General features: G+C 41.0%; 2 protein-coding genes across 2 annotated transcripts in view; one reads left to right on the forward strand and one right to left on the reverse strand.

The window, feature by feature from the left end:
* Window positions 1-20,904: 20,904 nt before the first annotated feature.
* On the reverse strand, window positions 20,905-69,877 carry MMRN1 (multimerin 1; the record flags this gene model as incomplete). Its single annotated transcript, XM_082482234.1, has 8 exons — window positions 20,905-22,514; window positions 23,652-23,798; window positions 30,820-32,799; window positions 37,757-37,930; window positions 41,953-42,051; window positions 47,939-48,045; window positions 50,334-50,453; window positions 69,351-69,877. The coding sequence occupies 8 exons, from the start codon at window positions 69,875-69,877 to the stop codon at window positions 22,093-22,095; spliced, it is 3,576 nt and encodes a 1,191-aa protein (XP_082338360.1). The 3' UTR covers window positions 20,905-22,092.
* Window positions 69,878-99,300: 29,423 nt separating this feature from the next.
* SNCA (synuclein alpha) overlaps window positions 99,301-144,179 on the forward strand; it is a 75,694-nt gene continuing 30,815 nt past the window's right edge. Inside the window, exons 1-3 of the mRNA XM_082482661.1 lie at window positions 99,301-99,429; window positions 106,089-106,130; window positions 113,775-113,920. Of these exons, the coding sequence (XP_082338787.1) occupies window positions 99,309-99,429; window positions 106,089-106,130; window positions 113,775-113,920 (309 nt within the window). The 5' untranslated portion in view covers window positions 99,301-99,308. The remainder of the gene's footprint in view (window positions 99,430-106,088; window positions 106,131-113,774; window positions 113,921-144,179) is intronic.

The raw sequence follows: 144,179 nt of genomic DNA on the forward strand, positions 1-144,179 counted from the left end.
TGCCAATGTAAAAAGTATGAACACCCCAAAGTGATTTTTATGTCTCAAACTCAATTTGCAGCATGGGCTGCAAAAGTCACAAACCCCAATGTTTTCTTCTCTGTGGCAAATTGAGCTCCCACTGGATTTCTGGCATTTTCTTTCCTCCGCTTCAGAGAAGTAGTGGGCTGTATCCCCCACAGAGGTTATTTGTGCAGAGGTTCTCATCTCTGTCAGAGTCCCAGCTCTCCCCTTCACTTGGTTAAAGTCCCCTTGAACCCCAGCTGGGGGACAGTGGAGGAAGCCCCGTTCCAAGCTGACTTATCTTCCTTGTGGGATCTTCAAAAGGACAAGGGAAAGGGTTCATATTAAGAGCCTGCATTTGAAAACTCCTATGTACACTGTCCAAAGTGATTGCCCTGGGTGGTTTTAAAAGACAAGGGTGATGATGAAGGGAGATGGTTTGTGAAGGGAGATTGCTGCTTTCACCATTGGTGGCCATCATGGTCCACAGAGAAAGGGTTTAATTCAAACTATAAATATGATCTACTGCAGCCTGAGCTGAAGTGCCTGTGGGGATTTCGTAAGATTCCTCTCTCCCCTAACTATCAGTCAGTAAAATCTATAAAACACACTCAGCAGAAGACTAAGAATATAGTGGGCCTTACTCTGAAAGTTACTGAAAGAAATGTATGAATGTATGTGGTACTTCTGTTATATTCTTTCTAGCTATTTCAGATGCTTTTTTTTTTTTTGCTAAGAAAATGTTTTACTGCTAATAAACATACTGATGATTCTAAAAAGAAAACACCTCCGTTCTCAGATTCTTAAAAAAACCCCTCATATTGATCAAAGTGTGGCAAATATTGTAAGAGGGATTCATTTCAAATTATGCAGCGTAGAATCAACTTGGAAATTTCAAAGCGCGTCATAAGATGCTTTGAAAACATTTCAATCAATCTTCACATGGCTCAAAAATCCCTTGGTTCAGATTCCACATAAACAAGCTTGCCCTGTCCTTACTTATGCTGCAAGGACTACCAACAAGGTGCTAATGAAGATTTTTTTGTGTGTGCATGAGTAGGGATGTAGCTCTTAACAAAGAATTTGACTAATCTGACAAGGTCACTTCTATATAAGCAGCCAAACATCTGTCAGCCTGTAATGACTTCTTCTGATCAATAATGACACGGCCAGATTTGAAACTGGCAACCCGGAGGCAAAAGGCTTTGTACCCTGTTACTAATCTCCTGAGCTTTCCAGTCCCCTCTGAGGTACTGCTTTCTAATGAATACATTCTACATTCAAAATGACAAATGGCTTCAATTAAAAAAAAGATCTTTGGGAAAACATTCCCGTTGTTGAGCGAATGACCCTACAGTATTACTCATTTATTCTTTTAGGCCACTGGAGTTAATATGTCAGTTCTGTAAATTAAATGTTTCTGTGTGAATCATGAAGAAAGATGCCTGGGAGCCTCATTGCCCTGGGACATGAGCCATTCCTCCTGCACTCAGGATGAGGTGGGAAGAAGCACGGGCTGGTGAGGGCTGGGATCTTGATGCACCTCTGAGAGAATCATTAGTATTTATAGAATTGAAGCCCTACCTCTCTTAAGGCTTTATAATTGTTACAGGTGCCACTTATAAAAGACAGCAAGGATTGCAGACACTGTGATAGTAAGGGAAGTGGGTGAGCTGTTACCATGAAAGGGAAAACTCACTGTTTTTCTCATTACCGTGAAGCCGTAGGAATAAGGTAGAAAGGCCAGCTTCCGCAAAACTGAGCTTTTAACAAGGAATTTTCCTTCTTTACTCCTCATCCTAGATTATTTTTCACGCCATTACCTCCATACAAGCACTTTCTTTCAGCCTTGGTGGCTGACAACAGGTGGAAAGCTAATGCAGGGGTCTAAGCACACAATAGCCTGCTTTGTGCGCCCCACAGACCTTCTGACCACTTCGATGGTGCGCTTTTCAAAGTTAAGCCTTTAATTCAGATATTCAGGGTCTGATCCTGACATTCCCCCTGAAGGCTGAGGTCAAGTGAAAGCTGTGCAGATTATAATATTCCTCACAAATGTACACACCAAGCAGTCCTGAGTCCACCTGAGTTGCAGAGCAGCAAATTCTGGAGATGAAGTGGAGAGACTATGCTAAAAGAATTATAAGTCCTTGCCATGATTTTGAGCAAAATATTTTAGAAGCATATCATTGTGGTAGGGCAACACGAAACACAGCAAAGTTTACTGGCTCACATAACTCAATTAAGCTTAAGCTTTGTTTAAGCATTCTTGAGGGACCTGAGCAGGGACAGAGGCAGGAAGTCTACAGCAGCACTGAAGCTTTCTGGCCTGAGCTCTTCACCACTGAGGCTTACGGAGGATTTGCACATACCCTGCAGTCCCCAAATCCTCAGAGCTAGTCAGGCTATCCCAGCATGACTTCAAGCAGCCCCACCAATTTACATCCCACTCTTGTCTCACAGCTGGATGCCACAGGAGCAGCTGACAGATCACCCAGCTTCACTCAGCCTGTGCTGCCCTGACCTCTGTTGTGCAAAGAAGTCCTCATCTTACTCTCTGTCTTTGTTACAGCTGCCCCAGGATTGCTCTATCAGGTCACTGTTTGAATCTCTGGTGGTTTGCACCCTATTGCTGGTGCATTAAATTCCACCGGTGTCTTAAACTTGGTCACCAGAGGCAAACTAGGTGTGAAGTGTTACCATCTGAGCTCTTTTAAAATGGTTCACATCTTCTTCTACTGGCATAAATGGAACAAAGCAGAAGGCTTCGGGAAATTAGACCATAAGTTTTAAAGAGGCTAGAAGCTGATCCAGAGGGTTAGATTGTAAAAGAGGACTCACAGACAAGAAATCACATTTGGAACCTCTTTGGAACCTCTTCTATTCATGACATTGATGTGAAATAGGAGTTTTCCCTTCCTTTCTCAAAACTATCGGGAGAGTTTTCTGCGATGGTTGGGTCCAGCAATTTCCATCTGTCTCTTTTTTTAAGTTCAGGAGTTACCAACTCTATGCTCTTTGAAAAACCTTCAGAGATTATTATCTTCAATTCATATCAGTGAGGTTTTTACCTAATGAGCTCTAACAGAAGCAAATTGGTTGCTTCATAAGGAAATACTAAAAGGAAATAAAGATTCTTGTTGTCAATCGAATATCTGAAGAAAAACCTACACACCTGAACTGCTGCAGTGCTGGGTCCTGTCTATGCTTATTTCTGCAAGAGCCTGGAGTGCAAGACTGCATTGGCAGTTCAAATGAGATGCTGATCAACTGCAATCCTCTAGATCTGATTACACTCCCAGCCCAGGAAAATTAATACCTACAGGCCTTGTTCATTAGCAGCGATGCCACTATGAAAGAGACTGTATAAGGGGGACTGCATTTATGCAAGCTGAATGTCTATGATGACGCAAAGTTAGATGTTATCACAGCATGTCCTAAATGCTTAGGTGGTACTACACAGTTTTTATAAATGTGAAATTACCTACTTCAACTTTCTCAAGAGAAGTTGCAGCTAAATAGTTAATACCAAAACCAGTGAGCTAATAGTAAAAGACCACGTACCTCATTCCTATCTTAAGTGTATCATGCTCTGTGGCTTGAAACTTTAACAAAGTCAACTGCACAATAAAGTTTTCCATTAATGCAATACGGCTGGGGAATAGCTGGTTTGGCTTTTGGCTAAACTCTACAAATTTCTGGGTACACTGTTAGTCTGCTGTACCTTGTACATACACAGAAGTTCTGTTGTGTATGTACACAGTGATTTTACACTCCACCATTAACTGAATCCAGGACGCCCAACTTACAAAGCATCACTGCATTTACAGCAATCCATTTAAATAAGAATTTCAAAGGTCTATCCAGTGTAACATTCCATTCAAAGTCTACTACCCCAAGCATAGCGGTAGGCAGGTATAAAACCTTGGCCTGAGGAGGTTTTTTTTTAGCACTGAAATTGAAGATCTGGAACTTAAAATCCACTTTAGCAAGATAACTGTGCTATAATTTATTTTAGCTTTGTTACAAATTTGAATTTTCAGATGCTTCTCTTCTACCGTGTGAAATGTTAAGGAGTCTGTTCAGATTTACAGTTCATTGATCTGTGCTGAAATTATCTGTTATGATAAGGAAAGGAATGAATGGAAAGGAAAATTGTCTATCAGCGCTTTCAGAGAGGTGAAGTTCTCAAGAACAGCAATCATGAAAGTTATAAAACAGCTATGTTTTGCAAGTGTAGGTCTGAGAACATTTCCCCATCAGCTCTAGTAAATTGCATCATACTTGGGTGTATCTGTCAGTATATTAACGCCACTATTAAACATCTGATTCAAACAGGGCACCTGCAGAATATGAGTGTGAGAAATGAACACCAGCAGTAGGACAGCAATTCAGTGGTAAATGCATTCATTCTCATTTGGAAGCAACTACACAGAGCAATCTGAACTGTAATTCAGAGCTGTTAGGAGCATTCAGAGAGCTTTAACCTGAAAAAGCACCAAATGTCACTACAGTTACTTACACAGCAGTCCAAACTGCTATGTAAGAAGTCACTTAAAGGTTTAAGGTAGTTTAAGGATTTTGTTGATGCTTACACTGATATTGCCATGGCACCTGCTTTATAGTTCACTACTATTTTTTACATCATTTTTGTAAAGAGGATTTAAAGCTCTAAACTGTAACCTAAATATAAACTTTGCTCCCCTATATATCTTCAAAAAATCAAGACAAACTTTTGTGCCAGCTTTAGTCCTGTAGTTTTCTAGTTTGTGTAACCTGTATAATTTGCAGTATTAAGAGAAAAAAAAATCACTTTGTTAGCTAGCTTGTCTATCTCCCTGAATACATTCTCAGAGACAGGATCCAAAGGGTTGACACTTTATGAAACTGCATTTTATTCTCATAACTGCTGCAGAATTTTCTTAGCAAGAGAAATGTAAGGAACCTTCCTGACTCCCACATCACATCAATGCTAACCAAGCACTATCTGCAGGATCCTCATCAGCCCAAGTTTGTACCTCAGCTGCACCTCAGCACCTGGGATCAAGATTATTGGCAACAACTGCTGATCTATTTGATTGTTATCATGCTTGGGGTGGCACTGTCTCCTTTCATGTCTGTCAGCACTTAACAGACAATAACAGTTGATTGTAATTAGTAACCATCACTAAACCTGTGCCAAAACTCAACTTCACTTCAGATTCCTGGCTGAAATACTAGCAGTATGTATAAAATGCACACTTCTCTCTGCTTGTTCCTCCTGAAACCAGGGAGGTTTTCTGCTTTTCTGGGCAGGACCAGCTGGAAGATCCTTAGTACTTGTGAGATGTAATGTGATGTTAGAAGAACAGAGGAGGACAATAAAAGGACCTAGATCTTACCTGCTCTTTCTCTCTTGCTCTGCATGCTATGTGACTGCACCTCAGCACCTTACCAGCCGTGGCAGCTCGCTGAGGTGGAGCAGGCATCTTTGGAAGGGCTCTCCTGCATCACTGGCTCAGGCTGTCTTGGCTCTTCCAAGCTACAACTGAAGTAAGGAAATGGAGACTTCAACCTGGTTCCCAAAGGAGAAATGTAAGTGTCATCAGTTATCACAACTAGCACTGAGTATTTTCTACACCCTACAGTGCCAAAACAAACTCGGGGATTCCACAGTGCAGGATTTAAAGTGCACCTGCCCTGTGCAATGACTTATGTGTTGCAATGTCTCAGGGTGTTAGCTCAGACAAGCAAGACAGTGTAACCACCCTGCTGAAAAGCAGGGCAAACCACCATGGGAGGAATAGGGTTATACTCCAACTCTCATCCATCTCCAAGCAACCTGTCAGAGGTAGGGACAATGGTTAGTATCAGTAACTTACACTCGAAACACCCAGGCATTAGAGTAGTAGCTGCCATTGCATAATTAAAGCTTCCCTTCTCTCTTACGTTTGCTTAGGAAGTATCTTGAGAAAGACAAAGTGGGAAATACAGCTGTTGAGGTAAGTGGGGACACCATTGGTCTCAAAGAGCTGGAACAAATGGAAATGAAAAGTGTAGAGAGCAAAAATGTAGTGAATGGTTAGGACTTAAAAGTGCACGCCAAACTACCTCTGGGGAACCAGTAAACGCTGCCTATCCAGTATCTGCATTGTAGTTCAAATATCAGTATGTCCAGAGATTCACAGTTCATTCAGAGATGACTGGTCTTACCCTGGATTTCCAAATCACAGTGGGAAAGCAGTAGGTGTACAGGTGGTTGTGAATGGATTCCTATCCAAAATATCAACCAAGAAATAATACAACTCAAAGTCCACGCAGGTGGAGTCTGGATCACTGGCGATACACTTGAATGGCCTGGAAGCTAGCTGACTGGGCAAGGAGTGCTATAGTCAATGTAAGATGGCAATTGGCTCATTTTTCTAAAATTTCAGTCAGAGGAGAGGAACCTACAGCAATTTGAGAACATGGACATGTCTCTCATTTTATTTAATCATGGTGGTGGAGAGCAGCCTCCCATTTCTGTTGCTGCTTCTGGCCAGATGCATGTAGCACTTCTCCACTTGGAGTGGTGGTAGCTCCTGGAGGGACCTCTCACCCCCTCCAATGCTAAGCACTTTGCAACCATTGCCATATGCCTGCTCAAATGTCTAGTTCTGATTGCCCAATGTGGTGCCACTCCCCCTCTCTTTAGCCTTATTGTCAGCATAAAAGAGAGAACTCTTATCCACAGCCTCCTCATTACGACCCACAGTGTGGTGCCCTTAAATAACACCTTTTTTGTGTAGGTCTAATTGGCCAATATATGGTAGCTGCTATTGGCTCCTCTGAATACTCACACAGCACACTAGGCATGCACACATGTAATTTATCATGTCAAACTCATTTTCTCTTACACAGTATTGTTCCTGCCTTTCTTCTTCCAGAGAGTTATTATTCTGTATGAATTTCCTTTGTAATTAAGTGTCTTGGTTGCCATTCCCAGCTCTGGAAAAATGACAAAGGGAAAAACCAAAAGAGCCGCCGCCTCAAATTGGTTTGCATTCAGCAGAGTTGCCTGCCATTTGCGGAGACCAGCAGATGTCAGCCTAAATTGAAAAATGGAAAAGAAATACTGTATCATAATGTTAGCATCTCCCATGCCAGATGGGAGCCTTACACAACATGGCAGGAGCAGTTAGCCAGCAATGGTTAAAATTCAGCGTTGGAACAAGTACGGTTACGCTGCACGCACTGATAGCGTATTTTGATTATAGAACTTAATTGTATCATAGATCAATGATAGTTTAATTTATGAGGATTGATTTTGTTAATTCAAGCAGTTCAAAAGGCACTGTTAAAGCTTCAGTTCATTTAACTGTATCTGACTTAAGCTTTGCTCATGCTATCAGAAGATAAATGACTGTATATAAACTAATACCTTCACCCTCCTTTTTGTATATTTATTTCAGCATCTGTCACTAACTGTGAGTTACATTTAAATGCAAAGTGTTAGTTGGGCAGGATGCAGCACCAGGCTTTGAATACTTAAGATCCAGTAACAAAAGCATCACATGATTATTTGCACATGCACATTTACTGATTCTTCTGACGTTTTATTATTGCCATATCCCTGATTTTCATAATAGATAATTGTTGCACTCATATTAAACAGCAACAGGACAGTTGTGAATGCTGTGTCAGAAGAAAAAAAAGGATGGGCAAGCCTATTCAAGGCACGGTTTATGTAGACCATAACTTATCATCTATGGTACACAAACCTGACATCCAGTACAAGCAAACATAATGTTAAGTTTCCAAGAGTCTCACAGGGCTCTTTCTTGAAAGTCCAGATCACAAAGCCAGGGTTTACATGAAAACCTTAACACTTACTCAAAATTGACACTTCTCACCAGTCCACCGCTCACACATTTCTATCCCTCATTTTTCAGGCAAAAGATCTGAGAGAAAATCAGAAAAGATCCCAACCAAAAAAACCCCAACAAGTTAATGTTTTCTATGCAAGTAGAGTGTGTTTTTTGAGCCCTAAGAGTTCTCACCATAAATGTGAAAGGGATTTCCTGAAACAAGTCAAATCACTGGGAGGGACTGGATTGTCAGCTTTAAATAGACTGTTTTCAAGGAAAAGCATTTCTATGCTCACCTTAGTTTCACACTGATTTTTGCTTCATCCTCTGTCTCTTGCTTAATCTGATAAAATCAGGCAATACTCATTCCCCTCTTTTGCTACCTGTGACGAGCCAAATCTACACAGGATGCACCTTCCTGCAACCTCTGTGCATTACATTGAGTCTGAGTAGACTTCTGTCACCACAACCAGGCAATCAATAAACGTGGGTTTTCACTTCTTTGTTTTACACTTTAATCCCAAGCTTATCCTGTATCACTTGCAATGGAGTTGAGGGAAGGAATGGTATCATAGAATCATAGAATATCTCAGGTTGGAAGGGACCCATTTATTGATGTTATGAAAAAAACAAGGAGAAGAGATGCATTTTCCTACAGAGACCCAGTGAATCACGAAGGCTTCACCATATGACAAGCATGAACTGTGCAGAGATGCTGGAAAAGCAAATAAATCATCTTTCTGTCAACAAAGTGTCATATCACAGGAGACTAGAAAATGGAAAGCTTTCTAATATCTATTCTGATTCAATAGCATTGGTCGAAAAATGAGAACAGAATCTTATCTACCACTATTAATTTTGTGTTGCAATGTTAGGGGAAAGTTCCTTTTCCCTCCACCCCCCTGCCATACCAGCTCCTCAAGCCAGCTTTGCTTCACCTGTTTTGAAATCAGTTGAACAGTGCAGACTCAGAGCACCTGATGCTTTCTTAAGCTTTGGAAAGAACAGCAGAAAAAAATTTATTATACAGTTGACAATCATAGCATTGCCAAAACCACAAGTTACAAAATGAAATCAGAGCACAAAAAGAGAATGGCACACAGGGAAAGATTAGCCCACAAATTGCAAGTTGCATTACAACAGCAGTAGCCAATAAAAGGGATTAAAAAAAAAAAAAAAAAAAAAGCCAACTGAAAAAAAATGGTCCAAACCACAATTTTTGCATTCATTTCTGTCCCTTCTGTATTCCTTCCAAATCTTTAACAAGTAAAGTCAACACACCCATAGCCAAGTGATTGTGGTTCCAGGGGTCTCTCAAATGACACAAACAAAGTCCATCCAAGCTTCCCCCAGGTACGTCAGCCATCAGCAATTTCCCAGGCCACACACTCCCAAACCTATCATGCAAGGACTCTCCTGTCCCCTTGGGTCGGGAGGAAGACAAGCCCTCACTGGGCCTTCATCTTTCCTTTGCTGGATTCAGGGTTTCTCAGACAGACTTGCTTTTTACAGGACAGATGAGAAGACGTGATCGGACAATGCTGAGCTTCCAGAATGATGCCCTCTCTCCCCTTCAAACCACCACGAAGAAGTGCTCTTGCTTCCTGATGGAGAGCAGGTCCCCCCACATCTCACCAGCAGGGGGAGGTTCTTTCCCTGAAAGTGGCAAATTGGTGGGGACAAAGCAGAGCAGGTGGGCTGATCCTCTCACTGAGTTTTCCCATTTGAGTTGAGACACTTTTTCAGAACAACCTTCATGTTCCCCTCAATGTTTCATCTTTTTTCAAGCTTTACTCGTAAGGAAGATCATCTTGTTCCAGTCTGCCTCCCCCAAGACATACCTTGTCTCTCCCTCTCCTGCTTCATGTAACACAAGCTATAGTAGCCTCTATCTGTGGGAAAGGAATCAAGCAGTAGTGAGTTGCAATAGGTTTCTACAGAATAGCACAAGGTCAAATTGATCTGGCTTAAAAAAAATCATGAATATGGGAAAACACGCTCTGCCTTTCATAAAAAACTTTCAGTTCTTCCATTCATGGCATTAAACCAGAATACATGATAGAAATGCTTCATTTGGGTCAAAGGGGTCTGCTGACTGGGTAAAATGGGACTGCCTAGCTAAAGAACAGCTTGACTCACACCAAAAAAAATCAGCGGTGGATCCCCTCATCCCTCTCTGAAGAGCCAACTCAGCTAACAGGTAAAACACATTAGCAACACTAGACAAACTCTAGTATAAAACAGAAGAAAGTTTAGACTTGCTGGTGTGACAGAATGAAACAAAAGAAAACGAAAGCCATATAGCCATCCTCTGCCCCATTCCTCATGCCCAAGTGGGGACAGTGGAATCATTTCCCCTCATCTTGCACCACCAGACTGACTGAACCCAAAGGCAAAATATGTCCAGGTGCTGTGGCAATAGAATGCCGGTGCAGATTACCTGCGGCCATCGTCACTGTGAGTACGGCAGTAGGACAAGAATATTTTCTCAGTGTCTCTCCTGCTCTTTGTTTTATCCTTCTCACCAGCTGGCCTTGTTCCTCCTTTCTTGAGAAGACCTCAGCTGAGTTTTAGCTTTCTGGAAATTACACAAATGAATCACTGCCCACAATAATTTCCCCCCTTGTATTTAATTTTTTTTCTTAATCCTGCTTTTTTTTTTTTCCTATATTTTCCTTCTCTGTTTCAGTATCTTTTGTCAAATACTGCTTTTCCTTTGTCACTTGCTGCTTCCCAGTTTTGCATGCTATCTTCCAGCAGCACAGCAGCCTTTAGCTCACTGTACATCTTCTTTCCTTTCTCTGTGAGGCATTTCCCTTACTGCTGACTCCTCTCTCTCCAGTAACATACTTCCTTCTGTCATTATCAGGATGCATCTCACACCTAGGCTTTTAAGGGTTTTTTTTTGTTGTTGTACATTCTCAACATAGTTTCTCCTTTTCTCCTTCTCCCACTTCCATTTTCTGTTGACATTCCTACGCTGGGATCCCGCCACGCAGCCACCTGTTAGGAAGCAGAGAGCAGGAGCCTTGGGGGAACGGACTGTCATATTTATCCACTCACCGCAAAGTTACGGTGGTGGACAGGTGGCATGCAACTCATGACGGCACGAGCATGAACGTATTAGACTGGCAGCAACGTTTCAACTGTTTAAGGGGTACAGATCCTGTAGGAGAGAGAAACTGGAAATCTGAAACAGAGCCACATGGTTATCAGAGGAACATAAGTGCACTCTTGACAGTGTAATTATACTCACCAGAGCACTCAAAAATAATTGCTATGCTTAAGAATCAAGATGCTTGTTTTAATCTTAATGGGGAAAACTGTTTTAGATAGTAGGAGTGGCCAGACAAAGCAAGATGCTTTCCTTTTGTTTTCATTGGGTTTGTCTTTGTCTTGAATTGTTACCCTTCTGTACAGCTGCACAATATAATAATTATCAAATTAGCTGCTGTAAAACCCAAATTCATTCCATATGGTCGGATAAAAGGATCGCAAGGACACATGCCTGATAAAGATATTTAATTTGGAGGATTTTAAATTGTCAGGAATATCTGGCAATTTGTGTAAAACTGGCAACATACAAGTAAATCAAAGTGAGTTTCCAAAGCAGGATGTCACCATTCTCTGAAAGATTATAGCAGTTCAACAATCTGGATAGTTTTGCAGAGGAATGGGGTTCACAGCTCCTAGGAGAATAGCAGGAAGCTTTGTGATTTCAAAATGTGCAATTTAGATCTGCAAGCTGCAAGGAGAATTAGTCTTGTAATGCAAGAGGGTGTGAAAATGAGGGGATTTTTTAAAAGGGTTGCAAGTGTTTCTGTGAAAGCATTTTTGTATCTATTTATTTGAGCAAAGCTCCTTTGAATTTTAAAGCGTTTAGCTTCAAATGTTTTGGGGACTCCAGAGGAATACATAGTTTCAAGCTAACTGTTTGAAATTCTGTGACAAATAGTCCCACTCCAACAAGAAAGTATCGGACATCAAAGCAATCCCAGGAGGAGAGAAAAACAGAATTGCTCAACGTACTTTAAATTACTTTTCACAATCAAAATGTATAAAGCCGTGTATGACACCAGATTAGGAGCTAGGGTCTCTGTGGTTAGCAGTAGGTGTAGCTCTACTGAAGTTAGTTTTTATGCTGAGAGACTTGGAAGTCTCTCATTTGTCTTTTACTCTGGGTGTTTGTGGCACTTTCTGGTTCCATGTGAAAGCCACCATCTAGAAATTGTTCCTCTTTCACGCTGCTCTCAAGCTGGGTGTCCCCGAGCCAGGCAGGAAAGCCTAGGCTGGTGAGATGGAAATTGTAATTGCAACCCCTGTGTCACAGAGAGAGACACATCTGCCAGAGAAGTGGGGAAGGAAAGGTGCAGCCTTGAGAGGAAGCTACCCTGAAAGGAGAGTTTAATTTTTTAAGGCCCATGTGAATCAGCTTTCTGGGGGTGACTGAAGCAGTATGTTCACATGAAGAGGTGCATGGGAACCCAGTCATGTTTGTAAAGTTTGTAAGACAAAATGGATCAGAGATCACACAACACACACCCTTAAAAACCAACACAAGGGTGTACCGAGGTGGTACAGAAAGATGCTGTTCCCAAGCCAATTCCTGTTATGCTCCTAGATTATGGAAGTAATAGGATTTGAAAAAAAAGTCCCACGCATTTCATAAATAAACCCATGAGACATTGGCATAACAATGATGGTGGAAATTATGTTGCATGCTGCCTGCTCCAAAGAAACATAGAAGCACAGAGCAACATGGATGTAAAAACTGAGCCCTCATGAGATTTCACACTGTGTCTGGAGTGAACTGGGAGAAAATAAAGGCAAATTAAAAGCTTGGAAGTGTATGGGGTTCACTACAGAAAGATTGAAATCCTGTGGAAGTATTGACCACTTCAGAGGTGAACTGCTGTGATCAATTCTGTCAGGTTTGAGAGACAGCTCCAACAACATCAGCAGTTGCAGCATGCTGTTCTCAGCACACATGAGCACATGGCTCGTGCTGTAACTCCGCAGAAGATAGCCGTCATGCTGGGGTAAGATCAAAACCCAAACAAAAATTTCTCATTAAAGGTGTTAGCTGGGAAGCGGCTTCATAACCAAGCTGTTGTTGCCAGCACTTTTGAAAATAAATGTGCAAAGAAAAGTAGCGAATTGGATGGTGATGAAAGATTGTTCCAAGACAGTCCTTTTACCACCAGACATCATTATTTTAGTCAATAGTCAAGAAGCAAGAGCTATCCAATTTACAAAGACAGCAGCCTAACTAGTTATAGGCAACACTTCATCCTCAAGTCAGTGATCCACCCTAACACTGAGAGGCTTAGGACCAAGTTACCAGCGTTCACTAGTTTTGGTCGCACTCCTCACAGATAGCAAATAGACATCACTGTTCATAATGATCGCACTGGTTGCAGGCTGTGAGCCTCATAATCATATCTTATAGAGGCCTGGAGGTGAACAGGTACAAACACAAGAGGAGATTAGCAGGAAAATGACTTGAGCAGGAAGCTGGCTCTTAATCTGTCAATGCTGTCAGGCACTTCTACTATTCTGAGACTTCAACTTTTTATATGCCTGCCGTGAATGTTGATTTTCTTCTGTCAAACACATTGCTCTCTTCAACATTATTGCAATAAAGTATCTGCCATGCACATGTTGCTCCTTATAGGTCTATTCCATCAAACAGGAAGAGTGACACACATATAGTGCGGTATTTATTCATACACAGCCTTACCCATTGTTATAAACATCTAAGCCTGAGATTTTAAAAACTTTGCCACGTTAATACTGCCACTAGCCCTGCTCTCTTTGTGCAGGAAGAATAGCTTTCCTCCCTCCTACAAGTTCAATACTGTTACCAGAACTAAAGGGCTACAAAACCAACTCCCTGCTTTTAGCTTCTCTCAACATATACCGAAAAATTGTTGGAAACTTTTTTGCTACAATTTTTAATTCCTATTTTGGGATTTTTAATTGCAAAATGTAATCTCATTATTTTCTTGAACAAATATTTTTAAATAGATAATATTTGGCCTAAATTCAACTTGGCAGTTCTCATTTAGGTAAGGATTCAATTTTTTCCACGGTTAAGTTAGCGTATTCAGTATTCCAGGCAGCTGCCATCAGGTAATTTGACATGAGACAGACACTTCACTCAATGAGTTTGTTTTTATCAGTGCATATTAAGCCAAGGGAAGCTCTGTACACACACATCAATGCACAAGCTGGAGTTAAGCTTGTTACATGCCTGTTTGCAAGTTCCACTCCAGTTTCGATCTAACACTTGGAGATGGCACAATAAGAGCTGAGATTGCTGAAGATGCCTCAGATGCCCCCTGCTTAATCCTGTTCTTCCCAGTAATAAAGCGAGCATGCTATTCAGATCCACTCAGATTTGCTGTTGCTGTTACTGTAGATAAAGTTCCTGGCAAGTTTCAGAAGTTACATTAATCTTCATTCTGTACCTCCCTTCTGCTTTCAGGTGGACATCAAGATTTTACTTGTGTTCTAATGCTTTAATTAAATCTAATTTTATGGATCTATATGTCTTGCCATTCATTCTCTGTCTTCAGCAAATAGGAAGTTTTTCTGAGCAGCACAGAAGAGAAATTTTCACCTGACCCTCAGCAGTGGTAAAAAGCTCTACAAGTCTATGCAATATACCAGGCAACAAATTCACATATCAGCTCTTGACTAACTCTTCCTGCATTGTTTTAATTATTCTCTGGTTTTAACTGTCCTCTTCCACCTTCATATCTTTGAACCTGCTTATAATACTGTTTCAAAAAATAGATCAAGGTCTACTTGCTGGCTGCAGCCTTTGGCTGGGCAGCATTGCTGGGTGATCAACAGTGTATCTTAGCTTGGAGGGATCTCCAAGTGGTTTTATAACAGGTCAATTATTTTTCTTTGCCAGTACAGAGCCTTTGATGTACACACATTGTCTGATTAACAGTCATTGGAAAAATAACCTCAGAGAGTATAATTTGCAGACAGAGATATGAAACAAGTTACCAGATCAGCAGTCAAATTGTATATACATCTGCAAAAATTAAAAGAATGGCATCAAGTTTAAAACAGGGGACCACTAGACAGCTTCGGAGCCATGTGAACTTTCTCCTCTAACAAGGATAAATATCACCTAGTTGAAAAGTAATTTCTTGCCAGCAGCTTTTTCTATTATAGCCTGAAAAAGAAAAAAAAAAAAGAAAAAATCACCACACAAACAACAACAATGAAATACTGTGTTTGTGTACAAATAGATTGAAAGAATATCCCTTATTCTACAACAACTTTTGGGATTTTTGTAGTGTTCTACAGCAGAACTGAAATGACTAGTTGGGTTGCCAGTAGGAATTAGTAAAGAAAAAATAAATAGGAAAAAAAAAGATTTTGACTTATTTTATGGCTCAAAAGAAGTCTAATGGAAGAATATTGTATCATAAACAATTTCCAAAGTCGCTGCAGACCGATTGTTCCCAAAACCAGCAGAGAAGTAGAAAGGCAAGGCAGAAGACAGGAAAGTCTGAGAAAAGGCAGGGCTGTGGTTCAGGTCAGAGTCACAGCGAACGCCAATGGCTGCTGCGAGAGCCTGAAGAACGTGTACTGAGTGTACCTGGCACGGGGCTTCACAGGAGCAGTAGGTCAAGCTCTCAGTCACCACTGCAATTTGTAGTGAGACTTTGTACTTGTGTGGTAACATCACACGCCCACCAAATAAGCTTCATATCGCACCACAAAGGTGAAGTCCTGCACGAAAACCTACTTCACACAGTGAAACATGAAAATTGGTTTCCTAGACAACAACTCCATGAGGAAAGTTAGTTTCCATTCTGAAATAATTTAAAATTAAGCCTTTCTATGCCTTAGGGGACACCACTATAAAAGCTTACCTTTCATACAGCCTCTCTCAGCTGGTCATCCTATTTGTTGATGAACACTCTCCATTCTTGGATGAGTATATTAAAATATCTTAATTTTAATTTATTTTTCTCTTTATCCTTATTTAGGAAGGCACATGTATTGTTATTTATGCATTTTCCTTAAAGCTTTCAATTGTTTAATTTTGCAGATGTTTGCTGGATAAAAAAAACAACTTGGAGACTGTTTAACAGGTGGTTGTAAAGGTACATCAAACAAGCAAAAGGGCAAAAATTCATTTTATGCATTACTAGGTACAAACAGGGCCTGTGTTATTTCCCTGGCTTATGCATCTGTGCCTTTCCTTCACAATTATTTAACCACCTGAACTTCCTTTGGGGAAAATGGCCACATGTACTAATTAAGTCAAAGTCCAAACCTACGCATATAAGACAAGCCCGCAGACAAACTGAGGGGTGAACCTAAATCTGTATCTTCTGCTCTAAAAGCTAGGAGTTCCTCATGGCTCTCATCATATATCTGATTTCCTCACACAAATAATTCAATATGTAAAGGAATGACCTTTAGCACTTTTTGGCCAAGATAGGCTGTATTTAATGCATTACTGTTGGCATTTCACAGTTTTCTTTGCTGCTTTTTAAATTTCAGTGAGATCTCTCTCCTTTTCCCATAAGCATAGTTCCTGGTTTTCCAGAATTAAATGTATTGTGGTAGTGTGTACCTATTAACAAGCTGTAGTGATGCCCAGGTGTTGGTGCCAAGGTAACAGAGTGACCAACTTAGACTCTAGAAATTCTTGACAAAAACCATACTTGAGGTCTACACTATGTTCTTCTAGAATGTGCCTAAACCCTGAACCTGAAAATTGTCTCTTGCTTGTGTAAGCAGGTAATGGCACTTTCTTTGTCAGGAAGTAATTGTAAACAATTTTTACATGGGTATTTTTTCCCTTCAGTAAGTAGCAATAAGTAGCCCAGCAATGGATGGCTGAACTTTTTTTTTGTTCCCTTCCAAGACAATTTTCAGAGGAGTCAGAGTAGTCAGATAGAGTTGAGGATAATTGTCTGTTTAAACATGTCCATCAATTTAGGATTTTTTTTTTTAATTGCCGCCATTTTGAATTTGCCATTCAATAAGAAGGAAGGATGCTCAAGCAGATGTTTAATGTCAAATATGTGATTTCATTTGAGACATATAAGCCTTCACCACACTAAATCTGTATGGATGAGAGATATACAGGTTTCCGATAATGGGTTCAAAGAGCTTTCAAAAGGCCTTTGGTCTTTATAAAGAACTTCTGGGCATTTCAGATAATTTGTATGGTATTTCCCAACTCCTGCAGATCCGAATAGCAAGCTTTATGGAGGTACATGTGCACTGTTTGTAAACAGCCATGGTCTGTTTTGTTTGCAACTTGCATTTTCTGAGATAAGAATCTTCAATAGCAACCACCGCAATAAATATTTTCAGAAACACTTCAGTTTGTTTACATGGAATATGTGAATGCAGAAGACTGTGTTCAGCTAGCAGCCACCACAGATTTCTGAGGGTGGGGAAGCAGGGCAAGGAAGTTCATTATGAGCCAGTGTGTTGTAACATATCTATAGCAACTTCAGCTAAGAAGCAGCTTGCTGATAAAGTTTTCTTACCAACCACTCTTGACTGAAGTCACATTTAAAGACAGTGTTCCATTATATCTCACTCTTGACAACTCTCCTGGCAATACCGCTGTCATACAAAAAGGGAGAATGGCAGCTTTGTAAAGAGAAAATGCATTGAGACTTCTACTGTATATTTTAAATACAAAGTGGTGATAAATACTTGTACTACTTTAGCCTGGAGAAGAGGAGGCTGAGGGGAGACCTTATCACCCTCTACAACTACCTGAAAGGAGGTTTTAGAGAGATGGGAGCTGACCTCTTCTCCCTGGCGACAAGTGATAGGACAAGAGGAAATGGGTTCAAGTTATGTCAGGGCAGGTTTAGATTAGATGTTAGGAAGCATTTTTTCACTGAAAGGGTTATTAAACATTGGAATAAGCTGCCCAGAGAGGTGGTGGATTCACCATCCCTGGAGGTGTTTAAGAAAAGGGTAGATGAGGTGCTTAGGGACATGGTTTAGGAGTGGTGGTGTTTTTATCAGGGTAGGTTAATGGTTGGACTTGATGATCTTAAAGGTCCCTTCCAACCTCACTGATTCTATGATTCTATGATTCTACTTATAGAACTCTGCTGAAAATGGGATTACACCAGGATGATTTGTAAGTGCAAAAACTTCCTCCACAATAACTCAGTAAGATTTTTGTCTTCTGTTTTTGATAACAGTCTAGCATGGGAACAGGAGTACAGGGCTTGTGCTTTCTAGCAGTCAGCTGAGCACAGAAAGAAATATGAACTAAGCAAATTAAAAGTGGATGAAAATGTGTAGACCTGGCTAACTCTGTGATACATGTGGTGGCCTGAAGGGGTTAAGGAAATCCAGGGAACTGCTAGGCAATAGTTCCTACACCCACATAGCAGCCATCAGTGAAAGATGCGTAAAGCCATGGTACACACTTTTGTTCTCTGGAAATGTCAAAAGTGGGTTTTTTTTCTTATTTTGTTTTGCATTGTTTTGCACTCTTCTGCTCACCTGCCCAGATTCAGCTTTGCAATTGTCTCAAAGCACTTGTTATCCCACTGTCAAAGGTACTTAATCATCAGATAAATGCTGATTTTGGTGGGATTTAGCTGCAGTGCTGCTTCTAAAAGATGCATTCAGGTCAACGCCAGAATTCAGAAATAATGTCTGTCTTCCCACTTGCTGCAAATGCAGATGTCACTATCTCAGAGAAAAAAAATAATTGAACAAAAATATCCCAGATGTATGGACAGACGGCAATATCCATAAGTCAGCATCAGGCAGGCACGTGCTGGCAGGGAGGTTTGGCATGAGCTGGAGCGAAGCAGGGATGTGCTGGCTATTCAGCTAGAAAAGGTATGTGAGGAAAATAGGCTGCTGATCTCAGCGTGAATGCTAAGTATATGAGGGGCTGGGGAATGCGTTCAGTGATAACTTGGTTGGTATAGGTGAGGAAATGATAATGCAAGCTCTGGAGTAAATTGGACAGGCTTGTCAAAGCCAAACCAGACAAAATGTTGCCATGGTTATTGAGTCACTCAAATAAAGAGAACACTGCTCACTCTGAAGTACAAAGGCTCAGGATGGCTTTGTGGTCCCTCACGAGGACTGTGGGTAGAGATGGCTGTTCAGATTTGCTGCCTGCTGTCATTAGGGAATGCAAATTAGAGCATGAAAATGAAAGCGGAGGGGTGACAAGGTGCCTCAGGAACCACCTTTCCTGGTTGATGCCTAAAAAGTTCTCCTGGGAGTTCAGACTGATTGCTGTCTATTCTGCATAATGGGTAGGCTGACTGATTTTATTGATCCTCAGTTATTTTTCAATATTGTTTGCTTCATTAGTCCAGGCAGCCAAGGTACATAGTCACAAGCCCATAAATAAGCGTCAGTGGCCAATGCAAACATATCTTCATGGTGAAGAATCTGTATTTTAGTTTTTAACAATAGACAAAGCCTACTTAGTTTTAATACGTCTGAGGAAAGATTTTAATGGATTATTGCACAGTATGAAAAGGGTAGTGTGCGTTTATTATATTTTTAAAATTTTTCTTCCATGTTTTAAATAGCACAATGAGAATAAGCTTCAGCACTATTTTCTATTAGGGAAATAATTTTTCTATGTGTTATTCCTACATATGTGGTTTTAATCAGAATCCTTGCTCTACCACAATGAATTTGGAGTTTTGAGAGAAAAAAGGAGAAAAGAAAAGAGAAAAGAAAACCAGTACAATGACATAGAAAGTATCTGGGTGCTGGGGGAAAATAGCGTCAGTGAAGATAAGGACCCAGCTTGAAGAGTTTAGTGGCAAGGGCAGCAAGGGCGAAGAAAGTCACATTAAAACAGAGATGCAGTCTCTGGTGGGTCATTTGAATTTCATCTGCAGAGTAATTTTCACGCCATTTAGCCATAGCCACAGCAGGCATAAAGAGGACTAAACACATTAAAATGACAAAATCATACAAGGAGGGACTGGGGCTCGTGGTCATTATATTTGATAAAATTCAATGATACGGTAGGCTGAGTTAGCGCCATATCAAAGATTGTGAGTGTTTACAGAAAAATATGGTATGCAACAGGAGAAAGTTCTGTAGCATACTCATTCAGGGTTCATGGTACATTAAGAATCCATAAGGTGCAAAGAAGAAAGGATTTCTGGCCTCAAAAAAAAAAAAAAAGAAGAAAACAAACAAACAAACAAACAAAAAATAAAACAAAAATGCAAACACAAGCAAAACATCCTACCCTGTTAACAAGACTTGCAGTAGACCCAGAATAGTGGCCCTGGGTTTTTTTTCAGATCCTTCCATGAAACATAGGATATTTTAATAACTGGTTATGTGCTGCAAGATCTCTTAACAATTAATTAGTGGATTTAGGACCTCAGAAAATGGGCTTGGATTGAAAGCTTTCATCAATTCTGAATTGCTGTCCTTAGCCACAAGCCATGGAGGGATGCCCCCCTGAAGCTGGGAGAGTGCCGTTCAGTTCTGCACGCTTCTGTAGTTCAGGTAGCCAGTGCACACAGGCACACATCCACAGACAAGCTTCAGTACAATGCTCCTGGTGGAGAACATGCATTTCAGTTTTGAAAACCTAGGTGTAGTTTTTTACACCTGAGGAAAGATGTTGTGGATTCCCTTATCCATATACAGCATGGGAGAATTCAGTCATGTCATCGATATTCATCTTAAGATCTGGTAAGGTACATTAAGTAATACTAAGACGAGAGCTGAAGATTCTCATATATTTTCAAGGAAATTTCCTGACAGCGGAAAATAAAATAATTCAAGGAGCTTCAAAACATTCTGGGCTTCAAGAAATTGGCATAGATCACTGGAACACACCTATTAATGATAACTGGATAGAAGTGCCATGAGCATCTTCTCCTTTTAGGGTAGCTGGTCACAGGAGGCATAAACAAGAACAGGCAGAGACAAACCCGCCTGACAATGGTAAGGGAGGTAGTGATGAGAATAAACCTGGTCGGTGGCACTAACTGGTAAGGACATGTGGAGTGTGAGAAAGTTTATTTTTTCAGCTGGGAGGATAAGGAAAGGGAGGGAGACAAACACACAGAGATGTCAAACCTGATCAATTAGCATTAACAAAGGCAATAACCAGAAACAAGCCTGGTCAATCACACCAGTCAATGGGATATCAAGAAACTGCAGCAAGCTGGGACTTTGCAACTGATAAGGATGCAAACCTGAGGGGTTCTTTTTTCAGGCAGTCATAGCATGAACTAAATATAGTAATTTTTATTTGATTGGTGCTTTGAAATCACATTCTAGTTTATGCAGACAGAAGTTCAATTCATCTTGCCTCAGTAGTTAGTGAATGTGATGCAGAAACAAACAAAATCATAGATTTAAAGAACTCAAACTTAGAAAGAACTAATGTCATTATCTCATTTAACCTTGTGTACATTGTAGGCCAAAGTTTACATGCTAACAGCTGTGTGAAGCCAATATAACCGTGTTTGCTAAAAAAACGTATCACCTAAGGAAAAGCCAGGTGTGGTTTAAATGCTTTAAGCAAGAGAGACTCCAGAAAATCCATTATGATGTTTTTCCCATGATTAATTATATTCACTGCTAAAAATGAGCACGTTACTTCTAATCTGAATGTAACAACATACAGCTTTTAAATATTCCCTCTTGTTTTTTTCTGCTAGATAAAAAACTAGCTTGTTATCATGTTGGTTACATACAAAATCATGAATCAATTAGACGCTAAGATATCAAGGTAAAGGTGAATAATGTCAGGCAAAATGAGAAAGAAATATATTTTTCCCAAACAGAATATATACACATGGTTATCACTTGATACAATGAGCTAAGCAGTAACCCAGCATCTGAGTAATCAAAATCTATCCATCACGTTTGGTATGCACTCAGGATATAAAGGAATAATCAAAATCAGCTTTGATTTGTCTTGAGAACTGATTCTCAGCTACCTTGTGTAAGTATATTTATGCAATGTAAATGTCTAATATAATTAGATTTGTGCTCCCCAGTCATGCTTATACAAGGAAGACGCTTATTTTTCCCCTATCCCCACCCTGTGGACTCTCTTTGTAGATGTGCGCATGGCTACAACCAAGCAACTTCTTGGAGAATCAGCACTTCAAACACCATCACATTGGTTACTTTGAGAAACCTAATGCTGCTAAAAAAAACAAAGTATTTAAAGGCAAAGCTAAATTCACATGCAGGTTGCTTCATTTGGTGGTGACTGTTTACATTTATGACTGACTTAGGTACGATACAACAAGTAACCACTAAATGTAGTTACTGGTGGATATTTGGCTGGTATAGAGCCAGTTGCCAGTCTAAGCCAAACTTCTTGACCATAATTTAACTCTAATAAAGCATTTCCAGTAATTACTCTGTCAGTGTACTTGTTACTATTAATATTTTCAGCCTGAAAAGTGAGTTTGTCTATTCCATCAATGACCAGATAGCCAGAGGCACGTGGACTAAATGATTCAATGGTATATTCAAAAACATAGACCCCCAGATATGGAACATGGAACTTCCCGGTTGCTGGGGCAAATGAAGCTCCGTAGTTGACATCCAGATTGTTAAATCTAATGGGTCCTGGAGTCGTCATTCCATATGTATGAGAGGCAAAAAAAGCCACCATAGGTGCATATCTGTATGATCCTTTTGAAAAATCTGGAAAGGAACAAAGAACAATTTCAATTAATATTACATTGTATAAAGGCAACCTGGACCAGCCAGAAGATCAGAAGCAATTTTTCTGAAGTCATATCATCCAGTAGCTTAAGCAACTGGAACATAGTATTTCTGCATAAACACAGAGGTTTTCTGTATTGTATAAAAAGTAATTTTCTACGCAATTAGTGCTAGGTGTATCCACAAAAGAATAATTTTAGAAACAGTAAGGGAACTTATGTTTGCCTATACTATGTTATCATTAAGGGAGCTGCTATTTTTCTTTTCTTTCTTTCTCACCCATTCTCCCCCTCCCCAAGTTTTTCCCACCCCAGGATCTCTCATTGTTCATCTGTGTGTGCTGAAGCCAAGAATTTTCTCCATGAAGTTTAGACAAACACTGGAAAGGTTTAGCACTCCTGATGTTAAATGAGGGAATAAAAATATATCTTTTTCTCTTCCAGCTGAGCATGCACACTATGATTCCCTGTCACTGTACAAATGATTTTATTCACTATTCATATGCTGTCATGAGTGAGAATCAGCCAAATGGCTGCTGAAAGCTGCATAAAATTCACATTCCATGTGGCTTGGATGTAAATTATGTATTTGTTTTCTGGACTGAATAAGCACAGTTTCCACTTTTCTTTTTCTGAAATATCTTTCAAGGCCTGCACCCTTTGCTGATGAAAATCAGAGGCTTGCCTAAAATGACGCCTTGAGGCCATAGTCCCACACATCATGGTAGCTACTGGTATTTACAGAGCATTTATGGCTGTGCTGAAGCTAGTATTCCCCGGTGATGTGATTTTACCTCCCCCCTCGAAAGCCACGATATCATGTTCAAATACATCTATTGTACACTGTCCCACTCTGCACAATTCAGCAGGGAGCTTTCCAGCTATTATGGCTGGTCCCAGCCCAATTTAATGCCATCATCAGGTCATATTAAAGAAAGAGATCATGAGTCACCCGCAGGGATTGATGTCTTCAGCACCAAGGCGCAGGACACTACTGCTTGAGTTGGCACTCATTAAAGTGAAATGTGAGACCTTTGACCAGCAAATGCTCTCTAATTAGGCCCTGGGGCAGAGGCCCATACTGTTAGCATATTGCACTACTAAATTCTTTACTTGCCTACACTCAGAGAATTGTCGTTCAACAGCTTCGTACTGCAGTTGACTCCTCCAAAGGGGTGGCGACAAGCACAAATAAAACTCTCTCTGTCGTTGATACAGGTTCCTCCATTCTGGCATGGGGAACTGACACAAGCTGAATACTGCCCTGTGGTAGAGAGGGAGGAAAACCAACAATCTCAGTTGCAATGTCATTACAGTGGCACTTCCCAAGTTTTCAGTATTTTGGAAAGCCTCTTCGTCAATTAGTAAAGCCGGTGGAATTTCTGCTGAGGTTCTGTGTGAAGGCCAACTTCAGATCTTGTCTAGGCTGTTCAGACCTTTTGCTAGTCTGAACAAAGACTCCAAAGCCTCTGTCTTTGCCTGAACACAGCATACCCTCAACTAGCCTCCAAGATATTCAGAATTACCTATAAATGCTGAGTTCTGCTTGTGTAAGAGGGTCAACTACATGCAATAAAATGAAAGATATTACAAATCTAACTTCTTTGGAGCATCTCACTCAACAAACATTATGAGAACCATCAAAAGATTGGGATATCTGAACAGCTGTGATTGTACAGTCCCAGAGATCCCTGTCAACAAACACCAACCTTTCCTTGCTCATTTCTCCCCTCCCGTCCTTCTTAATTTAGTGACTTCCCACTCTGCAATGTAAGTTTAAAGCCTGTAGAGCCTGACTACAGCCAAGCATTAGGAAATCCTCCTGCTGTTCCCTACGCAAGTCTTTCCATAATAATCTAAGGCAGGTGGTCCTCGGGACAGATTTAGTCTGGAGAATACTCATTCCCATAGGGAGATGAGGGGCGCTGAGAATCCACCTTTCCTTGTCACAGCCTGACAGAGACCTGCAGTCCACCCAGCTGCTCACTTCCCTCTTCCAGCTGGTCACAGTGGCAGTGGACGTTTTGTGCTGAGCCCCATACAGCTGGCTCAGCCTCCTTCTTCCCTTCTTGTATGGTGGTCCTCAGACACTACACCAAACCAAGACACAAATGAAAATCAGGCAGTCTGCAATATGTTGGATCAGCTAATTAATCTTTACTAAGAATGGGAATGTGCCGAGAGGCTTGGAGCTGACCATGTTGCAGGAGCCCTTCAGAAACAAAGAACAAAACTTGGTAGAGACAATACTGACATATCCAATTTTATTTCCTTCTTTTGGTGAGACAAAAGCAATAGATCTTTTCCTGCAGGTTCAGGCAAATCTGTGGTTTGGTTTGGTTTGGTTTGGTTTGGTTTCACTAGTGCAGGCACAGAAGGCTGCTCTTTTAGGACAGAGTCAGTTTATCCTTGGGCATACCAAAACACAGATTTTGTACTGCTGGTGTACAAGTTGGAGTGTCCTGCCTATGACATTACTCACCCAGTTGTGTCACAACCATTGCAGCGGAGTCTGACTACTGGTGATGAAAGATCTTCAATGCTATCCAAACCACTTCCAGTACTTTTCCTTGCCCACAAATAACCCAATTCCAGAATATGTACCAAGACTGTTGTAAAAGTTTTGTATTGCAAGCAACACAAATTATACCAAACAGGTGGATTTGCAGAGCACCCTCACTGAGGACGTCCTTGCTTCTCTTTCTATGTATGAGCCGGCCAGATCATGCCCAGCCTATACAGATAAATCAGTCAGTCCAGTGCTGCTGAATTCTGAGACAGTAACTTCTGCGTGTAATTGTATAATGTGTTGTCATAGCAGTTTAGGCATAAGAACATTCAGGCCACTTTAAAAATTAAATATTGCTATGAAAAATTCTGAACACACAACATTCCAAGCCACACATTTTTTTCCTTTCTCTTGGTTTGGTCAAATAGAAGTCAGATGTTTTAGAAAATGAACCTTTTCTTTGCCAGGAACTACCAGCAGAGGTCTGGAAAAAGAACTCCACACAGTCCTGTGATGGTAAATCTAGATGGATAGGTGGGAACTGAAAAAGCCTTTCTTAAAGGGGTCTATTTATTGCTCGGGAAATGTTGAACTGCATCTTCACGTAGATATTTCAGTAATGCCCATAGTTATCTTCAGATTCCCATCCAGCTATTTCACAGGCTGCTGCATTAAGGCAAACTATTTCCATGAGAAATTTTAGTTCAGTGAGCAGAATGCTACAGCACATTGTACCGTGCCACTTGAATTTACACTGATGGAGCATATGAACTTAAAAACACAGCAGTAATTCTTTTCACAGAAAATAACGTTCATCCTGTAATGCCTGAAATAAAGCAATTTAGGACTGTCATGATTGGGGTCACAGCACAGGCAACTGGACATGAGGAAATAATGTTTTTCTTCTCAGATAATAGTTTTGCTGCACACTTAATTGAAGTTATTTTTCACTTATATTTACCAAGCATCCGCAACATTTCAGTCATATTACCAGGCATCCACGTATTTATCAAGTGTGAAAGGAAAGCAGAAAAGGAAGGAAAACAGCTGATTGTGCTGACTGTATCGTATTCCCAAAATACAAAAGCTTTGTGTAAGAACACGGCAGCCTCTCTGCTAATTGGCCTCTGCTTATCATAAACAAGAAGTAAATCCAAGAAACAGGAAAAAGGTCACTAAAAGGAAATGATAATGAGATTGAAACTAGTGTTTTAACAGTCTGTTGAGGGATGATTTTGCCTGAACTTAACCTTGGAGTTAAATAAAATTCAGACATAGCTTTACCTACAAGAACTTAACCCTCCAGGTGCAACAGTGCTTAACAGCAGCTGGGGAGTCTGTTCATTTGCTACTACTGGGAGAAGCTGTGAAGTGGTTTGAATCAAGTTAAGATTTTCAGAGTAAGAGGCAAATGCCCTGGATCTCCACTGAACAGGTAATCTCTATGTAACTTCCATGTGGTCTTACTATAGCATGTTTTCGCTGACATTTCTAGCTGAGGCTACCCAACCACCCAGTATTTTCTTTTTCTTTTTTCTTGCTGAAGGGCATCCTGAGACACTATGTCCATATTGTCTGCTTGGGGTAAAGATGCCAAGAGGTTCAGATGAGGAAAGGATTTCCTACTATAGTAGATATCTTATTTTTAATTAATTTTTCACAACTAGTAGTGTAGATAAGTAAAAGAGAGAGACTTTATAAATTAAATTAAAGGCTTAAATTGCAGGTATTAATAGCAGAGAATAAACTGAATGCAGTTGCTATTTACACTCAGCATGGTAGGAGTGAGGAGAACTAGTTAATGCTGAGTTTTGCTACTCTTCAGGAGGGCAAGCAGTCAGAAACTCTTTTGGGAAACAGACTGCTAATGTTGTACAAACAAATCTTCAAACAAGTAAGGAAGCTCTGTCAATATCTACTGGGGTGTTGTTTAGAAGCAAATAAAATATTTAGCAATTTAATGGTCTCCTTACAGAAAGAAGTGACTTCAGTTGTTTAATTTGGAAATGGCTGAACAGGAAGTGACTTACCAACATTTTCTCAATATTTAGTTATCAGTTATTGTCTCTCGGGAAGCCCTGAGAGATTGGAAGAGCCTGGGAATCTAAACCACCCTGCTGACACAGGGTCAGACTGGTTGTCAGTCTGCAATTATTCATTACCTCTGGCTTAGCACTCTCAGCCTGACAGTGATAAAAGCAACGAGCATCCCCAGTAGCCCAGATGCAAGGAGTGCCAAGGAGCAGCAGGAGAGGGGCAGCCCTACCGGGGCAGGCAGCCAGGAACTAAAGGTGACAGCAGGGCTGGTGCCTCACCTGGAGAGATGACAGGCAGAGCATGGCAGGTTAATCATGGCAACCAGGGTTAGTCACAGCCTAGCATGACTAAGAAGGCCTGGGATTTTGGCTTGAGTTGAAACAGGGCTCCCAGGCCCACGGCCAGGGTGTGCAGTTTGGGGGCTAGGTCAGAATGCCCAGGACAATTAAGGCTATCGTTGCACTGGGGGCTCTGACAGGGAATGCAGGTATGAGTGCTGCATAGGACGTTCATGGTGCAAAAAAGCACAAAGATTCGTCCACAGTGTTCTTGGGCAAAAAAGCAAGGAGGAGAGGTGCCTTAGCTGTGTTCTCCAGTTTTGGGTGGGGGCAGATTGTCCAGACTGATCTGAGCTACTTGGACTCTGACAACTCTGCCTGTCTGTTAAACAGAAGTATCTAATATTTCCAGTGTAATGATTTCAGGATCACTAAATTAAAAACAAAAAAAAAAGTTTCATCTACCTGTTAGTCTAAAGAAAACATGCAAAATTGAAGTATGTCATCAAACTGAACTAGAATAACCATCAAAGTTGTGCAATTAAAACACAAGATGCAAAACTTTTAAATAGGTTAATTTTGCAGCAGGCTTGAATGATAATGTGACAATGGAAGCTTGCATTTCTGTTAGGAGTAAGAAATCACGTGAAAACAGAAATAAGACTTAGAGAAAATGAGAATGAGAAGATATTACCTCTCTCACAGATGCACTGTTTTGAATACATAAATATAACACAGCTGCACTCTCAGCTATTCATGTTGATGGGAGGGTGGCATAATCTGAATAAAGCAAAACCACAACTAACACAAGACATGCAACAAGAGAGTGCATTCACCTTTGGAAAGCACAGCAGCCTCTAGGGTATCTAGAGAACAGACACAGCACTAAATGGCGATGGGAAAATGGGAACTGAGCTAAGCTGCCCTCATGCTGGATCAGGTATTTCTGCATTAGAACAGTGCATTGGAAGGTAGGACTAGACACAATCCATAACCAAGACTAATGAAGAGTTTAATGAATATTTATTCTTTAAAGGCTGGCATCTCCCCTCTGTTAGCTACTTGAAGGTGTCTTAAGATCATTGCTTTTTTATTCACCCAAGGTTGCCATTAGTTAGTATCAGGTAAATTGTTAGATTTTTCATCCCTCATACACATACTGCAGCCTCTAGCTGACATAAACTTTTGTTCATTCTACAACATTGGAAGTCTCCAAACCTGTATGTCCCTGCATACGTAATGCAAACTTACATTATTTCCTCTTGATTTCAAATGACTACTGAGGAATGTATTACCTCAGGGACAAATCCTGAACGCATTGAAGTCAATGAAAATCCCAATCGGTTAGATTAGGATCAAATATCAAACATGTTGGAATCAATGAGATTTGTCATTCACCTCTTTCTAGAATTTTATTCTAACCTTTTTTAATGAAAAAAAAAACAATCTAAGATCAAATACATTTTATTATCAGCCGATTATGCCTTAGGGTTCCTTCTAGAAACTTTAGTAGAGTCAGCACATCTCTCTGGATGGTCTACTGGAACTCAAAGAGAAAAAGCTTTCCTGGAGAAGTAAATTCTACCCAGGCAGAAGATGGATACTTGTTAATTAGGATAATGGTCTTACTTCTTCACCTTACAGAAATGTAATGTATGACTTTGCTAGGCATGAAATATCATTGAGTACAAAAGCTCATTACTGATGGAAAAGTCTGCATAAACATTGCTATGTAGAAAACTTGCTTAAAAACGGGGATTTTCAACATCTGCAAAGATCTGCAGTTTCTGTAAGAGCAAGCACACATACGATGTTATCAAGCAAGCTATTTGTTAAAATTCAGCATGAGATAAATAATAAATAGCAAAGACATTAATTCATTAATGTGGAGTGAAAAACAGAGCAGGTGGCAGCTTCCTGTGCTCCAGGCAGGTTGCACCAGTGACATTTTCCAACAAAGTAGAAGGCTTAGGAAGGATCAAAGGCATCATATCTCCTTTCCCCTTAGTTTTAATTGAGAACAAGGGGTTTGAATTTCTATCCTGTGCAAGTGGCAGAAACAGGCAGAAACCAGAAATGACTGAGAAAGAATTGCCATTTTTAATATAAAAACAAATTACTTTGTAGTAAGAATTTGGCAAATCTTGGTGCATTTTGAAGTGTGACTGCCTGTTGGAATAGCCGTGTCTCCTCTCTAACTGAAAAGATAACCAAGGACTGAAATCCTTTGTGGGATTCCTTCAGCCCAGCTACTCATGAGATTGAGGCTTTATAAAGGATCCTTTTCATTGATCACTGAAAAGTGCTATACCTAGGACAGGAGAAGACAAAGGAGGGAGGGTAGGAAAGGGAGGGAAGAGGAGTGGAGAGGGAGAGGGAAAGACAGATTGCCCATGGTCTTAGCACATGAACAAGAGTGGTAGCTTTCACTACTTGTACATCTGCTTACAATAGGGACCAAAGACAGTTTCAGAAATGTTCAAAAGTTTAAGAATGCTTTACAGAAAAGATTTAGGTCTGGGTCTTCGAAAATATCTGAGCATCTATCTGTCATTTAGGAATCTGTCTCACTCATTGTAATGTGAATTAGAATCCCCTGAAGATTTCTAGTCACTTAACCACTCTTCATCTTCTGTATTTTCCCAGAAATTATATTTCCATAAAACATTAGCTTGTGCTATTGATTTTCCCTCAAGTCTGGTTCCAAAAGTCATAACTCAGAGTTTGCATTTCTGTGAATTCATCCATGTGAATTCATTTCATATGCTGACATTTGAATTTAAGTTCAGAAGGGAATCACACTCAAAATATCTTTTTTAAGAATGGCAGCTCCTACTCAGTTGAGCTGTTCTCCAGATGGACTTGAGTCAAACCTACTTTATTGGCTGGGCTCCCAATTCTGCAAGAACATACTGTTGTAATTGTAATTGCACTAATAATCTCAATGAAATACTGAAGGAGCTGGCAAAAGCCTTATCACAGTCATTTGGTGTATTCACTTGCTTCAGGTTTTTGATACTTTTCATTCCCACCAACACTGCAGAGTACTGATGCATCCTCAGATTTCTCTCCGAGCTTGCATGTTTTTTTACTGAAATTGCTCATTGTGATGTAGGCACAAAATTAGTGTAGTTTAGATTTTGTCTAAATCGTCAGTTACGTTTGAATGGTCAGGTTCTCAGCTGAGCATGTGTGCATGCACATATATCTTAAACTGATCAGATGTGAATTTATTAAAGAAAATCAAATGGAGTTCTAGGTGCCTTAATGAAGAATCTCCTTGTAAGAAAAATAAATTCTCTTGTAAACAAGAGATTAGAGTAACCTCAAGCTCACTTTTTATGGCAGTCTTTGGAACTTTTATTCATCTGCAGTCAAGTTCGGCCACCTCAGTTCATCAAAATGGTTACATAAGTCTTTATTACAAAGACCCTAACTTTTAGTAGAGTAAAATGCATTACCTGGATCTATAGTATTATCTGTGTTTCTCTGACTTCGGCTTGCCAGGTTCATGGTGACGTTTGCTGCCCCCTTTTTCACTGGAGCTGGTTTCTTCATAACTGGTTTCACCTGTTTCTGAAGTTTGGTGATGTTGTTCATTGCACTTGCCATTGCCATGTCAACATGCTGCGTTAAATTTGTCAAGATAGTTCCTGCTTTTATTTCAAGCACAGATTCAATGAGCTCTTTGAGGCCTTTCTGCAGCAGAGGGATATCTGGCTGAGCAAGTTTAATTAGCACAGGTATACTCGCATTCACTTTTTGGATTCTGCTGTTGGTATCCTGACACATCCCCCAGGCCTCATAAGCAGTCTTGTTCAGAAGTGGAATGCTGTTTGAGAAGCGAATTGATTTGGCTTCCAGGGCCTTGATCCTGGAACTCAGTGACTGGAGCTGAAGTGAGACCACTTGTTCTTTCTCTGTTGAGGCAGCTTTGTTTTTTTTCAGTGAGACACAGTTGTTTGTCAAAAGCTTGGAAATTTTTGACTCCACGCTCAGAAGGCGAACCTCATGGTCCTTTGATTCCTCCACAATGTCAAATAGTTTTTCTTCCAGGCGGTTGATATCTTGTTGTTGATTGTCCACTTTTGATGATGTTTCATTTAAAATATAGAAAAATCTTCTGAAATTGTGTAGGATACTTCTGTCAGACTTCTCATACGGAAGATCAGAAAGTGATGGGGATACTTGTGAAGTGAATTCATACTTCTTGCCAATGAGCAGTGTCTGGAGGGATTCATTCAACTGTCGGAACTGGGGAATGAAAGCCAGGACACTGTCCAGTTTCTCAGCTCTGCCACAGCAGACTTCAGTCTCATTTCTCAGAGCATGTAGCATATCTTTCAGTACATAGTTATCCTGAATAGAATCAATAGCACTGTTTATTACTAGCATGGTCTTGTTTAATCCATCTTCTATTTCCATGGAGCATTCATTAACACGTTTCTCAAACAGTTCCTGATAAGCCTGAGATTCGTTTTTAAGTCCTTCCTGAGTTTTGGAAAGCTCATTAATTGCAGAACTCATTCTATTAATGACATTTGTGAGGTTTTCAAGTTTCTGATTGATTGCTTCAGCTTGGACCTGTTGTTCATAGTCTAAAGTCAGACTAAAAGGTACCCCTTGTTCAATCAAGGGTTGCAGGATCTCCATATCATAGCACAAATCATTAATTTGCTCATTCATTTTGTCCATCTTATTGTCCAGTGGAAGGACCAGGTCAGAGAGACTTTTGTTTAGGACAAGCACGTTCTCTCGGGTTGCTGCCAGCTGCGTTTCGAAATCCCTTCTGCTCTCTGACAACATGTCATCACAGACTCCCAGAACAGAGTCTCTCTGAATTTCCAGTGCCACACTGAGATTGCTGATCTTGCTGTCCTGGACTCTTAAGTCATCATAGATCTGCAGCACCATCATGCCTTGTTTCCTTACTTTCTCATGCAGTGTGAACATATACTCTGTAACATTGTACTCTGTGACTTTATCTGCTGAAGGGATGTTTTGGCTTGAAGACTGTTCAGCTGATAACAGTTGTTCATGAGCGTCTTTCATTTCAGAGAGAGTCCTATTTAAAGATTCATAATAAATGACACTTCTTGACTGTTGATGTTCCAAGTTATCTTCCAAGGATTTCTGCTTTTCCTGTAAAGCTTTCATAGGCTTGTCACAACTGGAGGTCAATTCTTCTTTCATCTGCACCATGTGGCTCTTTAGCTCCAGAATGTCAAGCTTTGTTGGCACACTGTCTTTTTCCTTAACAAATTTTTGTTGGGTTTCATTCAGATGCTTGACTGATTCTTTTGTATTTTCAAGATCATCTGACAAACTAGATACAGTCTTGAAAATTTGAGCCATGTTCTCTTGGATTTCACCTTGAAATACTTTAAACTGTTCTCTGACGATGTCTTTAACTAATTCATTAATACTTCTGGATTTGAGACCTTTGGGGAAAAGGAGAAATATGGAAACAATCAAACCAACCGTGTTAGGAACATCTAAATTTTTTCCACAATGTGAGCAAACACGGTGCTGAACAGAAGTGAAATGCACACCTCTGCCCCGCCCAAAGAGCAAAATTTAAAGGTGAGGAATGTAGAGGAGGGCTAATAGTGTTTGAAAACTCATCCCTGTTTCTACTGAAATCTGTGGGAGTTTTGATATTATTTTGAAAGGGCAAATTTAGACTCTGCATATGTGATATCACCTTTGATCTCCTAGCTAAGCTGTTCCTGAGCACTGAAATGAGGAGATCAGTGTGCTTTTGTGGCTGGCTCCTAAGAAAATGACGTGTCCTTTCTCCACGGTGAAAGTGAGGAAAAAACACCAGCTTTATCAACATTATGGTCAAGGAGTAAAAGCACAGTTTATTACTTTCCTATTGGATTGTATGTTGTAGTGATCATACAACACCCTACAGTGAGAAAGAAGTAAAATAAAATTAGCCTTATTGAATATCTGAAGTTAGTAACATGACAACTGCTGCAAAATGCAGACATTTTAAGGGTACAAAACTTTAGTTAATCTTGTATACTACAACTCTTTAAACAGCTCCTAAGAATACTGATCCTGAAAAGCACTAGGCAGAGGTGAATGTGTGGGAATTCTGCTCCTGTGAATTGTCAAAATATGTCTCCCATAGAGCCTTAGATGGGTTAAGTCAGTCATAAAATAGTGTTCAACAAGAATGTTACATAGCATATTTGAATTAATTACAGCAGTAGTTCTGCTCTGGTGTGAGATTAGAAGTATTTTTTTAATTTGTTCTCCAAAGGTAGCCCCTATGTCCCGTTAAAACACTGAAGCATTCTTTGCACGTTTTTTGTAAACCCTATGAACACTTACAGCCAGCTTGTGATATAATGGTTAAACCCTTCAACCTCTACAATGCCTTGATGACCATCAGTTCTCTGATTAAAGCTGTACTGATAAAGGCAGAAATTCTCTGTTGCCTTCCTCTGTTTTCCTCTCAATTACTTCTGTAGCCTTGATTTTATTGCTTCATCTCAAAACCAGCAAGGCATGTTCTGAAACCTTATTTGAAAGTACATTCTCAGCAAGAGCAGTGAAATGGCAGGAAATCAGACCCGTGAAACCCAACAAAACTTTGGGCTCCAGGGGTGCAAAAGTATTCCATGTAAAAATTATTTTGTTCAGTAAGCTAGAGAGAAGCACAGTACTTTTTCTATTCAGGAGATCCATTTGAATTGTGCATGCATTTCCAGCTGGAAACACATGAGATGATAGTTGATAATATTTGCTTTTTTTAATGTACTATAAATGAGTTTCAGTCTTCGTCATGTCTGGTAAAATGGACAGTAAACACCTCTGGGGCTTAGGGGAGAAATCTGTCACTTGTTCAGATGGTGGTTTTTTTTCAAGGCAACCTATAATAGGCAGGAGCAATAAGTTTGCTAGCCTAAAAAAAAGAGCCACTTCAGAAATATAGCATGAAATATCCTAAACAATAAACTCAATTACTGTCAGCTGTGGTCACAGCTGTCAAGCAATTTTTACACAAAGTATAAAAACCAACAAAGTGATACTACTGAGATTGCCTTTATTATTTTACTTTTTACTACCTGAACAGCAAGTAAATGACTAGACAGATGTATACACATGCATGTGCACATGAACATGTGCACTTACACACAGAGCTTTGTCAGTGAACTTCATTGAAGGAAAAACAGTAAGGTAAGTTACCTGAGAGTAAGGATGTCTTGGCAGCTGAGAGGAATAATCAAGATATGAATGCAGAGTAAAATAACTGACATGTAGAGAAACCATTGTAACTGATGGTTTGGTCAGGTTACTTTATGATGCTGAAAAATGTTCTGTGCTTTAAGAGACACAATGAGCTGTGAAGGAAAGTCTAATGGCTGTGCAAAGAAACAAGGTTACTCTACACCTTCTGTAAGGAATTAATTAAATTTCTTCATCTCAGCAACAAATCTTGATAACAGACCATGCTGCTGTGAGAGGTCTTCCACAGGATCTGTATTGGGCTTTTCTTTCTGTCTCAGTCAAGAAACTGCCAGCCTCTCTCCCTCTCATTTCTACCCTATTTCATTGGATTGCAGGTGTTGTATGAAGCTCAGCTCTGGTTTTCAGGTGTCCTTGTTATCAAGAGGTGGAACCTGATAAATCAGATAGCTTTGAGTTTCTCTCTCTTACTTGTTGGCTAGGTCAACTAGGTACCTAGTAAGAAAGTGCTACTCCAAAGTCCACTAGGGGCTGTGGGACCATGGTTCTCCACAGAAAGACCTGACTCAAACTTGTGTTGTAGGTGACAATGGGGTATATTCTTAAGCTTGAGCTGAGAATACACAAGAGTACATTCATGGATGTAACTCAATTTCTCTGTTGCTCATTTTGAAACAGAAAGGTCCAAACTACCTGTGAACATTAAAGACCTATTTCACTTTTTATGAGATTATAAATTTTAATTTCAACTTTCTGGCTGAAATCCAAAGTATGTAATTACTTTCTGTCAACATATACTCCCTTTGCAGTTTCATTTATTTGAAGAATAATGTGCAAAAGAAATGTATGTACACAGGAGACTGAGTTAAGGTTATATATCCAGCTGTAAATGACGTTTCTGACTTGGAGGTGATTAACACTCCATTGTTTACTTCATTTTTAAAGGAGTGTGCATTTTAATAATGAAGAGGAAAGGAGTCTATAAAAAGGCTTGATGTGGAGTGAAAGGAGGAAAAAAGAGTAGCAAGAAGAAAGCAGACTTTATTAAATTAAAGGGAGAACACCAAATTATTTTCTCTAAGTAAAAAGCAGGAACAGTCTCCTAAGTACAGAAAACAGCTAAAAAAATGCACAACAGGTTTCACTAACCAAATTAGAGGAACATATCAGTTACTCCAGTGAGTGTTGCCCTGTATCAACAGGTGACAGATTTATGGGACCAAAGTCTATTTACAGATGAAACCAAGAAATAAAGACTTTATAAACTGTATTGAATTGTTTGTTCACAGAAACAGACCTCACTCCTAACAAACTGTGATACCTAGCTGGGCAGCCATTAGAATTTCTGTGATGAGAAAAAAGGTGATTAATGGATATGAGCAAAGGACCTGGGCACCACAGAAAGAAAATGGAAAAGTAGGGGAAGAAGGAAGAAGTCTGAATAGCATGAAGAACTACAGACTTAATGGTGCTTCAAAAGCACATTGCTTCAGGATAGCAGTGATAGTGGGGAAAGTTCTGCTTCAGGTGAGCTTCTAAGAGTAACTTTTAGCAAGTCTGATGTGCCAATACTGCACACCTGTTCCAAGTTAGAGGACAGCATGGAAACTCCTTCCAGCTCCTGCTACTTTAGGATGCTCTTTGCCCACTTGGAGTATGACTGACTGATATTCCTTGGACAGAAACTGAAGTTGCCCTTTGACATTACACATACAAGCCAACAGAAACACTAACCTTGTTCTCTGTCCCTTCCTCCCCTCATTCCTGCTATTTACCTATGTACAAGCCAAGAATAACCTGTATTGGAGTGCCCAAAATTAAGGTCAAGGAAAGTAGCTGATAGAAGCATTTTAATTAAAGCTACTTGATTAGGAGATAGATTGAGAACATAAATCAAAAAAGGGCCAGCAACTGGAGATTTCATCTAAGCAGGTAAAATATAAGCATTGCAGATAAAAACAATAAAGGGTTGAAACACATTTGCAGGCAAATGTGCAATAATGTGTTTTTTTGGTACTGCACATTTTAATTAGGACTTGGATCCTTAAATATAGATAGAGAATGGAGAAACAGGAGCACAGGATGCAGCAAAAGACCTCTTGGAATAGCATGAAAATGACAGCTAGAATGAGTGGAATATAAAAAAGAATGAAGAGAAAGCAGAAGGGAAATGGGAAATATTCAAAGACAAATTAAATGTATGCCCAAGGGTCAAGAATGCCATCTAGCAATATGTAGAGAGGTGAAAGCAGGTCAGTGAGAGAGATGGGATAAACGTGATCCAGGGTACAAGAGAGCCATCTAGCATGTGGTGCGAGCAACTCAAGAGACAGAGGACTGAAAATATAAGAAATGGGACTGCTCTTGGTAAATTCAAGTGACATACAAAAGCACGTATTGTTTCATTTAGTTTTATCTCAATTTAAGGAGCTCCAGTTCCCTTGTTCCATTTTTAAACTACAGAAAAGTCCTCTGGGTTCTAAAATGTATAATACAAACAGTTTGGGGAAAATTCCTGAAAAATCAGAAAAATATTGCACATCAAGGACATGAAAGCTTCAGTCCCAATCTGCTTGTTAAGCACCATTTGTAGGTGGTTAACAAACAGATCTTGCTGCAGGATTCAGAAAGAATGGATGCATAATGCTGCTGGCAAGGGTCGACCCAATCTCCTGGTCCCTGGCCATGTCTTTCTCCTCTACCGAACATGAGTACAGATGTTTATCAAAGCTAGCCCAACATGATCAGAGGCAAATTATTCAGCAGGATGTTTGCCATGTTATAAATACAACCATCACACAATTCCTTTTGTTTCCCCTGCATATGTGAACTATGCATTAAAGAATATTACTTAGACTTGGTAGCAAAGCAAATACTATGACCTTTAACAGCTGTCAGATAAACAAAAAACAGATAAGAATACTTGCAATAGCTCTAAGTAAATGAGAATACCTTGATAGTGGCTTAAATTACCATGCATATTATGTAGTACCCAAGAACATACATTTTTTGTCACTATAAAAGACACCATAACAAATGTCAAAATAAACAAATCCCTCTATTAGGAAATGAAACTAAAAAAGATTTCTCCCTGTAAATGTTGAGAAATAGAATAGGACAGTCTAGGAATGTTTTTAGCATTTTTTTTTTCTGGCACCTTTAACTGGGTGACTGATTACATGAATTTATTTTTCTTACCTTTTAGAAAAGACTGGAAGTCTCTGTCCTTATTTTCATTGATTTTGCCTTCTAGAGAAGAAAGCATCATGCTCGCATCATTCATCGCGGCAGCAATGCTATCAACCTTCTTCTGTAGAAAAGTCAGTTTCATCTCCTGGCTGCTAATCTTCTCATTCATTTTTTGTGTAAATGCTTGGTCAGAGAACAAAATGAGAAGAAGAAAAAAACCCATAGTGTTAAAACACTGAGTGGGGAGAAAGTGTAATTGACTTGAGAGACATTAGCTGGAAGCAGGGTGAAAAGTTTCTGAATTTTTAGTCTTGAGTGAATCACCTTGATTTCTGTCATGTCATGTATTAGAGACATTCAGCAGCACAGCAGTATCTAATTACTGAAGCATCTGTATCCATTATAAAGTATTTATAATTCTACAAGACTATTTTGAATGGTTAGCATATTTTAATCAGCATAATGCCATTCTTCCTCCACCTAGCACCCTATAGGGTATTCTGTTAGCTCAAATTTAGTCTATTGACTTTAATACAGTCACAAAAGCATTGATTTTTACCCCCTTTTACAACATAGCTTCATGAATTTGCAAGGCTTGTGTCTGAAGGAATACATCATCTTTTCAGTGTTGGGGTCAAAATTGTTCAACACAGTATCAAGTCAGAAAAACAGCTAATAGATAAATGACTTTGGAATAATCATTAGTCTGTCATTAAGAAAAGATGCCCAATCTGTGAAGTCAAGTTTATTTTAAAACCTGCACAAATTGTTCCTTACTACTTGTAGTCTCTTCAGGTATAAAAAGGCCTAGCTGGATGCTTTTAAGATAGGCAGTGGTGAGGAAGCCCTTGGTCTTGCAAGTTAAGTCTCCACATGACTTCAGATAGCCATCTGAGCTTCACAGCTGACAGGAATGAGACTTAGTCTGGGATTTTCAGAAGATGCTGATAAAATTAAATGCTCTAATTCCTGTAAGCAGAGCTACAAAATCTCTTCAGTTCCTTCAAAAATTGAGCCTAAATGGCTTAACTTAGATACATGATATACTACCCTACATGATCCAGGCCATACTATGACTTAATAAACTGCTATGCAAAAGATTATTTAGCAGTACATGCAAATATTTAATAGTGTAAATTTACAGTACTGCTATTGATCTTATTTCAGATTTCATTATGGCATCAGTGTCTATTCCCATGCCAGTAAATAGTTATAATCAGAAATCACGTAGAGGCACAGGGGCTTAAAGACTACAGAAAAAAAAAAAACAACAAAACAAATTGTATATAAAAGGGCATATTCTTCTAACTAGACTTTTATTCTTCAAAACTCTAGTATATAAAAAATAAATGTATCTTATCTAACTTGATAGCATTTGGGAAAATTCAGAAAATTCAGTGCAGATGAAGTGTGTCAACACCGGTGAAAATGTTCTCCTGTAGAGGCAGGCTGGTTATAGAATTCATAACTGGTAGAGCCTAGTGATTTAGGGAGGATGTTAGCATCTCCAGCTGTTTACTTTGCCCATGGTGTCTACTTACAGCGACACAAAATTGTGTTTATAACTCAACCACCTAGTTTAGAGTCTGGCAATTCTCCCCAATGATACTGTGGAGACAAGCCATTGATGGATCTTCTTTGTCTGAATACCTTTCATCATAATACTACTTTGTGACAGACAGACAGGTCTGGATATTTCTGCTCCTGGTTGAATTGTTACTATGAGAAAGTGATTTGAATTCATTACTGGCTCACGCATAGTCACCCAAACTGATAACTAACATGCTGGGTGCAACACTTTCTTCAGGTTCGTTTCTGTCAGTTCCGACTGAAGGGAGAAGACAAGCTGCATAAACGAACCTGAAAGTGAGGTTTATAAGTGGCATGGCTGCATAGTGGGAGCTGGAAACAGAATCTGGCTTGTAGAGTCCTGCCAGCTGCTGATGGAACAAAAGACCAGGCAGTCAGTCCTGGCCCCAGGTCATGTTGGCAGGCTTGGCAGCCAGAACAGGTATCTCTCTCCTTCTAAACTGACCCCATGTGATTTAAAAATAACAGAAAAGCATCTAACATGGAGCTCTGATATTCCAATTTCAGAGTTATTTTTCAGAGCAGAATTCCTCCTAAGAGAAGTGGCATGTTTTAATGCTCTATTGATCAAGCTCACTTTTTCATATGGGTCCCGTCTGCTTTACTGGCCAACATCCTCCTCCTTCCAGTACTGGGAAACTTGGTTGTTCATCAATGTCACCAAGGGGCAACAACCTTCTCCTTTCTAACTACCATTTGAAAATACCTTTCTATATCTTCATGCCAGATTCACTTTCCCTCTCCTGCCTCTGCTTTTTAGTTTCTCTATTTGTCTATTATGACTTAAAGTAAAACACATACGGACATAAGCACATACGTGTGTACTGTCTCCATAAAACCCTGTGGCAGTGGCAGTCTGGATGCTGACATCCTGTTCTCCCAGTATGCACGTATATCCCAGCACCAGAAGAGTATATTGACAACTGCAACATACAGACCTGAGAACATAACTTGCCTTATTATCTGGTTCCACAATTTTTTTTTGGATACAGGCCAACTGTGTGAATGACAATAACACCATAATGTGCAACAGCTTATGATTATACAAAAAGCCAGCGTAGACATCCGTAATTGAAATATCAACAGATTCACAAGAAAAGGCAGGTAGTAAGAAAGTTCAAGCAACATGCCTCCTTTACACTGCCTTTCACATCTTGTCCATCTTCTGGCTCCTCACCATGTAAACTACAAGCTCATTTGACAGCATGCAGAGTGCTGCCAAATAACTTGCATATAATTTGCCACCAAAAATTTACCTGACAAATGCAGTCTCACTCACTGCTGGGGAGTATATCACAAGCAGAGAATAATTTTGTCAAACAACTTCCTTATCCAAGCATGTTACATATATTTCTTTTGTTGTTACTTGAACACGATATGCTGATTGTTGGCAGTTCTCTGAGTACACAGACTTTCTAAATAATTCTGCATTACCAACATCTCCATACCCTCAAAGGCATGTACACCTTCAGGTGGTACAGACTGGACTATAGTATAGTCTGTCAACTGCCTGAATACCTCTAAATCATGGATACCTTTTCATGTTTCTTTGTAGTGAAGACTTAGTATTTGAATTCATTATTAAATGGTATGATCTGATAAATCATGAGTTTTTCTGGTCCCAGTTTAGTGAGTGTGAAAACACGCCTGGCATGAATAAAATTCTGTTCCCATGAATACTTATGCAGACAACTATGAAATTAATTTTCTGGAACATTTGTGCTGGTAAACTTTAAATCATACAGATGGTAATGGAAAATAAATATAAAGGAAAGTAATCACACCCAACAATTCTAGATATGAAGAGATGGAGAAGCTTTTCATGCACTGACTTTTCATGCAACTTCTCAATGTAGGTCACTATTTGAATAAAAGCATTGTTGTTACTAACTAGGTCTTACAATGCCGAGGTCTACACATATCCTTGCAAGAAAACAGTGACGTTTTGTTCTAAAACCTGATGGTCTAGTTAGGTTGAAGTAACCACCATAGTGAGCAAATGAATAGTGTAATAAGAAACAGTCTCAAACATCTGTGATATAACACTGTAAGCTGTTCCTGTCTTGCTTAGCTATTTGATCATCCTAGGTGTAGTAGCTTAAACATACCTATCTGCCCATGCTAAAGTTTGAAGCGTCATTGTACCGATTTTGAACAGTTCACCAATTTTTATAAGAAAATATATGACAATAATCATGTATTCAGATAATACAATTAACATCACTACATTTTCCTTTATGACCAATGCTAGTCTATACTACTTCTAGATTTGGGTTTCGGGTATTTTGACTGTGTTGTTTGGATTTTTTTTCTTTTTTCTGTTATTACTTAGTAATATAATAATTTAAATATTTCTATGCAGAATGACTTTCCTGGTTTTAGTTTAGTCACAAGACACTCTATAAATACTAAGCTACTTGTACCTTTAAATTCAGTTTCTTCTGCCTATCTTTATCAGAGAAGCATACCACTGAATCATAACTGCTAGAAACTCTAACAGTTCACTCAGGTCCCTTCAGGAGACAGGGATTTTTCTCAAATTGTTTTTGCAGTGATCTTAGTGAGTCACATGGTCAGTGACTGGGCTAGAGGTGATAGTAATTATAGCAGCTGACCTGGCCCACTAGAGTCCTGAGGAGCTCCTGGTGTCCTCTCACTGACAGTTCTGCTGCTTTCAGCCTGGTTGCTGTGTATAAGTGACTGTTGTTCTTGAGCTAAAAGAGGGAGAAAAAGGAAAGGATGTGAGTGAAACACGGAACATGAAAATAAGGATTCTACAACAGTTGCTTTCTCTCTTTATTCTATACCAACTTTACCAAAGCCTAATCATCTGTAGTGATTCTTGTTACTTGCTTAGTCTCTGTAGCACTGCATGGGACCACATTGATGAAGACCATGAATGGCTTTATAAATGGCTTCCTGTGATTGTCAGGGGTTGGTGTTAATACTAAAATGTCAAAACTTGACCTATAATCAACAGAATTTTGAAATCTCCAGGTCTAAAAATTCTAGAGAAATATTTTAGACCCATATAAAACAGCAGTACAAAGACAATACAGAGATTGTCAGGTGCAAAATTATTTAGTTTTTTTTACAGGTACAAAATTAGTCAGGTTTGTTGAAACTGATTTTTTTTTTTTTTTTTTGACAGACTACACAAATCTTCAACCATGGAAATCTTCCCACTAAAGGCAATGGTGATATTACATTGCTGTAGCACCTAAAGAATAAAAAACATTTCAAAACATAATCAAATCCCAAATTCCAACAAATATTATCTGAGATTTGCAACTGGTACATACATTAAAAAACTTCACAAACGTGGTAGGTTTGTAAATATTTTCTCTGGTCATGGCAGATAAGTTTTCCTATGCTTATTTTACATCTCAGCCCAAAGATCCCAAGCAATTTGCAAAAAGCTAGAATAACATTATTATTATTTCAATATTACAGTTGGGGAAACTGAGGTCTGGAGAAGTAAAGTGCCTTCACTCACAAAAAGTAGGGAGCAACCGGTAGGATAGCCAGGAACTGAACTGAGATTTCCACCTTCGTTATTTCTCTAGCCATTAGGCTTAATGGTGTTGTTTTCATTTCGTTATTGTTAAAAAAAAAAAAGAAATATGTAAAAAGTAGGTTGTGAATTTGCTAGTGTAACTTCATACCAATTTTTACATGCTTGCTCATTTCATGAAGCATTTTGAAGTGGATGTTGTTGCAGCTGGAGCACATCTAAGGAATGCCACTCATATGGCATTGATGTGTTTTCCAGTCTTTAGTGCAGTACAAGCAGAACAACTTGGGTATCATGACATTATTTTCCAGTTCAAATATTAAAACCTAGTCTGGCCATAATGTGAGTTTCCAAGGAAACAGAATAAAATGCTGAATCAAGAAATTCCCTATGCTTCATCAGCCTCTTGGCAGTATATATGAGGATCAATAAATTACATTTAAGGATGATAGAAGGTGTTTGAAGTTGTAAATCATGGGGTGGGAAGTAACAATTAGGACAGGAACTCAAAGGAAATTATCATATGGACCAAAACTTTCATAGATTTTATTGAGATTGGCTGATAAGAAATACAAAATTCTCAAATAGTTATAATTTCAATAGCTTCTGTTATCTTTCTGTGCCATGGTTATTGACAGGAGTTAAATACTTGCATTCAGCCCAATTCACTGCACAGGATTTATCAGGTGGTGATGTGATGATATGATCTATGACAAGGGAGTCAGTTACTTGCTCGTGATAAAGACCAGCGATCGATGTCCTTTTATTCTTTCATTTACCGATCTGTGTTGCTTTAAATGTATTCACTGTCACTGTTAGTGGTACAAACACCAGATTGTTTTTTATTCTATCTGTCTTATCTTTCATCCTTCCCTATTAAATTAACTGCCCCACTCACAGCTTCACATTGTGGAATACCCAAATCCTTACAGTTTTAGAGTTTCAAGGTTATATATTTATTGCTGTGTGCTTGTTTTCCTAATGCTTTAAACTGTTCAGATAACTTAATGCCTGTAGGACCCAGGACATAGACCTCACCCTGTTGGAGCAAACCAGTAATGGAGCAAGCCAATAGTGCTTATATAGTGCTTATTATACTGCTTCTAAAAGCAGCGAGAACTGTAGCCAGGGATACACACACACAAGCAACTCACCCAGAGACAATACCTCATATTGTACAGTTATTAAATTTCATCACTGTATAGGAAAGGTACTTCTCAGGCAGCATTAGAAATTCAGGGTTTTCATTTGTGAAACAAATTCAGAAGAGTCACTGGCAATATATCTTCTCCTACATTATTCTTCCAGTGTGGCTCAGTCCTCTTCCAAAGGAACCACTCTGACACATCATATGGTGATTGAGTCCTATGTGCTCCTTGGTCCCACAGCTGCGATTCCCATCCTAGATGCTGAACAGCAGCAGATGTGATGGGAGCCCCAGACTGAAACTCTAATACATACACTCCTTAGGTTAGAAATAGCCATCAAATGACTTGCATTTGAGACCTTTTAAAAATTGGACTAAATAAACTAAAAAGATAAAATACAAAATAAAAATTAGACTTCTAGACCCACTTTATAGGTGCTATTTACAATAAGAAAGCAACAACAACAAAAAAAAGCAGCATTTCAAAATGCTGAGCAATGAAGAGCACTTCCAGTTCCTCAAGGAGCTTCAGGGTCCTCAGCACTTCCAAGTATCACGTAATGCACATAGGAATCCAACATTAAATATATTGGCCTAGATGTATAATTTATTGTCCCATGTATTTTTAAACACAGCGTGCAAAATGATTTCAGGGAATATTAAAAATATGGAAATTGAATCTTTTTCTCTCAATATATTTTTGATGAAGAAGAAGTAGCTGAAGGGGAATCCCTGTGGGGAGTTTGGTAGTTTCCTCCCGTTCCCTGTGTTTCAAGGTGAATTGCTACTTTTTGTGTCTGCAGCTTACCCCACGAAGACGATAGTGCTCGCTCCTGTGCAGAACATTTTACAGCCATCTGCTGGAGAAATGACGTCGCTACCACGCAAGAGAATTCAGTGCTAACAATGGCTATGGCATTGTCAGCAACTCTGAGAACCAGCTGTTTTCTCTAAACCACAGACAGGGCAGACGGAAATGAATTTATATACATTAAGTCACCTCAACCTTACTTCACAGCACAGCTGAATTCGAACACAGCATGATCTACATTTGAAGACGCATCTTCCAGTTCTTGAAATCATTTGTGACACATAATATAGTATTCAGGGACCATACGTGCATGAGCAAACAGGGATTTCTTTCCCTCAGACATTACTACGTGCACATTGTTTTCTCCAAATTAAGGAAGAAAAGTTAAAATTAATCTGTGTTTAGTAAAAATTACGTCATGAACTTTGCAACTCAGAATTTACAAGCCCTTTCATTTTAGCAGTTTTGCTCCAAAGCTAAGCATTTGATATTCCCAAATCAAAATAATGATGTTTGATTTGTTGAATTGTCCTTATCGCACTGTTTCATGAGACATGTAAGAAATTACCTGTACATTTTTTCCTTCTTAAGTTTCTTGTGAAATTGCATTGTCCGTGATGGAGTAGGATCTATGTCTTATCCAAATTGGCCATGTGTTGCCACATAGGAGGTAAAGGTAGAAACAGTGATCTGAACACATCTCTTCCCAGAGGCTCTTCTGTCTCTCTCACTACTACATTACCTTGAGAAGCATCTGTAACCAAGCCATTACAATGAGGCTACCAAAGATGGTTTACAGATGTCTAGTAATAATTATGAGATGGTGACAAGTGTTTCCTCCTGCCTAGGCTATCAGACTGAAATAATCATGTATGATTTCACTTGGTTTGAGAGAGAAGCTAAACCAGAAGGTGTTTTGCATTAGCATTTGCTACAAGCAACCCACACCGCTCTAACAGTGCCTTCCCAGGATCCAAAACATATTGTCAGAATACCCCGACTCCCTTGGCAGAGAAACCCTTCAATAACAGTTCTGTTGTTGAGCAGATCAAGTGCAGAGAGGCCAAGCAGAGGGCTCAGCGACTCTGGAGAGCCCCAGTCAGAGCTTACATTGTCTCTCCCCCCGCTGCTGTAGAAACAGAGTGCCTGAAGACGAGGCTATTGGGATCCCAACTGTTCAAGTTCATTAGCTGACATCCCTTCATGGGAATTGAATAATACAGGCAGGGCTTGTGCTGGTGGTCTGTTCCTCATGGGAGGCAGGATTCCAGAAGCGGGGAAGAAGAGCCTTTCTGACATAACACCTTTCATCCCAATCTCTTTAAGCACTTCTACAAGCATTAATTAATTAAATATCCCAGTGCCCCTGTGAGATAAGTGTCATCTCAATTTTCTAGATGGGTAAACTTGGGTATGCAGATTATAAGTGGCTTCCCCAAGTAATTCAGCAAGCCAGAAGAGGTTTGAAAATAGAACCCAGGAGATGTAATTTCAAACTGGGTCCTGTAACACTTGACAACATTTTCCTTTATTCTTATTTTTACACAGATGCCACTACAAATTGAGTTATACAGCTTGTTTTCCTGGTTAATGCTTCCCTCTTGTTTTGATGCCTGCCATTTAAATTTTATCAACTCTAGCCTCCCCCTTCAATAAGCAGTTTTAAATTTATTTTTGCTAATGTTTGCATTTTTTCAAAGCAAACCTTTAAATCATCTGATCCGTGCTCACTGGGCAGCCTTGCTGACCGACTGTCTCCTGCATTAATATCTGACTCCACGCTCAGCTGCACAGAAGAGAATTCTGTGCTTGCTCAGGTTCTGGCTCTTCAGCATTGAAATTTCCCTCCTGGATGTGAATAACAGTGATTTCTCTTCATTCCCCTACATTAATTTTTAATCACAGCCTCTACTTTACCACTGCTGATTGAATTCCCTACCACATCTAATGGCCTTTCTTGTAATATTCATTCATTTAAAATATGTATGCTGATGCCATATCTTATTTTTCAAGAGCTGCTTGTTTAAGGCCAGCAGCAAAGAAATAGCTATTATACAGATGTTAAACTACAGTACGTTGTCATATGTTTGATCACCAGGGCAGAGGTAAAACACTCTATCCTGTCAAAAAAGGGCACAATTATACAGGGATCATGTGTAATACCTAGTAAAATTCAGTCACTGTTGAAATGAACAACAAAAGTCCTTCTAAATTCAGAGGGAAACAAAGTTGGTACATTATTTTATCATGTCTAAAATATATACATAGAGCCTGAAACTGGAAGCCAAAAGAGTCACTGTGCTGTAAATTAATTTTACAGCAAGTATTCAACAGAGGATCTGGATTTAATATCCCCAGCACTGCAATACTCAATAACTACAAGGTCAAAAGTAGAGACACACAGAATGCAAACTCCATATTTTAGCAAAATGGAATAAGGTCGAAGTTTTTATGAGTTTTATTTAGAGTTGAAGAGAGGAAAGGACATTCTGCTTAGCTACTTTGGAAATTCATGTGCAGGGAAGAGTCAACACGGAATCATGGAATCACGGAGTTTTCAGAGTTGGAAGGGACCTCTAGAGATCATCTAGTCCAACTCCCCTGCTAAAGCAGGATTGCCCAGAGCACACTACTCAGGACTGCATCCAGGCGGGTCTTGAAAATCTCCAGAGAAGGGGACTCCACAACCTCCCTGGGCAGCCTGTCCCAGTGCTCTGTCACCCTCACCGTAAAGAAGTTTTTCCGTGTATTTGAACGGAACTTCCTATGTACTAACTTGTGCCCATTGCCCCTCGTCCTGTCACTTGGAACCATTGAGAAGAGCCTAGCTCCATCCTCCTTCAACCCACCCTTTAGATACTTGTATACCATAATAAGGTCTCCCCTCAGCCTTCTCTTCTCCAGGCTAAAGAGTCCCAGCTCTCTCAGCCTTTCCTCATAAGGGAGATGCTCCAGTCCCTTAATCATCTTAGTTGCCCTAAGCATTTTAGTTTACTGTGCATTTTTCCTAGTTTTAAATTAACAGGAAAGACTGTATTGATTTTCAGCAGAGCCATTTGCTTGCAAATTGGATTGCATTGTTTTCTATTGTTGAAGTGAATAGTTTCAAATCTTTACAACCCTACGCACCTTTGGGTTGGCAGTTTTGCCCAGCGTACCCAGGACAGCACTTCCACTCCAGCGATGTTACTATTTTATGTTTGATTCTGTAGGCTTGGTGTGTTGTTGTCTGGGACCTGCAAAACAAAAGCATTTTAAACCTATTTCATGTGACCAAATGGGAATTGTAGGATACCTGTATAACTGAATTATGTTATCTTACATGTCAAATGTATGCATTCATTAACTGCTTGAAACTGAAAGTGAAGCCTAACTAGGGTTTTGTGTTTCAAGAGCAGTCACAGTTTTAATATTTCAACCTTCAAATCATCTGCATGGATTTTAAAGGAGCCTGACTGATGTCTGTTTAGTGCTGTTGGACTTTTTCCCTGAATATCTTATTCAGGAATCAAATGCTGCTAACTTTTATGGAACATATTACAGTTAATATCTACTCCACTGGACAGAGTGAGCCAAAAATACAATTGTGAAATACTGTTTTGTTTTGTTTTTTTTTTTTTTAAATCAGTGAAAAAAAAGCATTCACAATGAATTTATGTCACATCAGTTCATATTTAGTGCACACTGGAAGCCTTCCATTCTGATTATTTTAGACAAGATTATACAAACTTTAATCTGACAAAGCGTGAAAATTTCTACTCTGGAAGTCAGCGTAAGGAGGCTATGTAATTGTGATGCCTCAGTTATTCCTGTTACAGTATGTAACTGCAGAAGCAGCAGCAATTTTGTTTCTGTGTTACAACACATTCTGCATGTCCTGGCTACCCCATCACTTCTTTTAGCTTTCTTAACTTCACAGAGAAATCAGTTTAGTATGAACACGATGCAGTAGGGCATACAGAAGAAATTAACTACAGCGAGTCTACTTGTCTCTTTTAATATATTAAAAATAAAGTTTGAATAAAAAGAATATGACACAGTTCTGCTAATTGCTAAACACGACCATGAAGAACACCTCAAATCTCAGAAAATACAATGATAAAATGGTTGCAGAACTGTTTTGGACACACAATCCCTGTCTAAATCATTTCAGGGAGCAGGACAAATTTGAAGACTGTCAGACCAAAAAAAATATCGTCCCAAAGAATTAAAAAATGCCACCTTGTTTTACACTGTAGTTAATCTTGTCACCCCTTCACAGGGGTTGTAATATTATCTATATTAAAATGCATAGCAGCTGGCAGGAGCTTTGCATGTGTCCCCAACCAGCTTTGCCTCTGAGAAATGGCCTTTTCAGCAGCAAGAACTCAATAAAGATTAAGGTGAACCGAAATCAAGAGAGTTCTCAGTTCTTTTGCGGATGATCTTATTTTATGACAAAACTACCTTATTCTGCATTAGCATAATCCATTCCTGAAAGCACTCATAAAAATGAAGTGTCCATGAAAGGAGTTAATAAGGAATAGCTATTTCAAAAATAAATCTCCGTGTAGGCAAGCCCCAGAACTGTATATAGTAAACACTTATTTACAGGAGTAGCACAGGACCTAATTTTCCTACAAAAATGAAATCAGTTATTGTGAATCTTCTAGATGGAATTAGAAATAAAACTGGCAACATTTCAACCACAGGGTCCGTTCCAAAGGTCTGCAATACAACTGAATGTATTTCAGAGTCACCAAATCCTAAGGATACTCTGTTCCCAGTTTCACCTCAAAGCTTTAAGTGTGTTCTGCCATACCACCTAGAGGACAATTCTCAGAACAGTGAAACTGACTTGTAAGAGGCTTTTGAAACTTTTCAAGGGGAAAATATGTAACAACTTCTGTTTTGTTGGTGCCATTTCAGTTTGCCGTTTTCCAGGCCCGTGCATTAAAACCCAATTTCATTTACTGTTGAAATCTAATGTCTGGAGAACACAGTGAGGCACACAAAGCACAAACGACAATCTGAATGTTTAGCAGAGTCATTAGTTACAAATTGTATCCAGGCCAACTACTTTCCTAGGTTTGCTACCTGACCAAAGTTGTGCCAGAAATAAGCACCCGGCAGAGAGATAACCGCAAAAATATTTATGCCTCTCAGAAGAAGCCTTTTGCTCCAACAAAGCACAAGCTTGGAAAAGTGCACAGAAAGGATATTCTTTCCCACGTGTGCTTTAAAGCTTTGTACATGTGCAACTTTCCTTGCAGTAATCTGGAAGAGGGGAGCAGGCAGTGGACTTACTTCAAGACTTTGAACTGATCAAAGAGTGCCAGAGTGAAAGCATGCCAAGCCTGCATTGTCAAGCTCTAGGACACTTCCCATTCGAGAGCTTTTATACTTGATCTAGGGACATGTGAAGATGAGACCTGAAAACATGCTAATCTGTTCCCTCCTGTATTCATTTTCATTTCTAAAGTCATAGTTGTACTAATTATGCAGCAAGCACTTGTAAGTACTCTTTATCCCAAGTTCTACAAACCTCTGAGCACAGGATCCAATATACCAAGTGCAAGGCTTTGCTCTGCCTGATGAGAAGGTTTCTAGGTTGTCCACCACCACTGTAGGTAAGAGTCTGGTATGGACATAAGCACACCAGTTCCTGTAAGAGACAGAAGGTAAATATAATTAAAAGTACAAATAATGTTTTCCACAATATGAGTAGAATAGAATATGCTGTTTCAGTTGGAAGGGACCTACTACGATCACCCAGCCCAACTGCCTGACCAATTCAGGGCTGACCAAAAGTTAAAGCCTGTTATTAAGGGCATTCTCCAAATGCCTCTTAAACACCCACAGGCTTGGGACATCGACCAGCTATCTAAGAAGCCTGTTCCAGTGTCTGACCACCCTCTCGGTAAAGAAATGCTTCCTAATGTCCAGTCTAAACCTCCCCTGGAGCAGCTTTGAGCTATTCCCACATGTCCTGTCACCAGATCCCAGGCAAAAGAGATCAGCACCTCCTGCTCCAATTCCCCTCCTTGGGAAGCTGTAGAGAGCAAAGAGGTCACGCCTCAGCCTCCTTTTCTCCAAACTAGACAAGCCTGAAGTCCTTACATAATCCTCATAGGACATCCCTTCCAGACTTTTCACCAGCTTTGCTGCCTTCCTCTGGATGCATTCAAGGACCTTAACACCCTTCTTAAATTGTGGGTCCCAGAACTGCACACAATGTTCAAGGTGAGGCCACACCAACGCTGAATACAGTGGGATAATCACCTCTTTTGACCAGCTAGTGATGATGTGTTTGATGCACCCCAGGATGCGGTTTGCCCTCTTGGCTGCCTGGGCACACTGCTGACTCATATTGAGCCTGCTGTTAACCAGCAACCCCAGACCCCTTTCTGCAGGGCTGCTCTCCAGTCCCTCCTCTCCCCGTTTACACTTGTGCCCAACGTTATTCCATCCTGGGTGCAGAGCCTGGCATTTTGGCTTGTTAAATTTCATCCCGTTAAACATAGCCCAATTCTCCAATCTATCTAGACCCCTCTGCAAGGCTTCTTGTTCAAGAGAGTCAACAGCACCTGACAGTTTGGTATCATCAGCAAACTTGCTAATGGTGCATTCAACTCCTGCATTCAGATCATCAATAAATATATTGAACAGCAGTAGCCCTAAAATTTAACCCTGAGGAACACTGCTGGTGACTGGTCACCAACAAGATGTAGCCCCATTCACTACAACCCTTTCAGCTCTGCCCTTCAGCCAGTTCTTCACCCAGCGCACCGTGAACCTGCTCATCCCACAGCTGGACAACTTGTCCAGAAGGATGTTGTGAGGGACAGTATCAAAAGCCTTACTAAAATCCAGAAAAACTACATCCACCACCTTCCCTTCATCCACTAGGTGAGTGACCTTATCATAGAAGGATATCAAATTAAACAGGACTTTCTTTTTGTGAACCCATGTTGACTTCGCCTGATGATTGCATAATTCTTTAAATGCTTTTCAACAGTACTCAGTATAATCTTCTCCATCATTTTTCCAGGAACTACGGTTAGATTAACAGGTCTGTAGTTCCCTGGGTCTTCCCTCATGCCCTTTTTGTAGATTGGAATAACACTGATGATCTATGGATGTATATCGGAATATGATTATATATGATACTTAAAGCGGAAAGTTAAACACAAAGGACTAAGTTATGAAAATTAAGTTTGATTTCTCTCAGACTGACAGTGCAGTCTTGAGCAATTACCTAGTCTTTGTGCTTCAGCTACCCATTAACAACAAAGAAAACAGACAATCATTTCTCCATCTCTACGTATATTTATATTGCAAATCTAAGTTTTTCTTTGTAAATGTTTGTGGAGCACCAAGTACAAAGAAGCTCTTCCAGACTGCAGTAATGACAGGTCTTAAAATACACCTACATTTCAGATTATAGAAACTGTTTATCTAGAATTCAAAGGATTGTTTAATAAGGTTTTTAACCACCCATAACTTTGCCTTTATGGATAGACATTTCTACTCTTCCTCCCTTTCCCCAGCATTATTGTGAGCACATGTAGACTGTGTTTTGCAGTGCACTTTGAGGTCAAAGCCACGCACAGCAATACACCGTAGCTCCACACTTGCCTGTGCCACCGGCTACACACGTAGAGAAGGAAGTCGCATACAAAATGATCAAACTCTTGATCACTGTGGCACATAGGAGCTGGTGGGTGCAAGGCCAGGTTTATTTTTTTAAAAAAGGATTCTAAGAAGACTGCAAGAAACCACAAAGTGTTAAATTGGATTTTGAAACCAGGCAACTTGGTAGAAGCTACAGTAGAGGACAGAATTAAGTAGAAATTATAAACTGTTTAATGGCTCAGGACAGATTTGTACAGGGAAATCATGCCTCAGAAATCTATTGGCATTCTCTGAATCAGAAGCAGGTAGATAAAGGGCTGACTTTCAGAGGCTTTTGGCAAGGTCACTCACCAAAAGCTATTAAAGGGAAGGGGGGGAGGGGGAAAGCAATCAAAAAAATCTGTCATGTAGTGAGGGAATAGATCCTGTTATAGATTAATAAGGCATTAAATCAGAGAGGTGAAAGACTAGTTAGCTTTCTCAAGAAACAGTTTATCAGCAGAATCCCACTTGAATCTAACACGTTATATTCATTAGTGAGGGGGAAAGCAGGTGAATAGGGAGATGACAGGGTTATACAAAGCTAAACAAATCATTTTGTGTAGTAAACCTAAAGCTGATCTTGAAGAATTTCAGAAATCTAATGATAGTGAATTTCCAACTAATTGTCGGAAAAGGGTCTTGTAATGCTGAGTCAGACACGAATAAAGACAGCCTTATACAGACAGTTTGACTACCCAAATTAACTATCATCAGGAAAATTATCTTGGAGTCATTGTGATTAGCTCTTTGAATGTGCTGATTTAGTATTTTGCATTTACTAAACTAGTGAATCAAATACATGAATTTTTTAGGTAAGGATTAGAGAACAAACAGAAATCACCACTGTTTCAGTACATCAACTCCTAATTGCCGTATATGACTCTACAGTTAACCCACAGTTTGAATACAGAATTCAGTTTTGTTCCTACAGCCTAAAGAGAGGTGAAAAGAAAGATAGAAACAGAAGATGAAGAACAGGAGGGATGGGAAGTCATGAGGTTCACTATTCAGTTGGTCTTGATATAACAAAGAAGCATCAAAACAAAACAGGTTTAAACTTAAAGAAAAAAACAAAGCAGGGGTGGTGGTGGGTGTTTCTGAAAACACAGGCAGTGCCAGATTTGGAGTTTTGGAAGCCAAATAGGATTCTAAAAAGCATTTAAATAATTTCATGAAAGAACATGCTATTAGGGGTGGTGGTGTTAGTTTGGTGGGTTTTTTTAAAACATAAAATTGCAGGTGTAATCTTTATATCGGCAAGTCCCCCAGCTGCAGATTGCCAGCCATCCTTAAGAAAGTATTATTTCATTTCTGCTGATGGAAAAAATGTCTGTTTGGTCTAGTAGGGATTTTTTCCTTTTTCCCTAAGTTAGTACAGCCTTCCTTAGGACCATACATTATTCCTTTGTCCATGCTGAAAATATTCCATTTTTGTCTTGGCAAGTTAGTGACAAGACATCGTTTCAGTTGTAGGGTTGGTGAACTTGCAAGTACTTCCATACCAATATTTGCACATAAGAACTTAAAAGTCCGTCTTCCTGGGTCATGTTTTGCTGCTTACCTTTGCTTCCAGTTGCAGTAATTCTGTTAGTGTTTCATAATCCAGTAAGGAAATATATATTTACGTTACCCAGCTGGCCCTGAAATCAGTATCTTGCTATGGCCTCCTTACAGTGGAAATCAAAATACAATTAAGACCAGATTAGTTCCATTTACTTAACTGGCATTAGTACAGATTTACACTGCTTCAAACAAGAAAAGCAGTACAAAATACAAAACAGTATCAGAGCCTATCCTTAAATGATTACTTTTGTCTTACAAGATCCTACCAATGCAATCGCATCAAATTCAGTAGTGCTTTACTGGGAAAATTATTCCTGGCAAAACAGCAGGATAACCTAGGAAGTAAGACGCTAAGGCCAACAGATTGAACCCCTCAGTATTTCTGCCGCCAGTATCATATTGTGGTCCTCCCTCACACAACACATATTATTTAATTGATGAATAATGTGTTTCATATAAAATGGGGTTTTATTGAGTCTCTTTGATCTGATTTCGCTCGCTCACTCTCCACTTCCTCGAGAGTTTTCATTAGGATAATATTTCTTTTTAATTGGGTATGAAAAGGCTGTGCTTTTGTTTGATGCTTCCTTTATGTTCTGTCTCCTCCAGCTATAGCCTTTTGTCTGTGTGTATAAATTAGAGACTCCATGAATAAATATTTGCCAAAAATTAAATGCAGCTCTCAAACATAAGCTTAAAGATTAGGTACTCTTCTCACTACCTCTGTGGAAGCCAGGAGCAACTATAAGCAAGTTCGAGACACATAAAATCGGCAGAATCAAAAGGAGACCTAAGTCTTTTCAGTTTTACGGAGGGATCATGACGTTACTTACGCCACCCCTCTCGCTGGGGCATATGGGTTCTTTACAGGACGGTGCTGAGAACATAGAGACTAGCAGTAGTAACTAAATAACAACGCTATCTCTGGTTAAACATTGCCAGCAGTTAGCCAGAGAGAGCTTGTAGCTCCATCCCTTCCAGCACATCTCTGCAGCAGCAAGGGAACTCAGGCACCCCATCTTGCCAAGCGTTCAGTAGGAGCAGGACATGGCAGGGCACTTAGCTCCCTTACAGTCATGACCAGGAAGACAGCTCTTCCATGGGCCTTCCTTGCTGAGCATCAGGGAGCAGCAAGAGCAGGGCTTCTCCCTAGCAGGAGGTGAGCCGGGAGGGGAGGGGAGGGGAATGACTACGCAAGCTGTGTGCTGACCTCCCCAGCAGCATGCCAGTACCACAGCACCAGAGACAGGCAAGCAGTAGTAGGGTGACAGGAACAGGGCAATTAGCAGCCTGGCAAGTATCAGGCAGAGGCTAGGTAATAAGCAGGGTCCAAGAGTACTGCTAGAAACAAGCACCTTTATGAGAACAGGCTCAAGCCTGGGCTTAAAAGGAACCCCGACCCATGACTGTGGGTGGAGGTTTCAAGTAAGATTGTTCAGGACCCTGCTACTGAGCTCTTTTCTCATTACAGGCGTGAGGTCTTTTCCGTCTCACAGCTGTAGTGAGGGTTCTGTATATTCATACCCAAGATCAAAAAACATGTATTTTTCTCTGAAGTGCAGCACAAAGATTAAAAAAATAATCTTTCTCAGCATATGAATGGGACACTAAACATTTCTTAGCAGATGCAGAAAGTGATACTGGACCAGACTGACTGGGATTTTCAGGAAGAGTTCTGATTAAGCTTGATGTTTGCTTATGATTTGCTTATGATTTAAACTTGGTATAGAGAATGTAAACATCTAAATTCCTGAATAAGTCTCAGCAATTAACTGATGGCATATAAAACCTGATCAGAAGATATCTGAAGTGATAACATCACCTCAAACAGTTATGCAGTACCACACCTCTTTTACTGTTGCGCATTAGCTGTCTGAAAAGTGAGGAACGAAGAGCTAACACCTTGGGCAGCTGGGTATTAAGCTTACCACCTCTGCAAATCAAGAAGCCAAATACAGGAGTCAGTCTAGGCTACAATGAGCCAGCGGTGAGGTTAGGCCTTCGGTTCGCGGCTCCCTAGCCTGCGCTCTACCCCTGCATGCAGACACGACAGCTTACCAGAAAGGGATTAAGCAGAAGACATACAGCAGTGTTATCTGTGCCGACCTTTTCTGCAGTTCACACAGTGGGGTGTAATTTTTGGTAACTGATTCCATTTTACATCTGAGCAAATGTGATCAATGAATAGATAAAACAACGAAAACAGGCATAAAAAGCACTTGTAAAATGCATGAAAGCCCTGGAATACAGAGAGTTTAGTTAAAAAAAAATAATCTACTTTTTAAAATTCATAATGTAAATACACTAATTATCACTGTTATGGAAGGTAGCTAGATTCAAGGTAACAGCTATTGGAACTCGCCCATTTGGAGATGCCCTCCAAAGGAAAACATGGTACAATACTTTCCAAATGTATCAGTTAATGACTACCCCCGTTTTTTACAGATAGTCTGAACTCAGTCTCTGGTCTCTACCATAAATTTAACTCAACTTGAGCAGATTGTTTTTATTTAAAATATTTAACTCATTCTTAAGCTACATGAGTGCAACGTCTGAAGCTGTGGTTCTCACATGGCCCAGCAATCTTTGATCAGGGTAAATTGGAGGAAATATTCTCAGCAAAAGAGCCCCTGGTGTGACTCATAATTAGGTTTATGCTACCAATGAAATAAGCTCATTAAGAGATGTTAAGAATGTAAATATAATTTTGAAATCAAATTGTCTGAAAAAATGTAGATTTGGAAATAGAAGATGAAGCGTGGCGGAAGAACTATGACAGGCTGTGTTAATGCAAAGGCAAAACAGAAAACAACTGATTTGCATAACAGGACTTTAAACCTGAAAATCCTCTTTACCCGCCATTGAATAATATATTCCAGATCAGCAACACAGGCTTCTAACATGCAGATTTTGTTGAGAGCTGCAGGAGCCTAGTCTTTCTTTTGCATTGAGCCTGATTTCAATCAGGAAATCTGTATTTAAAAACAAAACAAAATCCTTGCAACGTAAAACAGAAATCCAGCCTGGAGACAGTGGTGCAAGTCCCCGACTGGCATAAAGCCTATGTGACAGATTTCACTCTCTTCTTGCATGTAGTGGCCAGGAAAACTCACTGGTAGCAAGATTGGCAGAGTACTTGTGAGTCCTGTGATATTTGGAGCAGTATTTTCAGCTCCAATCCAAATATTGCTACCCCAATTCTACATCAAGTGCAGTTCGACCCTATCTGAGAATTAGGGCACAGTGTGAAGAGCAGCATTTGTTTCTTTTTGCAACCAATAAGCATGTCTACACTGCAGCCTTGGCAGGCCTGAGTTCTCTGGGTTTTATGGCCATCGTGATTTAAAAGTCCTGAGTAGCTAATGGGCCATGGAGCCTGACCACATGGCTGGAGCAAAGCACCTACAACCAGCAGAGCATTAGTGGGACACAGATGGTTCCTTTAAGCCTCTCTTTATTTTTTGGGATCCTACACATCCCATACAGCTTAGTCAGATCTTGCCATAATACCCTCTTGGAAAAGTTTACTTCTCTTCTGCTTATACCAGTCCTGTTTCTTTTTCCACAGAGAAAACGTTGCCATGAAGTGCTTCTTCATTTCCACAGTTGGCAAGAAAACAGAAAGGATGCAGCCTGGAGATGCCTGTGAAACAGAAGCAGTTTGGGGGCAATTGTAAGCAAGGACTGCCCACACTGGGTCCATGGCAAGATGCCCAATGCCCAGTCTACATGAGGATGTACAAATAATACAGGTGTTCCCTCAGCTGCGAAAAAAGCTTATTGCTGAAAGTGTAAAACAGATTACTGTAGTGTTCCCGTATTCAGGTGACTCATCCTCAGCGATCACATCAGCCTCATGATATGAAGGTATATATGGTGTGAATTACCAGGCAATATCTTGCAACTCCAAGGGGATGCTATTCCCAGCAAAAAGCAACTTCCTCATCTACACAATGAAACCACATAGCCTACGGAAACCTGCCCTGAGATGCACAGCTAGCAGATGAATAGTAGGTAATGTCTCAGCACTAGTTATTTACTTACTCTTGTTTAAGCTTTCACAAGCAGCAAATATAGTTTTTTAATTTACTGTGCAGATTTCTGAAGCTGGACTTAACTTTATGTGACGAAAAATACACCACTTGGTTTGAAGTACCTGTATAAGCACATGCTCTTACCTATATCCCTGGGTCCTGATTCAGGGGCCATGTGCCTGACAACACCCAGGAGCCCTTAAACTCATCATTGCTTCACTGGCATGTTGCCAGCACTCTTATAATCATAGAATCATAGAAAGGTTTAGGTTGGAAGGGACCTTAAAGATCATCAAGTTCCAACCCCCCTGCCATGGGCAGGGACACCTCCCACTAGACCAGGTTGCTCAAAGCCCCATCCAACCTGGCCTTGAACACTTCCAGGGATGGGGCATCTACCTCCTCTTTGGGCAACCTGTTCCAGTGTCTCACCACCCTCAGACTGAAAAATTTCTTCCTGATACCTAATCTAAATCTCCCCTCTTCCAGTTTGAAGCCATTACCCCTCGTCCCATCACTACATGCCCTTGTAAAAAGTCCATCTCCATCTTTCCTGTAGGTCCCCTTTAAGTACTGGAAGGCTGCAATAAGGTCTCCCCGGAGCCTTCTCTTCTCCAGGCTGAACAACCCCAACTCTCTCAGCCTATCCTTATAGGAGAAGTGCTCCAGCCCTCTGATCATCCTCGTGGCCCTCCTCTGGACCCGCTCCAAAACCTCATCTAATTCACAATTAGCAAAGTTTATGCTCTGCTTTACCACCTCTTCGGTGGCAGCTTGCGTGCTCCGTCCGAGCTGCCCGCCCCGACCCGAGGAGGCGGCGGGAGTCTCACCCCATCGCCTCCCACGGGCTGCCATCACCGTGCGGGACCCCCCGCCATCTCCCTGCCAACCCCCGCCCCGGAGCTCAACCTGCTCCCGGCTCTGCCGTGAGGGCAGCCCCAGGCGTCGTGAGGCGACGGCGAGGGGAGCGAGGGGAGCGAGGGGCGGTGGGCGTGAGGGGCGGTGTGAGGCGGGAAGGGGTGTGAGGCGCTGTGAGGGGAGGCGAGGCGGGGCGGCGTGAGGCGATGTGAGGCGCTGCCGGGCAGGGCCGGCAGGTGGCGGCCGTTGCCCGTAGAGGCGGGAAGCCGCCGGTGACCGTTAGCGCGCCTGTCGCTCCGCGGCGCTGGCGACGTGCGGGGCGGTGTGGGCCCGTCTGTCCGCCGCCGCCAGCCGGTTCACGCCTGCTGAGGGGACCGGGCTGTGTGGGTTAGTGTGGCCGTGTTAAATTCGGGTACAGCCCGGAGCGCAGCTTCATCGCTTTGCGCGGCTCACCGGCACCAACGGTCAGGGAGAGACCCCCTCCTTTCCCCCCCCCCTCCCCCCCCCGCGCTGAGCTCCTAGGGGCTGATTAGTGAGAGCAGAGGGCCTGCAAGGAAGGAGGGCAGCAAAAGAAGAAAATAAATTTGTTTAACTCCAAAGAAGGGGTGCTGTGACTGCTTGCCCGGTCTGTGACAGGATTGTTCTGAATACATTTACAGTCACTGGCAACGTTTCTGTTTAACTTCAGCAGGCCTTGAAACCAGTCCTCTTGAGGCTGTAGTACCGGACGTTGGTCAAAAGCAAAGTACAATTTACACTAACATTGGAAAATTAGAATTTCTTTCTGGTGAGAAGGTGAGCGGAAGTTTATGAGACTGCAACGACCCCTTCCACACCACGTTTCCATTGTAAACTGTTCTTTGATACGCTGCCAAGAAAAAAACCAAGCAAACCCTCACAAAAACTGCCAGCTACAGTGTCAGGTATATCTGTACACGATCACTTCCTCTTGCTTTTAAGCACAGATCTTTGTGAGTGGTCCTAAAGCCACTCAACAGGAACACCGGTGGCAGGCGGGCCAAAAAGGGTATAGATTTTGTTCTGCTCTTTTCATATTATATCTGAAAATGAGTTATTTATATCCATAAGTAAATTGGATTACCTGGCTTTTAATAGAAATGCTATCGAATCAGCGCAGCTGAACATCACTGAATCATGAAAATGAGATAATTGTGTTGCTGAAGCAATACAAAAGAACCCAGAGCTGGAGCCGTTGTTAAAGCCCGTGCATGGCTTGGTGGTTGTGCCTCATTCACATTGCATGCAGTTTATTTGTATTGCACAGAATAGTTTGGGAAATACTAATCTTGATTCTACACCTTTTTTCATTTTGTATTGTCCTTTACACCTTGGCAAAGGGGATGTAGAAAGATGCTACCGGCATCTGGAGTCGGTAGATGCCTTGTGAGGAGAGGCTGAGAGACCGGGGCTTGATCAAGCTGGGTAAGGGAAGGCTTTGAGGACACCTAACAGCAGCCCCCACAGGCCTTTACAGGGAAGCTGGTTGGAAGCTGGATCTAGGCTCTTCCCAGCAGCACATGGCAAGAGGGCAAGAGAAAACAGGCCCAAATTGAAACAAGAGAGGTTCAGACTGAGTATGAGAAACTTGTTACCCGCAAGGACACCCCGGCACTGGAGGAGGGCCCAGAGAAGTTGTACAATCACCAGCCCAGAGCGTGGAGCTCAGTACCTGATGGGATCAAGCCCCAAGCAACCTGGTCTGATCTCACACCTGGCCCTGCTGTGAGCAGGGAGGTCACACTAAAGACTTCCCCAGGTCCCTTCCAACTTATGGTTCTGTGAACCTTTGATCTTTGCTTATATATCTGTCTCCTTTGGGTGATATGATTGTCCTTCTGAAAACAGTAGGTTAAGTGTGTTCATACATAAAAACATACGCTGACATGGTGTGGAAGAAATTATTTTTTTTTAGAGCTAGGATGTTTTTCCTAGTCTGAAAGACTGTTACACGAAGATCAGAATATAGGCTCTGAATTTAGGTTGTATAAAAGTACATTGCTACGATATATTTTCACTTTGCTTTAAACAACCTGCCAAGTTCAGATGAGGAGAGAGAATGTTGATTGACATAACATAAGCACTCAGACTACAAGGATAGAAAGCACCCTCACAAGGTTTTTTTGCTATTGCTATTGCACGAGAGACCAGGTTCTGGTTTCAGCAACTTTCTTTGAACTCCACCAGGTGACTACAGAGACCTCTCACCTTTTTGATACTAGTGATACGGTAAATTCTGTATCTTTAAATGAACATCAGTCATCTTTCAAAAATGAAAGTTCTAGTTCAAAGAGCAATTATAAACCTGAACCAAAATCAGTTAATTTTTTAGGTTCGCTACCTGGCTTCCTTTGCTCTGAAATGTATGAATCTCAGATGAAATAAAAATTCAGTACTCACTAGGGACTGATCATGATCAAATCAAATTGGGAAATCTGTTTTACATGTTGATTGGAATGGAAAACCTGGACAGCCTCTGAAAAGTGCATTTGATATGCAATATAGTATAGTATGTGATGGTAAAATATGTCATAGGAAATGTTTTTATCCCTGAGAAACAGCTGACTTGTTGACACTGAAGTATCAGGTGGGGTGAGTCATACCATTTTTTAATGTTTTTTTTTCAGGACTCAGGGTCCTGACATTTTGTCCTGTCTATCACAAAACACAAATTCTACTCCCATAATTCATTTCCTTTTTTTGTATGTACAGTGCTGAAGCCTTGGACTGTGAACAGCCTCTTGGTCTCATCCAAGTTTTTATTTACTGTTGTAACCAATTGTGTGTCCTACCTTGCGCTGCAAAAATTAATTCACAATTTCCACTTACCTAGCACTTCACTGATCTATTTTAAAAGTTGTCATGTTCTGAACCAGATCAGCTCTTTTAGACCTTATCTCCCTGTCTATGATCAGAGTCCTTCAAAATAATCAAACTTTCCCAAAGATAGAATTTTGACTTTTGAGACGATATCCATTAATCTGCTTTGAGAATCATCCAGTAAAACACATTTGAAAACCCAGACAAACTACTCTTTAAAAGGGTCTTAATTCTGTATTTTACCCTCTGGAATATAAATTTATTTTCCATCATCTAATTGACCCAGAGCACAAAATTCATTAAGCTAGTTCTGGTCTAGTTTACTGTCACTGCTCCTCAGATGACCTTCAGTGGTTCTGGTTTTCACCGTTTTTTTAGTGCTTTTCTAATCTGCAGAAAAGGATATTGCAGTATGTCAGTGATGGCTTCTCCACTGTGAGAAATAATGACCAAAAAAAAAAGCCTTTATAGGTGACAAAATGAAAATGTTAAAAAAGAGGATCCATCCCAATTCCAGGGGTGAATGTTGTTCTTTAATCTGTTTCTAGTGTTGTTTTGGGCAGGTTGTCTTTTCTTAGTTAGCTTCATTACATGGTTTAAATGCCTTGCCAGTTGCTTTGTACCTGCTTTGCCACTTACTCATGCAGAGCTATACCTTCACGCTGTCACTGATTGATTTCTTAGGAGGGTCTTGAACAAAAAGGATCTGAGCCAAAGTCCATGAAATTCAAGGTGATCAAGGTGGTTTTTCTTCCCAGGTGTTTCCTCATGACCTATGGTGTTACTTCCCAGGAGTGTAATACAGAATAGACGCTTTGAGATTCGGCAGAAAAATTGGCTTTTGAAACACTTGCATTCTTTAACTGGCAACACAGATAATGCCTTGCTGCATTATCTCTCCTTTCCCTTACCACATCTATTCTAGGAATTAGTGTCAGTTTTCTAAAATGTTAATTATATTCAGATTTGTAAGAATGCATGTTTTCTGTGCAGACTTGGGCAGATGTTTCTGGTGTACCTTAAATGAAATGTCGCAGAGAGTTGGATATTTGCAGTGGCTGGGAGGTAAATCCTAACATGGTGTCCAGTTTGTTACAGTAATCCTAATCTATGCAACGGGGTGAAGAGACAGTAGTAGGGACGGAAAAGAGCCTGTTCCTAATCCTCCCTGTTCCCATGGAAGATGAAACAAAGAGCAAGAGCAACAAGAAGCATGAGCAGTAATGCAGTAGTTAGTGTAATGAGATGAACAGAGACCTTTATTATATACATTAAAAAATTTCAGAGGTCATCTGTGTAGTGGTGCCATATCTGAATCTGATCACGGAAAAACTAAATAACGAGACTCTGAGGAGGCTAAGACAAAAAGATGCTGGGGTTTTTTTTTGTCATTTATGAGTACTTTGTGAGTGTCTCAAAAACAACCTGGGTGGAGAGGTGATTTTTTTTGTTCCCAGTGCTGTTTCCTGTGCTACTGAAAACAGTCTGTCATGACTCTGCCTAGCCATCATTGCTGAAAGGCTGTCTCAGAAAACCAGAACTTTGGATTTTGTTATTTCCTGAATTTTTATCTAGTTTTCAGAAATTATTATTTTATCTTCTACAGTTCAGAATTTATGGACATTGTTTACCATTTCTACTTTCCCTGAAAGACAAAACATCCTATGGGTTCTCTCTGGAAGGTAGTACAAGCTGGGTAAACCATCTCCCACAGTTGCTCCTTCCCACCCAGCTACTGGAACCGCTTGAAAAGTGACCACCACACTGAAGGAAACAGATCCTTTTATTCATTCTGTGCATGAGACATGAGCAGTGGAAAAGATTTCCCCAATGCATGTGGTAATAGCACTGATATAAACAAAAAGTCTATGAAGGGCATGGACCTTGTGCAGCTCTTGGCCCATACCAGTACTGCTGTACAGTGTGCAGTAGTACCTAAGCTGCACAATGCGGTGCAAGTGTTTTGCTACTTCACGACAGCAGTCTCAGTCACCTGTTAACTGTTTTAGTTTTGTGCCCAGCAGAAGACAGCAGTAATCTCTAAATACTTGCATTAAAATTCTCTTTGGACAGTTACATTTTCTTGGTACCATGCCACACGTATCATTATGGAACTGTATAATTACGTCCTTTGCCCCATTTATTCTGGGAATGAAATCGCAATACAGTAGTGAATTCCAGGTGAATGATTTGCTTTGCTCTTTAGGACTGCAATGGGAATAACATTGCGTTCAGCATGTGTAGGAAAATTAGATTGTGGGCTTACAGCCAAATGTCAGAAGTACATTCAAGACGCTGCTGGAGAAGAGGGGTTTGTTGCAAAGGTCTTTTGCATGGCTGAAATACAACATCGCGAGGCCAAAGCAAGCACAGCTTGTCAAACATCCTCTGACGCTTAGTGAGGAAGGCAACCTAAGTACCAGTGCAAGAGGTTCTTCCTTCCAGGTCATAGTGAATATACCTAGTGAGGCAGAAACCTAAGCCGTGCATGACTTTATTTATTGTAAATGCACAGTGATGCAAAGCCTTCAGAAAACAATTCAATAATTGCTCTTCCTGCTCCACTAAAAAGTGACATGATCAAAAGAGACTGAACCTTGCATTAACTAGGCAGTTAAATCAGGTTTGTATGTTTCTTGTGCATTTGAACCATCTGCTGAGCTTAACCATTCATTTTAATTTGTCAGTACACTAGAAATTCTACCAAGCAGATACAGGCAAAAGCAATTTCCGGGGAGAAATGCAGACGTCTGGTCATGAGAATGAAATATTTCAGCATTCCTACCACACGTGACAGATAAGCAAATCTGTCCCTGGTGCTGACTTTATTAAACCCCTCTGTGCTTAGCAATAAAATGCTCTCACCTCACCACTACCCAAGGTAATGGCAGGGGAAGTCTATGAAGACCCTCAGTGGATTCATGATAATTGGAAAATGTGGAATATGCACATACCAAGAGAAAAAAGTGATGTAGGGCCATCCAAAGATGTGGAGTTAGTGTGGTTAATTTACAGCCTGAATGAATGTCTCGTGTTCAGGAGCTGCCTCAAATTAATAAAACTGGGTTCAGAATGGAAGGATGAGTGTGCTAGTCTCAGACTTGCTCCATCGCACCAGTTATTTAAGCTGCTTTACACTGTGAAATACTGCAATTCTCTCTCTCCACAGACTAAAAAAAATGTATCTCACATGAACTCAATTGAAAAGAATGTATCATCAATTTTCTTCTTTGATACCAAATTGGTGCTCACATTTAATGTCACTGAACTTTGGAAAAACTCTTGCTGCTGCTGCAACACAGCTCTAGTTTTCAACATTTCTTTATGCATTAATACGGCTAGCACGAAAATTTGGAGATAGAAATAAACAAAAGATGCATTTTTGTTTGTAGAGACATAAGCCTTATGTTTTAAAGCTTAAGTCAAATTCATTGCTAGGAGTGAAGAAAGGAATTTTCCTTCAGCTCAGGCCATTCCAGATGTGCTTCCTATGAAGTTTCCTTATCCTTCTGAAAGCTTGGGTGCAGCCCTCCCAGAATGGGGGACACCTCACCAGAGGAACCACTCTTCTGAAATGGTTTGATAGCAGGTAGCTACAGAATCTATAAATTATGTCATAGAATCATAGAATCATAGAATCAGTGAGGTTGGAAGGGACCTTTAAGATCATCAAGTCCAACCATTAACCTACCCTGATAAAAACACCACCACTCCTAAACCATGTCCCTAAGCACCTCATCTACCCTTTTCTTAAACACCTCCAGGGATGGTGAATCCACCACCTCTCTGGGCAGCTTATTCCAATGTTTAATAACCCTTTCAGTGAAAAAATGCTTCCTAATATCCAATCTAAACCTGCCCTGACATAACTTGAACCCGTTTCCTCTTGTCCTATCACTTGTCGCCAGGGAGAAGAGGTCAGCTCCCAGCTCCTCCTGTACCTATTCTAAGGTTATCTACAAAATTGTTCCACTTCACTGCAAAAGAACAGCATTGTACTGCATTGTCATTCCAATGAAGAATAAGGAAGATTTTAGGGTTTTTAGAGATGCCCAATATTTAGCACTTAAAACACCACATTGGGATGAGATATAGACAGGCTCAAAACCAAGCTTTGTCTTATTAACAGCAGAATCTTGAATTTGGAGCCTTTAGCCCTACTGACTGTTCTCCTCCTCATCAGGTGACTGCCTGTTGCAGTACTTCTCTGCCCCCAGAAATTCTGCTGGATCCTGAAAAGTTAACCAGAGATGAGTTTCTAAAACAAAGTCATGGTCTTTGGCAAATATGGCTCTGTTTCAGTAGGAAAAAAATATTAATTTATTCTGACAGGTCTGATAGTGCATTTATTTCAATAAAATGGTATGAAAACTTGTCAGGACCCTGATGACACTTGTGGGTCTTATTCTCCCTAACCAGCCTGACCTGGGGTCTCCACCCATACACCCTGCCCATGGGCTCAAGGAGCCCCACTGAAGTTCACCCCAGGGCTACATTGCACCTGTGCCAATCCTGACCTGCAAGGTGACATCCTGGCCTGACCTTGTCGCATAGCTATGGACTTGCCCAATGATCACTGGTCTGTGTCTTACCCTGGTCACCATCACCAGGCCTGATCTTGACTCACTGATTTGCCTTCCCAGCTTGATCGTGGCACTGCAGCATCACCACAGCTGTGTTTGGCGATTTGAGCTCTGGGGTGATGCTAGCTGCCATATCCGGTTGTGTCCAGGCTGCCACACTTGGTGGTTGTCAGAAATATTCTTCAGGTGCAGACTTTGAAAATCCATGAAATATTTCCAAATCATGCTCTTCCGACATTTTAATGGGACTTTTACAAAAACAGAATGAACCAGAAGAACTTTTTTCTATTCTAGTTCTAGTATGCACGTGATATGTGTACATAGTATTGTCCTCAGAGAGTCCAGGGTAGAGATAGTGAGAGAATTATCTTTGTAATTAAGCCATTAAGGCACACGACTTCCTTCAGAAAGGGGTATTTGGGTAATTAAGCTTCTACAATATATAATACACATATAGTGCCCATTGTGGGTAATCTGACAGACCTGGAGACTCTCCAACAAAGTATATGTATTGCTTTCTTTTTGTTTTTTGTTATAAACATATTAAAAAACAAAGGCTCATTCTGGTTGTGTTTTCCTTCCTCTTGTCTCTCCCTGACCTCTCTCTCTATTGTTCCTTCTCTATGGAGCCTCTTAACATCAGCGTTTCTGCACAAATGTTAGCACAATGGATTGCCATAAAGGATTAGAGACTTCTGCAGTTCCAACAAGGTCACTCAAAAATTCAGGTTGGAATACAGACTATAACCAAAGAGTTTCTTTAATTCAAAGTAAATTTGAAAAGCAAATTGTTCTTTCAAATTTCCTCAGAGGTAGTAGACTTTACAATTATGAAATCTGCTATTGAGTCATTCATGCTGTGCTCAGGCATTAAATGAGTAAACCTTGAAAGAAGCTGTGTGTCTTTATTGGAAGTTTTACTGCATCTCATTCACTGATCTCCAGTAAAGATGCAAAAGTTGTTTTTTTTTTAAAGAAAATATATGCCAGAAATGGACTTAGGGTGTAGTTGATAACACCTGCACGTAATAAATAAAAATGCTTGTGTTCTTATGCAGAGTTTCTCAGCCGTGGCTTTCCAGGTGTTTCACAGCAGTGATCAGTAACATTGAGCACACTAGACTTGGCATTTTTTCATGACTTTACTGAAAAAAAAATGAGTCACAAGCAACTTTGTTATCCATCCAGGTCTAATTCATAGGGAAAGAGAGACAGAATAATGAAGTGATTTACTTAAGTCACACTCCTGGTCAGTAACAAAACTGGAAGAAAAGCTCAAGTCACCTTAGCTGATTGTAAAAATGCTGGTATGTGGTAGGAAGACCAGGCTTGTGACACAAGAATCTTCATGTGAAAAAGATGGAGCCACACCTAGAACTGTACACTTTTGCTAGAGAGAGGCTATGTAGCCCAGCAGTTTGAGAAAGAGCGTGGGGATTCAGCATTCTGGTTTATGCTGGGGTTTCATGCCGCTACACGTTCCTGTAACTTTGCTATGCAATCCTAGCTTTATCAGTAATTTGCTCAATGGACAACAACAAAAAAAAAGACCTTTGTGCATGTTGCACAGTAGTACTAGCCAGTACAAGATTTGCTTATTTTGCCTCTCTGCAGTTGCAACCACACCTCATTGTGATAAATAAAATATGAGACCTAGTTCACCAGAGACTAATTTTTTTGCTTTCTAAGTTTATATCTTATGTAGAAGGTAGAAACAATACCTGCCAATTCACCGAGTCTTTCTGAAGATTAATTTCACCAGAATAATATTCTTGACAAAAGCTGAGAAAGCTGAAGACTCTAAGGTTAGCATATGTTATGACCTATTTTAATGGAGATGCAGTTATTGGCTTTCACATATAAAGAGAACCCATTTAACTCAGACACTCCACCAAACACCGTAGAGAGGTGCTGTAACAGATGACATACACAATTGAAGGAGTATGCTAGGAAAGCTATCTGGGTAACAGAGCTTCTTGCTGCAGTATTGCTTGCAGGCTGAAGCAAAGGACTCATTTCCTTTGGGTCTTTGTGCATCACTTCATTTATGCATGATCCAAAAGATGCTTAGGTCAAGAGGAATCTTCTCTTTGAGCTGAAGCTCACAGCCACACCTAGCAAGATAATTGTAGGAGTATTTCTAAGGGTTGATTAATTCTCTTTTGTGCAAATTCAAAAGAAAAAGCTTTTCCTCCTTTTGCATGCTAACATTTGGGCAAGTACTATCAAAAGAGTAAATCTATATTCTGAAAGCCCACTCTCTATAAATACTACAGAGAACAACCAATCCATTGTGTCTTCCATTTTCTACCAGTATCTGAATATATATCAGCAAGTAAGCAAACCTTGCAACATCTCCAAAGTCAGTATTAACATCCCCATTGAGAACTGAAGACATTGGGGAACAAAGAAAATAATTGAGTGTTCTAGAGCTATAAAACTAAACAGTACAATCTGATATACTCTGTTATGCATAGCTATTATGTATTAAATTATACAGTTCTGAATGCACATTCACCTACAATGCCACTTTCCGTAAGTTTTTATCACAGAATAAGGTGTTGAAAATTGTCAGACATGGATGCATTTTGTGCACTTAATTGCTTGTATTTTCTATTTAGTAGAGAAGTTTACAAACACAATCATTTTTAATAGATTCCAAATGAAAAAGTGCATTTGCAATTTCTTTTACCCACAAGAAAAGAAAGAAAAAGCCCATCTACTGTAGTCCTTTCCTACCCATACGTGATAATGACTTTCCTGTTGGTTTTGAGATAACTATCCTGAGGAATAAAATATTGCAGCATTTACTCTTACAAATGTATGGTTTTGACTGAGTAAATACTGCAGGTTTGGCCCCTTGCTTGTTTTAGACAGTCTTCTTTAAGCTCAGAAAACAAGTTTACTGAAATTACTAGAACTTTCGCCAATCCTTTCGCTGGGAAGAGAAAAATAACCATTCCTAAACAGTACATAGAAAACAAGAAAAAAATATGTAACTTTCCTTACTTTCCCCTGGTAGATTCAAAGCTGGATGCTTTGGGGTTGGCACCCTGCTGGGTGCTGGTGATACCAGTGCTGTGGGATGATGGTTTGAGAGATCTGTTCCCTGTAGCTGTATCCTGGCTTTTAGTGACCTCTTGCTGGAAAGGGACCTCTCTAGCATCGTTCTGCAGAGATGTCCCTTTGCTGCTTGATGAGCTTCCCTTCTTATCTTTGTCAGGGTCACCATCACTGTGTCCATTTGACTGGCTTGCAGGGGTAGAAGTTGTAGGATTGGAGGTTTTCTTCACTGCTTTCATTCCCAGAGTCTTGCCTGAAGATGCAAAAGGAGGTCCCTGTGTGGCACTCACTTCGGCAGCTTGGATCTCAGAATGGGGTGACCCCACAATTGTGGTCAGAGATGGAGTCAAGTCTGAGTGACTTGTCTGGGTTTCACCACCCTGGTCTGTGGTCCAGAACTTTCCTGGAGTATTAAATCCAATACTGCCACTCTGTAAGTGCAATAGGACCAGCAAGAAGATTATCTCCTTCATTCTGCTGGTTTGTAAATGCTGCAAGTTATCTCACATTTATTTTCCAAGCAAGAAATCCTGTAGCTTCTCCCTCCTCCTGAGCTGCTGCTCATACAGTGAGCCTACCCAGAGGATGCCCTGACAGGCTTTATTTTTGTAGAAAGGAAACAGGTTTTGGTGTTTCAAAACTGACTGAGGAAGCCTGGTTTCCTGTTTCTGTGGATTCCTCTGCAACCTTTGACCCCTTGGAGGGCAGGACCCTGGCAGCCTTTGTGGGAGGAAAAAAGAAGTTTCTGCAGAAGGCACAGGATAAAGATTAATGGCACAATAGAAATGTGGAAAAAAATGTACTGTGAAGTCATCCTGAGGGATAAAAACTGAAATTATTAGGTAATTTTCCTTTCACATGTACGTGTACAGAGAAGAAAACTGACTTGTCACATGTGCCCTTTGGATGGTTTGTACTTGTGACCTTGTTATTGAAAAAAAGAGTTGGTAAAACTAGTGTGTTGCATAAAGCTGAAAGTTTGCTTCATCTTCTGGTTTTGTTTGAATGTTTAAGCACACTGCTGCCAAAAGTGGGGAAATGATAAAAAGGGGTTCACGCTATATTCATCATTGTACCACAATGTATGAATGTTTGAATGTAATCATTTACCTGTAGGTCATTGGCCATTTATGCCACATCCTATTTCTGTAGTTCAATCAACGATGTGTATGAACTATTTCTATAGTTTCATTGTCTCTAGGTGTCTGGTGTAATTTCAGATTCTCTGGGGTACAACAAACACCTACGTGGGCCTGGCAGAGGTGGCATATAATCTATGGGAGACATGCCCTTCTGGGCCAGGATACTTGAGGACATTTCAAATGGTCTTAAAAACTTACATAGGGGCAACTGAATCTCATCCTAGATCCCCATTGATTGTAATTGGAGTTTAGACACCCATTTCACCTGCAGATCCATATTTATGAACCTCTAAATCCATATCTCTAAAATCTAAATCCTACCCATAGACAGAACTGAAAAGAATAACCTGGATCACTGAGTACATTCCTTCCCTTTTATTGCATACTTTTACAATTAATTACTTACAATTGATATTATCCTAAACCAATATTAATTGCAGCCTAAACATAATATTGGGAACTTTACAGGCAGGAAAGATCTGGGGACATGGATATTCAGTATAAAGAGTAAAGATAATTTTTTACACCACAAGGGTAGACAAATACCATACTTGTGCATTACCCAGCGAGATTGTGGGATCTCCATGCCTGGAGATATTCAAAACTCAACTAGACAAGACACTGAGCAATGTGGTCTAAGCCCTGCTTTGAATTGGGTTTTGGACCAGATGTCCTTTGGATGTCCTTTCCAATCTATATTACTCTATGAAATTATGCTTGTTAGCTGCCAGGTTGAATACTGCAATCAGGGAAGAGGAGAAGGAATTTTTCCTCCTCTAATGCCATTCCTCAGCTCTCTGAGATTAAGGAGAGTTAGTTTCTTGTTGAAGGAAAAGAAAGGGAAAAGGTAATTGCTGAAGAAATTGCATAGAGAAACATAACATGAAATTTTAAAGCAGGGACAAAGCAGTAACAGAATAGACCTGTCAGGAACCAAAGAGATCTGAGAGGGCATTGTCAACCTGTTCAAAAAGCCTCTAGCCACTGACACAAGTGCTGCACTAAGGACTATGGACAATGTGTCTATGGAAGCCACCTTACACACCTGGGAACAGAGCAGCATCTCCTGGGCATGCTTCATATTATTTGAGGATCATCTTTTCCCAAAAACAGAAGCAAAATCCCCATTCTATGGAAGTTTGAAGATTAACAGTGACACCATGGAAAAGCTGGTAAATGACTTGCAGTTCTTTTCAGAAGATATTAAAAAAAAAAAAAAAGAAAAACAAAGAAAAAAGTAAACAACCCAAACGTGGTTTTCCATTTGCTGTTTTATTGTCTCAGTAAAGTGCAGGCTTTTACTGTGCAAGTAAAACAGATGCCATTTTGTGATACAACATGTCAGAAAAGAAATGCAGTTGTGCTCCCTTTTGGAGACTTTATTTCCCCTCTTTTTTTCTTACTCATAGTGAAAATCTGTAAATGCCATTTGAATGTAGGACACAGGAGACAGTTTGATGAGCAATCTCATTTAAAGGCTAACATAAACTATTTCATGTGAGCATTTCTCTTTTTGAGCTCTATATTTGAGATTTTACTGTTACCTGAATTAGCATTTGTTATCCCGTATTTTTAGAAATCCCAAGATAACATGAGAGGTAAATTAGTCTTGACCGCATTTGCAAATTAAATGCAAGCGGGCTTTAAAAAAGAAAAATCACAGCAGCTGCATACTGTGTTTGTTTATACAGTTGGAGTGCCTAATAACAAAGCTTGGATTCTGCTTTGAGTTACTCCACTGCAAGTGTTAATTCTGCCTCTAAACTCGGGGAAGCAACTGCAGATTTCCACCACTGCAGAGAAGAGCAGTGTAGAAGAGTCTGGCTTTTGGTGGTTGGTAGATTTCATTACAACGGTGTTTATTTCCCCATCTGAATACTCCAAAATGAAAATTTACTGTTCATATGATTTTATTAGTACATGTCTAGGCTGTTGATTAAAAGAAAAAAGTGTTTGAAGCTCTTTTATTTTAGCAAAACAATCTTGGGACTGTAAGAAACTCGGGATATCCATTTTCAGATTGCTGCATGCTGGATCTGAATCCCAGCTCATTATAGACAGTATTTCAGCATTAGTTCACATCCAAGTGCCTCATGTCTCAGTGCAAATTGAACCTAGGAAAGGATAAGCACTTGGATGCATTTGGTGAAACTTAGGTAGAAATAGGTTCAAAATTATCCTGAAAACTCCCATTCAACTTGCTGCTTACTCCTTTATGCATAAATCCATAGGTCCCACATTTTTTTATTAGTTGTGTAGTGGTATTACTGAAATCCCTGCATGTTGGGCTGGCCTCGTGGGCTCTGATTGTAAAATTTAAAAGTTGACCTTGGAGCAGAAGCTGACTTCAAGTTCCCAGTCTATGTGAAATACCCATCCTGGAGGCTACACTCCTGCTTACTGTTGTACACATATTCTTTCACTCAGTGAGTCTGAACTTGTATCCATATGGGCACATTCAGCAGGAGGGATGGGTGCTCTCCCATGAGAGCACAGGACGGTGAAAGAAGCAGTTTCTTGAGAGGTGGAAACAGAGTCTGAAGATGCAACTGCGCTCCTGGGGGTCATTTAAATCACCAGGCTATATTACATAAAAGACCAATACCCTTCTGCTCACACAAGAGTTATCCCTGTTTGGTACTGTGGAAGAAAGAACAGTATTTATTTTCAGGGTCACAGCTGTGGCTCTCCAGATAAGGCAAGTACTTTACTAAAGCCCAAGTAAGCTGACCAAAGGCTGGGATTTTAGAAACACGCTTATATTTAACATCTGCTGATGGCATACACTCAACACTGTGACTTCAGACAAATCCCTGCTCATCTCATTGAATAACTTGAACCATCTTCAGGGACTTTCAGTTTTCCCCAAGCGCTGCAAAGGGAGCATCGGGTTCGCTCTCTTCTGCAGTTATCAGCCTGCACAGCCACTTCGGCAAAGCTACTGTTGATTCTCCAGATTATTTAATAACTTCTATAAGCTCATCTCTGCTACGCAGCCATGGTCTGTCTCACAGCTCTCTATCTTTCTCCCGTCTTAGTAAGAGTTGTCCAAATCCATAGGGACTTGGCGCCCCAGAACTATCCAGACCGAGGACTATACAGCCAGATCATCTTCTCTACCTACGCTGGCAGCTATGACAACAGCTGTAAAATACTGCTCAGACCATGGGCTGTATGCCTGCTTAGCACCTAGTGTCACAAGTGATATGGGTAAAAAACAGGAGTTTCTATGTGAGAAAGGTGCTATTGAATAGCACTTTATTCCACTGATGGGCCTACTGCTGGAAGAATTTGGCTTTCCCTTGTTCCAGATGAAACGCAGTTGTATTTGAGATAATTTTTCACATTGCTTCCAGTACCTCTTGGTAGCAGCTCATCTGGTTCAGTGAAGAAGTCTTTTTCACTGCTTTCTTCTCTCATATAAAGATGGGATAGGGCAGCACTAAAGACATGAAAATAGGCACATCAGGATCGGGAAGAAGAAGAAATCAATTCTGTAGTCACTCTGCCATGATGCAGAAAATTCTCATCCTGTTGTATGAAGAGCTCTAATATCCCTGTATGTCAGAAAAGAAAATCTCTTGTTCTTGTCATAATGTTTCCCCTGTTAGCTCCAAAAGCATATTCAAGGTTTCTGAGCAATTCTGAGTCACCATAGTTTTTTTTTTTTAAGGTAACAGCTCACATCCAATGTATATGGCTGATTAGCATGAATTAAAAGGACACAATATAAGAGATGCCATCATGCTCAAAGTGGTTACATTTTACTAGTTATAACCACAGTGTACTTAGACAAGAATATTTCTCCATAAGAGTCAATCCAGGTAGTTCAAATTTTACATCTAAAATAAAATTCAATCAATCAATGAGATTTCTTTAGGTTTGTTTTGATTGCATAATACAGCCCACTGAGTCCCTCTCAAAAAAATAACTCCTTTGAATCTTACTTTGCTTAGAACAGCAGTAACAGGAAAAATTGTTACTTTGTGTAGAAAGGACATAGCAAAAGAGTGATTTTCTGATTAAAGGTCAGTATGTGAAGTTTGCATAGTTACAGCATGAATTCTTAGTGGTTTTGAGGACTCAGCTGCAATCTGGCTCCAGCTAAGGCAGACAGTCATATTCCATCATCAGCATCACTCTTGATCCAACTAAGCAAACAAAATACCCTACAGTGTTTGAGTACACCCTTGGTGAAGTATCATGTAATAGCAGTGATTTTTAAGTGTATTCCAATATTTTCTTTTCCTTTGCCTGTGGGCAATTTTTTAGCCTTCAGAGACATTTATGTATTGAAAATATCTTTTATGTGGGAAGTGTGGCAGCTGATGAAGGAGATTGCGCTCTGCTTTGCTCTAACTTCAGCCTATGCTTAGGGCAAAATTGACATCAGTTAAGTGGGAATTGGCAATGGTCTGGGTTACTTTAAAAAAAAAACACCTGTGAGTTCTTCCTAGCATTTCCTTTCTAGAAACAATTTTTGATACGCAAATATACCGAAGAACTCTAGGATTTTCCTAGAAAAAAGGAAATAACTCATTGGTGCAGAGCTCTAACCTGGCCATTTTTTCGTTAGCAACACCCTGTGAAAAACAAACTGGTGCTGCTACAGATAAGCTCTGAAAAGCTCCCATGCTAGCTCATTCCCTAGTATATCGACCAATAATAGTCTGTGGAAACTAGAAGGAAGCCAGGGCTGTGACAAAAGACCAGAGCAGTAAAAATTTCCTCAGCTGGTGGCACACATTCACACCTGTGCTGGGCTGCTTTCTCACAGCTGAGCGTGGCTGCACAAAGAGTGATCAACCTTCCTGAGCAGTGGTGCTGCAACGACTGGAAGAGCAGCATTTACCTGAACACTGGAAGCAGCCAGACCCCTTGGCATTCTTGTTATAGGCAGGTCATCAAGTGCTGCTAATTCCTCCAGAGCGTGAATCATCTCTGTTTTGCAGAGTCTAGTGCTAACAGACCGCATTCAGCATGTGTGTCTTTCTTTTGGCAAAAACGGTTGCTTAGTTCGGCTGTGTGTAGGGAGGAGAAAGGAGATCAGGATGCTTCCACTATAGCTTTGGTAGCAAAAAGAAGGAAACAATGAAGTGAGAGAGAGGCGACTGAAGAGGAACAGGGCATCGAAAGGAAATGAAGTTTGGATTTGAGACTTTGACTGAGCTTGCTTAGAGCTTGGAGGTGCTTTTGATTTCAAGTTTTTCCTGATAGGGATGAAACACAAAACTTCAAAAAGCAGAACACCAGGATAAGGCTTACGCTGCTTTGTCTCCAGGGAGTCTCCAAAGAAGTTCCTCTCCTTCCTTATACTCCGTGCCTGTGCCAGGATGTAAAGAAGCAGCAGATGAGTAAATGAAATGCACGTCAGGGCTACTGCTGGTCTCACAAAAACGAGGTGGGAGTCCAGTGTAAGGTGAGAGCCCTTTGCCCTTTCTACACTTGCTTTCTCCTTTCCATTTCCTGAATATAGTAAAGGATACCTAGGATATTTCAAAAGTAGCAGCCAGAAACGACCTGTAATTACCAAGTTAACAAAACTGGCAAGTCTATCAAGCTGGATGAGGAGCAGCCTACAGTTTGCTATGTCTGCATGCTGGAAATATCAGACTGAAGTGATAGTTGATATTCCTCCCCTCACTGTGTTTCTTATAACTGCTGTTTCCATGGCAAATACACAGACTTGGTTTTCTACAACCACACTCTTTTATCACTTTTCTTATAGATATGTATTTCATGGAAAATAGATTTCTTCCCCCCTCCCTGAGCAGCTCAGTCTGGAGTGAAAGTTACAGCTCATTTAAGGGATGGTCTTTTTAAAGCGGAAGGAACTTTGTGCAAGATATGCAAAGAATAAGTCTTAATGGATACAATCAAGGTAAAAATGTGCTATATGATCTGCATGTGATTTCCTAAGACCACAGGAATTCTGCTCATGATGTCTTGTTTTTCTGCATTTTGCTCGTCTGAAGCACCTATGGGTCGATCTCGTTTACATCATATTGTACACAGAATTGCTCTGTTTCTGTTTTCCAGCACTGAGCCCCCACAGTTGCAACTGGTAGCGTGCAGATAGCTATGAAGTGCTTCCATTATGGATCAGGCTGTGGCCCACTGCCAAACTCTGCCTGGGGCATTTGAAAAGGATTAGTGGGGTAGAAACCTAAAAGGGAATGTGACAATACAGCTGTAGACATTTCAATATACATACATTTATATCTAAGTTTATCCATAATTCTGTCTCTTAATTTTTGCTGCCGTGCTTGAAATTTGTCCAAGTTTGGTTGGATACGTGACTAGAGATTGTTGCCATTCATAGGGCAAGTGTATGAATTGCACAGAAATAAATTTGTCAGTCTCATTTTTATAGTGAGTTCTGGTTTGATAATGATGTTCTAGTTCAGTAGGGAAAGAAAGTTGATTTGCCTGCTGTTTCCCAACTGGCATCTCTGTGGCTTGAAGCATATTGGGCCAGGCTATGGTAGTGTCTTAATTTCATTCAGAGGTGACTCAGAGGTAAGTTGAGTATCCCAGAACTGAACCAGTTAGCTGCGTTGTGCAGGGGGATCTGTAAAAGTAGCTCTTTTTGGAGTGGAGCAGCCCAGTGGCAGAGAGAGATTTTGTCTAGCTGGATCTGTAAGCAGGTTTTTATGTGAAGAGTCTTGGTAGAAGAGATGAGGATGCTGAATACCTATACAAGAGATTAATCTGATTTGCAATGACTGGCTAGAGCCAATTTCCAACACTGATTTTGATTTAGCCTGCTCAGTTTCATTTATAGAAGTTGCCTTCATTATGTTGTTCTCCCTTTTCCTCTACTTATAAAGATACTTGGGGATCTATGTTCCTTAAGAGTCAGCATTTGAAGGTAAAGCAAATTGCCTCCAGATATGTCCAGTGACAACGTGTGTGAATTTTCCAGTCAGAAAATGGTGTATAGCCATGGGGAAAGCCTAAAAACATTGATTTGTCAGAAAACATATTCCAAACCAGCCGACATTTACTCTTCGTTGTAGCCTTTGACACCAGAGTTCAGAAATATCCTTTCCACATAGATTTAAAACCTCACATTCTGCTACTGTGTGAATTGCTGCTATACAGGGCCATACTTTGTTTTACTGGAAACCTTCATAATATGTGAAGCTTGTCCATATTGAAGGCTTCTCAAAGTCCTCCGATCTTGTCACAGAAGGATGTTGTTCCAAGCTCTAAGAGCGAGCCCTCTGCTATTTACAGAGAAGCTTTCCCCATCATGTGGAAAATAGATTTGAGAGACTTTTCTCTGGCCCATGCGATTCATTCTATTCCTAGAAAATTATTTAGCGGTCTTGACACGCCCCAGGAGAAAAACAAAAGGAGGGCAACAGGAACCTCTGTGTGTAATCTCCAATTTGAGCAATTGTAGATTTGTTGTAGTGACTAACTTTTCCCTTGGAACTAAAAAAAGAAGCAGCGTTGACTAATGTGCTGTGCAGTGGTTGCTGCAGCTGGGAGTTTAGACTTGGACTGGAGCCTGAGGAGCCTAATTTAGAAAATAATGAGCTTTGGGAGTGAGTATTAAATCTAAATATATGTATGTACGCTCATGTATAGTAGCCACGACACAATAAGCGCCACGTGTGCTTGGATTTGAAAGGTCTCTCTTAGCTGTATCTGTAAGAGAAAAACTGGAGGTTAAGAGAGGGTCAAAGTAGGTAACAGCAAGCAGTAATGGCCACCAGCAACTGATTTCAAATGGAAGAGATGGATAATCTTGTACCAAGTATATAAGCATGATTTTTATTTCTCACCCTGGGTTCTTTGTTTTGTTCACATTTCAGATTGTATCCCCAGGAGCATGCCAGTAAATCTACAGAATAGGTTTATTTCTTTAAAACAAAACAAAACAGAAAAGAAATAATAATAAAGTCTTATTTCCTCAAAATGTTTGGGGTTTTGCTATTGTTAGAAAATGCCCAAATTAATAAAGAGTGGTTTTCATCACCGCGCCAATCACCAGTGGTGAAAAGATGAAAGGGAAATAAAAAGAAGAGAAACAAATTGAATAACTGAGAAAAAGCTTTCAAAATAAAAAACCCTAACAAAACACCACCCCCCCAAAAAAGTGAATGTAAAATTGCTCCACTTTTTAAGCTAAGAATTTTAAATTTCAAAGCTTCCTGTGAAACCTTTTACTTTTCTTCTGTTAGCTTGGCTACAAAGCTAGACTGGACATGCATTCGACCTGATATGTTTTATCACGTATAGCTAAAAGGTAGTACCTGCTACCTGCTCTTTTAGCAACTGAGAAATGTAAGACCACAGTATGACACCTAGCATGGTGTTCCTACAGGAGGTACAGCACTATGGGCCTCTCTGATCTGTCTTCCATGCATATGAAAAGATCAGGCAGCATCCCTGAGCTTTGCCAGGAAGGCACTGAGATTTGCTTAAGCCCTCTACGTAATATTCAGACACCAAAAAAGAACAGAAAAAGACATTTTCCAAGTATCAAGCAACTGCACTGTTCAAACTTGGTACAGGAGCAGCAAAAAATCGATGGTTGGACTTGATGATCTTAAAGTTCTCTTCCAACCTAGATGATTCTAAAGGGGCTTTGGGAACACAACCTCTCGGAGTGCCCAACATGAACCCATTTTGAAATGGATTGACAGAAGAATTAGGAGTGAGCAGGGCTTGACCTTCCCTTCAAGACTTTCCTTCAAGCTTAATGCCTTTCTAGAGGGAACAGGAAACATTATGGAAGGCCCTGGGGTTTCATTGCAGGTCACATCAATGGACCATAAGCACCAGAATCTTTCAGAGACCTAGAAACAACACAGCAGCCACTAATTTAACCAGCTGCTTCTTGGCCTGGGAGCGGGGTCAGTTGGACTTCATCTATTGTACTGCAGTGAATATCACTGGTGAGAAAGGCCATGTAACTTTTCTATGTGATTTTAAGCTCTTCCAATCTAATCTTAATAGAGAGAGGAATCCTGTCCTGCTCTTTCAACATTTGCAGAATTTCTTTCTCCAGCTGATCCTACTGCATGTGCAAGTGCCTTTCTACTCCTGGAGAATGCCAGAGCTCTGAGCCCTTTGGGGACTGTTTTTTTTTTTATCTCCCCTAGCTCTTTTTTTCTATTCAGAGGAAGGGGGGTTAGCTTCTCTTCCTTTCTGTGTTTGTACCAAAAAGCATTTCTGGAATTTCTGAACTTGTTTTGGTTTCCTTGAAGCTTTGTTTTAGGTTGTTTGGTTGGAACAGTAATTAGCTAATGACCAGGTAACTATTACTGACCTTGTTTTAGTGTTTGCTTAGCTTCTACAATTGTATGATGTAACACTTTTTGTTATCTGTACTTAACACAGAACAATAGCAAGCAGTTATTATGTGTAGAATGAATTATCTACGATCTTCAAATAAAACGCAACATAAAGATCACGGGCATGGAATCAGAGCAGGAGCTTTAAAGCACAGGAAACACATCATCTCAGAGGACACACAACTATGAACAGCTCAGCACTGGTCAAGTATTGGTTATCAAAGGAAAACAACCTTGGCAGCTGGGTAAAACCAGTTCTAGTGAAAGAGCAGAGTGGAGAGCCTGTTTCCAAACATAAAAATGACCCCAACCACAGATCCTGGGGCAAGAAGGAAGAATCAACACCCCATTCCTCCCAGAGAGGAGATGATGAGTGTGCTGGAACTCCATCAGCCATCAGCCTTCATACCCAGAGGGGCAGTGCAAGGCTGAGTGCAATACCAGAGAAGGAGGTAGGTTCTAGAGAGTTTGTGTATATGTCATTTTTAACCGTATTTCATTTGAATACGTATCCTTGTAACTGGACTAAAAATAGTCTTTAATATGGATGTAACAAATCCAAATGCAGAGCAGAGTCTGTACTGTGAGTACAGACTGGGGGTGGCAGGAAAAAAGCATCAGTGTGTGTTGCAGCCCAGCACAAGCCTTGCCAGTAACTGGGGCCATTCACCAGGGGTGTTTCCAGCTACTGGAGGGGGACGGGGGTTCAGTGGATTCATTTCTTGTAGAAGGACTCACTGTCAATAATGTGCATTGCTGGTGAAAATCCAAAGAAAATGTGGCAGAACAGGGCAGGCCAGGCTGTGCCTGGCTCCCTGGGAAGCTCCATGGTTCTATAAAATGGGTTGTGTGGTCTGCTGGGAAATTTCGGCTTGACAAATTTACGAGGCACAGTAAAATGAAATGACGACGGCTTATTCCTGGCTTTTCAAACTGCTTGAACTGAGCAGCGCATTTTACTGCCGTGTTGCAGGTCGGGGCTTAATATATTTGCTTATGCTTGTGTGCAAGCTATGCTCACCCTTTGCCATAATAAAATTTTCCCTATGAGCCCCGTTTCAATTTCTACATGTTCTGCTTCACTGTTGGTTTGCCACTGCCAGCTACATTTGCTGAATTTCAGTCCATCCTAACCGATAAATTTGTGAGACAGAGGGGTGGAAATGATAGCTGTGCTTTGGGACGGTAGCTGTTGCTGTGCAACAAAATATGCATATCTAAAGCAGCCGGCTACAGCCTTCCTAAAGCCACTCAGGTAGGCATCCATTGTAGGGTATATAAAAGAATATGGGAACACCTGACTGAAGGCACACCATGATGTTGAGTAACCCACAGTGGCAGGCAGGTAATAAATTTAGTTAATACACAGAATCTGTGTATAATCCCTTTAGTGTGCCCCAGCATTCAGCCTCACTGTTGTCCGGGTCAGGTGTGGGGTGACAGTGCCATCACGGTTCCCCTAGCCTGAGTGCGGGACCTCCTTCTTAGGGCCACTGGCAAACTGGTGGAGAGGCTGGGAGGTGATTAGGAACCCCTAATTTGACCAGGTTGTATTTCGATGGTTTTTATTCCCCATTTGGTGTGGTGAATTTTATGTTGGTAAAAGAGGAATGAACCATCTCTTTATTCAAAGAGAAGAAGTAGGGGGAGCCTCAGAAGTACCAATCACTCCATTTCAGTAGTATGCTTCCAAGGGATCTTTGAACTCTTACCCTGCATAACATATGAGATTTTATCGCTCTCTACAACTACCTGAAAGCAGGTTGTAGAGAGGTGGGAGTCGATCTCTTCTCCCAAGTAACAAGCAATAGGGCAAGAGGAAATGGCCTCAAGTTACGCCAGGGGAGATTTAGATTAGATATTAAGAAAAATTTGTTCACCGAAAGGGTTATCAAACATTGCAACCGGCTGCCCAGGGAAGTGGTGGAAACGCCATCCCTGGAGATATTTAAAAGACAGCTAGACATGGTGCTCAGGGGCACGGTTTAGTGGTGGTTTTGGCAGTGCTAGGTTGATGGCCAGACTCGATTTCTAGAGTTTCTAGATGTTGCTATGATTCTATATGGAAAACCATTAAAAATTAAAGTCTGTTTTTTCTTGCAGGACAGGATGAAGAACAGGGGTATTGTAGACACGGATGTGAGGGAAGTATTCATTAAATATACTTTTATATAAAATAAATTACACAGATCGGTGGCAGGCTTGTGTTACCATTGTTTTCATTACTTATTTAATTTCATCAGGTAGAATTGCTCCGTTGAAAATTTCTTATGTTCCTAACATGTTCAGATCATGGCAGATCCCTCTCCTCTAATGCTAGTCTGCTTAATCTGGGCTGTGGTCAGTCTCCTATACACACAATAAATAGGACATTTGGCTTAGAGCAGTGACAATGTTACTGCAATAATATGCCTTCAGATTGCTCTGGCTCAAATTATAAATTCAGTGTAAAGGTAACCTTACTCCCTCTCAATATGTAATTTCTCCTTTTGTTTTCAGTTTCCTACAGAGGGAACGCTATTTAAATGCTGTTTCACAGAGATTTTAACTTTTTTCCCCATAAAATTGTCAAGTCTATACACTGTATCATTACATTATGATGTCCTAACTGTAAAGTCCATACGTCCTCCTTTGAATTTCAGCTGACTTTGGTGGCATCAACTCTAGTTGTGAGATAGAATATTGTTTTAAAAACATACAAAAGGGAGATGATAAAATCAAACTACTGGCATGTTTCTCATGTTTACTTAAATTGGTTAGCTGTTTTTGTGCCCTTTTCTCTATATAGCAATCATTGGGTTCCATGGGGAGCTGTCATCTCTGATGGGACTCGTCATGAAGATGAGGGTATATCCTGTATGCGACTTGTAGACAGTAGAAGTAGTTAACTGGAGAAATCTTTTGCAGAGAAAATAAGTGATATGCAGCTGAGCCCCTTTATTTCTCAGAGTCCTGAGGGCATGAAATGGCCTTATCTCCCTTGACCAGCCTCACCTGGCCCTGCTGAGCACCTGTGCCCAGCCCTAACCCCAGCCCCTTGATGGAGTAACCCAGGCCACCCTTGTCCCTTTGCACTGTTCTGATTGTCCCCAGGCTGGCGGGAGACCCTTGCTTCCACCAGCTCTACCCTGTCTGTCAGCAAGGTCCCTGTCCACGATGGAGCCACCCAGCACTCCGTCCCATCACTGCTATGTGGGGCAGTCCCCACGCCTGCCGATCCCTCATGGTGAGTTCAGGCAGGGCTTTGAGGCCTAGGACCAAGCTTAAACAGGACTCCTAGGCCCTTGCATAGAGGGTATGGGGTAGGGACACTAAATGAGGTTATTCAGGGCAGTTAAGGCTATTGGTGTCCTTAGGGCTATGATGCTATTCTCAATAGCCATGCAAACATTCATACAGCCTCTTTATGCTACCCTGAGATCCAAAAATGTTTGTTCATTTAAATATCACACCCTGTTCAGAAAGAGCTTTGTTGCAGAGAAGCAGCTGTGTCATGTGCACCCTTGTAAATCTGGAGATATTACAAAGCTCAGATACTGAACTGAAATCCCAGACTGAAGATGGTGACAGCCTGAGCATGCACAAAGGAAATTACATATTTTAGCATGGAGCAGTGACCCAAGTGCTAATGGCACAGCCTTTCTAAACTGTAATGCAGGGTTTGAGGCTTTTTGCATCTGCTGTTGTGATTACAGATTTCGGACAGACAGCCTATATATGACAGAGGGAGAAAACTCTGAGAGCCAGAGCTGCTTGAGAGAACAGAGCTTCCTGAGAGAGCAATGCAGTTAGCATTCATGGTAGAAACAGCAGAATAGCGTTAAGCGGTATAACAGCAATATCTTGTTGCAGTATTCCTTTGTAATCGTAAGGAGAGAGAAAAATATTTCTTGCAATAAACCCCTATCTACATAAGTCCACAAAGACAGGCTTATTCTTTCTAGCTGAGAATCTGGGGGACATCAAATGTGTTTTTCTCAACACGTCTGCATAGGCACGTGTAGAAAGACCTCAGTCTGCTGGAGAGAGTGAGATCAGTCGGGAAGGCTGTATAGCAAAATTCAGCCCCGCTAAGAGGCTTGGTGTGAGGTACAGCTTCCAGATCTAAGTAAGCATGCATGAAAACAAAAGGGGCCTCTCTAGTCAAGGGTATTCTACATTTGCAGAGTTAGCTAGGGAAAAAGTTAGCTTGTTTGTGTTGCTGCAGCTTGTCTAATTAAACTGTTAGAGAGTCTCATTTACAGAGTAGATCAAGACTTCAGCCTGCTTGCCACCTGCATGTTAGTCTTGCCGAGCTTTGCCTCAGCGTCATGGTTTAACTCCGGTGGGCAGCTCATCACCACACAACCGCTCACTCCCTTCGCCCCAGTGGGATGGGGCAGAGAATCAGAAGGGTAAAAGTGCGAAAACTCATGGCTTGAGATAAAGACAGTGTAATAGGTAAAGCAAAAGCTGCATGCACAAGCAAAGCAAAATAAGGAGTTAATTCACTAGTTCCCATTGGCAGGCAGGTGGGCAGCCATCTCCAGGAAAGCAGGGCTTCATCACACATAATGGATTCTTGGAAAGACAAATGCCGTAACTGCAAAAGTCCCCCCTTCCCCTTTTTTCCCCCAGGTATTATTACTGAGCAGGACATTGTATGGTCTGGGATATCCCTTTGGTCAGATGAGGTCAGCTGTCCTGGCTGTGTCCTGCCCCCAACTCCTTGTGCACCCCCAGCCTACTCGCTGGTGGGGCGGTCTGAGGAGCAGAAAAGGCCTTGACACTGCAAGCACTGCTCAGCAATCACTAAAACATCCCTGTGTTATCAACACTGTTTTGGTCACAAATCCAAATCACAGCACCATACAAGCAGCTATGAAGAAGTTTAATCCTATCCAGACAAACCAGTACACTTACTTACGGTTGAATTGTCTTTCAGTCTGGTTTGCAACCTTCAAGGCTTCCTTCCGAACATGTGAAATGCTGTTAACATTAGAAGCTCAACTCTACACCTGTTTACCAGGCTTTAAGCTCCGAGATGCTCTGCTGTGTCACTTCCTCTCCTATCCTCTATTACACTTTGTGAGTTACAACTTTGTCTCTCTTTAATGTACAAAACTCGCACAGGGGGACATGAAGAGTATGTCAGTATGTTGTGGTTGAAGGAATGGTTCAATAACTGGAGCAGACTCACCAACTGTTTTCTCCAAAGGATTGACACACCTCTGTATTTGACCTTTTGCTATGTTCTTTCCATTTTTTTGATACTGAATTCTCATCAGCCAAAACATGTTGGGTTCAATGAGAATTTGGCTTATATGAAAATTTCTCATGCTTCCTTCTTCTGTTACCTTAACAACCAGTATGTATACCTCACTTGTAACATTTTCATCTGAAGTGTGTCCCTCTTCCACATACATTTCCATTCTGAATATTCACTGAAGAATGATACTGGAAATCAAATACTGCACAGAATTTGTATATGCCTGTTCTCCCATAGGAATTCAAAATGTCAAAGCAGCTCCCTTGTGAAGTATTTATTTTAATTTACCCCCATCAAAAAGGGAAAACTTCTTGTTTAAGCAATTAAGCACCAAAGACAAGATTACAAAATGGATGAGATTAATGGGAGGTTCTCCATTTTCTCCAGCAAGCTTTGGATAAGGATAAGCAGGTGTGTTTCAAAAATAATTTCCTTCAGAAACAACCAGTAACCAAAGCAGAATTAATAATTGATCTTCAATTTCTTCCTAAGAAAAAAGTTCTGCCGTGTTCTACATTAACAGCTCCAGGAATGGCAGTTTTCAGTGGAGGACTGGAAATTTTTTAGATTAAAAAAAAGAAATCTTCAAAATTCAGTTAAAGCTATAAGATTCTCAATGATTATACATACAAAAGTGCCACCAAAAATATACTAGCATGTAGTCCACAATATCCTTCAATATGGCAAGGCTTAAAAATTGTTACATTCCACGAAGTTTTGTCTGGTAACCTGCCTGCATGAAATAATTTTTCTATATGGGAACACTGGGTAGTTCAGACTCCTTGATTTAACAGTGCACATCATCATGTTCTTAAATTTAAAATATGCACAGTAGCAACACAGACTTCATGTATAATTAATGCTCCGTTCGTTGACAAGAGTCCTGACACATTCTATACATTTTCTATAGATGGCTGTCTCTAGGACTTTTAAACTGTTGTAATACTAAGTTTACTTTAAACCCTATCATGACTGCATTTTAAGGATATAACTAATATGTATTATGCTTGTGACTTTTTTATCCTTCAGTAGGGTGTGCAAATTTTCAGTTGGTTCCTTTTCTGACAAATCAACCCCCCTAAGTCATCACATTAAAATGTTTTGCAATGACATTATACTTTTAAAAGTTATATTTCAAACTTGTTAAGGCCTCAATGAAAGAAAGCACTTAACCGTTCCTGAAGCACGTTTAAACACACTCTATCAAGTCATAAAATAATGGATTTATAATCTGTTTGAAATGCATCAGCAAGGATTGAAGTGGCGAAAAAAATAAACCAAAACAAAACCCAAACCGTTGTCTATTACATTTGTTTTGAAATGACTACTTGATTTTATTTTGTCAGCAGGATAAATTACTCTCCTTAAAATGCCAAGGAAATTTTACTTGGCAAGTGCTTAACGACAGCTAGGTGCTGCTGGAAAACCCTTGGCTAAATTCATAACGCTTACTATAAAATAGATGACTGCACTTGCAGTTCTTGCCCTGATTAGCTGTTCTGCTGAAGACAGGCAGGTAGATTAGACAGACAGTCAGGTTTCCTGCTTTCTCCTCTCCCCACTTTGCTCAACATTCTTAAATCTCAGATTTGCTCATGGACTAGAGTTTCTAGTTGCATCTGCAAAGCTGATCACACATCAGTCACCTCACCAGACGAGACAAAACGGAGAAATAGAGCAATATACATAATCAGTTACAAGCTCTGCTTCCAGCTTATCTCTACCCCAACTTCTTTTCCTCTTTCTCCTCTGTTCTTAGCGGTTGCTTCAGATCTACACCTGCAAGAGCGTAAATTCAGATTTTTGTCTTCAATATAATTTCCATAAATTTGTATGGGGATTACATTTGTGCCAAGGAATATGCTTAAAGATTGTTTAGTTGAGATATGCACCTGTACCCCTTGCTACTTATTGAGCAGAACTTTTCAAATGTTTCTGAGCATCTTGCAATGAGAAAACAGACTAACAAAAGAAAAATCCTCAACCTCCTCCCATTTTGCTGATACAACAACTGATATAACACTAGGAGCACTTGAATTCCTGTATCATTGTTTAGAACCTCAGTTTACTGGGTTTTGATTAATTTGGATGTGTTTTACACAATATTTGAAACTAGCAATACCAATCATCTTTAAAACTAACCCCGATTTCCTCTGTTAAGAGTGGCAAAATTGACTTAGACATAGAAGAAGAGGCAGTATTGTCGCAGAATTACAATACAATAGCTGTGTTTTTTTACAATATTTGAAATTCCTCATTAAAGGTGTACTGAATTTATCATACAATGTAAGAACAATATCTTCTACAATCCCAATCCCACATTTTTAGCAGCAAAACAGACCACAAAGAAACATTCTCTAACTGATATGAAATGAGCCTTTGCTCATTCTGTAGTTGTGCACATTTGTACAACTCAGAAGAAAACAAAAATATGTTGTACAAAATGCATTGGTGGATCCATTGTTCAAAACTGGTGCAGGCCATAACACAATACATTTTTCCTTTTATTCATGATTGTATTAGGGGGAGATTCACTTCAGTGCATCCACATTACTGTTTTAGATCAGGTCAGGAGAGCACTTTTGAAGCAGACCTTCCACTCTACTTGACTTACTGGTTTGCATCATAGACCAGTCTCAGAGCATGCAAACTTTTCTTTTTGGATGAAAACAAACTGAAAGCTGTGCTTATTCCACTCATGGGTAGTCTGTCCATGGAACCACATTAGAGCTACTCCAGAACATCCTTGTTCTAAATACATATCTTGTGGACACTGCATCCTTGCGCCAGTTGTTTCTACAGATCTTTCCTTACAGTACCTTACTGCTTGTAAGTATAGACACGGCCCAAGAAGACTGGGTCAGGAAGACCTTCTAGAAGGCAGAAGTAGGTTGCAACCAGTTCTGTGGAGCTACTGGCTGTTAAAGGAGAGAAGGTCCTATGGCAGGGCCATACAGCACCACCTTCAGCCAGAAGCATGCAGCTCACGCAGCCTGTGGAATTGCACTGAAGAGTACAGAGCGGTCTACAGGCCTCAGGTGGGGCTGAAGAACTTCCCAAGGACCAGAGGGGAATGTGCAAGGCTTGCTTGCTGCAACTCAGAAAGACAAGGAGTTAAAATGAAAGTAAGTCAAGAAGCAAGAGTTGCTGCCAGAATGTGGAAATCAGGGAGAAAGTCGGATATAAACTATTTTTATTTTCTGTTGGGCTAACTGGTTGGGCTAATCTAGTTGGGCGTCACTAGTAAATTGGGGGTTTTTCCTAGATTTTGCTCAGATCATTCCCGGATTTTTGAATGTTTGGATCTTGTTTAGGGAAAGGGCAGATCCACTTCAAAGCTTTGACTGACTCAGTGTCTCATACCAGGCCATGTGTAAAGTGAGTTCCACAGAGCTGGACTAAATGGTAGCCTCAATCAGACAGGTAAAGTCAAATGGAGATCACCGAAGTCAAAATCAGGCGAGGATGGTTTTCGGACACTAGATGTGTCAAAACTGCAAAATTAAAACATGGTGTTGAGACAGTGCTGGTTGGGAGCAATAGAGCTGACTTGTGGAAAATGTTAAAGACACTAGAAATGTTGTTCGTATTGATGCTCACCACACAGATGACCCCTGCAGAGTCAATGCTATATTATTCACAATAGACAAAAGCAGCAGTGACTGAAACACAATCTTTTAAAATCACTAAATGGAAATATAATACTCACCATTTCTTGAAGGTGTTCAGCACACTGACTTTAAGTGAAGAATATTAAAGTTCATTTAGGAAGCTGAATGTTCAGTTTAAAAATATGTCATCAGACACATTTCAAATTGCAACACAAGCGTGCTGATGATGGGGAATGCCTTCCTTCAGCAGAGCATTCAGGCTAGTCATAGAATAATGAAAGCTGCACTTGGCTTATGTATAGCAAGAGGAAATTCTTTACAATTCCAATTTATGCCCTTTTCAAGTAGTTCTGAAAGCGTTTAATATTTGGAGAAAATGTCATAAGTACTTAGTAACAGGGTTATGAGGATGCCGGCAGAAGATAGGACTGAAGAGTATATGCCAGAGGTACAAAAAGTTTACTGCTTGGTTAGACATTAGCAGCAAATAATAATCATAGAATCATAGAACCATAGAATGGTTTAGGTTGGAAGGCACCTTCAAGATCACCTAGTTCCAACCCCCTGCCATGGGCAGGGACACCTCCCACTAGACCAGGTTGCTCAAAGCCCCATCCAACCTGGCCTTGAACACTTCCAGGGATGGGGCATCCACAGCTTCTCTGGGCAACCTGTTCCAGCGCCTCACCACCCTCACAGTGAAAAATTTCTTAATGCGTTTATGTGTGGTGTACAAAAGGATGCATCAAGTTCAACGCGTAACGGCATAACCAGGAATCTTTTAACTGTAGAGCAAATCAGATCAGTCTCTCTCAGAGAAGCTTGAAATTGCAGCAACAAAGGCTGCAGCTCGTGGTGTGTTAGCCACAGGTTGAACATGTGCGGACCTTGGCTGTGAACAGCAGAGAAGATTACAGAGGAAGCTGAAAAGAAACAATCCATTCCATATTCTAAGTTCACCATTAAAAAGGCTACAGGGTTGCTAAACTCTCATTTCACAGGGCAGTTGGTACCTAGGCAGGCAGTGATCTGTGATTGTTGGTTATGGTGAATGGTTCACCTGTTTCACTCTCACTGCTCCTCACATCCTTCATCTGTACTTTATTTCCCTGTTTGTATCTTGTCATGAAACCAAGATAATAAGCCCTTATATGCAAAGAATATTGTTTGATCATGACTATAAAACATCTAGCACAATGGGGCATTCATCAGCAGTCATGAGTGCTCGTAAGAAGTGAATGCAAAAATATATTGAGAGGGAAAACAAATTTAACTTTGAAAAGATTTTGTATATCTCCTGTAGATAAGGACCACGAGGAATGGCTAAATTCCCGAGGCACACTGATTCCGCACAAGTTCTGCATCTGTGTTTCAAAACACAGAAGGAAATCCGTACTTTGGCCCAGGGAAAAACGCAGATGCCCAATATGAAAGCAGACCAGTCTTTTAGGATGTTTTTCCTGGAGCTAGAGGGAACTGACTACTTGTTTTAAAAAAGGAGATTCAGCTGTTTCAGGCAAGATCATTTGGATTTCTTACACAGAGCACATAGCAGGGGAGTGACTACTAAGGGGTCTGAGCCATAACATTGGGTATTGAATGCACCTTCGGGACAGTGCAAAGCCTTAATTGTCTACATGAAAAAGCCTATTTAGATAAACTAAATCAGTAGCCCTGTTTTGGGCGGCAGCCCATTTTGGACTGTTGCAGGCAAAAATACTGCAAATCTGGCCACTTGATTAGCTGCTTTAGGTGACTGACTTCACTCACCCAAGCATTAAGATCTGAACATCACTCAGTCTGACAGTGAGTCACCTTAGAGTCACTGGTGGTACAAACAGCCTGGAAAGTAAGCACTCCTACAGCCAGGGCTTACGAGCTTTTATCCTAATAGAGGTAGGACGTGATTGCTGTAACTGATCTTGCTGGCTCGCAGCATTTTAAATGATCTGTTCTTCTCACAGCTTGTAGGCTTTGGCAAATACAGCTTCTACTCCAACTTTGACAAATACAATCTTTATTCAGTATCCCCTCAATAAACTGCTGAAGAATTAATCGTCCTCGCACATTGCTTCCACCATGTCACCTCTCTTTCTGCGTGTCCTCACTGTCCCTTCTTTTCCCTGGGCAGCACACCTCAGGGTGGCCTGTCCTTACCTGACCCATCACCTCCTGTCTGCTGCCAACATGGCAGTTCTCGCCCGCTTTCTGGCAGGTACCTGTGCCATCTGACCATTAACCATTGTTTGAAAACATTTCATGGTCTCTTCCCATCAACTTTCATGCATGAAAAGTCATTCTCCAGAAACCTCTACTTAGCCCACTGACAACTTGCAGTTCCTTTTTGGACAAACCCCTCATTGCCTATGCAAATTTGACTTGAGTTTGGCTGTGGCGTTTCATTGTGACTGCTGCCACATTTGCTGCTTTGTCTTCCCTTTGTCCCTTCCCTAACTAACTTTCCCTTACTTAAGTGATCTTTCAAGTCTTTTTCTCCTGCCTCCTGGGCATCCCTGCAAATGTGAATGCTTCAAACTGCTTGTGAATTGAAACAAATTGGAGAGCCTAACAGAAATTAAATGTTTTTAATGTAGGGTTTTTTCCAAGAAATGAGCTTGAGGCTGTACCTGGAATGGTAATTTAAATTAAATTAAATTTACAGGTACATTTATTTTGTGCATGAATATGAGGAAAAAGAATGGGTTTTTTCCTATTGATTGTCTACAGTGCTGAAGCCTGAATCTACATGCCCTTGTGAAGAACTCCGAAACAGCTCCCTGCAGTCACTGTGTGCCCGGCTTAGTACTGCATATAGATAAACCTTAACACCCCAAGCCTTAAAATTAAGAATTTTAAATCAAAACAGTTTTGTGACAATAAAAACATAGACAAGAAGGTACCAGCCCGTGGGTTGGAGATTGCATTAAGATAGGATTCCAGTAAGTGATTCCATGTAATAAATCATGGAGCCAAAAAGACCTGGAACAGATAGTAGTGTTCTGGTACAGATATTTCCTTTGTTATTCTTGGTTCCCCCAAGTCAACCTCTGCATTAATGTCAGCATGAATGGGAGTTGAATTGGACCTGTAGTTGGTGTTACAAAAAAAGTGCTGGCAGCTGATGACCGTGTCATGAGTTTTTGGTGATTGGAGCGGTCCCAGCAAACAGTATCTAAGGGACCTTCTTGGCTGGGAAGCTTGCGTGTAGGAATCAGAGAAATGAGAAGGGAATGATGTGTTGCCTTTTCCAGACTAAACTTTAGGTTTTTCTTATGGGTTAATACAGCAAAGCATAATAAAGTGAACTATGTAGCTTTTGTATACTTGTTCTGTATGTCATTGTTCACATATATACTTTGTGCACACACTGAATGTTCGAAAAAGGAATCTTTTTGTGTAGCATATGTTGGTGAATATCAGATACATAGAACTTTTGTTTATTAAATGTATCAGATAACAGACTTCTAGCAATAAAGCTACTAGTTTGTTCGCAAGCAACATGAAAAACAGAAATCTCTGTGTGAAGATGCAGTCATGTGTTTGGATTGCTCATATGCTTATCACCTCTGGATTATTAATACCTCTGATTACAGAAGTGCAATCTGATTGAAAAGTGCCACTTTTGTGTGATGTCTGCTTTCCCTTAGAAATTGTAGCAAGACGACGGTTTGACAGAATGAAGTATGCTCCGGTCTGGGTTTTGTACTTGTTTAAAAAGTTTGCTGGTGACTAACTTTAGTACCTAATTAAAGCTGCTGCCTTCCTGGTGTATCTCTTGAGAAATGCTGCCATCCAGGTAATTAATGTGCTGTGCCTGCACTAACTTAGATACCTATATTTGCAGCAGGCTACTTTAGAGCGTGCAGTCTCATCATTGACCTTGGAGACATCTGGCGCTGGCCTCTCGCTCAAGCAGGATTTGGGACAAGACAGGCCTCAGACCTGACCCTGTGCGACAATTCCCACTTTTCCAGCATTAGCATTTTCAGTTCTACGAGATACTGCTAACATGTTGTATCACATGTGAGAAGATGATTCTTTATTTCAGTTACAGTCAACCCATTGGTGCTGTGTAACGGGAAACATCTTAAAGAACAATCCACACTGATTTTGCCAGGCACCCTTAGGTCAGCCTCATCTGATGTACTGGGTGTCTCTGCGTAGAAACATGCTGCCAGATGGCCTCCTTGGCACTTAAGCTGTTGCTTTTCAGAGTACAGCTTCGCTTAAGGTCCCAGGTGCAACAGACAGAGTTGCTTTGCCCTTCAGCACTGAATTACTAGCCCAGATAAATTAATTAATTTATGAAACGTTATCATTGCCTATGCAAGCTGTGATGTCTCTGTATCTTCAGCCTTGACTGCAAGTAAAGGAGGTGAAGGTCTGGCAGGTTTTGCCAGTAACAGAGGTGGTATAAAGCTGAGAGACCCTTCTTTCTGTTGGTTAGAGGTATGTCAAGATTAGTGTAGTTGGGCTGATATTTACCAGATCAGAGACATATATCAATCTTCTTTAAATATATGTGTACGTACACAGGTGTGTGTATGTATGTACATACCTCAAACATGGTATTTTGGCATATATGGCTGTCTCAAAACATTTTTAATATATAGAACTTGTAAATATTCTCTCTCACATATACCTATACCTATACCTATACCTATACCTATACCTATACCTATACCTATACCTATACCTATACATTAGCCAAAATGGCTGAGCTATGCCTGAGTAGCTTTTGGAGAGAAATCTTAGGGGAGAAATCTTATGTTTTACCTATACTAAAATATTCTGGTGAACTTTTCTTTTGAGGATGTTTATATTGTTCATGTTTGGAAGAAGGAATTTGAGGTTTAGCAACCTCAGTTGAGATACGCATGTGTTTTTTCTCAGATATGCTTTCAGTTCAAATGTTAAGACTTAGGGAAGAAGCCCTCCTTCTTCCATGGTCTCAACCCGTGCACTTTTTCTCTTGGTTAGATCTCTGATGCCTCCACCTGCACTGGACATGTTGTGGCCTGAAGCTGAACGTGGCTTGGCCTGTAGTTTGCAGACATGAGATGGTACCTGCTCTGCTGTGTGCACCTGAGCTGAGAGCAGGAAGGACTAGGCTGGTTGTCTGATCTGACTATGTCAAACACAAGGCTGGAAGCTCAGAGAAATGATATTTCTGAGGAAGAACCTGATGCCAGAGAGGAGCATGCAAATCAGAAGCAGAGGAGAAGCAAGAAGAACAAAGGCTGGAGCTAGGTCTGGTCATGGAGGCCTATCTCTGTGAAGTGTTCTGTCCATGCTCTGGTTTTGATCTGAGATTGTCCTGGTTTTAGAAGACTCTAGTGTCTGAATTTGTGAAAATATTTATTTCACAGCCAGCTATAGTATGTGGGTTTCAAGGTCTCTGTGGTTTTGAGCTTTCCAGGTGCGGGGATGAGGAGGAGTGAGACCCGGGCACTTGACCCAAGCTGGCCAACAAGATTATTTGATACCATGAACATCACATTCAATATAAATTAGAAAGTTTGCTGAGAAGCTCTCTCTCTCTCTCCCTTAATGGCTGTGATCCAGACAACTCTTGCCCCAGTGCCAGACCCCTGAGCCCTTCCCTTCCTCCTGAGATGAAGGAGTCTTTATGCATAAAGACATCGAGAATGTCGATCTGAATTTCAAACAAACCTGCTTCAGCTCTTTTTGTGTCTCCTGTCAGTGGTTGCATAGCATGACAGTGGACATGCAGTGATGTAAGAAATCCAAAGACTGAAATATATTAGCATAAAGATTGCACTGTTTCACACAGTTAAAGGATTTATCAAATTAAGACTGTTTTCAGATTATCTGCAATCAGTAGAAAGACCCTGCAGTGGAATGATCAACGTTACCTGTGAATAGCCTGCCCTAAGACAGCTTCCTTTCATGCCGCACCTTTTCAGGTTTTAAAAGATACTTTTCTTCTGCGTAACATCACCTTTCAGTTCTGTGGTAGCACAGCGAGCCTGTGTGAGTCACTCTTTGAATAAAGAGGGGAAAGGTTCCAATTTAGTATGTAGTGTTCAAGGGGAACACCTTTCCAGTGTTTCCACATGAAGAGTTTCACATTTTAATTTTTTAAGCTGAGGACGTAAATCCTGATTAGTTTTACTCTGCCACATTGTTCAGTTGTCAATAATTGTTCTTTTCATAGAGATAAAGTAGATTTACTTGATCACTAGCAACTAAGCCAATAGTTAGCCTGCAATGCAGGATGGATTGCAGGAGTTTTTATTACTACTTAATTGATTTTTGCTCTAGATGCTCATGCAAAGTAAACAGTTTCATTAAATAAAGATTTGCTTTAAATGCGATTGGTGGGCAATCTGCTTGCTACTACCCTTTCTTCAGACAGGAAAGGCTTCAGGGGAGAACTTACTGTGATACTAATAGTACTGAGGAGACAACCTAAAAAAAACCCACCCAGCTGTTGTAGACAATGTGTCTTAAATAGGAATTACCTTGGAGATACAATACTAATTCCCTACCATATTTAATTCTGTTTTCCACTTAAGTCCCATCCATTTTCGGAATGAAGAATTTCTTGTGTCAACATTTGCACTCTTTTTTTTTTTTCTTCCGTGCCTCTTACCCTCTGATTTTGAATTTAACAGCTGCTTATTTTGAATACTGCAGCTGAAATTTTAAGCTTTATTTCTGCTTTGGTAACTGATCCCTCTTGCCTTTACCTCTCTATTTCTAGCTGCATGATTTTATTAACCAACAAGCTGTTACTTTGTTTAACAGCAAAACATAATGCCTCTCCCTTTGATAAACACAAGGTAAAAAAAGAAGCCTTGCAAAAGCTGGGAGTTGCAAACATCTGAGCTCTTCTTTGCAAAGTTTTCAGAAATAGAGCCATAAATATACAAGGATATTTATCATACTAGATTCTCTGTTAGTGCTAACATAATTAAATAAAATAAATCTATCCAGATTTATATCAGCATAATAAAAAGCAAAATTTCATGCTCACAGTCACTGCATGCTAGAGAAACAAAAGGCTTCTTTAAATCTGGAAGATAATACTTAAATAAGGAGTGCAATATTCGTTTTAATTCTAATTTGGGGTCTAAGTTCACTGGCCTGGGTAGTAGAGAATGACTGAGGGAGTGGCTTTTGATAAGCCAATTTATATACTAAGGTATATAAAATGCTGGACCAGTTAAGATGTGTAAAGAATACGATTTTGATTCGCTTTGATTTACTGTCTGAAACTTACCTATTTTCCTTTCCCCCAAATTGGGAGGAAATAGAAATACCACATCTAGTTCTTGCACTAAGTATGAATGTGCTGCACAGGATGAACGAGGTGAGGCATTATGTAATTTAATTCCTGGGCTCTTTTTTTTTGTTTGTTTCTTTTTAAAAAGGCTTTTCTTGAGGGCAGAATTATGAGGGAATGGTTTGTATTCTCAGTCTGCATCTTCTTACACAAAGAAATAAAATATATGGCTAAATGCTTGGTTGACTAAAACTAGTAGTGGAATGAACCAAAAGAAATTTTACCAAACAGTATAGAAATATTACAGCTTATGAAGAAACCTGACAAGAGGAAGAGTCGGCACTACGTGTTCAGAATTAGAACAAAACCAGGGATGCATCAGTTGTCTGCACGGGATGATGGATGAAAGATGCTCCTTGCAGCTCACAACCTTATATCTCATCTATACCGTGTTCTGTTTCTCCTTTTGGAACGCAATAAAAAACAAACCGTTTCTGTAGGTCTTGCAGGATTTTATACAGCACATGAACTGATGTACTGAAGCTGAGGGTCCATCTGTTCTAATGCCTTGCCTCCTACTGGTCTTGGCTTTTCATGCCTAAATTCTGCTGCCGAAATAGAGAAGTTTGATAGCTTTCCCTTTCTGGGGAAAAAGTGTCTATGCATCAGATTGAGACTTGAGTATCAGTGGCCATGGAGTGTATGGCGGAGGATGCTAGTAGAGGTGTAGGGGTCGGGTAAATCTGGCAGGAGGGAGGCTTCTTTGGGATGAATACTTTTTTGTGTGTGCGCAACAAGGTTAAGACTCAAATTACGGCTGCAAGCGCATCAGCTCCCACACTTGAAAACGAGCTGGGATCACGAATCTTGCGAGAACAGTCACGTCGAACTCCAGTCACTCAGGGCCGAAGACCTGGAAGCAGAAGAAAAAGCCATGAGATGCCTGGGCAGATTTTCTGAGGCTTTGGCGAAGTGAAAGGTGAAGTGAAACACAGGTGTACCGCAGCCGCCGTCAACACCTTCCTCACACTTTCTTGCAAGCCCTGGTCGCTCCAGCCTCTTGACCGAGCGGTGGGTGCGCGGAGCCACAGGGTCACCATGTCGCCTGGTCTTTGACCCTCTCCCCCTCCCTCCGTCTGCGCCGGCGGAACAAGCGCTCCCACCTCATCGCGCCCCCTACTTCGCTCCCGCGGAGGAGGCGAAGGGGTGGGCTCATCCCCCAGTAGAGTGGGCCGGGAGGAGGCGGGGGAGCGGGACGGCAGCCTCCCTACCTTCCCTCCGCTCCTCCTTCCCGCCTTCCCTCCCGCGGCGCATCCCTCTCTCCACCCCTCGCCCTCTCCTCTCCCTCACACTCGCCGCCTGCGGGGCTGCCGTCGGGGGTGGCGCCAGCAGACCCGGCCCGCTCTAACCCCCTCGCACACCCCACCTCGGGATGTGCTGAGAAGGGGCATCACCCCTCGGGCCCCTCCGCGCCTTCGCCCTCCGCTTCCCCGGCCCCACCGCACCGCCCCACGCCGCCTCGCAACGGGTCGGTCGCCGGTGGCGGAGGAGCCCGGCGGTAAGCGGCGGGGTGGGGTGGCGTGGGGCGGGCGCCGTCTCCGGTAGCGGTCGGGGGCGCCGGGGCCGCTGCGGGGCGGGGGTCGGGGGGGGTGGGGGGTGGCGGCGGCGGCAGCCCCCCGGGGCGCTGCGGGGGCTGGGCTTTCTGTGCCTGTGTAGCCGCAGGGCTCTATATAAAATATTTTACATATATATATATCTTTCCTGTTGAACGTCCTGTTATGGGCGGGGGGGGGAGGGGGGGGGGAGGAGAAGCCGGGCGCTGCGGCCACCTTGTGCCGACGGCTCGCCAGCCGGAGCCCCTGGGTGCCCCATATGGTCGCGTCGCCCTGCCCTACTCCGTCCGTGCCTCTATGTGTATGTATGTATATATGTATATGTATGGTCGCGACGCCCTGCCCTCTCCCTCCCTCTGCAGGTGCCTGTGTGTTATTTGCTCTGCATCCGCCGTCCCCAGGTGCCCCCGCAGCTGGGCGCGGCGCTGTCCCCTGCCTGGGGGACAGGGCTGGGGACCCCCTTGGTGGAGGAGCCGGAGGGTCCCGCGGGCTGGGGCCGGCCTGTCCCCCCCCCCGTCCGTCCCCCCCCCGTGTGTATAAGGTGTCCCCCCCCAGCCCCGGGGATACAGGCACGGTAGGCAGTTTGGCTGGAGCGCAAATACTGCCTTTCTTCACACGCTCGTCACGAGTTAGTAGAAAGCCGCAGCAGCCCAAATGCCTTCCTAGACAGCCATTCCTCCTACTCAGCCTCTGGCAGAGAAGAGAAAAATAACAGGCAGCGCTTCTTTCTGTGGGGGTGGAGGAAGAGAAAGGACTATCGATAACAGATTTGTTGAAGAGACCCTGACTTCTTGGTTTTAATTACTATTTTGGTCGTTTCAGTGTGGCGCTGGGTTGTATAGCTGCCACAGAACTCACTTGTTAGCATTAGTGCAGTGCTTTTAAAATCATGCATTCCTGCTTTTGCTTTTTAGCAAAATCTTTTTCTCAGTCCTGATACGTGCAAAGAACCCATTAGGGAAAGCTCAGTTTCCAGAAGAGTGATGTGGACTGCACAAAATACTGGACTACTGGAAAAGCAGCATTTTCTATTCGCTCCAGTCCTTCTGGGTTGTGATGGCAGTTTCTTATAACAATAACAAATAAACATTTGTCATTTAGAAGGTGTGTTTTGGGTTTTTTAAAGTTGCTAGTGTTTCTTTAAGCTGGCTTTTTCCTCTGGTTGAGAGGTGGAGTATCATCAAATCACGGGGCTAAATCTTGCAATCAGCACATGAACAGAACTGTCCTTTGGAGGAAATCATGCCTTGGTAGGCGAGGAAGGTTCTTGTCATGTCAATGAATCCATCTTCCAACCAGAACTGCATTATCGGCAACCTCTCTGTAGGATTCCCTGGAAACAGGATCCCCAAGCTTTGCTTGGATTGAGGGAACTGCTCTGGCAGCGCTGTTTAACCTACTACGTATGGCAGCATGTGAGAAAACGTAAAGGTGATTCACGTAACCGTACTCATTTTCTTTCTACTTATTTAAGTGTTCTTCCTATCTGACATACTGAGTGCAGCCTCGTGTACAAGGAGGTGTTTGTGTATTGCTAATAGAGATGAGGATGAAAGCTACATAATATATTACATAATAATATGTAATTTTTAAGTAATTGTGATCCCATTTGGTTTGAATAAAATTTCCTTCCCTTTCTGGGATAAAAAGCTGAAAAAAAAAATCTTACTGAAACCGTACTGTCTTTTTTTTTTTTTTTTTTCTCTAGAGCTGTGTGAAGAAACTCTTCAGCCATGGATGTGTTCATGAAAGGACTTTCCAAGGCAAAGGAGGGAGTCGTAGCAGCAGCAGAAAAAACCAAGCAGGGTGTGGCAGAGGCGGCAGGGAAGACGAAAGAAGGCGTCCTCTATGTGGGTAGGTGGGCAGCAGACATCATGCTGCTGACATGCACAGCTAGATCCTCATCAGACCTACTCTTCTGCAAAAGAAATATGTAATGAGTCATAGGAGACCACTGCAAAACAAACAAGAGGAGAGTTGTGCCCTCCTGAGCTCCGGTTCTCTGGAGCCAAATGTTGGTTCTTAGGTTGCTGTGTTGTGCTGGCCATGCGTTACTGCTCTGTAGAGCGACATCTGTAAGGCCATACTGAACGAGGTTGTGTTGTAGGAGATGTCTTACAGTAAAGGGCACTAGCTGGCACTCTGTTCGAGAAATTTGCTAGGTTAAGGCTGAAGGGGTAGCTGGTACAATAAAAATAAATGAAAAAAAAAAAAAACGTAAAAGCTGAAGTAGACGGTAACTTCACAGCATCCCATAGAACACGTGGGTTTTAAGTGGGATTCTAAGAGGAGAAACTGGAGAGGTTAATTCAGGAACTGAGCATGGCTGCTTGGCATGTTGACAGTAACATTTTGTATGGCAAAGCATCATCTCCTCATCTTTTGGAATTATCTTCATGTTCTGTACTTACTATTGCATATCCATAGCAGATATTTTCCGTGACTTCTCAAGGAATGAGGTAGGGCAGGTAGACCCCGAGGTGGCAAAGCAGTTGTTAAGTGCCTTATCTGGGCCACACAAGAATCTTGCACAGAGCCAGGAATAAAATTCTTTTCAAATCCCAGATCAGTACTTTGATTGCACGATTGTCGTCTTCACTTAGCAAATATCAGGCTTTAGAGGACTATTTTGCAAATGCTGCCATGAAAAATTCACAGAAAAAGAATCTGTGAAGACCGTAGGAATAAATGGTCATATAAAAAATGAATTATGGATCTATTTCTCCTCTTCATCAAATAAAGTTTGTCTATAAAAGAATGGAGGGGAAAAGATACTATTTTCTGTAGGTCCTTTCTTCTTTTCTGATTTTGTAGCAGGTCAGTTCTGTAATGGACGCTGTGTGTACCTATGGAGATGTGCACAGATATCAAAGAGAAGTTAAACAGAGTTGAAAAACAGAGGCATTTCTTTCAAATGGGAGCACTGAGGTCTCTGCAATTCCAATGTCTTTTCAGGATTCCCTCTGCCCTTGCAGGCTAGTGCCAGTCTGTAACAAATTATTTCTGCTCCAGATAGTTTGGACTACTCATTTGGAATACACATTTCTCCCGCTGATCCATAGCAAAGCTCAGTGCTCTTGCCAACAGAGATGGCAGTCATTTTGAAAACTAATTGTGAGATGAGTCTATTTTAAAATGAGCGTCTGCTCATTTGCAGTATTTCAAAATAGATGTTCTTTCGCTGTACGTTGTGCTTGATATTGGAGTTATTTTTCAGAGGTAGGGCTTACTTTTTTTTTTTTTTTATTTTGTTGGGGTTTTTTTGTAGTTCCTGACCATGCTTCTGGGGTCATTGATTTCTTTGTATTAGAAACCTGCATTGTGTACTGAATTAATCTTTGTGTCTGACCTGTTCTCCAGACCGTAATAATATCTGAACCTATTTCTGCTCCCAAAGGCAACGAACGGATTTCCTATTGTCTTCAGAGACACTCATGTTGACGTTGAACTTTGGAGGGCAGGCTTGCTATTTATTTCAAGAATAAAATACTGAGGACAGCAGAGCCCTGAGCCAGTTTGGGGACCTATGCATATGACTGTAGTAATGGTGAAGGATCCTTCCCACAGCAGATGTCTGCTTTTCAGGAGGAAAAAGAGCTGTATGCACAGTTTCAGTCGTGCAGCTAAAAAAGCCTTTGGTTGGAAGCTGCCTCCAGGAGCTCTGTCGGCTCGTGTGCCTGGGTCTGTGCCTGCCCATAGCTGCTTGTAGGGAGCAACAGTTTCAACAGGATCAAGTAGAATAAGGGGGAAACGAGGAGCTGGGTATTTCTCCCATCTACTTCCCAAGCACACGGCAGGGGCGGCTCTGCTCCTGAGCTGCATTAGCAAAGGCTGTTGTGGTAATCTCTCAGTTTTCTGTAGGCTTCTTGCGATGCAGAAGGTGGTGAAACCTCTTTATGAGCCGAGGAGAGAAACAGCATACTGCATTAGAGCTCCTGAAGGTTTCTCCCTCCCTATCACTGTAGTTGGGTTTTCAGATACGAGTTTCACAGCCAGATTATGCTGTGAAAGCTGCCTGACGTCTTGCAAAAAAGAACCTAACAACATTGGGCTGAGAGGGACCTGTTAAATGTTTTCAATTTCAACAGTCAGCTCCATAACATTCAGCATTCCATTGCTTCTGGAGAATTACTAAGATGCAAAGTCTTTGGTCCAGATCCCCTAGGTGATACAGACTTCCACTGAAATCAGTGGAATTTAGGTAAATATGAAAAACATCTGGACCTTTCTGTCTGGGCTGCTGTTGGCTACTCCGTGAAAGATTGTAACATAATTCTACCTGGTAAGTGTTCTATTAACAAAAGCTGCTACTTGGGATGATGTGGTTGTTTTAACTCCCCCCCTCCTCCCCCAAGAAGAGTTCCTTTTGGGACGGGGGGAGAAACTTAGAGCTCTGAGGGAGAGGGGGAGTGATGTATTAGAGGATTAACTGGGGATTTTTTCCCTCTCCGTGCTGAAGTCTGTTCTTTCTTCCCTCAGTCGGCTGTTTGTGTCCTGCTTTTTAATACCTAACATACTGTTCAATAGTCTATAGTGTGTGTTTATGCTTCCAGGTGTTTGGGTTTTTTTTCCCTAAATTCCTCTGCGGATGTACTTCAGCATTGGCCAGCTGAAATAAGTGTCTCTGTCTTGACTCATACAAGCGCAGCGTTGGGATCTTTCTTGCTGTCAAACAATGGCCTGATCGTTGATTAGAAAGGGGGACTGAGGCTCAGCAGTCCTGTGCTGCATCGTGTATGCTGTAAATTTAAAACTGTGTCCCTGTGTATCCTTCGAGAGCTGCTGGTGTGAAGCAGTGGGGAAACGAGTGGCAATGCTTACCCCCACTTGGTTTGAAACCAGGAACTGAGAGTACGAAGGATGCTCTTGCATGCTGTCCTGGTTCCGGCAAGGATGGGGTTAATTTCCCCAAGGAGCGGCAGGGGAGGCAGGCATTCCATCCCACGTGACCCATGCCCGGCTATAAGAGGCGCTAGCCGGGGGGGGGCGGGTAGTCGCCACTCGGGGGCGGGCTGCAGCGTTCGGGTCCGGTCGGGCGGCGGTACTGTAATCGCGTCCTTATACTCCTTTATCGGTATTATTGCTTTTCTTTCTTTTTCCCTTTGGCTGTTCTGTTAAATTACACTATTTCAACCCACGAGTTTTGCCCTTTTCTGCCGATTTTTTCCACGGCTGTGGGAGTCGAGGGAGCGGCTGCGTGCTTCTTTGTTGCTGGCTGAGGCCAAAGCACGACACATGCTCTTAGTGATGTACTCCTCTGAGCTCTGTGTGCGCTGACAGGGAGCTGAAGTTTTTGCTCGATTGACTCTTGAATGCGTGTTTGGTGCTCAGGAATGGAAGTTTCCAGGCTGATCATTTTTGATGTGTTATACCCTGGCAGAGCAAAGGGGTAGTTTATCAAGAGCAGGGTGGCTAGCAGATGAGTTGTTTACTACTCCCTGTGCTTAGCTGGCACATGGCCTTTGAGTAGAACAGTGCGATCGTGACCTATTTGGCAACATCGTCCAAATTCCTCTGCTGCACCCTTTCCATAAGGTTTCTTATTTTCCTTTGGTAGTAGAAAAGCCAGCAGAATAGCCAAGGGACTCAAGGTCTGTCGGGTGGAATGATGGGCTTCAGCACTTGGGAGCAAGTGTTTTCCTTAGGTGACAATTTGTCCTTCCCCTAATTTGGGCTTATGTCTCACTGTTTTTAACCAGCTCCGACTAAGCAACCTGAATCTCGGGGAGGGCTTGCTTGGACTAGCCTGTATCTCAGAAAGCCCAGAAATGAGTGAATTGCCAAACAACTGATAAATGCTTTTTTTTGGCATAATGACAATGATGATAGATAATGAAATTAAGAGTCTATTGTCTTTTATAATTACAAAAAGGCAAAAATTCTGGTTTTGGCTCCTACCTCCCCTCGCACAAATGTGTATTACAGCAAGGAAAAGTAGCATTACCATATACTAATGCTCCTGCATCACCTAAGTAGTGTAGGTCAGTGTCGGGTCCCTTGGTCTTTATATTGTCCCTGCGCTGATTCCTCTGTTCCCCTTGTTATGCAGGGTACAATGAGCAAGATTATTGATGTTTTGGCAATGCCAGAATGAAAGCCAGCTAGTTTCTCCCGGAAACAATGTGGATGACCAGCTTTTCTTCATTGCCAGTCAGAAGTCATCCTGCTGAATTCAACTGTTGTTATTTATAGGCCTGTTCTGGCAGATCCTAATGTACTTTAAATCCTGTTGTAGCTGTGACTACAGAAACAGCTACTTCCATGCAAGTGTGCAGTAGTGGGGCAAATAGTATTGAGCTCTAACACATGCTGTGAGGTCTGGACCACCACTTAGCTGGTGGTTTGCCAATTAATGCATTTGGCTATATGTATCTCTGTTCTGAATGGATCTGAGAGCTGAGCTTTGGTTAAAAAGCCTGTCTTCCACTAAGAGAAAGGGACTAGCATGTCTGTATTAGTTGTGGTTATAGCAGTGTTACATCACGGTAAATGAAGTAAGAACCAACTTGTGTATGTCCCTCTGGAGATATTTGCATTGCAGAGGTCCTTAGGGAGTTCTGTCATACCATCCATCTCTTACCAGCCCGAGGGAACTGAGTACTTGCTTTTCACAGGTTTCCATGTGTTTAATAGCTTGGCTTGCAGACAAGAACTTCAACAAGATGAATGAGATATCGGCCAGGTCTAACAATGCATTTAAAAGCATATGCTTAATATTAAGTGGTCTAATAGACACACTGTAAGCCTGAAATGGTGTTTAGTCTCTTTCTAGAAGTCAGTAGAACCCTCCTCTGCTTGGATTCCAGCATGTGTTCAAAGTGCTTTGCTTCTTCAGTTCTCACAATGCTACAAGATTGAGAACCAAAGTCCTAAAACAAGTCCCTAGACATTAACACCTTGGATTTAACAAAATGGATGATTCTTTCAGCAGGAAATATTTTCAGTGAGAGAAAACAAGCTTTTTTAAAAGAGAAAATCAGAATAAAGGGGGGAAAAGAGTTCTCAGCTGTTTAACCTCTTTGTTAGCTAGTTAAAGGAACGTGTAATTTTACTAGATGCAACATTTTTTTTCCTGTTGTTTATCATGGATTATTATTCTGCTCTTGCTCATGGATAACAGTCCCTTTTCAATGCTGTAATCAATCTGGTAGTGCCATAAATACATGGCTTAAGTTCCATAAATTGGCACTAGTAGCAAGTAGGACATGTAGATGAATGAACTTATATTGTATTTCAGTGTTTAACTGTATTATTGTAAAGAATGTGGACAAAGTTGTTTTATTCTAATATATTTCTGCTTCTATCAGTTTGTGTATGACTTTACACATAGTGTCAAGCTAGAAGTGTAAAGTCAGAAGTATAAATTATAATGTCTCAAATACTGAATGACATACAGACAAAAAATTGCATTACAAATACAGTAATTTCTGTATTGGTAATAAAAAAAGTCATCCTATCTCTGGCAGACCTAAGGTAAGATGATAAACTAGGAGCTATAAACTCTGTAATGCATAATTGCACATTGTTAAGCATCGTAGTCCACAAATGGATACTAATCTGTGAATGTGGCCAAATTATAAAACCCAACAAGGACAACTAATGCGTTGGTAGGGAAAAAGACATGGAGTTACATCTTCAACAGCAATATGTGCTAATTTGTTTCTCTTCCCATTGAAGGCACGAGAGATTGTTCCCTTTCATGCAGTGTGGTAAAAAGTTGTGATATTTTTACATGGCTGTTCCAGAAATTGGTTTGGTCTTCAGGGTGGCAGAGTTACATTGCTTACACAGGTCTTGCACTCTATCTCAGTCTAGTACTAGCTCTAGGTTGCTGTCTGCAGGATCTTTACATAAGTTGTCACACGTGCCGGTGACAAGGAGGACACTGGGTGCAGCAGAGCTTTGGTTTGACCCTAGTGGCATTTTCACATTTGAATCCTATCATCTACTGTATAATGTTTCCCTTTCAGATTAATTTTTGTCTAAATCTGGCAAGCACTACCAGGTCCCCATGATTTTAACCTCTAGGTCTTTCTGTAGTTTGGTAACTGTTCTTAACCCCTGCAAACTGAGATCTGGAGAAGAGTTGTAAAATGATCTTCTGGAAACTTTGGCTCTGATCTTCTGCAAATGCATGCATGAGTCTCATTAGGATGTTAACAGTAACATGTTTCTGCACAGAGTCATCCATGTGAGTTTGCAAAGTGGGAGGCTTAATTAACACGGCTAGTAAGAAAATAGCAAGAAAGTCAGTACATGCAAGAAATAAACGGCAGAAGCGTATCCAGTATTATTCACCTTTCCACAGTCAATATACATTCATGCAGTTGCTCTTTATTGATGGTCTTGCCCTTTCCTTTAGGTTGAATTTCTCTTGAATTAATTTTAATAATCTTAGGAAATACTGTATGCAAGTGTATGTAATCTGTATATTCATCTCTCTTTATCATCCATCTAGTCTTTGCCAATACTTAAGAACATGAATTTTCAACCTAATACTGTTCTTTGTTTAGGTTCCAGGACCAAGGAAGGAGTTGTTCATGGTGTCACAACAGGTAAGACAATTATCTCTTAATTTCAGCTGCTTCCCTATGTTTGATTAACCAACCATTTAGCTGTTAAAAATTCTATGTATTTTTTTTGAGAGCACTCCAATTTATGAATGATAGAAAAACACAGAAAAATAGAGAGGCAGAAAGCAACATTCATTTTGTCAAAATGCATACATGGTTTTACAATCAAAGATGTAAATTTAATACAGTTGTTTCTATGTGAGAAGGGTTTTTTGAGGGATGTTCCAAATGAAAGTCAAGTTGTACTATATGAGCCAGAAGACAAATGAAACCAGATTCCAAAGCAGAAGGCAGTAACTTGCTTTTGTAGAAATAGCTAAATCGGGGGTCTTTTTGTTGTTTGATAATTGCCAAAGGTGAAATATTCTGTGCTGGAATGTTATAAACTAGTTGGCATAAAAAAGTGAAGTCTTTCTTAATTTTATTTTTTTTTGCTACGAAGAACTTCAACCTATAGAAACTGAAAGCCTGGCTTTGGTGCCCAGGTTTGTCTCCTTGGGATCTGAGGCAGCAGAAAAGCAGGAGCGGAGTGGAGCAGAGGAATGCCACTTTGGGGGGGTGGGGATGGTGGTGGTGGTGGACTGTGGAAGGCAAAGTGGGGAGGCACTTGGGCCTCAGGAGGTCTTTAAACTGCTGATTTTGGAGCTCATAGACAGGACTGATGCTAGTGGATGAGACAGGAATTACTGCAACAAATGAAGGAGGGAAAATAATGTAGAAGGAGCCTCCTGCATACAGTGGGGACTGTAAGAACGAAGTAGAAAGGAAGAACCCCAGGGAGTGTTTGCAGTTAAGGCAAACGAGGTCAGCAGGGTGTCCATGCTTAAGTCTTTTAAGAGTATCCACAGCGAAGCTGGGATGCAAAATGGAGTTTCACCTCTGTAGTTGCTAACTCAGCCCTGCTGTACCATTGCTGCTGTTAACGGCAGCTGGTGTGATGACACCCAGGCTCGGGGTATGGGAGATGAAGCACAAGATGAGATAGAAAAGGAGGAACCTGTGCAAGCACCCTTGCCCAGGGCACATCAACCAACCCCTCGCAGCAAGACCTGCATTACGACCAGTGCCAAGAAGAAACAACAGCAAGCCATGGTCATTGGTGACTCCTTCCTGAGCAGAACAGAGGCACCCATATGCAGAGCAGACCCTCTTTTCAGGCAAGTTTGTTGCCTTTCTGGGGCCGCAGTCAGGGATGTCACCTGGTAACTGATGAGCTTAGTACAGCCTTTGGACTCTTACCCACTCCTCATCTTTCTTGTGGGTACTAGTGATTTTGCAACCAGAAGCGCAAGGTGTTGATCAAAAGAGATTTCAGGGCCCTGGGAAGACTGCTAAAAGGTTCAGGAGCGCAGGTAGTGTTTTCCTCAATCCTCCCAGTAACGGGGAGAGACTTTGGAAGAAACAGGCGTGCCCAAGACATCAATACCTGGCTCCAGGACGGGTGCCTCTGCCAGAACTTTGGTTTTTATAATCACAAAAGGGTCTTTGAAACACAAGGTATGCTAGGGCCTGTCCCGATGAGGAAAAGGTGTCTTTGCTGGTAAGCTGGCAGGACTGAAAGGGCTTTAAACTGCCACATGTGTGGCTGCAGCGAATCCCATGTGAACTTAATACCCGTGTTGTCACCTGTGCTCTTAGTGGTTGTTCATCCCAGCCTGAGGTCTGTTTCCAACAGCACACAGGTAGTGCAGCTTCCGATACAGTGTGCTTGCTGCACCTGCGGTCGTGCTGCTGCTGCAGGGTGGAGGTGTCCCATCACCCCCTCCGTTCCTAAAAGATTCTTGTGAGTCATCGGTGTGTCCCGCTGGAGCTGGTGGGGTGGGAAGATGGAAGGGAAATGGCTCACAGGAAAGAAACAAATTTCAGAGTTTTGATAAACAGATCTGAATTTGTCACAGTTATGACGGTTTTGAAATGTTTTTTAGAACTGCCTCATCTCTCAGTAGCAACAGCACTTTCAAACTTTGAAGTTAATGCCGGGCCTCTATATTCACATTGGCATTTCCACACTGAAAAAGAGTAAATTTGCATTTTAAATTGATTCACAGGGATCATTTTTAGGTATGGACCGAAACCAGTAACCAATAATTTGTAGTAAGTGACAAAATGGATGGAAGTCTTTGATCTCTACAGAGTGCAGGAAAGCCTCAGCTGACCGTAGTGCATTGAATAAAACGTGTAATTTTCTGCTGTAGAATATAGGACTTCTGCAGATGTGAAGAAAATGTGTAGTTGAGAAATTCAAGGTGTTTTTTTCCCCTAAGAAATTAGAAATCAAATAAGTAAGGGAGTAGAAAAGGATTTCTTATTTATTTTTGGTCTGTGTACAGCCGGTGTATCATTCACCTGTGCTCTTATAAGCCAATGCAAAGGATAAACAACTGTAGGTAAACTTAACTTGGCAGTAGTTAGTATCACAACCCAAATAAATGATTGAGAAGTCAGTCGAGTATTTTTAGTAACAAAACTGAACAGAAACTGATGGTAGTCCTTCAGAGTTTAGCCTCAGGCTGGATGCGGATGTGCACGCGGTTGTTACAAGGTTTGAAATCTCAGCTTGTTAGACCTCAGTTAAGAGAAGTATTCAGAGGGATCATTACTATAACCAGTAGAGGATTGTCATAAAATGAGATTTGAGGCACATATATCTAATATCGCTACAGAGGTGGGAACAGCAACTGACAGCACTAGCAAGCAAGTTAATAGAGGTGGTGTTCACCAAGCTGGGCTGCGGTAGAATAAAAGTCAAGGGCGTTTGCGCGTGTATGAAACTTGCTGAAGCACTGGGACTCTACAGTAGGCCTGCTTAGTGGGGAACTTCGTTCCCTCCTCCTGAGAGAAACAGCTGATCTCGAATGCTGCGAGTATCCATCTTGATCTGATTGCAATATGTGTAGCGAGACAGGACGTTTTAAGTAGATGAGTAGAATTTTTGACAGGTTTGAAAAGACGTTAAATTTTGTTCTGGAAGATACAAAACAGACTATAAAGCCAAACATATGGAGAGCACATCTGTTACGTGCTGCGCCTATGAATAGAAAATTCAGATGAGTTACTGGGAATTTTGGGCAAAACAGCGGTCGCTCCTCACCCGCTTTAGGGAATGGGTGACACAAAGTGAAACATGCGAAGCTTGGGAATACTGGGTGCTGTGCCACAGTTTGCTTCCTTCTGGCCTATTAAACTGTTTGAAAGGAGTTTGGCTGTTGAATGAAAATGGAAAATGAATAGAGGATGTGCAGGTTAACACGTGGCTGTGAGAAGAGGAGACGTAATACAAAATCCAGAGAGCGTGGTTTCTAAAATGAAACAGCATGGGCTTGGTAGTATAAGAACAGAGGAATTGCTTGGGTAAATATTTAAAATAAAAATACTAAAATTGCAAGTCTATGAAGGGTTGTTCTGGCAAGCAGAGAAGGTAGATAAAAAAAGATTTGGGTTTGCTGTAGTGATGCTATGAGATACAATGTGAAGACCCTGAGAAATGCTAGTGAAGTTGTCTTAGAAATCAAATCTATTTAAATCAACACTATTAAAGTTGATGTGACAAAACTGCACTTGTAAAGACCTACTTGTCTCTTTTCATAGGACTAGGAGTTCGCCAGTTCTGGTGGTCTTATCATGCACCAGGGTGTTAATATCATGTGAAACTGGAGGTGAAGTAACGCATTTTATGTGAATAAAAATGATTCAAGAGGTTGGAGACAGTGAAATGCAAACTAGAATCGCACATCGAAATGCGTGTGTGTTCACAGTTGTGCAGTGAGTCCTTTCTTACTGTCTGAATTCCAAGGTCTTGCTAGTTTTGCTATTTTTTAATAGTTTGTGGTTTAAACCCCTTTGCTGGTGAAGGGACTCGGGAGCTGACACACCTCAAAGTGCTGAACAATGAAATACGCTTTTCAGCCAGTTGCTTCCAAACCCAGAAACATTGAACCGAGGTGTTTGTTGCTTTAAACAAAGTATGACCTGATTTTAGTGGCATTGAGACACTGTAAAATGAGGATACCAGGCTGTGATTCACAGGAATAGGGTGAGCATGTTATTTGTCAGGTTGCTCTTTCCCTGATGAAGATGAAGCAGCTTTGCTTACTGGTTTTATGGGGTGTTAGCTTGTATATCTGACTTGCCTGCCTAATTAACATTTCTACTCGCCTCTGATATTTAGTGCAGTAAGAGTAATTTCATTAATTCAGCGAAATCCTGTGGCTTTCATCTACTTTTACTGTCCAAAATTGAAAACAACTAGTTCTCACTTTGAATTAGTCTAAAGGTTTCACACTGATATTGATATGTTACACAGTCATCTATAATAAGTAGGGGAAAAAAAGCTTCAATGCTAATAATTTTTGCACAGTGCTGTAGTCAGTATTAGAACTTCAATTTCAAAGTTAGCCTTGGCATGGTCATTTTAGGCAATTCCTGGATCATTTAGTGGAATGGACAGGCTCTGCATAGATGGAGAAAAGTAATCAGGCCATAGCACGGCAGAGCTCTGCAGAAGCTGATTTACTGTTTCTCAGCGCTGTGATGCAAAGCAGACATCAGCTTTACAAAGACTTAATGGCTTAAGATCATTAAACAACCTGATATTTGGATTAATTTAATTAGTTGGTATCAGCCCCCTGCATTCTGAACTGATTTGTTTGCATGCACTTAATGCTTTTCCCCTGCTACTACTTAGTGTAAGCAATAAAGTACATGAGACTGGAAACTTGTTTTTTCTTCTCCTGTTGCTAGTGTTTCTGAGCTAAGGGTCACCAGGCTGGAGCTTATTTAGCGAGTCACTCTGGTAATAGGGACTTTGATAGTGTTTAGGTATTCCTTATAGACAGGAAGAAAGGTTCTCTCCCTGCCCCCTCCACTAGTATTGAGTGCTTTTGCGAATCTGTGCTATGTGTATAGTTTGCTGGATTTATCTTCATGGCTCTGATTTCTGAAGCAGTGTATGAGAGATCTTTCAGGGTACCTGCTTTGACAGCTTTCTTAGGCTATGTCTGAAACAGAAGTAATCTTAAATATACTGCTTTTGTTACTATTACCAGGTATCTTCTGTTGTTGTGCCAGTAGCCGGATTCTTTGCTTTTTCATTTTATTTTTTTTTGCATGTGCTAAGCCTTTCCTAGGGTAATGTGTTTCTGGGAGGAGAAAACAGACTTAAACCAGAGCTTTCCCAAAACACTAATAGTGGGAAGGCCAGACACTGGATAGTTGCCTTTGGTGGCTGGTCATACTTGCCATGACAACTTAGTCTGAGAAATGAGGGTTTAATAATGGCATCAGGAGTTAGGTATTTTATATTGCAGCATACACAGTGTACCCAGTTTCACTCTATTTCTTGATATCTTGCATTTGAGGTGCAGGTTTTCTAAGATGCTGAAATGAAACTAATTCTGACATTGATAATGAAGACAGCACAACTGTGCTTTATCATTTTATCAGAAGGGAGGAGTCTGCTTGAGGCCAGCTGAGCATGTGGTCCTCTGTCAGCATCAAGCCTGCTGAATTTCTCTTTCAAATGTTCTGCTGTTCAATGTATTTTGGAAAAGGGACTTTTCAAAACAGTGGATGTGTCCTCCCTACAAAAAAAATTAACTGAAGAAAATGTATATAAAAAGGACATTGATTTATATATCTGAAGCTTACCCAGAACATGTCTCCTTTTTTTTTTCCCCATTTCTTGAAGAATATTGCTTATTTAAAGACTTATTTTTGCAAGATGATACTTTTCTTTTTTTTTTTACATAGCTCTGTTTGAGATTTCTTCTAGACATTCTAAATAATAGCAAAGTGTTACAAGTTTCTGTCTCATAATGTTACTCAGGTTGTTTCTGGAAGACTCCACACACAATCAGATCTTAATATTCTTTGGAAGATATAATGGGTTACAAGGACACACACCTTAAGATACATGTTTGCAAGAACTAGTGAAAAACTTCCTGTATAAATTTCATGTGTAGCTTCCAGAGCTTTTGTTGGCTGTAGCTGGTAATATTCAAATGAGGCATCTTCATGGATGTCTTCCTGCACTTGCTAGCATTATGTCAAACCTTCCCTGAGGGCAACATTTGCTTTTCAGCAAAACCCACTTTTGAGTATTTTTTTTCTGGAAAAAGCATGTCAATAGAGTACTGGAGGGATGCAGTGAAATTTCTCATGAATTTGTATCTTGTGAGCACGTATAGGTTGAAAGATCTCTGGGACAGACTGTTTTTCTGGTTCCAGTTTCAGACAATGTATAGTCTGTTGCAGTCCTGCTCTATAATGAAAGCTCCTGGCTTTGGTCATAATAAAGATAACGCTCAATCAGCTACTGATTTTTCACTTTAACTTAGCCAGAATGAGATTTAAATGATCTGCCTTCATTTTCAGTCACCAGATACTTATTATTTGGATCTTTAATAAAAATCATGTTAGGCACATTGTTTACCTTTTCAGCTTTTTCCTAATTGTTGTTGTTTAATGTCAGTCATAGCAATCTATGCTGTGTGCCCTGTGATAAGGACAGATGATACTCTTTAGGTAAGGCACTGAAGAAATCTAATTTATCCATAGAAAGTCTTCTCTTTGCATGTGCTTCCCAAAAAAGTCTCTGAAAGGGTGGCCTGTCTGCCAAGCAGAATCCATCCTGTGCTCGCAAAGGGTGCAAACAGAGCTACGAATGCATTTCATGGATCAGATGGGGTTTGGGCTGGAGGAAAGTATAGGATTAGTCAGGATTACAAAATTACACGCTGGACATTTTTGAAGAGCAGTCCCTTGCTTAGATGAGTAAGTGTGTTGTTTTCTGAAAATCTGGCCGTGTAACTTTAAGGCATGAAGTCATCTCTTTTCTTAGAGCGGTTTCACTATAGTGCGAGCTGCTGTCAGAAAGAGCCCTTGGGGATGAATGAGCAGAAAGAACCCACTAATATTCTGAAAGGTAGAATGGCAACTGCTGATGTATATGTAGGCTAAATGAGTTGTTGTTTCCCTGGGGCTTTGAAGTTAGCTATTAATCCAGTTTGCTTTGGCATCTTTGGCATTCAGTCTTTCTGTAGATTAGTGTGTTATGGATGGACACATCAACAGTGGGGCAAAAATCTCAGAGAACCGGATAAAAGGTTGTATGAGAAATTCTCTGAGCTCTAGTAGCTCTGCTTATTCATCAAGTATATTTTAAAAAATAAAAATAAAAGAATAACCAATGGCTTTTGAGTCTAATGTGAACAATATTGTCTTCCTTGCCCTGTAGCATGCAGCAAGTGTTTGGTGGACTCATTGGAATGCATTTCCAAACTGGGATATATTGAATGCAATTATTATACATTACGCAGTGAGTTGGGCATAATAAGGGCCCTTAAGTAATGACTTTTCTTCCCTAAAGTACAGCTAGACATGAATGAAAATGTCAAATATCTTTCATGTGAAAGAAATCGAGCTGCAAATTAGGCTTATTTTTTACCTCTTCTGCTCCAGTGCTACCAGATAGATAGTCTCATTTCTTGAGATCCACTTGGGGTGCACAGAGTGTAATGGCCTTATGGCTCTTCATGATGTTGGGCTGTCAGTGGTAGATGTGATTCGTTGAAAAACTTACAGCTTCCAGAGCTGTAACGTGTTTTTCCATCTTCTGCATCTCCTCAGTGGCTGAGAAGACCAAAGAGCAAGTGTCTAACGTTGGGGGAGCTGTGGTGACAGGAGTGACAGCGGTGGCCCAGAAGACAGTGGAAGGAGCAGGGAACATCGCTGCAGCCACTGGCTTGGTGAAGAAGGATCAGTTGGCCAAACAGGTTTGTTTATTTACAATCTTTTCCAGATGAAGAGGTGAACCATGAGTGGCCTCCCTGAACTGAGGGGCAGATGGAGTGTTTTCTTTTGTGTCTGTCAGTGGTATGAATGCAGGCTCATTTGCGTTATGCTAAACAAATGAACAGCAAAGAAAATATCTGCTGTTTATAGCTTGTGTTTTGGGTGACCTGCAGGATTTGGGAACTTGAGTAGGATTGGGTATCTAGCTTTAGTATTCTGAAAGGTCTTAGCAGATTTGGATTGCTGTCTGAAGTGTGATCTAGTGGTGATTCTGAACTCAGCAGCCTTTAGTGGGGCACCAGCAGCTGTAGGATCGCTGTACAGTTGAAGGGGAAGATAACTGTTTTTCCACATAACTGAGGATTGAAAAGCTACCTGCTAGAGCTGAAAGGTCAAACAGCGAATCTCAGGTTTAACAGCACAGTTTGTATCCTCTGCAGATGAAGAACAGAAGGGATTGTGTACCAGACTGGTTAGATACATTGTGTTTAACATCAAGATCTAGCTGGAGAGTTTTTTGTCTTCCAGAATATAGTAAACACGAACTCAAAAATGCCTCCAAACTGCTCTGAATTCTTCAGATTAAATTTGCTTTAGCTCATACTATAAAACATCCTGTAGGTATTTTCATTTCAGCATCAAGGTAAATGTTAAGTATTTGCGCAATAACAAAGAGTTGCTGCACTTTTATTGCTGATACACTGCAGTCATATTCTCCCACTTACACTAGGTGAAAAGTAACCCCAGAGAGCTGATGGGAATAACATATAAGAAATCCTTATCTGTTATTGAAGCGTATTCCTGTCTGTCTGACAAATCCTACTGGTGCTTTAGTTTGGGGGGGAAAAAGGGGTATTACATTGTGGTAGGCGTTCACTCCAGTGTGGTGGATTGGTCTTGAAAACATCTCACAAGCAATTTTGTTCTCTTTCAAAGCAGTTTTCCTGGGGGGCTTTTTAGTCCTTTTTTGTTCAGCGATAAGTAAAATGTTGCTTTTGATGTGGCCATAGTCCTTTGTAAAAGCTATGTTGAAGATTTACAAAATCGAGTATCTAATGAACTGCCAGGGGATACACGAGTATGGTGTGGCCACGGTAGTCTATACCCGTGGTTTCTGCTAAAGCTCTTTTGTAGTTTTATGCTGAGAATATTTTTTCCGTTTGTAGGTCTTCAAACCCTTTACTCAGTGTCATAAGGATCATCATTGCTGTAATATGCAATTGCATACTTTAGTATGGACCATACCTAATACTTTTTTACCTCAATAATAGTATGTACATATAGATCCTTATAATGATAAGGTATGAAGCAAATCTCTGCTGACTTTCATTTAATTCTGTTCTGTATATTGTTAAGCTTAAATATGAGTCATGATGGCTGTAACAGAATAAAATCACATCTGTGAAATTAAAGAACATCCATAATCTACATGCATATTATTCCACAGCCCTATAAATAGCATAATTATTCTGAACTGGTGCTTTGTTCTTTCGATACGCAAAACCATTCATTTGATTCTTGATACTGGTATTTTTAGACTGAGATTCTCAGCCATCTATGCAGTATAGCCATCTAGCTGATTAGTATCTACGGCTCCCAACGGATGGCTCTGCATCTCTGTCTCTTACTGGTTTTGCAAGGGCTGAGTAGCCATTTCAAAAATGTTAACATCAAAATTCAATCGTGTAAAGATATTCTGCAACCTAGTATTTCTGCATTTCTGTGCAGTTCAGAGGTACATGAGATTGATTTTGCTTGGATTTTCCAGGTGAACTGGCAGTTGGGTGGGGATCAAGTATAGGCATTTAGAATACCAGTGGGACACAGGTGCCTTGCAGGAAACAGGGTGGGCCTTTCTGAAATAAGAGAAAGTATCAACCAGACTTACAATCAAGGTAACTTCGTGTGTTTTATCTCTATAAGGTTATTTCTCTTAAGGCTGTGATTTCTCTAACCTACTCTAAACTGGGAATAGGAGACCACGACTAGCAAATCCACTCCTTGACCTTAAGCATGGCTAGCAGTGCCTTTGGCAAATTATTCTTCCTATAGACATCTATTTGGGATTGTCATAAAGCAAATAGCTGCATTTCCCTTGTGCAAGAGGAATACTTACCTTGCTTACACAGTGTAAGCAAGTCATGGGATTTGACAGGGAATTGCAAATGAAGCTTATCCATTAAAAGTGTATAGAAAGCATGATTACAGACTGTTTCTCCACAGAAGACTAAAAGGTATTAGCCAATAATCTCTTATTTTAGTTGGCTTCTAAACTTGAGACAAATAATTTCTTCCAGTTCACATGGACCCGCATAATCGAGTCCAAATCCTCCCACTGAACGTAGCAAACAGTGACCACCTGAGGCCCCTTCCAACCTGAATCATTCTGTGAACTGCTATAAACTCAGCTTCCGTGCAACTGGATGAGTTGGCTTATTTGCCATCAATTTCAGGATCAGGGACTGTAAAATAAATATGATCAGCTGCTTCCAAATATGTGTCTGGAAGCCCATCTAAACTAATGGTTGTTGCTGGGATCTGCTACTAGTCATCTGCTCGCCTGTGTGAAAGCCTGTAGTCTTGCGAGGTGACTGGTGTTGTTCTTGTGCTGTGATGGAAGTCTGGTTTTGACTTCCAACTCGTTGAAAACAGTCGTAGCATTTCTTTACCTGTGGATACAACAATATTCACGCAAAGAAAATACTAAGCAGATGCTTGGCAAAACGCTTTCTCGAGAAGTTTGTCCGAGGTTACCTGGTGCCGCTTTTAATACTGGTGTGCTTTGGACCATGAAGAATGGGTTTAACCATCCAGCTGAGGCCAGGCTGCAGGGCTGCTGTCACACCACAGTGTCACCTACCCACCCCGTAGCTGGTGAAAGTGGGCAGCACAAAGTGACAGCTGAGAGTAGTGAGTGACAGAGCTGACTTGATAGTGCCCGTCTGAGGAGTGCCCTGGGGGATACGCGCTTTGGCAGAAACTCATTGTGTAACACAGAAAGGGGTAGTGGCAGCTAGTAGGCTTGTCTTCATTTCGAAAGAGTTAACATACCGCAAGTAGCTTTTTAAAAAGTGACAAAACAATTCTGAAGATTAATTAGATCCCAAAAGTTCTTTCGTGCATTGCCAGCATGCGTCTACTCAAAAATTATTTCTAATGCACGCTTAGCCTTTAGCATAGAGCCTGTTAAAAATAGATTACCTTTTTATAAACTAGTTGTAAATTTGAGCCAAATCTTAAAATCTGCCCATAATAATGCTGTTATTTGTAGTCATTGAGACTCTTCCTGGAAACAGAAAAGAAGTTGCTTCTCTTTTTCATGCTTTCTTCTCTCTGTTAAGAGAAGGTGATAAACTGAAGTACTGGGTTATACAGGTAAACCATTTGTTTTAAATGTATTGTGTGCCCGTGCATGTTTTATTTCTGTGTACAGTGTGAGTGTGCTTCTAAATTACTCAAGTATAAAAAAGGCAAGATCAATGATAATTACATTTACTGTAGATATGAACATGTTTTTTTCTAAGTTAAGAAAGCTGTGAAAACCTTTGAATATTCTGTTTTCAGCTCAGCATGAGCATATAGATCCAGATAGTATGGAAGGGTACTAACTAGTGGATTCCTTGCATCATATTACCTGAGAACAAAATATGGATTATAAAGTTTATTATTTACAGATAGGTAAATAACTAATTTTGAGATGCAATACCTCATCTTTCAAAGATTTCTGTTCTGTCTTATTGCAAAGTGAGATTCCTGAGCGTTCCCAAAAAAGTATTAATTATCACCTGTAGGTTAAAAAGAAAAAAAAGCTGAATATGAAATCTTTTTTTTTTTTCCACTTTACATTTTGCGTTTTAAAAATGCAGAGATCTGTTTAGAAATTCTTCTGTAGAAAACTTATGTGGAAATAACTAGAAACTTAATATTGACATTTGGCTTTCACTGAAGTTGTCTTTGGTAGCAGTCCCTGAAATTTAAGTGCCTAACATTAAAGTCTCCATTGCTGTTTTAGTAGCCCCCCCCCTTACTACCTGTGTACAATATAAATGCCTTGCTTAGTACTTGAGAAGGCTCAAATAGGCATTTTCTTATTTTGTCTCTTTTTATCTTTTTGAGATGTATTTTACATATTTTATTTCCTACTGTGCCATAATGCTGACATGCCGCATGGAAAATTCTTGAAACTTTTAAAACGGATTTTTTTAATGCACCTTTTTCCAGAAACAAGTGTAATCATGGCAAAATTTTGGGTTAGGTGGAACCATGCATTTTGATAGAATATGAGTATCTCCTAGTTTTCTGACCGTCTTTACACTCAGTATGCTCTAAAAGGTGCTTGGCACGTTGGAGGATCACTGTTCCTCATTTTCTTTCCAGTCTGTAGGTGAGTCGATTAATCTTGCAAAGCTTATCTCAGAAACACAAAGGAAAAGCTACTGAGCGGAGAGATCCAATTTACTTCTTCAGAAATGGAGTTTAGGGAGTTTTTCCACCTTTCCATTACATTTGACGCTATTAGCCAGTTGATGTACCAAAAGGCTAATAGACCCCAATGAAAAGCAGAAGAATAAGTGCAAGTTACACAAGACTTAAACTGTTGTTCTTTTGTGGGAATAAGCAGGTTTATTCATCTCCCCTAGAGCTTATTATGAGGCAAAAGTCAAGCCTTGAATTGAGCGAAGAAACTTTATTTCTGAATTTGCCACACCATGATCTTATTAATCTCCACCCAATTAACTTCTGGAGTTGATGCTTTTCTGTAGATGCTGTATAAAGCAAGCGGGCTACAAGGGTGCAGCAACATCTAATTGCCCTCCTCAACTACTTCTTGCCATTTGTGGCTCTAATATAAGGTCACAGTAGAGAATTGATAAGTTTATGATTAAATACATGTAATTAGATCCCTAGCAAGCCTGCCAAGCAGCCAGAGGTCTAACCCTCTACACTTAAGCCCAGCAGTGCCACTCCTGCCATGAGGTGCAATGCAGAGGGGTGGGAATTTTGGTTGTTCAGGGTGAGCCTGACCGTGGTTCTGATGTGACACTCTTGCTTGGTCTGTAGGAGCAGTTACAGCAGTGGTTTGGAAAGCTTGCATACTGTGGTTTCTGGTAAGATAACTAATAGACAGTAGATCTTCCTCAAGGAAGCAAAAGTGTTTTAGATGATGTATAGGAGAAGGCCTGCTCAGGTAGTCACAACTGAACATCAGTCACACAATACTTGCTCTCAAATTTCTATTTAAATCATAACAAGCGAAGAGCACATAGAGATCGGTTCTACTTTTTCCCTTGTTTTATTTCTTGATCTATGCGTAATGGATGAGTGACTGCTGCAAAGTAGAAAGGATATGTAGCAGCAATTAGCAATGTTTCCTTTTTAAATGTATGTAGATGGATTGAGAGGGGAAGAATGAGGAGAGAGATTCCCCATTAGAGGATCCGCATTGCTCAGGAGCTGAATCACAGAAGACCCCTCTTAAGAGAAAGCATTTGTTAGCTGTTTCTTTGAATTCATGAAGGAAGTGGGACTGTCAGTCAACTGACATATCTCTTTGATTGTAGTGTTTGATTTATTTTGGTAGGGCCTTTCTTACCGAATTAAAGATGGTGTATTTTATGAAAACATCTGTAACAAATCAGTTCTGTAAAGTTAATCCATATTCTTGAAACAGGAAACTGATTTATTATAAATCATAAGGCACCCATAGGTAGGTGATATTAAGGTTTTCACTCTGCTTTATGTACACAGTCAAATCTCTCCCTCATGACAGTGCACATTTTTTTTGGATGAGAAAGCTCAGGAATAATCTAAGTTTTACAGAGGTATGAATGTCAGTAGGCTTGTGAAATTATAGAATCACAGAATGGCTTAGGTTGGAAGGGACCTTCAAGATCATCTAGTTCCAACCCCCCTGCCATGGGCAGGGCCGCCTCCCACTAGACCAAAAGCCCCATCCAAACTGGCCTTAAACACCTCCAGGGATGGAGCTCCACAGCTTTTCTGGGCAACCTGTTCCAGTGCCTCACCACCCTTAAAGTGAAAAACTTCTTCCTAATGTTTAATCTAAACCTACCCTCTTCCAGTTTAAAGCCATTCCCCCTCATCCTATCACTAACTGCCCTAGTAAAAAGTTGCATTACAATCCTGTATGAATGCTCTGTATTGGAATGCAAGTGGCTTTGAATCAGTGGTTTGTAATCTGTTTCCAAAATAACTTCAACAATTACAGTTGAGGCCAGTTAATGCAATTTCATTAGTACAGTTCTGTTTTTCTTTGGTGTTTCCACATGGGCAAGCCCCACGTATGTAGTATGTATTGATACTGCATAATGGTACTGTAAAGAACAGTACAGAGTGCTTGAAGCAGACTTTAATGTTTGCAAGCAATTTTATTTGGTGAGAAGTGCTAACAATGCCCACAGAAGACAGGTTGAAAATAGGAAGGCCACAGAAGTCACCGAGCCAGCAAGGAAATCCCATGTTTTTCTTCTACCTTTCTTTTGCTTTATGGTAAGATTTTACCTGTCACTTAGTTCTCAGCAGGTATGTGCAAATTCTGGTAGCACTTCTGGACATGAGTAGCTTAATTTTATTTCACTCTCAACACCACTATTTGAAACGTTTAAAATTAGACTGGGCAAGATAGAGATGAATATGCGCAGAAAATAACAATACTCAGGAAAAAAACAGATGGTGAAAGATGGATGACTCCAGGAAGAAGTGCTAGAGTTTGTGTGTTGAAGAGTGCTGGGAGAATTTTTAATTGCAACCTGTGCTTTGCCTCCCTGGATAGCAGCAAAAATGCTTTTCCTGCTGTGGGGCATGTTGTTGGTACTTTTTCTCAGAGGGCAAAATAACAGGATTTAAAGGAAGACCATGTTTTCTGTGTGAAAGCATTTCCATGCATTGACATCTGTGATTCAAGCTGAACTTGAGTTGAGTCACAAGAGAAGAAAACTTATGTGGTATTATCTGAATAACCTGGAGGTTATTGCTCTTCATTAATTCAGGAACAAATATGAGCTTAATGTAAAGGTCTTGTGAGTTTTCCTGGCTTCTTAATGGATTTCACGCTGTGAGATAACATTTCAGTGTGTACTGATGTTCCTGGTCTACCTGCTGCCTTCGCTACTGCTGACCACAGTGTATTCCTAATTACCTGTGGAGGAATTAAGTTGAGGAGCTTTTGGGTGGCATCATATTGCTCTTGGTTTTCTAGAAATTGCTCAACCACAGATTTAGCTTTGACCCTGGAGAAATAAAGTACCCCCATCCTTAAACTGAATGTGCCTATCTCCCGTGGTGTCCAAGAAGAAGAATTATTTGCTAGCTGATAGAAGGGTGAACACATTCTCCATTAGGAATTGTTCACATCTCACGATAGTGAGATAACATTTGTAATATCTACAAATAGCAGAACACAGTTTTTCTTTTTTGCTTCTTCCTCACAAGCTAAAGAAAAAGATGCTCTCCGCCCTTTTACCCGGAGACTGACTTTTGCCTTTATTATAAGGGTTTGCTTGTCTGCAGTCTATGCTCTCTTTCCTCCCTCTTGTGTTTACCTTCTACCTCCTATATCCTCCATCTCCAGTTTCCTTTCTAACTGACCTAATACACCTGCGTACCACGTTCCAGGCTGCTGTGTTTGTCTCCCCTGTGTATGTGTGGCCATTGCATTATACAAGTCTCGCAAACTAACATGGGACCGGTTCTGTTTCACGGTGTCCCATCCATCTGTGGGATTTCATGCAGTGCTCACAGAAATGTACTTTTTCCTGCTTTAAATAGTTGCCAATCCCATGTTAAATATTCAGGAAGGTGCTGCTTGCTGAGAGGAATATGTTTAATTTCGTTTGGGGATGATTCATATTCATGCCAACTATTCCTGTTCTTGCCCGCTGTTGCGTGGAAGATTCAACTGTTTCAGATGGGCAATAGTTTCATGCAACCCATGGCAGTTGGGCAAGCTTAATAGTGGCTTTTTTGTGCAACTTGAGGTACAGGTTTTATAAGCTTGCAAACATTACTGAGTTACAATAAACCACGACATCTCCTTAGCATCTTCTGCCCTGTTTCAGTGTTCCTTTGCTCTGCTGGCCAAGATGACGTGTGTAAGCCTTGGAAGGTAAGGAGCTTAAATGTGATTCATTCAGTGCCTATCTGGAAGTCATTACCTTCAGTGGATGTGTGATGATAACCAGTGCCATTTGTTGATGTTGTAAAAGCCAAACATTGCAGCTGGCAGGTTTTTTTTTTTTTAGCTAGCAATGAAAGTTTATGGTGCTGAAGTGATATTTTGGCGAAGCACTGCAATGTGTGTTTATGTCTGCCAGTCTCTCTTCAGCAAAGCACTGCAGTGGGATGCTTAATAGGTATGAGTGGCAAATTGAGGTCCTGGATTGATGTGGTGACGAGGGTTGTATAAACTTCAAAATGATTCAGGACTGAAGTGTGGAGGAAGTACCTCTCTGTGGAGAAATAGATTAATCTGTATTTTCAGAATATTAATCCAATGTCATCTAAAAAACAAAAGCAGATAAACCCCACCTGTAGGTTAAGAGGAGAGGGAGGAAGAAATAAAGAAGACGGAATGCTTTTATGAGGATTACCTAATTACTGGCAGTGCTGTTATTACTATTAGAAAGGAAGTTTACATGAGGGCCGGTGATAATCCGCAAATACCAGTGGCATATGATGCACATCATTTTGTGGCTATTTTGACCACTGACAGAACTTCCTGGTGGATATGTGGGTGAACAGGTAAAAGCTTGTGCATAGCCTGTGGATGTCTGGGACTTCTTCAAAGCTGCTGGTGCATAACGAAAGAGCAGAGATGACCCATCTTTTCTACAGCAAACTGTCATTAAACAGTCTGGCTCTTAACCTGCTTTCAGCTGTGTTAAATCTGTCGCTTGGAGAAAGTTGTGGCCTGCGTAAGGATTATTGGTAATAATTTTTAAGTACTTGTCTCAAAGAAAGGTTTCAAAACTTTCTGTGGTATATCTGGAGACTGGACTCTGTTACTGGAGAAAGCTATGTTGAATGTCTTGGAAATACATCTGATAATTTAGATTGCAAAACCTTTCTTGCCAGTGGCTTGTCTAATGCAAAATATTCCCTGTGAGGAAACTGGAGGTGTAAGCTGCCAAAGTTGTCCTCTAAAAAACTATGCTTTTTGCAAGAGTGAAGCAGGCAGACAACCCGATTCTGAAATATATTGGACATATTGATTGCCCTCCAAGCTTTTGGTGTTAACTTTCAGAGTTGTTTGCTTGTGCTTTGTTAGCACATTCCCAGGACGTTTGCCAGGCTTGGGTCAGAAAAGTCAAAATGAAGCTCAAGATGAGACACAGCCAATAAAGAACTTCTTTTGCCCTGCTTAGTAGGTTAGCTACAAACAGAAAGAAGAGCAGTCTGTAACTGTGCTTCCTTCAGAAGCACATAAAACAGGATTTGTGCGTTTGAAGCTGCTTAATCCCTCTGTCCCACCTCCCACTCCATCCTGTGTGGAAGGGACATCACCTACAGCAGCTGATACCCTGCCAGTATATGTCAGCCACACATTTCTTTTCTGGGGCTGTGGGACAAAGCAAAGGCTCTAGGCTTTTCTTGGCCAACCTTTTCATTGTGAAATGTAATCCTTTTTCATGTACTGTTATATGTAAAGAAGATATGTGGAATTTTTTTTTTTCTTACTAATTCCCTGTGATGTGTTTAGGGCCCAAAGGGTGCACTCTGGTCTAAATGGACATGCCTTGCCCTGGAGTGGTGTGAAAAACTCAATTAGGGTGTCAAGGTGAGTGTCACCCATGAGAAATGTGTTCTTATCTGTAGAGACAGTGTTTCTAATAGGGAGTGTGCATTCAAGCTGAAGAAGGGAAGATGCCGGTGGTTGATACAAGCTGTCACTAAAGAAAATTTTTACACCTAGAAATGCAAAATATGCTTGGGGAAGGAAATTACAAGGGCAACTGAGCTAGGGTAGAGAACGCTTTTAAGACTCGGAGCTTCTCTTAATTTTGTGTGACCCTTTAGGAAGGAGGATGGAAGCTGTAAAGCCTGTTAGAACTTCCGGTATTGAGAACTGACTACCAGCTTCTGATTGCTTCTAATGTGAAGTAGTTATAATTAATTAAACTAATAATTTATAATCGGTTAATACTTTAAAGGTGTTGAAATGTGTGGTTTAATTCTAAGCATGTATGCAGTCACTGGAACTGTCCAAAATGCCAGTTTGGTAGAATTTATATCCCTAATGCAGTTTATAGATGATAATGTGTGCATGAAACACTTAGGCTTTGCTAAATGAATGTATTTATGGCAATTAAAAATAACATTGCACTGTGGCATCAAACACTTCAGTTCATTGCTTAACACCCAGCATATCTTAGCCGTGTAAGACTTGCACTCCAAGATGCTTGTTTAACCCCTGTCTGACGTAGCTCATGCTTTGTGTAGTTGATCTGAACAACTGCTGCTTTTCAGATTCCTCGTAGCCTCAGTTTTAATGGTAGGGTCGCTTTTAATTTTGTGCATGTGGTATTTCATCTAACAAATCCCTCAAGATATAACTGACAGAGTTCGAATAGATATACTGTATGTAAATTACTTTGTAGAGAAAGATCAGAGATCAAACGGAGCTGGAGGCTAAATTAATTTCCCTCTCTGGAGAAAATTATTCTAACAGGTTGTTGCGGATGAGTGGAATGCACCTCACTCAAAAGAGAGAAAAAAGCAGCAATATGTTTCACTGAGGTAAAATAATTTAACAGAGTTCAATAAATTTGATGGAATTGAACAAAGTTTAACAGTGGTTTACCAAGGTTCAATAAGTTGGATGGCAAGGTTCACCTTAGTAATTACTGCATGGAAGAAACATACAAAGGAAAATTGAGTTAGAATGGAGTTAGAATGATTCACACAGAGACCCCAGACGAAAAGGGTAAGGAAGGCCCTCCCATTGAGTTGCAAGGTTCAGAGTGGAGGTCCAGTCTTCATCTCAGACTGGGACAATGGTTTATGACTAATGGAATTATCTATACAAAGTTTATAATAATTAACATTGAATGGCTACATGGATTAGTAATGTTTCATTAGTAATAATTCAGCATGCTATCAGTCACTTGCCTTACTCACCACAGGTCTTCGGTATCTCTCCCCCTTGGGCAAGGAAGGATCTCTTCGTCTCAGATGAGGGGTCTCAAACCTTGAAAGGTGTCCCTGCTCAAGGGGGAGAGTAACCTGGCATGCAGTCCAGCCGCAGTTCAGGGAGAGCCCAAATTTTGCTCATCCTGATGGTGATATTTACCGAGTGAAGTAGTTGGCTGCTAGTTAATAGTATAGACAATATGGCTCCTGGTATCTTGTTCTGTGCTTTGGTTATCTTGCATTTTTGGGTTTTGAAACCACCTTTTGAAATATCTTTCCAAGGCTCTTTTGCTCCCTTGTATGTGAGCCAGGAGCTCTCCAGCTCGCAGGTTCACCACTGGGCATGAGGCCTGTGTTGCTGCTTCCTTAGACCAAACCAAAGTAGAAGGCAAGTGCATCTTTCACACAGGTCAAGAGAAAAGTCACTGGAAAGGTGATATAAATATGAATGTGGTTCACATGGATACTTAAATGGAGGAAAGATTTCTCCCCTCTTCCTGATCCTTACTGTGGTCTTAGAAATGTGTCTGAAATGCATTTGCTGTGTTTGATGGTGCTGGACCAGTACATTTAGCAGCTAAATGCTCTTCCTTCTCCACAGCATGGAGACAGGCTATGTAGCGCCCTGTTAAGAGCATATATTCGCATAGCAGAAATTTAAGGGGTGAGGGCAGGAGGGATTAGTGATGGCTGTTATGACAGTGTAGCACAGGGTTGTCAGACCAACAGGTGGAAGACAGAAAATTCTACTAGGACCTTTGTTTATGTCAATTGTTTCCTTTTGCTAGCTTGGAATTTATAAAACAGCTTCTTGAAATGAGGATTTTTTTTTTTTCAAAAGTCATTATTTCCAATAAACTTAATGTGTTTACTTTTTTACAAAATAAGTAATAGCTATTCTAGTAACTTTGAAGGAGGGTATGTGTTCACATTCAGCTGACCTGCTGTCTAAACCAGAGTAGTGAACTTGCTTTTCACGGTCATCAGCATAATGTTTCCTTCATAATCTATTTTTGGAAGGGGTGGTATGCTCATCATTCACAGGAAAGGTAACAGATTTAGCAGTGCTTCTTTCCACCTCCTACACACCATCTATGCATCTATGAGATGGGGTTTTTAAGACTTGGTGCTCTCTGCAGATTTTTCGCTGAGCTTCATTTCAGATGTATGCTTTACTTCAGATGTATGCTTTACAACGCAGCTGGTTGGACTGCTGTAAATGCCTGCTGTTGTCCAAACTGAGAAATAGAGGAGGCTGGGAGAAGTAGTGAAAGCAGCTTTAAAAAGCAAAGCTTAGGCCTTGCTTTGGAATCTATTATTTGCAGTTGTATAAATGCCTTGATGACAGTTAAGATGAGGGTACTGGATTTGTTTGTTTATCTCTTCCTGGCCTCTAGATTTTTTGCCTCTAGATTTTGTCTGGTTTTATGCCTCTAGATTTTTGTCTGGTACGTAACGGGAAGGGAAGCCTTTGCTGGCCTCCTGAAGGAGAATCATGCGTGGCAATTCATCTTGGTATGCAGGCTACGAGAGGAGGACATGGAGAACTCTCAGCCATACTGGAATTAAAGTGGATGAGGGTAGCTGGTCACCTCCAAGTTAGTGTGTTCTACAGACTGTCCTGTTAGGACATTCTGTTACTTCAAGCTTGTCCTGGTTTCCAGCAAGGATGGGGTTAATTTCCCCAAGGAGCGGCAGGGGAGGCAGGTATTCCATCCCACGTGACCCATGCCCGGCTATAAGAGGCGCTAGCCGGGAGGGGGGGGCCAGTCGCCACTCGAGGGCGAGCTGGTGCGGGGCGAGTCCGGTCTGGTCCGGTCGCGGCGCGGCGGTACTGTAATCGCGTTCTTATACTCCTTTATCGCCATTATTGTTTTTCTTTCTTCTTCCCTTTGGGTGTTCTGTTAAATTGCACTATTTCAACCCACGAGTTTTGCCCTTTTCTGCCGATTTTTCCCACGGCTGTGGGAGTCGAGGGAGTGGCTCCGTGGCTCTTTGTTGCTGGCTGAGGCCAAACCACGACAAAGCTTTGTCTGTGCATCTTGGATTGTTGGCCTGAGAAAAAGGTAACTGTTTTGACCAGAACAGATGGTGCTAAACCCAATCTGGCAGTGTCCATTGACAAAATGCTGTTGAAGGCTGCTGACACACCTTGTTTCTGCTAGGAAATCATGTTAGCCTGGTAGTGAATTCTTTGCACTAATTGTTACAAAGCAGGTATGTAACTGTGTTATTTCAGATGGATTATAAGGGTAGTTGGCAGGTGAAGTTTTCTCTCTTGCTCTGTCACTGCTTCTCTGTACATCTCTGAAATTTGTGCTACCACTATATTCAACACCTTGATCAGTTAGTGCTCTTTACCCTTTACAGGGAAAAATCAGAAGGAAAATTACCCTTATGTTGGGTGTTGTGTGTAAAGTTTGCAGGCTGTAATGTTCATCCCATGTCAGCATCTGTTCCTGTTTTAGAAATCTTACGCAAATTTAGCCAAAGACTGATCATAGCTGTGGATGCTCTGTCAAAGGCTCTCTTGATTTCAGGAGGAAGATGTGCAGGGGGTTTAGGACCTGGTCAGAGTTGTCTGTGGAATTATAATGTTTCAAGCTTTTAGGTTTTTAAATGCTGATTTGTTTTGGTTTGGTTTTTGTTTTTTTTTTTTTTCCAACTTCTTTGTTGAGAGAGAGAAATCTCTTCCTTTGTTTTGAAAGTACCTGAATCATTTAGGTGAATGTGAGTAAGTCTACTCAACAGCGTTTAGGGTGTCTCCCTAGGCAGGACTTGGCATTCACGGTCATATGCTTCTTAGTACCTCTGCCTGTGGTAAGGGAAGAGTTACTACCAAATGATCCTTTGGGGAAAGAAGAGGCAGAAGGCAAGTAGCGTCAAATCTAGAAGCATGCATTGCTGTTTTCAGACATGCAACAACAGGTTTCTCTCTCACCGAGTATTGATATCTCCTCTGAAATGCTCTGAGGTTTTTCTCTGCATCCTCTATTTAGTACAAGTCTATTTCGTGGAGTAAAAGCAGATGGTGGGGATGAGTTGGGTTCAGGAAGGATGGAAAGACTGGGTAGAGGAGATATGATGGTCAGGGAATGGCAGGGGGGAGGGGGAAAGAGTGGCTGTGCATGAGAGAAGGCAGCTCTTTTATTCCCCGATTCAAGCACCACAAGGCAACCTCTTAATCCTGTTTCATTGGGATATGGGATGCTGGCACAGAACTCCCCCTCCAGAAATCTCTGCTTATGCTCCTGGGCTGCTGGGAATAGGGAAGATGCAGGATGTACAGTGGATTCTACCTTTCTCTTACTTCCAGCTGCTCATTTTTGCCAGCAAAATAGTGGCTCTGAAGTCTAGCTGCCCTGGAACTTGAATATTTCAGCCTGATGTTTTGCCTTTTTGGCGAACATCGGTCATGAACATTAATCCTGTGGGAGGAAGAGATTACATTTCAGCTTCTTTTTTATAACTGCTCTGCATCAGTCCTGATGCTGATCCCATTGATAATTGCCAGGAGACTTATTTGGAGCAAACTTGATCAGTGCTGACTGCTTTTGACTATCACATCCTAACACTTAAAACTGGAGTTTTTGCATGTTCTGACTTTGTTTAGAAAAGCAGGGCTTTTGAGTGGTTGTTTTTCAGGGACACAGATTCAGCTGAGATTTCAATATATCTGAAACAACTTGTACAGTGTCCATCATGTCATGTTCTCTTCTACTTCTTTCCTGTCCTACTGTTCAATTTCTGACGCATATTCTAAGCTGTGTGCAAACCATCACATCAGCCCAAGTGTTGCTAGATTCCGTGTTGCTGATGTGTCACTAGCTTACCTAATTAGTACCCCTACCCCAAGGAGAAAGAAATTGTCTTGGGTTCAACTGAGTCAGATTCTGACGATCTAGTATTTTAATGGCTTTGCATGCATGAAGGAAGGGGAAAAGTAATTTCAAAGATTAATGAGTTTAAGAACAATTTAAAGCTATGTGCTTTGTAAGTGTTTACTAATCCAAGTTTTTAAAAATCTGAATACCTTCTAAAATTTCCAGTGTGTTAAAATCTGTTTATACTGGGTCTTAGGTCAGTCTCTCTTGCAAACACTCTTGTGTCCTGTGGAGAACTATCCTTTTGGTCTGCATGGGGCGCATAGCATTTGCCCAGCTATGTCATCAGTCTAGTGCAACATCTTATTGTGCCATTATCCTCCCTGCTTCATTGTCATGATCTCTGTAGCCACCCCGAGGAAGTAAAGATGTCCATCTTGTATTGGTTGACACTGATCTGCCCTTCACCAGGATGGCAAGGGGAGTGTTTGTCCATCAGTGGGCATGATGCTGACACTCAAAGGAAATGCCAACAATTTCAACAAAGTGTAAAGAACTTCCTTCTAAATGTTGTCTCTGCTCTTATCAATTTTTACTGTTTCAGGAGTGTTTGTTGTGTGCATACCACAGTTGTAACCACTTCCTGCCCTTGACCTCCCAGGCAGACTGGTAGGAGATCAGAACTGGATTGATGCTTTCCTGCTAGACTTACAAATCATCAACATACCGGCCAAACTAAGCTTTTTATTACCCTAATGTTCAGTTCAGATATTTAAATCTGTTGAAGGCTACCTTGCTTGCCCGGGTGTGAACAGGTACCTGATTTTTATCCAGAGTGGCTATGCAGGAAAAACTGAAGATCTAGTTTGGCTAGAAACATCTTTATTAAATACAGCGAGGGTCCAAAAGAAGTAAGATCTCAGGTTGACTTTTGGGCTTTTCTTTACATTTAGCTAAGCATATTTCACATTCAGGGAGAAAAACACACCTGTCATAGCATTTACTAAAAATTCTTTAGAAGGAAGGAAACTGAAATACTTTCTAATTTTTGTTTTGACATGAACTGTCCTCTGCTTGCAAAAATCACTTCAACATAGTTGTTAAAATCATGATGTGTTACAGTATATCATCGGTTATGTCCCTTAGTGTAAGATTGTCATGTAACTTCAGATTGTGATATCTGAAGTGCATTGGATTGTTCTGGTGTGTGTGTGGTTTTTTTTGTTTGTTTGTTTGTTTTTTTTTTTTTTTTTTTTCAAATCTCTTCTGGAGGGGAGGAAGGAATTTGTCTGGCTTATCCCCAGACATTGTGGTCTGTCTTTCACAACACCCGACTCTCTGTTGGTGACTGGCTCTCTTTGAACACGCTGTGCTCTGACAAAATGTCATTCTGGACATGCCGCTGTTTGAGACTGATTTGAGAGGTGGGGGCAAAGACCTGCAGAAATCTTGTTTATCTTTGCATCAGAGGAGTTATCTTTCTCACAATGAGGCATTGCATGAAGTTTCCTCACTTGTTTCGGAGCAAGTAACTAACAGAAGTTCAGAAGGCCTCCTAATAGGATCCAAGCTACACAAGCTTAGGAGTGAAGGAGCCTGACCAAGAAACTCCTCATTTGGCTGATGAGTTGAACTGTGGATCTCAAGAAGCACAGCCTGCTTCAGTCCAAAACCAAAGGGCAGGAGACCAGAGTCCAACACTTGCATACTCTGTGGACTAGCATTGGGAAGAATTGGGACACACATTTGCTAGGGGTGGGGGGGCATGGGGAGAAAGAATCGTTCACTGAAAAAACATGCTCATGCTTGAGTGCAGACTTCTCATCAATCATCTTTGTCCAGGAGTGCTAGAAACGCGTAATGGCTTTAATGCACTAATGTTAAAACTAGACGTGCATCTGGGGTGAGAACTTTCCTATTCTTCAGCCACTCAGTAGTGGTTTAGTGAGCAGATAACCTGAACTGCGGTCACTGGGGCTGCTCAAGAAGTAAGGATTTCAGCATTTGACAGGTGATTGCAGGAAAAACAAGCAGGACTGAATGGGCATATTGATAACATAAAGTAATGTAAACTACATACACGGGTAACACAGGTAACTAGTGAAGTGAAACTAGAGTACTTAGCAATGGTAGTACACTGCTTTGTAGTTGTTCCAGTTAATAGTGTGCTTTCTTGGTTATGTCTCTGAGTAGACTGGCTACAAGGAGTGCATAGTTTTGTTAAGCAAAATCAGTCCTTGGGATATTTCTATACAGAGTTTTTACTGGTTTTCTTGGACTCTGTGTTCAGAACAGTTGTGACTCATTTCTGCTTAGCTTTTACTGTTGGAGCAATGCGTGCTGCAGTGTTCAAATTTTTGTTAATAATCTCAACCATTGTCTGGTAAAGTTGTATATGAGAAAGAAATTATAGTAATTGGCCTTGACAAACAAAAATCCCCAAGAGTTTTCCGACCAGGTATTATTGAATAATGATTAGAAATAAGTCTCTGGAGGGTGGAAATAAATGGGGTGTGTAATTTTTCTGGCTTTAAAATGTGACATGAAAATATTTTGTTCTTCTTTGTTCGTTGTATTGTTCTTGCACAGCATCTTAAGTGCCGTCCTCTCTGCTTTACTGTGGGAGTCGGCATTAGTCATCTGGGCAGGTGCTCCATTCCAGAGACATCAAGCAATAGATGCATAACATCCAAATAGTACAGAGCAGCAAATAACATCATATTCTCACCATGCAAGAACAGTGTTAGGGTCTGTTAAATTCATCCCTTGATCCCATTAGATATGTGTCTTTGGCTGCATGAAGAAAGGCTGTTTTGAGCCTGTCGACTGTCAATTCTGTCTTGCACTATTGTTTCTTTAATCAACCTGGTATGTCTTGAAGATTGGCAAGATTTTAAATAAACTAGAATTTATTAGGGACAAGAGAGTAAGGCTGGTACAGTGGCAGCTGGGCAAAGGTGGCAATTGAGTTTTCTTACTTCCTTTGACAGTAAGTTTTTATCTCACTTTTTTCTCAGCCACCTCAGCATAGACTGACACTCTTTGACAGTGAGTACAGCAAGGAAAGATGGGGCGAGACAGGAAGGGATGATGTTGTCAGTCAAACCTACTCAACAGAAGAACTTGTGCTCCACTTACTTGATGTTTGCTTTCTACTGTGATTTCTATTCAAGACGATTGTTCTGGTCTTTGAGTACTTAATTATGCCATATAAACAGTTTTGGGTTTCGAGACTGTGTGGAGACTGAATATCTGAGAATCTGAGATAATTTGGTGCATGGCCAGATTTCTTACTGAATACTCTATTCCACATCTTGATCATCAGTGCTAATATAATTGTGATACTAGTAGAAAGATTAAGAAGTACAAAAAACAGGGAGTGGGATATTCTTGTCAGAGGGAAACTGTTTGGTTCTTCAGCTGTGAATATACAGAATAATGTTCAGTCAAGTATTGCACAGAAGTGCTTCACGAAAAAAAAAAAGCACAGATGTAAGCTGTGCTATTGGATGAATCATCCAGACTGTCATGTGTTTGCTTTCCTGAAGTACCATTGTATCAATATGCATTTAGTCTATTGTATGTGCCATGGTCAGTGGTTGCTTATACTGCCTTTTAGTTTATTTTCCCGTACGAAAGACCAGCATATTTCCTATCCTATAGGAGGACTCTTTAACTCTGTAGTAATAAGAATTTAGAACTATCCTGTCTTTGGTTTGGTTTTTTTTTTTCTGCTTTCCCCTCCTTCCTCCTTTCCCAGCCCAAGCAGTTTAGGTCTTCACTGCCATATTCTTTGGAATACAATAAGCTATTAAAGTCTTCTTCAGATTGCCAGAGAAGCAGGCAATTATTGCAAGGTGGTGGGTGTATTTGATCAGACAACAGGTAGAGTGATCACAAGGCTGGTGACCTTTGGGTTCTTGAGCAGTTATTTTTATGAGGACAGAATGGTAGAACACCCTATATTCCAGTCTTTGTGTTTCGTGTCCATCACGGGAAGGAAAGGGATTTAGGTGGAAACGGAACAGAGGGAAGTTTTTGGCTCCTGTGGAGTTTGGATTCTTTGAAAATTCCTCAGTCTTATTACTAGTAGTGATCAAGGATGGAGACATGTTTATAACAGGGAGACATTTCAGAAAAATAGACCTGCAGCTATTAAAATACCAGTGAGATGTGTGTGAAATTTTGCACCAAAGTAATTACAGTTTTAATTTCAGAGGCAAAATTTTCCCTTGGTTATTTTTGCCATACCTTATAGTGCATGCTAATTCTTTCATCCTTGTGATTTAAGTGTTATCTTAGTACTTCGGCTGTATTTGAAGTATTTCCTACCAGAACACATATGCAGGAGCATGAGATATGATAGCAGTACCATTCTATGCATATTTTTCTTGACAATCTTTCTTCTGTGTCACATTATTTAGACAGGATTGGCTCGAGTTCCACATATAAATGTCTGTTTCTGTTTGAGAAAAGAAATGGGAAACTGAATTAAGTGTTCAGTGCCAGTTAGTATTTAAAGATACAGTTAAAAAGTACATATTCAGACAGCCTGAACTAGCAATGCTGAGCTCCTATGTGACTTGTTTTGCTCAGTCCAGACATGATAGATCGAGGTGCTGCAGAAACAACTGGATTTGCATGGTCCTGCTCCATTTTAGAAGATAATGAGCACCATGAGTCCTAGTCAGTCTTTCAGCATTGATAGCACTAGCTTCTAGACCAATCCTCGTGGAGAGTGAATCACTTTACCTCTTGCATGGCTGGGGGGGAGGATGCCTTGTGTCTTACTGGCTTGCACTGGGGGGGGGGGGGGGGGAGGGGGGAGATGCACACAGGGCAGGGTTGGCCTGAAGATGATGTGTTGATATGTCTCTTTCTGTACCTATAATCCTGGTCCAGACCCACCAAAACCACACTTTCCAATCACAAAGGATTGTGTTCTGAGCACCCACAGTGCTTTCCCTCAAACCCAGTATGAACTGAAGGAAAAGCTTGTAAGTAGAACACAACAGGATTTTTAGTAATTTTTGGGTGAAGAGTCCTGTGCTGTTGTCTGAAGTCGCACTGTATCCTGAAGAGTGTAGTTTGGATGGATGGAGGAATACAGTTCTCCAGGATTTGCAGGTGTGCTGCAAAAATGCAACAGAAATGGAAGTCACTAGAACAGTATCCTCAAACATATAAACTGACAAAAATCATTAGTCCTTACACTTTGAAGAGCCTGTGGATTATTTCAAAGAATTTAAAAGCTAAATGTCACTTTTCATCTTCAGAACAGATGCTTCTAGTCTATTGGAAATGCAAGGCAGGAAGCTTGGATTTCTCTTGCTGTTTGGGAGGCAGAAGAATGTAAGCTACATTAATTAGCCCAGTTAGTAATGTTGATGTCAGAGGTGGGAACATGAACTGGCCAATTGTGTGCCAAAGGTAGACATGTATGTAAGCATAGATTCACTGCCTCAGTATCGATTTAGGCACCTGCAGGTAGCGTTCAGGTGGCTCAGTGGAACATTCCCCTGGGGCTTTACCAGGAACTATTTACACTGGTTAAAATTCTCCAGCACTCCTAAAGCATTTTAGAAGTGTGCTGTCAACAGTTTCTGAACGGTGAAAGAAATCTTGATGCCATCTGTCTAGGCAGGCACAGCCTAACCCTGATGAATCGCTTGTCCTCTTAAACTAATTAAAATTTTATTTGGGTGATGACTGTCTTTGGCTTTTTAAAGATTATGTTTCTTACAGTAACAGGAAAACAAAGCTTGGTAGCAATCTCTTTGAACAACACTTCTATTTAAAAGCTTCTAATACAAAGGCAAGGGGGAGTCTCACCAACCAGAGTGAAATTCAAACACGATATTGAGTTGACTTTTTCAGACTCAGAGCTGCATTTTTGGTATTGTTGCTTCAGAGTATTCAGCGTTGAGCCAGATTTGCCAGTAGATTTAAATTGTTCATTGTGCTTCTTGAAATTATAACCATCACTGAAATCTTTGAAGCTTCTTGTGATGTTGCTATTTTTGTGGATTTTGGAAGGAAAAAAAATGGGTTTGGGCCTTCTACGCTGTCTGCTGAGTTAAAAGGAAATGTTTAAGTTCTGTTTGAGTCAAACCAAACTCAAATGGCTGCAACTTCAGTTAATGTGTTGCCATAGCCTTATTTGTTTCTCAGGTCCAAAATGCCTAAAAATGATTGTATAAGAATATCAGCTGTAGTTTGTCTGGAAACTATTCTGTGTAGCTGCTGTTGGTAATTTATTTCTTTTTTTTCTGGGATGAACCTGGTCAGAATGATAAAAATATTAAATTTGGGATGTGATAGTGGGCTGAGAAATTCCTTTGTCTAGAATGATGTTTTTTTAACGTAAGACATGTTTCATACTCAGCAGGCTACACCATCCTGTTGCTATAGGAGAGCAAATGATTTAACTCCTAATTATAAACACCCAAGTAATTCCTGGGAATTACAGCAGTGAGCATTCACTGTTGGGGGCAGAAATAATTTTTCTCCTCAGGGTGAAAAGGGGAGAATTTTGAAACAAAAACAAAAAAGAGGGATGGGCATCCTGTAAATTCTCTACCCCCAGCGAAGGGTATTTTCCTTTACTTGATGGTGGTGGTGTTTGTGATTTCTGTTGCCATTAGCCTGAGTAGACATTGATCTTACGGTAAAAAAAACTAGAAAAGCACTTAAGGACATTCATCTACAGGATTACTCCCTCTCAAGTGAGTGAATAGTATGAAATTTACAGGGATATTCACCCTGAAGGAGACTTGGTAAATATCAGGAAAAATAACAGCTGTAGCAGTCCCTACCTTCTTGAGAACTTCCCTCCAACATACTGGAATCAATCATACAATGCAGATAATGGTAAAAACTGTTACATCATCATATCTCCTTTCATATCCAGAGAAGACAGAAATGGCCTTTGGCACATTCTGAGTTCTTGTACTTTTCCTTCCGCATGTGTAAGGTATTCTGAGCACACTGCTTTTTATAAGGGAGCCATCCCTGGCCACTCTTTTTTTTTCCTTCCTGGTGCCTACTGTCTAAGAGAAAACTTTTCCATCTCTAAGGAGTCTCATTGATTTCCTAGGGGCTTGAGTAGTTCCTACAACAACTACCCATCCTCCCCCACCTTGGAAATTATTAGATCAGATGTTTTAGTCCCTTTACTTGTAAACACATCAGATATAAGAACCTAAGAGGTGCTGAAAGTATTGGTGTGGGATGGGTATCTCTTCTCAAAGATGAAGGACACGTGTAGCATGATCTTGCTCCACACTATTCTCCCTTTACCAGCAGAGACTTGTGATTGAGGGACTTTCTAACTCAGAGGTGCCAGTAGGATCTATGAAAGGTGCTGTTTCTCTATGATGCTCCTCAACTTGGCCAACAGTGATTTGAATGCATGTAACCTTCTGCAGCCACAGTGTCCTACCATGAGGAGTTTCACAGCTTAACTGCACAGTCTGTGTGAAAATACTTTTGTTTGTGATGGCACTGGTGATTTTATTTGATGTCCTTTAGTTTTCATCTGTGAAGACAGCTGACCTGTCATTCCCTATCATCTCTGTGGTCTTTAGCAGGTAAAGGTCAAGTTCATGATCAAAAGAATATCAAATCTGAGCTCTTTCAGTTGCTCTTCATCCTGATACTTTTTGGTGTTAACTGGGTTTCTGTTTTTATTTGCACTTCCTGAAAAATACTCACATTGTAAAAACATAGTATTTCCCCTTCTCTCCTATTTTATTATGTAACTTACTCAATCGATAGAGCTGTGGTCTTGTCATAGACTGAATGATCATAAGAAACTGGGGGATAAAAATATAATCCATCCATCTTGGCCTTAGTAGAGATCATTTTCCTATAGTACATTTTCTCATGCTTATTTCTAAACTTTGGTATGCAGAAAAGATATTTCAGCTGTTGTGCCCACATATGATGCGTGAACAGATTTCAATTTCCATGAATTTGCCTATTATTCAGAATTATTTGGCTGTTCCAGCCTATTGATTTCTCCGTCTTTGTTATTTGCAATTTGTTATTTGTACTCTGCATTTGGTCACTGATTGTGTGTAATGTTCCTGCTCTTGGAGAGAAAATCTTCCAAGCTCACAAAGCCTTTCTGAAGGGACTGTGAAAATACTCTGGCAAATACATTACTGCTTTTCATATGTATGATAATAGAATGTAAATAAAAGGAATGGTGAATGCAATTGAAATGGTTATAAGAATTGTGTTTGTACGAGTGTTCTGGAATATTTTGTGATGGATTAGTGTTACTACACCTTCTCCTGGATACTTTTTAAAATGGGTGTTGTAAAGGCATTGTCTTCAAATTTCTCTCCTATACACCATTGAGATAGAAATTCATATTGGCTATTTCTGCATGATAAGCCTTAACTTGTTTTATACTTTATTTGAGAAAAAAAATTTCCATAAGCAAAAGTATTACTTAGTCAAAGACAAATTGCATGCAACTGCTGCTGTCTCAGGAATGCTCTGGTGCAATGATTTCAATGTCTGCTCAATTAAAAAATAATTAAGACTAAGGAGTGTCACTCTATGGAGAGGATCATCCCAGCTGGTGTTGGAAATTTTGTTGGGAAAGGGAATCTGCCACTGTGGGTATGTTTGGGCATTAGCTGGGTGCTTCTCTTACAGCAAGACTTACTGAGATAGTTAATTGTGCTGACTTTTAAACAGCTGTCATTAGGTTTCAGACATAACAGCCAGATGTGAATGGGAGGGGTGGCATTTCTGTGCTGTCACTTGGATCTTTCTGCGGTTTTGAGCATGCATGTATGTAACAGTCACACTTGGCTTATTTTCAAGGTTTCTGGCTAGAAATAGGTGTGGGTTTTTTAAGTGGAATTTTAGACTTGTGAACAAGTATGGTTGTGGCTTCTGGGATAAATTCTACAGGTTTGTGCTTGAGATTCAGTTTGTAGGTTTTCGTAGTTTTGTTCTGTTGCCAGTATTCAGAATTCCTTCCACTCATTACCACTTCTAAATTCGTGACTAGTATGCTGTCTTTTCTGTCAAAGATAGTTAGGGAAGATGTTTAAAAAAAATCCCAACCCTTTAGTAACCGATGAAGCACCTTCCTTCAAACTGAAACACTGTCATTTATCGGTATTCTTTCTTTTCTGCCTCTCAGTTTTAATTCACAAGGCCTTCTTTTTATTCAAATCAATTGGAATTAATGTTTTAATTAAGATTTCGAGGTACAGCACCAGCTCATCTTAATGACTATATCAATTCCACTGTGCCCCCTTAATCCACTAATTTTGCAGTTTTGTGCAAAAGAAGCTATCTTGTCAGATAAGAGTTGCTCTCTTCTTGCATTGCTCGTGATTCTGTTTCCCCCCCAGGCCCGGGATTTTCAGCTGTGCATACTGCTGGCCTACTTCTCTGACCAGTGCTGTCAGTGGGAGATTGACCGAGCTCTTCCCTGAGTACAGCTGTAGGGCCTGTGTGGTGTGGTTCACAAATCCCCACCCTAAATGTCTAACTTCTTGTTCATCCAGTGCCTGAGTACCATGAGACTCTCTGTGGTTGTCAGTTGATTTTCATTGATGCATGTTTTAGACCGCCTGAAGATCTGCTTAAGTATTTGATAGAATACGAGGAGCGCCGCAGGGATGGGCCCGTGGCTGCTTCTGGCCAGCAGGTGGTGGAGCGCAGGAGCTGTGAGGTTGGGCTGGCCTGTGCGGTAGCTAGAGGGAGCGGGGTGACTGGAGAGAGAGAGAGAGAGTGTGTAGCATTCACGAATTCTTTTGTTAGGGTAGGAAATTTTGGAGAAGCTGTCACCAAGAAGACGGAACCTGACAGACATGTGGGAAGAGAGCACATCCCTCAGGGGAGTGAGAACTATAGGAAGGGCTTTCGCTATCATGACAGGACCAGGAAGATCTTGACTGTGGCCATGGTGCCGAGGGTTATGGCGGAGCAGTTTTTGGATGGTCTTTGTGCAGGCATAAAGTCCAAAGGCGTTAAATGTTGCCGTAGCCCTTATTGGGTATCCTAGGATGTAAGTTGTTATTGTTTGTCAGTGTCAGCTAGGGCTGGTATGGGTAATGAAGTTGCATTGGGGGTCAAGGAAGGTAGATGTGGGTATTTGGATGAGTACTAAGTCAAAGTAGGTGCAGATGAGGGAGTTCATTTAGTAGTTGTGGCCCCATCCAAGTTAATGCAAAATGTGGAGATGGCTCCCAGGGCTGGAGAGCGTCTGTAATGTAGGAGTGCTGCTAGGAAGACAGTAGTAGGACTCAGTGAGGTGCGAGGAGTAGTGTGCAGAAGGTGTCAGTGTGAGCAGTGAGGAAGGGCAATGGCCATTACGAGCCCAGGAAGTCCATCGGTTGAATAAATGCCAGAAGTTTGTTGTCTGCATCTGCAATTAATATTGTTTGTTCTCATCCTGCTCCTGTTTGTTTTTTGGTGGATTTGGGACTCGGGTGGGTAGAGGGGCATGTGCGACTCAGTTGCAGAGCATGTATATGTCAGAGCGCAGCTGTGCATGGTGGAACGTGGCTGAGTGTTGTTGATCGTGTGTGTATGTGACTGTGATTGGTTATTGAGCTCTGTGTGCTTGAGGGTGATTTGTGAGAGTTTGTGTCCATCGAGCATGGGTTTGAGAGCCTGTTTACGGGTGTTAGTAGCTGTAGGAACATCAATGAAGCATAAGCATAATAGGCTGTTAGACACATGCTATAGCAGTACTCCTAAAGGGCAGACTTAGTGGCAGTTATCAGAAAATGAAGAAAATTTATGTAGGAAAGGTGGCTGGCCGTGTGCATGCTCTTTCGAGTGCAATGCTATACTTACTATTTCTAAAGTTTCCCAACGCAGTCCACTTTTCGGCCTCCACTTTTCGGCCTCCACTTTTCGGCCTCCACTTTTCGGCCTCCACTTTTCGGCCTCCACTTTTCGGCCTCCACTTTTCGGCCTCCACTTTTCGGCCTCCACTTTTCGGCCTCCACTTTTCGGCCTCCACTTTTCGGCCTCCACTTTTCGGCCTCCACTTTTCGGCCTCCACTTTTCGGCCTCCACTTTTCGGCCTCCACTTTTCGGCCTCCACTTTTCGGCCTCCACTTTTCGGCCTCCACTTTTCGGCCTCCACTTTTCGGCCTCCACTTTTCGGCCTCCACTTTTCGGCCTCCACTTTTCGGCCTCCACTTTTCGGCCTCCACTTTTCGGCCTCCACTTTTCGGCCTCCACTTTTCGGCCTCCACTTTTCGGCCTCCACTTTTCGGCCTCCACTTTTCGGCCTCCACTTTTCGGCCTCCACTTTTCGGCCTCCACTTTTCGGCCTCCACTTTTCGGCCTCCACGGTTAGGGTGGGAGGGTAACTAGATTTTTCAATAAACCATGGTATTTCACTTATAGGTAGGTTTTTTTACATTTTGGTTTAGTTTTGGGTGGGTTTTTTTGTTTCTTTGTTCATGTAGGCTTGTCCTGGTTATTTTATTCCCTTCTCTGAAGCGACTGGAGGGAAGGTTGCCTTCAAATGGGGTGTTCTTACTCTGTCCCCGAGGCTATGAATGTGGAGAAGCAGTGTTTCCTAGAGAAAGTGGAATGGCATACCCATTTTAGCTTTTTAATGATGCAGTTTTCTCCCATCAACCTCTACTCCCTGTGCAATAGGAGCCCATCCTTGGCAGCATGGAAAGCAATTCAGTGAAGCTTTATTTGCAGGGAACTCTACAACTTTTACTATTTCTAGGTGAAGGAAACTTAAATTGCTGGTCCTCCTGTTATGTTTTTAAAGAGCAACAACTAATTTCTCTGTTTCCTTCTCAGCAGCAATAAAATAAGTGATGTCATTTTAGCATTAAAAACTAGGACGCTGTCCAAGACTATTGTTGAGTTGACCCATAATTAGGATTCTAACTTCAGGGTGTCTAATTTGAGATTAATTAGAAGTGCCCTAAAATAGGTATTTCTAAAGTGCCTCCAGCTGGGCTCCTCAATGTTACTAATTCTGAACCACTCTTAAAAGAATACAGACTTGGCCAAAAAGTCACGGAGTTTGAGTTGGAAGGGACCTCTAGAGATCATCTAGTAAGTCCAACAACAAAAATTCCTCAAGCTGGTGATTAAAACCCCGCACTCCACCCAAATGCATGCCATAAATAAGGGACATACTCCTACCATGACAAAATTAGTTGAGGAGAAAAAAGGCTCATGGTAATACTTGTAAATGTCATCTTTGTTAGCATGGTGCGTGTAGGAGCCCTTTCTAAAAAGGCGGATTCAGTACAATATGAATAGATAAGTACAGTATGTTAAGACTTGTGAAAAACATAGTAAAATCTCTGAGTCTTGCATTATGCAGTATGTTGTTGGGAGTGCTATTTCTCGCTGTTTAATTTGTAAGACATACTGTTCCACCAACTGCAATGCAGGCCTGAAATTATTGTTCCTTTTGGGAAAAGGAACGAAATAGGGTCATTGTTTTCATTTGTTTGAGCCTCTGAGATAGATACAATTCTGATGTGTTCAAAACAAATGCGCTACAGAGTCGTCGGAAAGTCTGGGGACTCCGAGAGCGTAACAGTGCAAGTCCAGATTAGGGCAGATGAGACAGAGACTTTATTAACTATGCACATGGTAAGAGAACATTGGCATGGCATCTCCCCTTCTGTGCCCCATCCTCTGCCAAGCGATTGTAGAGACCCAATGCATCGACACTTTCAGAAAAGAGGTGAAGGAAAACGATTGTTCCCACGTTAACGAAGCCAAGTATCCATCCCTGGGAGGGATGGACTCAAGTAGCATGCTAACTGCCCCGGTTCAAAGGAGGAATGAAATGGTAATGTGACAATATAGGGAGATGGCTCTTGTTGGAGCCCATAGGAGTGGCACACCTGGTATTACCCTAGCTCAGAAGTGGGGAGCTGGAAACGATCACTGACTGTTAGCTTTTAGTCAAAAGGAATTTTCTTTTAGTTAGGATAAACTTCTTAGCCAAACCTCTCAAATACTAATAATTTTACCACCACAGGGTGACTGAGAGAAACCAGAGATAATTTAAAAATGTAAGATTTTTCTAAATGCTGTATCTGTAGTCACTAAAGCAAAAGGAATGACCTCTATTTGGGAAGTTCAGGAGATGTGGTGTTCACTATGTTGGCTTAATAATTTTTCTGTACCTTTGCTGAGAGTTCAGCACCTTTTATGTTTCAATTAACTTGTTCCCCATTAAAATACAGTTTGATGCATAATTCTGCAAGGAAGTGCTTTTATTATGGTTCTCGGTGATTTCTTTGAACAACGTGAGAAACACTCAAGATTCTGACTAAAAAAAGAATCAAAAGACAAACTGAGAGTTAGAACGGGGATAGCAGGGAAATGAAAATCGGCTGCAGTGCATGTCAGGTCGATGTTCAGAGTGAGTTATGACTCCAGCTGGAAAATGATGGAGAAATCACTGCACCACTAAAATCTGGGATTGCATGTGCCACTGGCATAATCCTGTTGTGAACAACTCAAACTTGGCATTAGCTACCAGGTGAAGTCTGGCCAAATCTCCCGAGGAGGAGCGTACAAATGGCAGGTGATATGCTTAGCTACACTTTGAGGACTCAGCTTCAGATTTTCCTGCAGGAGAAGAAAATAAACGTACTTAGTTATTTGAGCAGAAGAGAATCCACTACGCTCTCCCCATTAGTATTTTCAAAGGGTAATGACGGAGGTTCCAGAAATTACAGAAAGAATGACAGATAGTGTACTTGCTGCAGTGAGAGACTGGAGAGAAGTAATTGGCGGGCTATGTTTCTGTGTTTGAAAGATCAGCAAGGGGGCTGAATGAATATCAGAGGTTTTAACCTATACTAAATAATGAGGGGATGCAGCCAAAACAGCTATACACAATCTGTGGCTAAAGTAATGATGGGAGCAGCATACAATCTGCGCTATTCCAAAGGAGAGCATGTGAAAATAAATAAAAAAACATTAGTTCAGCAGGCAAAAAGATAAACGCAGTGACAGCATATCAAGTGATCAGCAAAGACCCAGCAAGGTATGCAAAGTGGAGAATGTGGCTAAAAAACAGTTTAAGGCTTTTTTTTTTCCTCAGCAATAATGGAACTTTTGGGGGGAAAAAAAAAAGGGGGGGGGCGGGGGGGGGAAGAATATTCATCCTGAACAGCCTTATTTGGGTGATACACAAACTTTCATATACATCCCACTGAAAACGTGTTTAAATGAGGAAATGTTTTTTCTCTATTTAAGACTTGTGTCCCTTTCCCCTGCTGAGGACTGGGAATGTGCTGTGTATATTAAGCCCACACAGGCAGGTTTGCTTCATAGAAGACAAAGGAATTGAAATTACAGTTATTCATAGAACGAAACTGGGAAAGTCAGAACATGTGAAGGCTTTGTCAAGGCATCTTGACATCTTTAGTTGAATTGAGGGATAGTTATGAAGCATTTTGGGGATGTAATCATTAAGAGTTAGATGTTTTGCCCTTGGAAGCAAGCACTCAGACAACTGAACAATAACGCATGATAATCTGCCTGATGGCAGACAAGCAAGAAGTCAAGAGAGGCTCCACAAAAGTTTGGAAAGTAACATTTGCAGTTGGCAACCCTGCAGTGAAGTCTGTGCATCCTCCCAGGATGTCAAGAGAAAATCAGAAATGGATATATTCTATTATACTGAAAATAAAATTAGTAATTTCTATTAATTGTTCTCATAGAAATTGGGGCAGTGACATTCAGTTAAGGATTAGTGTAGGAAGCAGGGAAGAAAATTCAAGGTTGGATGGATCAAGTGAAGCTTTTTCCAGGTTCTTCCAATACCAGTTGTAAATACAATACTGTTTCTGTAGTGGAAAGGATCACTGAAACAACTTCCGTGAAAGTAAGATACTTTAAGGGAAGGTTGCTAGGCAAAATTAATTTTTAACTCTTGAGCTTAAAATGCCTGGGATGCATTTTGAGCTGCTTTGAAATTCGGATCAATGGATAAAGGCCACTGCAGAAATAGGAGCTATGGTTCTGCTCTATCATAAGCTTCCTGTGGCTTTGCATTCTATCACTGAAGATCTTATAAGCCCTGTTTCCCTAACTGTAAAGCTTGTAGTAAGTTTCTGCCTAGTCTATGTAAAATGTAAGAACTCAGCATCCTGTTGTAAGCGCAGTGTGCAAAGCATTCGGAACATGAAAATTCATGGATATGGTTGGTAGTGGTGTAGAGACTGTTGGATCTCATTTTAGCTCCACGGCAGACCCTGAGCACCACTCTTCTCAAAAGTCTTTC

This window comes from Vanellus vanellus (genome assembly GCF_965231255.1).
Source record: "Vanellus vanellus genome assembly, chromosome: 4".
Taxonomy (NCBI): Eukaryota; Metazoa; Chordata; class Aves; order Charadriiformes; family Charadriidae; genus Vanellus; species Vanellus vanellus.